General features: G+C 38.7%; 4 protein-coding genes across 5 annotated transcripts; 2 read left to right on the top strand and 2 right to left on the bottom strand.

Annotated features, from left to right (window-relative positions):
* The first annotated feature begins 5,500 nt into the window (after nucleotides 1-5,500).
* LOC142176056 (secreted RxLR effector protein 161-like) lies at nucleotides 5,501-33,425 on the top strand. The gene is made up of 2 exons (XM_075243114.1): nucleotides 5,501-6,118; nucleotides 33,402-33,425. Exons 1-2 carry the CDS (start codon nucleotides 5,501-5,503, stop codon nucleotides 33,423-33,425), a joined length of 642 nt encoding a protein of 213 aa, XP_075099215.1.
* A 26,067-nt stretch (nucleotides 33,426-59,492) lies between these two features.
* On the bottom strand, nucleotides 59,493-65,094 carry LOC142176057 (uncharacterized). Its single transcript, XM_075243115.1, has 5 exons — nucleotides 65,031-65,094; nucleotides 64,728-64,914; nucleotides 63,363-64,626; nucleotides 59,711-59,892; nucleotides 59,493-59,583 (listed from the first exon to the last, which is right to left on the bottom strand). The coding sequence occupies exons 1-5, from the start codon at nucleotides 65,092-65,094 to the stop codon at nucleotides 59,493-59,495; spliced, it is 1,788 nt and encodes a 595-aa protein (XP_075099216.1).
* A 13,458-nt stretch (nucleotides 65,095-78,552) lies between these two features.
* Nucleotides 78,553-79,207, top strand: LOC107762148 (small ribosomal subunit protein uS9). The gene has a single exon (XM_016580474.2). The coding sequence runs from the start codon at nucleotides 78,602-78,604 to the stop codon at nucleotides 79,043-79,045; it is 444 nt and encodes a 147-aa protein (XP_016435960.1). The 5' UTR covers nucleotides 78,553-78,601; the 3' UTR covers nucleotides 79,046-79,207.
* A 3,084-nt stretch (nucleotides 79,208-82,291) lies between these two features.
* LOC107762149 (hyperosmolality-gated Ca2+ permeable channel 2.5) lies at nucleotides 82,292-93,711 on the bottom strand. Of its 2 annotated transcripts, none has more exons than XM_016580477.2 (10): nucleotides 93,223-93,711; nucleotides 91,933-92,073; nucleotides 90,662-90,725; nucleotides 90,007-90,219; nucleotides 89,100-89,291; nucleotides 86,741-87,039; nucleotides 85,937-86,099; nucleotides 85,286-85,564; nucleotides 84,196-84,429; nucleotides 82,292-82,992 (listed from the first exon to the last, which is right to left on the bottom strand). In XM_016580477.2, the coding sequence occupies exons 1-10, from the start codon at nucleotides 93,501-93,503 to the stop codon at nucleotides 82,837-82,839; spliced, it is 2,022 nt and encodes a 673-aa protein (XP_016435963.2). In that variant the 5' UTR covers nucleotides 93,504-93,711; the 3' UTR covers nucleotides 82,292-82,836. The 2 variants fall into 2 exon arrangements, with proteins under 2 accessions (XP_016435963.2, XP_016435961.2); XM_016580475.2 differs by having other exon boundaries at nucleotides 85,820-86,099.
* Nucleotides 93,712-117,889: the final 24,178 nt, after the last annotated feature.

Below are 117,889 nucleotides of genomic sequence, written 5' to 3' on the forward strand. Positions count from 1 at the left end.
TCCTAATAGTTACATAGCCTCTAATAGATAAGTACAGACGTCTCCATACCGATCAGCGAGAATCTAATAAACTGATTTGTAATCCATGACTCCTATGAACCTAGAGCTCTGATACCAACTTTTCACAACCCCGGTTCGTTCTCCGTGAACCATCGTGACGACACCCAGTCCCTACGACTAGGTAAGCCTAAATTGTGGAAAATAAACCAATTTGCAGAATTAAACAATTTAAAATAGAATTAGAGTAATAGACAGTGTTTAAAAGTGCCGCTCGACATACATAATATTTAACTCTCAAACACCAATACATATCTTCAAGACCCGGAAACTGATGAATCACAAGCTAAGGATCACTACACAGTACTCTAACTCTAGAATATCTAACAAGGAAAAGAAATACAGAAGGACAAATGTTTAAAAGCTAGAATAGAAAGGGACTCCTCGGTCTGCGAACGTGGCAGATATACCTCGAAGTCGTTGAAGCAGTCGCCTTGCCTCAAAGGTGATAGGACTGAGTTACAGTACCTGGATCTGCACATGAAAAACATGCGCAGAAGTGGCATGGGTACAACAAAGAGGTACTCAGTAAGTGCCAAGCCTAACCTCGGTCGGGTAGTGACGAGGAAGGTCAGGGCCCTACTGAGGTTAAATAAAATATAATGTTTGATAATGTAGAACAGAACAGTATAAATAAATACAACGGTAAAAGTAACACATGATATTAAAAGGGCAACAACAACTATTACAGAGACAAGGCAAAACACGGAAAGAAATGCGACTTAGCACCACAATAACAACCGGGGATCTCCCAGGATACCGTCCTGTAGTCCCATATGTACATATCCAATGGATCTTCCGGGATCCCGTCCCGTAGTCCAAGCCATAGTTCGCGGGGATCTACCGAAATCTCGTTCCGTAGTCCCAAATGTAAATACCCAGTACTGGGAGAATCTACCCGGTGCATTCCCGTAGTTCCATATAACTGTGCATGGGGATCTACAGGAATCCCACATCCGTAGTCCCAAAATAAACAGACAAGGGGGAGCTACCGGAATCCTACATCCGTAGTCCCAAAATAAATATACAGCAGCAACAGGAAAATATACAGAAATGGCAAAATTTCATATTAAGGCAACAAGTGATTTTACCGTAGCATGCTGCACAGAATTCTGGTAAGGTAGTTTGAGCAAGTAAAGCAATTAAGTCACTTAGACATGCTTTCCTAAGCTAACAACAGGCTCAATAGTGCAAGTAATAGAAACAGGAAAGGAAGCATACTAGTAATTACATAAAGAAAATCGGATTTTCAACAATTAGCACAAGTACGCACTCGTCACCTCACGTACAAGGCATTTCAATTACCAAATATACCAAATCATAAGGGGAAGGTCCCCCACACAAGGTTAGACAAGCTACTTACCTCGAACTGGATCAAAAATCAACCCGAAACCACGCTCTTGCCATGAGTACTCGACTCTAAATGGCCCAATCTATTCAATTCAATTGCATAATGTAAATAACACTTCAAGTAACGGATTCTACAAAGAAAGTCTAAGCTAATATGCGAAATTAGGTAAAATGACCAAAATACCCCTCGGGCCCACATCTCGGAATCGGGTAAAATTTATATTTTCAGAATCCTCATGCTCTCACGATTTCATGCATACCAAAATTATCCAAATCCAAGGTCAAATTCCCAATCAAAAGTCGAATTCAAGGTCTAAGAGCTTTCTTCCAAATTTTGCCCAATTTTCATCTCTAATCCGAAATTAAATGATGAAACTAACTATAGATTGATGGAATAAAACTAGAAATGATTAAAGAATTCTTACCCAATGATCTCCTCTTCAATTTCCTCCCAAAATCGCCCTCTCCCGAACTCCAAGTCGAATTTCCAACTTTTGAAACTAAACCCTCAAAATTTCATATTTTTGCCCAGCTATTTTTGCATCTGTCGTCAAACAATCGCATCTGTGATACCGCTTCTGCGGTTGGGGAACTGCTTCTTCGGTTCTCACTTAAAAGCCCAATCTCGCACCTGCGACCTCAAATTCCGCATTTGCGGTCACGCAGATGCGGTTCATTATGCCGCTTCTGCGGTTCCTGGCCCCCTTCCTCATTTTCGCTTCTACGACCACTGAGCCGCTTCTACGGCACCGCACCTGCGGGACCCAAACCGTAGGTGCGGTTATGACAGATAACAGCTGAAGTTGCAAACTTCAAACTCCAAAAAAATCTTTCCATCAACCATCCGAAATCACTCCGAGGCCTTTGGGACCACAACCAAACATGCCAACCAATCTTAAAACATCATTCAAACTTGTTCCAACCTTCGGAACGCTCAAAACAACATCAAAACAACTATTGTTCATCAGATTCAAGCCTAAGAATTCCAAAAACTCTAAAAATACACTCTTGATCAACGAGTCTATCAAACCTCATCCGAATGACCTGAAATTTTTCACGCACGTCACATTCAATACTATGGAGCTACTCCAACTTCTGGAATTCCATTCCGACCCTCGGATCAAAATCTTACTATCGAACCGGAAACTTTAAAATTCGACCTTTCGATATTTCACACCTAAATTAACTATGGACCTCCAAAACACAACCCGAACATGCCCTAAGCCCAAAATACCCAACGGAGCTAATAGAACCATCGGATTTCCATTCCGAGGCCGTCTTCATACTGTTCCGACTACGACCAACTTTCCAACACTTAATCTTTCATTTAGGGACTAAGTGTCCCAAAACTCTCCAAAACTCAAAATCGAACATCCCAGCAAATCAAAATAGTAGAAATAAACTTGGGGAAAGCAGTTAATGGAGATCAGGACTTAAATTTTTAAGACGACCGGCCGGGTCGTCACATTAATGTGGACCAGTTGACAAAGCATATTCGGATTGAATAAGAGTCACGAAAATGTGAAAATAAATATGTTGCGGAAACTAGTTCAAAGGTGAATTATGTTGAGTCTAGTAAGGCAAGCAATTCAGGAAAATCTAGAAACAAGGCTGGAAATAAGAGAAAGTTTGAGACTGCTCCAAAGGAAAATTCTTATAATATTAAGAAAGGTCCGTGTTATACTTACGTAAAAATGGGTCATTTTAAGAGAGATTGCAGGTTTCGTAAGAGACAGAAAAATGAAGAAAATGCTGGACAAAAGAGGGTAAATAATGTTGAACAGCAACAAGCTTCTTCTTCGGTTATTGTTGCTATGATTTCTGCCTTTACCAACTTGAATCTGATTATGGTAACTGAATGCAACATGGCAGCAACTGTGAAATCTGCAAATTGGTGGTATGATTCCAGTGCTACAGTTCATATATGCAATGACAAGAGTTTCTTCAAACACTATGAAGTTGCAACAAGTGATGAAAAAGTTTTAATGTGAAATCATGACACCGCCAAGATCTTTGGAAAAGGAACAGTTGAACTACAATTCACTTCGTGAAAGAAGTTGATTTTAATTAATGTTCATAATGTACCTGATGTTAGTAAGAATTTAATTTCTGCAAGTTTATTAAGTAAGAAAGGCCTCAAAACTGTTATAGAGGCGGAAAAGATTATTTTCTCTAAGAATGGTGTATTTGTAGGACAAAGCTACTCTTGTAAGGGCATGTTCAAATTAAGCATTAATGAAGGTGAAGTTTCTGCTTATATGATTGAGTCATCTATTAATTTATGACTTGCTAGACTTTCACATGTTTATTTTCGATATGTTAAGTTTATGTCTAAAAATAAATTAATTCATGTTGTTGAGAATAATGATAAAAAATGTGAAATATGCATACAAGTTATGATGACTAAGAAATCTTTTCCAAAGAATGAAAGAACAAGTAATCTACTTGAACTTGTGCATTCCGATATATGTGAATTGAATGGTCATTTAACTATAGGTGGAAATAGATATTTTATTACTTTTATAGATGATCATTCTAGATATACATATGTTTACTTAATGAAAACAAAAGATCAAGCATTTGATATGTTTAAGAGTTACAAAGAATTAGTTGAAAATCAATTGGAAAAGAAGATTAAAATCCTACGTAGTGATCGAGGAGGCGAATATCTTTCCAATGAATTTTCTGTATTTTGTGAAGAAAATGGTTTGATTCACCAAGTTAGTGCACCGTATACCCCACAACAAAATGGTCTTGCTGAAAGAAAAAATAGAACGTTGGTAGATATGGTTAATGCCATACTTTTACATGTAAAGTTACCAACTAATTTGTGGGGGGAAGCTTTGTTAACAGTTTGTTTTATGCATAATAGAGTACCTTAAAAGAAATTTAAGGTTTCACCATATGAATTATGGAAAGGAAGAAAGCCTAACTTAAATTTCTTAAGGGTATGAGGTTGTTTAGCCTATTATAGAATTCCTGATCCGAAAAGGTCTAAGTTAGGACCTAGAGGAATTAAAAGCATATTTGTCGGATATGCTGAAAACTCAAAGGCATACAGATTATTGGACATTGAGTCTAAGTATATTGTGGAATCTAAAGATGTTGAGTTCTTGTAAACAAAGTTTATTGGTGATTCTTATAATTCACATGAGAATACAGAAATTACTAAACAAGATGGTAATGCAACAAGTATTGGCGATAATGCAGTAACTCAAGAAAATTGTGCAGAACCTAGTTCTTCTTCTAACAATAAAATAAAGGCAATTGAATCTCCTGTAGAACCAAGAAAAAGTCAAAGAGTTAGAAAAGAAAAAAATATAGGTTCTGATTTTATTTCTTCTCAAGCACTAGTCTTTTTGATAGAAGGAAGTAGAGATGAAGTATTAAATAAAATACCCATTATTTTAAATTTAGAAGAGGATCCTAAAACCTATAGTGAGGTTATGGCTTCGCGGGATTCTTCTTTCTGGAAAGAAGCTTAAATGATGAAATGGATTCTCTTTTATCAAATGGTACATGGGTATTGGGAGATTTACCTTCTAATACTAAACCTATTGGGTGTAAATGGTTTTTTAGAAGAAAATACAATACTGATGATTCTCTACAAATATTTAAACCTAGACTAGTAGCCAAGGGATTTAGACAAAAGGCAGGAGTAGATTATTTTGACACATATGCTCGTGTGGTCAGGATTACCTCAATAAGAGTATTATTTTCTTTGGCATCAATATATAATCTAAATGTCCATCAAATGGATGTTAAGACGACATTCTTAAATGGTGATCTTGATGAAGAAGTTTATATGGAGCAACCCGAAGGGTTTATGCTTCCTGGAAATGAGAAGAAAGTTTGTAAATTAGTTAGGTCCTTGTATGGATTAAAACAAGCTCCAAAACAATGACATGAAAAATTTGATAGTGTTATATTATCAAATGGTTTTAAACATAACAGAGCAGATAAATGCATTTATTCCAAATTCACAAAGGACTATGGAGTGATAGTATGTCTTTATGTTGATGACATGCTAATCATAGGAACTAACATGCAAGGCATAAATGAAACTAAGAAGTATTTAACTTCTCAATTTAAAATGAAAGATTTGGGAGAAGTTGATACTATTTTAGGTGTTAAAGTTAAAAGACATAGTGGGGGTTTTGCCTTATGTCAGCCTCACTATATTGACAAGGTTCTTTCCAAATTTAATCATTTGAGTATTAAAGCATTTAATACTCCATTTGATGCTTCTAGCAAGATGGTTGAGAACCCCAGAAGATCTGTTAGTCAATTAGACTATGCTAGTGCAATTGGTAGTTTAATGTATGTTATGCACTGTACTAGGCCAGATATTGCCTTTGCGATTTGTAAATTGTCAAGATATAATCACACTCCAAGTGGTGATCACTGGAAAGGTATAGTGAAGGCACTTGGTTATCTGAAAAAGACAAAAACTTTTGCCTTGTATTATAACACATTTCTTTCAGTGTTAGAAGGATATTGTGATGCTAGTTGGATAACTAGTATTGGTGATAACAAGTCAACGTCTAGGTGGATATTCACTTTATGTGGAGGAGCAATTTCATGGGATTCTAAGAAACAGACGTGTATTACTCATTCCATAATGGAATTTGAGTTTATTGCTTTAGCAGCTGCAGGAAGAGAGGCAGAATGGCTGAGAAATCTATTGTTAGATATAAAGTTGTGGCCACATGTAATGACCCAACCGGTCGTTTCATGAGTTACCGCTCTGTTTTACCCATTTATGCTTCTTATTGCCTTGTTCAACTGTATTATGTGTTATCGGGTTGGTTGGCTCGGGTTCAGAGAGGTTTTGGTAGGGTTTGAGACACTTAGTCTCTTTTGAGTGAACTTAAGTTGGAAAAGTCAACCGGATATTGACTTATGTGATTAAGGGCTCGGATGTGAGTTTCGATGGTTCGGATAGCTTCGTGATGTGATTCGGAACTCAGGAGCATGATTGGAATGTGTTTTGGAGGTTCGAAGTAGATTTAGTCTTGAATTGGTGAAATTGGAATTTTGGCGTTTTCCGGTTGATAGGTGAGATTTTGATATAGGGGTCGAAATGGAATTTCGGAAATTGAATTAGGTCCATTGTGTCATTTATGACGTGTGTGCAAAATTTCAGGTCATTCGGACGAGGTTTGATAGATATTTTGATCGAAAGTCGAATTTGGAAGTTTTTAGAATTCTTAGGCTTGAATCTGATACAAATTTGGTGTTTTGATGTTCTTTTGAGTGTTACGAAGGTTGGAATAAGTTTTAATGATGTTATGGGATAGGTTGGCATGTTTGGTTGAGGTCCCAAGGGCCTCGGGTGAGTTTTGGGTTGTTAAGCGGATCATTTCAAGTTGAAAAGATTGAAGAAAATCTGCTGTTAGTGTTGCAGGCTTTTGCCCTTCGCGTTAGCAAGTGGGCCCTTGCGTTCGCGAAGGGTTAGGATGAGAGTCAAGAGGTTTGGCCTTCGCGTTCGCGATGAGGGTCCCGCGTTCGCAAAGGGTTGGGGTCAATGTGCTTCACGTTTGCGGGTGTGGAGTCGCGTTCGCGATGAGTTGGAAGGCTGAGGCTTCGCATTCGCATACAAGGCGTCACGTTCATGAAAGAGGAATAAGTGGTCAATGAAATTTGTGCTTCGCGAATGCGAGGTGTTGACCACGTTCGCAAAGAACGATCTTGAATAGCTGGGTAGAATGTTTTAAAAGGCCATATCCGCGATTTTTAGCCAAAGTTTAACCATTGTTCGGCGATTTTTGAGCTTTTTGAGGAAGATTGAAGAGGGAATCAAGGGGAAACACTTGGAGGTAAGATTTATGGACTTAATACTCAATCCTAATGTGATTTATACCTAATTAATCATGGAATTTGTGGAAATTAAGCCTAAAAATTGGAAGTTAGGGCTTGAAAATTGAAGACCTAAATCTAGGGATTTGAGGGGTCATTTGTGGTCAAATTTTGATGTATTTGATATGTATGAACTCGGGGAGTGATAAGGAGTTTATTGATGTAATTTTTATCAGATTCCGAGACGTGGGCCCGGTGGTCGGGTTTGGCCAATTTCGGGATTTGTGTTGTAATTTTATTACTTTCGAGTGGGCTTTGTTACCTTAGCATATTTTGATGGTTGTGTACTGATTTTGGTTAGATTTGGAGCATCCGAAGGCTGACTAGAGAGGAAAAGGCATCGCGGGCTAGAGTTTGGACCGGATAGAGGTGAGTAATGATTGTAAATGTTGTCCTGAGGGTTTGAAACCCCGGATTTCACATCGTTGTGCTACTTTGAGGTAACGCGCACGCTAGATGACGAGCGTGGGGTCGAGAACCATTGGGGATTGTGACTTAGTCCATCCCGTATGACTGTTTAACTGTGTAATTGATTGAAAACTATTTGTCATCATCATGTTTTGGGCTGAATGCCATATTTGGGCTTGTTTTGACTTCAAATTTGGACTTAGTCATGCTATATTCTACAGTTTTCCTAACTCAGCCATGTTTACTCTATTTTGACATCTAAAATGATATTTTGAGCTGAGCATCATATTTTACTGTGCCTGAGTAGCTTTTAGAGATTTCTGACTGAGTAGGGCCTGTGTTGTGAGGCTATTATGGGATCGGGCTGCGCACCGTAGCGGTATTGTGCTGATTCATGATTATGAGGCCGAGGTCCTGAGTTGTACGCCACACGGTGGCTTGATATGAGGCCGAGAGCCTGTTTGATTATGCCGCGAGATGGCTTGTTATTGCGCTTGGGCCGTAAGGGGCGCCTCCCGGAGTCTGTACACCCCCAGTTAGCGCGGGTACCCAGTGTGAGATATGATATAGCCCGAGGGGCTGATATATTTCCATGTTATTGCCCGAGGGGCAGATTTATGTCTCTATCCTTTCTCCCTATTTTCATTCTTTCGTTTGAACTGCTAAAAGGTGTTTTAAAGAGGTTTTTACTAAACTAAGGTATTTCTACAAGCTTTTACTATTTTATTGCATTGTTCTGGTTTTATACTGCCTCTTTGTAGCATTTTGCTGTGTTTTGCGTGTTTTCTTATCGCTCAACTGAGTTGGCGTACTCATATTACTCCCTGCACCCTGTGTGCAGATTCAGGAGCTTCGGGTCCCACTAGCGAGGGCTGATTGCTTCCAGCAAACTGTTCAGAGTTCACTAGGTAGCTGCTCGGCGTTCGGAGCCCAGTGTTTCTCCTTCATATCTTTATTTTCCTTGTACTAGATTGTGTAGACTATTCGTACTCTTAGACAGATGTTTTAGATGCTTATGACTGGTGACACCCTAATGTTGGGCTGTATTTATTTTCACGTTTGTCTATTTTATGTTATTTTGGGATTTATCACCTATTAATGACTTAAATTGAATTATTATAATTGTTTAAATAGATTGGGAGTTTGTGTCGGCTGGCCTTGTTTCACGATAAGCGCCATCACGACGGGGTCCAGTTTAGGGTCGTGACAAGTTGGTATCAGAGCCTAGATTACATAGGTCTCACGAGTCATGAACAAGTTTAGTAAAGTCTCGCGGATCGGTACAGAGACGTTTGTATTTATCCTCGGGAGGATGCAGAACCTTTAAGAAAAACATCATATTCTTGAAATTCTCGTCGTGCGAATTTGTTGATCCATGTACTAAACTTCTGTTATTCTATTCCCTCACAGACGGTGAGGACACGTGCTACCAGTCAGGATGGACGACCACTGGTACCACCAGCTGTGGCCACTAGAGGCCGAGGACGCGGTCGAAGCCGTGGTAGGGGCAGGGGTGTATCCCGCACAACGGCAAGGGCAACACCTGCAGATCCTAGTTATGGACACTCTAGCAGCACCAACTCAGGCACCAGTTGTGCCCATTGTGATTCTGGGTCTTCAGGAGGCCCTGGCTCATATTCTATCAGTATGCACTAGGGGCGGATCCAGCCCAGCCCGTTGCAGCTGCTCAAGACTATGTAGTTCCTACCACGCCAGAGGACGAGCAACGTAGGTTGGAGATGTTTGGTAGACTTCAACCTCCGAATTTCAGTGGTGCAGAGGGCGAGGATGCCCAGAGTTTCTTGGACAAGCGTCAGAGGATTCTTCGTATAGCGGGTATTCTGGAGACTAGTGGGGTCACTTTCACTACTTTTTAGTTTTCTGGAGCCGCCTTCACTTGGTGGGAGGCTTATGAGAGGCGTAGGTGTGTTGGTGCAACACCCCTTACCTAGTACCAGTTCTCCGTTCTCTTTTTGGAGAAGTATGTGCCATAGTCTCGCATAGAGGAGCTGCGCAGGAAGTTCGAGGGGTTGTGTCAGGGAGAGATGACTGTGATGCAGTATGAGATTAGGTTCTCAGAGTTAGCTCGTCATATTGTTTGGTTGGTTACCTATGGAGAGAGAGAGTATTAGGAGGTTTGTTGATGGCCTCACGTATCAGCTCCATATTCTCATGACCAGGGAGAGGATGTCTGGTGCTACTTTTGAGGAGGTTGTGGACATTGCTCGCAAGATTGAGTTAGTTCGTCGCCATGAGCGAGATAAGAGGGAGGCCAAGAGGTCTCGGGGATCTGGTACTTATGGTGGTGCTCCTTCTAGAGGTCAGTTTTAGCACGGTAGAGGCCGTTTATTCATGCATACTCAGTCAGCTCACCCAGGTTATCATGGGGCATCATTGGGTCCTGGTTCTCATAGTTCTCATCAGGGCCAATCATCACTTGGTGCCCTTCCAGCCCAGAGTTTGTCCTGTGCTCTATCAGTTCAGGACTCTTTTATGCCAGGTACATCTTCTAGTCATTTTGGTGCTAGGGGCTCCCTTCAGTCCCTGTCCCAAGAGTTTCTATGAGTGTGGAGAGTTGGTTCATATGTGGAGGCAGTGTCCTCGTCGTCTTGGGGGCTCATCTCAGCAGAGGAGTCAGCCATCGGCTTCAGCGCCAGTTACTTCACCACCACCCACCTACCGAGTTAGGGGTAAAGGTCAGTTAGCTAGGGGTCACCCTAGAGGGGGAAGTCGATCAGGTGGCGGTCAGGCCTATTTTTATGCACTCCCAGCTTGACCCGATGGTATTGCTTCAGATGCTGTGATCACAGGTATTGTCTCAGTCTGTCGTAGAGATGCCTCTCTATTATTTGATCTCGTTTTCACTTATTCTTATGTGTCATCATACTTTGTTCGTTATTTGGATATGCCCCGTGAATCTCTTGTTTCATCTGTTCATGTATCTACTCCGGTGGGCGATACTATTGTTGTGGACTGTGTGTATACCGTCGTGTGTGGTGACTATTGGGGGTCTGGAGACTCGAGTGGACCTATTGTTGTTATGTATGGTGGACTTTGATGTGATATTGGGCATGGATTGGCTATCTCCATGTCGTGCTATTTTGGACTGTCATTCTAAGATAGTGGCTTTGGCTATGCCGGGTGTGCCATGGATTAAGTGGCGAGGTTCGACTGATTATGTTCCCAGTAGGGTAATTTCATTCTTGAAGTCCCATTGTATGGTTGGGAAGGGTTGCCTTTCTTACTTAGCCTTTGTGAGGGATGTCGGTGGAAAGACTCCTAGTATTGATTATGTTCCTGTTGTGAGAGATTTTCTCGATGTGTTTCCTGTAGACCTGTCGGGCATGCCACCGGACGGGGAAATTGATTTTGGTATTGATCTGGTACCAGGCACTCAGCCTATTTCTACTCCACCGTATCGTATGGCACTAGCGGAGTTGAAGGAGTTAAAGGGGCAGCTTCAGGAACTCCTTGATATGGGGTTCATTCGGCCTAGTGTGTTGCCTTGGGGTACAACTGTTCTATTTGTGAAGAAGAAGGATGTCACTATGAGGATGTGCATTGATTATAGGCAGTTGAACAAGGTTACAATTAAGAACAAGTATCCTTTGCCTCACATTGATGATTTATTTGACCAGCTTCAGGGAGTGAGGGTGTTCTCCAAGATTGATCTCCATTCAGGTTATCACCAGTTGAAGATCAGGGACTCGAATATTCTTAAGACGGCGTTCAAGACCCGATATGGTCATTATGAATTCTTGGTGATGTCTTTTGGGCTAATCGATGGCCCAACAACGTTCATGCATTTGATGAACAACGTGTTTCGGCATTATCTCGACTCGTTTATCATAGTTTTCATTGATGATATTCTGGTATACTCGCATAGTGAGGAGGAGCACCCAGAGCATTTGAGAGTTGTATTGTAGAGATTGAGGGAGGAGAAGCTTTATGCAAAGTTCTCCAAGTGTGAGTTTTGGCTCAGTTCAGTGGCTTTTTTGGGGCACATAGTGTCCAGTGAGGGTATTGAGGTTGATCCAAAGAAGATAGAGGCGGTTCAGAGTTGACCTAGACCGTCCTCAGCCATAGAGATCCGCAACTTTTTTGGTTTGACAGGTTATTACTGCCGGTTTGTTCAGGGATTTTCATCTATCGCATCGCCCTTGACCAAGTTGACTCAAAAGGGTACTCCATTCAGGTGGTCGGATGAGTGTGAGGAGAGCTTTCAGAAGCTCAAGACTGCCTTGACCACAACTCCCGTTTTAGTTTTGCCATTAGCTTTAGTTTCATATACCGTGTATTATGATGCTTCGAGAGTTGGTATTGGGTGTGTATTGATGCAGGAGGGTAGAGTTATTGCTTATGTTTCTCGTCAGTTGAATCCCCATGAGAAGAACTACCCTATTCATGATTTGGATTTGGCTTCCATTGTTCACGCGTTGAAGATTTGGAGGCATTATCTTATGGTGTGTCTTGTGAGGCATTTACTGATCATCGTAGCCTGCAACACTTGTTCAAGTAGAAGGATCTCAATTTGAGGTAGCGGAGATGGTTGGAGTTGCTAAAGGATTATGATATTACAATCTTGTACCATCAGGGTAAGGCCAATGTGGTTGCCGATGCTTTGAGCTGGAAGGCGGTGAGTATGGGGAGTTTGGCATATATTCCAGTTGAGGAGAGACTTCTTGCAGTTGATGTTCAGGCCTTGGCCAATCGGTTCGTGAGGTTGGATATTTCGGAGCCTAGTCGAATATTGTCTTGTGTGATTTCTCGGTCTTCCTTATTTGATTACATCAGACAACGCCAGTATGATGATCCTCATTTGCTTATCCTTAAGGACGAAGTTCAGCACGTTGATGCCAGAGATGTGACTATTGGTGATGATGGGGTGTTGAAGATGCAGGGCCAAATATGTGTCCCCAGTGTAGATGGGCTTCAGGAGTTGATTCTAGAGGAGGCCCATAGCTCGCGATATTCAATTCATCCGGGTGCCGCGAAGATGTATCAGGATCTGAGACAGTATTATTGGTGCAGGAGAATGAATAAAGCAATTGTGGGATTTGTAGCTTGGTGTCTCAATTGTCAACAGGTGAAATATGAGCATCAGAGACCGGGTGGCTTACTTCAGTAGATGGATATTTCGGAGTGAAAGTGGGAGAGGATCACCATGGACTTTGTATTTGGGCTCTCACGGACTTTGAAGAAGTTTGATGCTATTTGGGTGATTGTAGATCGGCTGACCAAGTCCGCGCACTTCATTCCTATGTGTACTACCTATTCTTCAAAGCGGCTGGCAGAGATCTATATCCGGGAGATTATTCGTTTGCATGGTGTCCCAGTTTCCATCATTTCAGATATGGGCACTCAGTTTACTTTACAGTTTTGGAGGTCTGTGCAGCGAGAGTTGGGCACTCAAGTTGAGTTGAGCATAACTTTTCACTCTCAGACTGATGGGCAGTCTGAGTGCACTATTCAGATATTGGAGGACATGTTGCGTGATTGTGTCATTAATTTTGGAGGGTCATGGGATCAGTTTCTACCGCTCGCAGAGTTTGCTTATAACAAAAGTTACCAGTCGAGTATTCAGATGGCTCCATAAGATGCTTTGTATGAGAGGCGATGTAGATCTCCAGTTGGTTGGTTTGAGCCCGGTGAGGCTAGGCTATTGGGTACAGATTTGGTGCATGATACTTTAGACAAGGTGAAGGTGATTCAGGAGAGACTTCGTACGGCGCAGTCGAGATAAAAGAGTTATGCTGACAGGAAGGTTCGGGATGTGTCCTACATAGTTGGTGAGAAGGTTCTATTGAAGGTTTCACCCATGAAGGGTGTTATGAGATTTGGAAAGAAGGGTAAATTGAGTCCTCGGTTCATTGGGCCTTTGAGGCGCTTCGGAGGATTGGGGAGGTGGCCTATGAGCTTGCTTTGCCACCTAGCTTGTCGAGCGTACATCCGGTATTTCATGTTTCTATGATCCGGAAGTATATTGGCAATCCGTCTCATGTTTTGGACTTCATCACGGTTCAGTTAAATAATGATTTGACTTATGATGCAGAGCTAGTAGCAATTTTGGAGCGTCAGGTTCGGAAGTTGAGGTCAAAGGATATAGCTTCAGTAAAAGTGCAATGGAGAGCCCGGCCCGTGGAGGAGGCTATCTGGGAGACCAAACGGGAGATGCGAAGAAGATATCCTCACCTATTTGAGGCTTCAGGTATGTTTCTTGACTCGTTCGAGGATGAACGTTTGTTTAAGAGGGGGAGGATGTAACGCCTGGCCGGCTGTTTCATGAGTTACCGCTCCGTTTCCCCCATTTCTGCTTCTTATTGCCTTGTTTAGTTCTATTATGTGTTATCGGGATGGTTGGCTCGGGTTCGAAGAGGTTTTGGTAAGGTTTGAGAATTTAGTCTCTTTTGAGTGAACTTAAGTTGGAAAAGTCAATCGAATGTTGACTTATGTGATAAAGGGCTCAGATGTGAGTTCTCATGGTTCGAATAGCTTTAGGGGGAGATTCGGGACATAGGAGCCTAATCGGAATGTGTTTTGGAGGTCTAGAGTAGATTTTGATATAAGGGTCGAAATGCAATTCTGGAAATTAGAGTAGGTCCGTTGTGTCATTTGTGACATGTGTGCAAAATTTTAGGTCATTCGGACGAGGTTTGACAGACTTTTTGATCGAAAGCGGAATTTGGAAGTTTTTGGAATTCTTAGGCTTGAATCCGATGTAAATTTGGTGTTTTGATGTTGTTTTGAGCGTTCCGAAGGTTGGAACAAGTTTGAATGATGCTATGGGTTGGAATGTTTTGTTGAGGTCAAATTGAAAAGATTGCAGAAAATCTGCTGTTAGTGTTGCAGGCTTTTCACCTTTGCATTTGCAAGTGGGCCCTCGCATTCGCGAAGGGTTAGGATAAGAGGCAGGAGGTTTGGCCTTCATGTTCGCGATGGGGGTCTCGCGTTCGCAAAGGGTTGGGGTCAGTGTGCTTTGCGTTCGCGGGTGTGGAGTAGCGTTCGCGATGAGTTGGAAGGCTGAGGCTTCGCGTTTGCGTACAAGGCGTCGCGTTCGCGAAGGAGGAATAAGTGGTCAATGAAGTTTATGCTTTGCGAACACGAGGTGTTGGCCGCGTTTGCGAAAAAAGATTTTGAATAGCTGGGCAGAATGTTTTAAAAGGCCATATCCGCGATTTTTAGCCTAAGTTTCACCATTGTTGGGCGATTTTGAGCTTTTTGAGGAAGATTGAAGAGTGAATCAAGAGGAAACACTTGGAGGTAAGATTTATGAACTTAATACTCAATAGTAATGTGATTTCTACCTAATTAATCATGGAATTTGTGGAAATTAAGCCTAAAAATTAGAAGTTAGGGCTTGGAAATTGGAGACCTAAATCTAGGAATTTGAGGGGTCATTTGTGGTCGGATTTTGATGTATTTGATATGTATGAACTCGGGAAGTGATAAGGAGTTTATTGATGTAATTTTTATCGGATTCCGAGACGTGGGCCTGGGGGTCTGGTTTGGCCAATTTCTGGATTTGTGTTGTAATTTGATTACTTTCGAGTGGGCTTTGTTCTATTAGCATATTTTGATGGTTGTGTACTGCTTTTGGTTAGATTTGGAGCATCCTGAGGCCGATTCGAGAGTCAAAGGCATCGCGAGCGAGAGTTTGGACCGGATAGAGGTGAGTAATGATTGTAAATGTTGTCCTGAGGGTTTGAAACCCTGGATTTCACATCGTTGTGCTACTTTGAGGTGACGCGCACGCTAGATGACGAGTGTGGGGTCGTGCACCGCTGGGGATTGTGATTTAGCCCATCCCGTATGACTGTTTAACTGCGTAGTTGATTGAAAACTATTTTCCATCATCGTGTTTTGGGCTGAATGCCATATTTGGGCTCGTGCCAACTATTTTGGACCCTTAGGGGATTTTTACTATTATTCCTCACTGTTTTGACTTTATATATGTACTCAGTCATGCTATATTCCACTGTTTTCATAACTCAGCTACGTTTACTATATTTTGACATCTTAAATGATATTTTGAGCTAAGCATCATATTTTACTGTGCCTGAGTGGCTTTTAGAGATTTTTGACTAAGTAGGGCCGAGGGCTTGTGTTGTGAGGCTATTATGGGATCGGGCTACGCGTCATAGCGGTATTGTGTTGATTCATGATTATGAGGCTGAGGGCTTGAGTTGTACGCCACAAGGTGGCTTGATATGAGGTCGAGAGCCTATTTGATTATGCCACGAGATGGCTTGTTATTGTGCTTGGGCCGTAAGGGGACCCTCCCAGAGTTTGTACACCCCCAGTGAGCTCGGGTATCCAGTATGAGATATGATATAGCCCGAGGGGCTGATGTTGTTCCATGTTATTTCCCGAGAGGCTAGTTTTGTTGGTATTTTGTCTGAGGGGCAGATTTATGTCTCTATCCTTTCTCCTTGTTTTCATTCTTTCATTTGAACTGCTAAAAGGTGTTTTAAAGAGGTTTTTTACTTAACTAAGGTGTTTCTACGAGCTTTTACTATTTTATTGCATTGTTCTGGTTTTGTACTGCCTATTTGTAGCATTTTTCTATGTTTTACGTGTTTTCTTATCGCTCAGTTGCCTTTACTTTTATTACTCACTGAGTTGGCGTACTCACATTACTCCCTGCACCCTTTGTGCAGATTCAAGAGCTTCGGGTCCCGCTAGCGAGGGCTGATTGCTTCTAGCAGGCTGTTCGGAGTTCACTAGGTAGCTGCTCGGCGTTCGCAGCCCAGTGTTTCTCCTTACTATCTTTATTTTTCTTGTACTAGATTGTGTAGACTATTCATACTCTTAGACGGATGTTTTAGATGCTCATGACCGGTGACACCCCGATGTTGGGTTGTGTTTATTTCCGCATTTGTTCTATTTCACTTTATTTTGGGATTTATCACCTATTAATCACTTAAATTGAATTATTATAACTGTTTAAATGGATTGGGAGTTTGTGTCGGCTGGCCTAGTTTCACGATAGGCGCCATCACGACGAGGTCCGGTTTAGGGTAGTGACAAGTTGGACGAGCAAAGGTTTAAGTGTGGGGTGTTGATAAGAGGTGAATTTAACTATAATTAGACCCTAAATAACCACCTTCTTGTATAGTTTGGATGATAAAAGTGATAACAAAATGCTCTTATTAGTGTTGTTCATGCTTTGCAGGTTATATATGACCAGAGAAGGCTATGAAGTACTTTTGGGATCGAATATGGAGAAAAAAAGGCTAATTATAATAAACCACGCGAAACAGCTCAAGTCATAACTGCCCCAGTCTTCGAGGAGTTCGGCGCCACCTGTAGATAGTGCTCCTCCACAGTTTTAGAGGCATCGATATGATCGATTTACCCATTCTGGTCCAGGTCAGAGTTCGCAGGCATCAGGCTCGCAACATCACAGGGATACTAGTCAGACGATACCCACAACACCACGTTGTGATCAGTGCGTCAAGGCCTACTTTAGATTGTGTCGTCGAGGTTCTGATGCATGTTATTCTTGCGGACAGCCTGGCCATATGATGTGGGATTGTCCTAATAGGGGAGGTGATGGTATGGCTCAGCCGACTGGTTCTGTGTCTGCTTCTTCCTCATCAGTTCAACCTCCAGCATGGGGTTTTCAGCAGTCAACAGGTCGTGGTAGAGGTAGAGGTGCAGTGCCGAGTTTGAGTGGTGGTCAAAATCGAACCTATGCTCTAGTAGGTCGACAGGATCTCGAGTCGTCTCCAGATGTTGTTACAGGTATATTATCTATGTTTTCTTAAGATGTATATGCGCTGATTGATCCGGGATCTACATTATCATATGTTACACCCTGTGTGGCTAATAAGTTTGGCATTGAACCTGAATTGATAAGTAAACCCCTTGCGGTATCTACTCCAATAGGAGATTTTGTAATTGCTAGAAGGGTATATAGAGGTTGCACTGTGATGATTTGTAGTCGTCAAACCTCGGCAAATTTATTTGAGTTAGAAATGGTTGATTTTGATGTGATAATGGGAATGGACTGGTTGGCCTCATGCTATGAAAATGTTGACTGTCGTATGAAGATGGTTAGGTTTCAATTTCCTGGTGAACCCATCATTGAATGGAAAGGGAATATTGCTACACCAAAAGGTAGGTTTATTTCCTATCTTAAGGCAAGGAAAATGATCTCAAAAGGTTACATTTATCATTTTGTTCGCGTTAGGGATGCGGAGGCGAAACCGCCTACTTTATAATCAATCCATGTGGTCAACGAATTCCCAGATGTTTTCCCAGATGAACTCCCAGGCCTTCCTCCTGAAAGGGAGATTGAGTTTAGCATTGATGTGTTGCCTGACACTCAACCGATCTCTATCCCTCCATACAGAATGGTCCCGCAGAGTTGCGAGAGTTGAAGGTGCAGTTGAAGGACTTGCTGGATAAGGGCTTCATTAGACCTAGCACTTCACCTTGGGGTGCACCAGTCCTATTCGTGCGGAAGAAAGACGGGTCGTTACGAATGTGTATTGACTATCGACAGTTGAATAAGTTTACCATAAAGAACAAGTATCCACTTCCAAGAATTGATGACTTGTTTGACCAACTCCAGAGTGCCAAGTATTTCTCCAAGATTGATTTACGTTCAGGGTATCATCATGTGAGGGTAAGAAGAAGGATATTCCAAAGACGGCCTTCCGGACAAGATACGGGCACTTTGAGTTCTTGGTGATGTCATTCGGGCTAACAAATGCCCCAGCAGCTTTTATGGATCTCATGAATACTATATTTAGGCCCTATATTGATGTGTTCGTGATTGCATTCATTGATGACATTCTAGTATATTCTCGTTCGGAGGCGGAACATGCGGGCTACTTGCGGATAGTATTACAGACGCTTCAGGATCGTAAGTTATATGCTAAGCTCTCCAAATGTGAATTTTGGCTGAACTCAGTAGCGTTCCTTGGCCATGTGATATCTGACGAGGGTATTAGTGTCGACACTCAGAAGATCGATGTAGTAAAGAATTGGCCGAGACCTACAACACCATCAGAAGTCCGCAGCTTCCTAGGGCTAGCAGGATATTATAGGCGGTTTGTAGAAGGGATTTTCTTCTATATCATCACCATTGACTAAGTTAACACAGAAAGCTACCAAGTTCCAGTGGTTTGACACTTGTGAACGTAGTTTTCAGGAGCTGAAGAATCAATTGACATCCGCACCAGTGCTCACTCTCCCTGAAGGAACAGAAGGTTATGTGTTATATTGTGATGCCTCAGGTATAGGTTTGGGGTGCGTATTGATGCAGCGTGGGAAGGTGATTGCTTATGCATCAAGGCAATTGAAGAAGCATGAAAAGAATTATCCAACCCATGATTTGGAATTGGCTGCAGTAATATATGCTTTGAAAATATGGCGACACTACTTATATGGCATCCATGTTGACATCTACACATATTACAAGAGTTTACAATACATCTTCAAGCAGAAAGAGTTGAATTTGAGGCAGCATAGGTGGCTAGAATTACTGAAAGACTATGACGTCGAGATATTGTATCATCCCGGTAAAGCCAATGTTGTAGCAGACGCTCTCAGCCGTAAATCAATGGGAAGCTTAGTACATATTGAGGCAGGTAGATGGGGTTGACTAAAGAGCTTCATCAGCTAGCCAATATGAGAATCAGATTGTTAGACTCTAATGACAGAGGTGTTACTGTACAGAATACATCAAAATCATTTTTGGTAGCCGAGGTAAAAGCACGGCAATATAAAAATCCTATCTTAGTACGATTAAGAGAGAGCATTCAGCAGTGTAAAAGTATGGCTTTTGAGATCGGAAGAGATGGGGCACTGAGATACCAGGGCCGATTATGTGTGCCTAATGTGGCAGGGCTACGAGAGAAGATTATGAATGAGATTCATCAATCCCGATATTCCATCCATCCCGGCTCGACAAAGATGTATCATGATGTCAAGGAGCAGTATTGGTGGGATAACATGAAGAAGTCTATTGCAAAATTTGTAGCCCAGTGTCCCAATTGTCAACAAGTAAAGATAGAACATCAGAAACCCGGTGGATTGCTTCAGAATATAGAGATTCCGACCTGGAAATGGGAGGTGATTAATATGGACTTCATTATTGGATTACCTCGCTCTTATCACAAGTTTGACTCCATCTGGGTGATAATTGATCGACTTACAAAATGTGCCCATTTTCTGCCAATTAAGACAACTTACACGGCTGAAGATTATGCGAAGTTGTATATCAAGGAGATTGTTAGGCTTCATGGTGTGCCGGTATCTATTATATCAAACCGAGGAGCTCAATTTACAACTAACTTTTGGAGGTCTTTTCAGAAGGGTTTAGGCACACAAGTGAATCTCAGCATTGCATTTCATCCGCAGACTGACGGACAAGCTGAACGTACCATTCAGACACTGGAAGATATGCTACGAGCATGTGTTCTAGATTTTAAGGGAAATTGGGATGACCATCTTCCACTCATAGAATTCGCCTACAATAATAGCTACCATTCCAGTATTAAAATGGCCCCAAACGAGGCACTATACGGGAGAAGATGTAGATCACCAGTTGGATGGTTCGAAGTCGGTGAAACAGAATTATATGGGACAGATTTGATTCACCAAGCTATTGAGAAGGTGAAAGTGATACAAGAGCGATTGAGGACGGCACAAAGCAGGCAAAAATCTTATTCCGATGTCCGACGTCGTGATCTGGAGTTTGAGGTTGGTGATTGGATTTTCCTGAGGATCTCACCAATGAAGGATATTATGTGTTTTGGGAAGAAAGGTAAGCTGAGTCCAAGGTATATCGGGCCGTATAAAATTCTTCGACGGATTGGACAGGTTGCTTATGAGTTAGAATTGCCATCCGAATTGAAATTTGTCCACCCGGTATTCCATGTATCTATGTTGAGGAAATGTATTGGAAACCCTTCTAGAGTCGTCCCTATCAAAGATGTACATGTTACAGAGGACCTATCATATGAATAAGTGCCAGTGGCTATATTAGATCGACAAGTCCGCAAGCTGAGAACAAAAGATGTAGCTTCCATTAAAGTATTGTAGAGGAACAAGAATATGGAAGAAATAACATGGGAATCAGAAGAGGATATGAAGTCTAAATACCCGTACCTATTCCAGAATGAAAATAACAAGGATGTTGGTGGAACACATGATACATTGGAAGGTGAAATGGCTCTATGAGGTAAGCAATAACTTGAGAATACTCTTCCTTAATACAAAATGGCGATATGCAGATAATGTACATGTCCATAATGCTTTGCATACTCTTGTAAGGCCATACGTTGAGTTAACCGCTTGCAAGTTTGTCCTCTATTTATGGGAGAAACTTGGCCGGAATCCACGTGATTTAAACTCCCTATGAACCCTTACATTCGAGGACGAATGTTCCTAAGGGGGAAGGGTGTTACAACCCATATCCACACGCGTTAGTTCATTCCATATATTAGTTAACATAAATCCAAGAAGGAATTACCTTTGATATGATAAGAAGTTAATCCTATTGGTCTTAAGTGATACAAGGGTGATTAACAAGTATTAGAAGTTAAACGAATCAAGGATGTTGTAACTCGTATATTCAGGTAAACCTAGAGGTTCTTAATACACTCAAGAGGTCATGTATTAAGGTATTTGAATCATATAATATCCGTATCATAAGTCTTGAAGTCAAACGAGTTATGAAACAAAAGTCGACAAACGTTGTCGCAACTTAGGTTCATAATTTTACTTAAACATTAGGTTAAATGTTTCTAAGCTTTTATCCTAATTTACAAGGAATTACGGGTGATCTACCCACCATGTTAAATATCTATGAGTCTAGTTTTCAAATCATTAAACCGTTTGTCAATACGATCTCAGAGTATAGAGATATTCATATTTTCGCAAGCCTGCGTAGATTGGTAGATGACAAGTAGGTGCATCACCTACTTGCCAAAATGATAGGACAAAACTAAAAGACCTAAGTCGTCCAAGAGAGTACTTTTAAGGGGTTATGAACTCAGTTATTTCATCCATATTTCATACCATCAAAACCAAATTTAACCCCTGCAAATCCTCCCCAAAAATCTCACACAAACGCTAATCGATTTTCCCTCTCTTTCAAGTTCTATTTGAAGGTAAAACCTAGAGTTTGAAGAACCAAGGAAAGGGATGAGTTATCCAACAAGTAAGGTAAGTTACTGAGATATTTCATACATTTTTATCTGCTGTGAATTCATGGTAATTCGTTCTATACATGTAAGAACTCACGGGACGGTGATCGGAAGCCGTGAGTTTGAGTTATTCACTTGTAGCGGACTATTTTGTGGACTGTTTTGTGTTGCTATTGGGCTGCGTGTTTTACTACTATTTTATGGAGTTTTTGAGGTTGAATGGTGTGGATAAACACCATATATATGTATGGGATGATAGTTATTCGTAACATTTCCGGGTCATTTGACACGACTACGGTGGCCGTCGTATGTATGATGTAATTAGGTTGTGCGTGGACTGTTTTGGGAGGCTCAATATGTTTATTATTGATGTTTTTTGGGCTGTTTGGTGATTGTTTTGAATGGTGTGAAGTCATATATATAGGGGAGGTGTTGTCCGTTTCAACGTAAAATAGGTTGTGGTCGATACATAATAGTTATGACGCTTAAATAATAACGATAGTATCGTTTCTCTTATTGTAGACTAAGGAGTTGTGACAATTGCATATCTTGTGATTGGGGCAGTATATACAAGGTATGTGAGGCTATCCCTTTTCTTCTTTTTCACGACTCCGATTGTACATAATGTAATGAACGAGCTTCCAAAGATACTATACTCTTAGAAGCTAGCAGTACTTACATTGCTTTCCCTCTTATGGAACGATTGATGTTAATGTTACTTCTCTTATTCTTATGTTATCAATGTTGTTGGTACTTCCTGATTCTTATAAGGTTCGTAATGAAGAGTTGGTCCTAATAACGTGTACAGAGGATACCGACCTTACGTCACTCCGAAAGGTTTAGAATGTGATTCCATGAGTTGAGCATGCATTATGTATATGTATCTATTTTACTCTACCGATCCGCGCTATAGTCGGCCAGGTACGGCACATATTGTGCAACCACTGATCAGTTGGATTTTACCGAGCTCCACATGGCCGGGTACGATTCTACCGAGCCTTATGATGGCCGGGTACATTTTTATCGAGCCTATTATGGCTGGGTACGATATGATGATGATGATGATGCCCACAGAGGCGTATGTTTTTAAAAGTTTATGTATACATACATATGTATCATGCATTTCATGTCAGTAGCCCTCAGAGGTACTCAGATGTTCCAAGTTGTATATTCTTTATCCTTGCTTACATTACTGTTCGTATTTATGGTTCCCTGCCTTACATACTCAGTACTTTATTCGTACTGACGTCCTTTTATTTGTGGACGCTGCATGTCATGCTGCATGCCCTAATAGACAGGCAGGTGCAGCTCCCCCACCACAGTAGGTTGTCCAGTTCAGTAATGATTGGCGAGATCCCTTCTCCGGACTTGCCATGGTCTTGATATGCATTTTTGTTATAGACATTATGTGTATGTCGGGGCCCTGTTCCGGCTATGTTGCAGCACTTATATTCATTTAGAGGCTCATAGACAAGTGTCAACTCATGTATAGTTTGGTATGCCTTGTTGGCTGGTTTTTGTTGTATAGTCTTTCATGGTAGCGTGGTAGCTCGTACCTTATATGTAGTTTCTTGATTGTCTGGTCATCTCCTGCTATGTATGTTCATGCCATCATATTTTATTGTTGGTTGTCTATGATCCACGTCTACCATTTATATTGATATCGTCAACCCTAAAAGATAATAAAAAAAGGTTAGATAAAATGTACGTTGGTGCTCAGCAAGTACGGTCAGGTGCTAGTCATGGCCCTCCAGTTTGGGTTGTGATAGAAAACAAAGGGGAATCACTTAGAGGTAACATTTTTGACTTCATAACTCATTTATATATGATTAAAGACCTAATTAGTGGTGAAACATTTGAGAAAAATGGGTAATTAGAGCTTGGGATTAAGAGACCTTAACATGGGTATTTGAGGAGTCAATTGAACTCTGATTTTAGTGTTCTTGTTATGTATAGACTCGTGAGAATATGAGGTTTTTGAAAATGTAAATTTCACCCGATTCCGAGATGTGGGCTCGAGGGGCATTTTGGTCATTTTACCTAATTTTGCATATTAGATTAGGATTTAATTGTAGAACCAGTTACTTAAAGTGTTATTTATATTATGCAATTGAATTGAATAGATTTGGGTCATTTGGAGTCGAGTACTCGTGGCAAGAGCGTAGTTTCGGGTTGATTTGAGCTGGTTCGAGGTAAGTGGCTTGCCTAACCTTGTGTGGGGGACCTTCCCCTTAGGATATGATATATTTGATAATTGAAATGCCTTGTATGTGAGGTGACGAGTGCGTACTTGAGCTAATTGTTGAAAATCTAGTTTTTCTTTAAGTATTTCAATTGAGTTCCTTTTCCCTGTTTTATTCTACTTGCGAATTTAGCCTGTTGTTAGTTTAGAAAAGCATGTTTAGTTGACTTAATTGCCTATTTGCTTAAACTGCCTTAATTGCATTACGTGAAGTATGTTAGGCTAGAATTAACTATTTACTTAGTACGAAATTTAGTATTAATTGAGTATTCCTGTGTTGTTGCTTTGTGTTTTTAATTTGGGACTACGGGACGGCATCCCGGGAGATCCCCTGAATACATTTATGATCTAGACTGAGGTGCGGGATACCAAGAGATCCATGACACGTATATTGAGGATACCAAGAGATCCTCGGGATACCAAGAGATCCCCGGTTATCATCCTTGTTATGAGTGGTACTTCTTTGTGGTTTGCCTTTATCTCTGTTCCTGTTATTGTACTCTTATTATCATGTATAGATTCTTACTGTAGATTCTCAATTGTACTGCTTATCTTATCCTGTCATCTTTATACTTATTTAATCTCAGTAGGGCCCTGACCTTCCTTGTCACTACCCGACCAAGGTTAGACTTGGCACTTATTGAGTACCGATGTGGTGTACTCATGCCTTTTCTGTGCATGTTTTTCATGTGCAGATCCATGTACCTCTATTCAGACTCAATATCCTTGAGGCGAGGTGCTCTGTAGAGACATCGAGGTATATCTGCTGTGTCCGCAGACCGAGGAGTCCCTCTCTATCTTATTGTAATAGTGTAACCCTTCAATATTTCCCTTTATTAGACATTTCTAGAGTTAGAGCTTCTTATGTATCTCTTAGCTTGTGATTAGTGGGTTTCCGAGTCTTGGATTTAGGTATTGGTTTTGAGATTTAAATATGGTGTATGCCGAGCAGCTCATTTAAACACTGTTATTACCTTATTTATGGTTTAAATTGTTTTACTTCCGCAATATTGGTTTTTCTTCTGCAATTTGGGCTTACCTAGTTGTAGAGACTAGGTGCCATCACGATGGTTCACGGAGGGCGAACTAGGGTTGTGACAAGTTGGTATCAAATCTCTAGGTTCATAGGAGTCATGGATCACAAGCCGGTTTATTAGAGTCTCGTTGATCGGTACGGAGACTTCTGTACTAATCTACGAGAGACTATGTAATTGTTAGGAAAATTTCCACTTCATTTGATTTCCTTGTCGTGAGATATTTTGACATCACAATTCTAAACTTCTGTCTTCTATTCTCTCATAGATGGTGAGGACACGTGCTACCCGAGATGATCAGGCACCCACGCCCCCTACTGTAGTCGTCAGAGGTCGGGGCCAGGATAGAGGCCAAGGACGCATATGTGGTGCAGTTAGAGCACCTGCGTGAGCTGCTGCTGAGGTACCACCAGCAGTTCCAGCTGGAGTCCAGGTACCTGACACGCCTACTGCTACTACTACTCCAACACTTCAGGAGACTCTGGTGCAGTTCATGAGCATGTACACTACTTTTGCTCAGGCATGGTTGCTTCCCCTTGCTGCAGCCACATCCCAACCCGGGGGAGGAGCACAGACTCCCGCCACCCGCACTCCTGAGCAGCGAGTGCATGTCGATCAGGTCACAGAGATTATTCTTGTACCACCTGCAGTGCCAGTTCAGCCCGAGGACAGGGCAGCGGCTTCAGAGGATGAGCAGTGGAGACTTGAGAGGTTCAAGAAATATGATCCTCCGGTCTTCAGTGGATTAACATCGGATGATGCCTTGGGGTTTCTGGAGGAGTAATACTGTATTCTCCGTACCATGGGTATATCAGTATCGAGCAGGGTTTCCTTCACTACTTTCCAGCTTCGAGGAGCCGCCTATGACTGGTGGCGTACCTATGAGTTAGACAGTCCGGACGAGTTTTCTTCACTGACTTGGACCCAGTTTTCAGGTCTATTCTTGAGAGAGTTTGTTCCTTAGAGCCTCAGAGATGCATGGCGCGCCGAGTTTGAGCATTTGCGCCAGGGTGCTATGACTGTTTCAGAGTATGCTGTCTGTTACACTAGCTTGGCTAGACATGCCCTAGCCTTGGTTTCTACTATCCTTGAGAGGGTTCACCGCTTTATTGAGGGGCTTATTCCCTGCATCAGATCTAGCATGGCTTGTGAATTGGATATGGATATTTCTTATCAGCAGGTGGTGAGCATTGCTAGGAGGATTGAGGGTATGCATGCTAGGGGGAGAGAGGAGAGGGAGGCCAAGAAGTCTCGAGAGTCGGGCCATTTCTCTGGTGCCTGTGCCCCAGCTGTAGGTCGTCATGGTAGGTGTTATATGAGTCGCCCTATTCATTCAACTCTTCCAGCAACTAGTGGTATTCCAGCTCCTCCTAGGCCTCAGGAGCCTTATTATGCACCTCCGGTTTCTAACGCGTCTCCTGCGCGGGGTGCTTTCAGAGGTCAGTCCAACAGACCTGGCCCGAGCTAGTAACAACCACCACATCCTCCCAGAGCTTGTTTTGAGTATGGTGACACACGCCATGTGGTGAGGGATTGCCTTAGACTTGGGAGGAGTGCACCTATACAGACTTCTCAGCCACAGTGTGCCCCGCAGAATTCTCAAGCTATGGTTACAGCTCCAGTTGCTACCCCAACTGCTTAGCCAGCTAGAGGTGGAGGTCGGGGAGGTAGAGGTCACCCTAGGGGGGAGGCCAGGCAAGATACTATGCCCTTCCTGCCCGTACCGAGGTTGTTTCCTCCGATTCTGTCATCACAGGTATTATATTGGTTTGTCACAGAGATGCATCGGTTCTATTCGATCCAGGCTCCACTTACTCTTATGTGTCTTCTTATTTTGCTCTGCATTTGGGTGTACCTTGGGATTCTTTGAGTTCCCTTGTTTATGTTTCTACTCTTATAGGAGATTCTCTTGTTGTGGACCGCATTTATCAGTCGTGTTTGGTTGCTCTTAGTGGTTTTGAGACCAAAGCCGATCTATTGTTACTTAGCATGGTTGATTTTGATATTATCTTGGGCATGGACTGGTTTTCGCCCCATTATGCTATTCTTGATTGTCATGCCAAAACCGTGACGCTGGCTATACCAGGTGTACCGCTTGTTGAGTGGAGGGGTACTTTAGATCACACTCCTAGTAGAGTTATTTCTTTTCTTAAAGCTTGGTGTATGGTTGAGAAGGGGTGTGATGCGTATTTAGCTTATGTGAGAGATGTCAATATTGATACCCCTTCAGTTGATTCAGTCGCAGTAGTACGGGATTTTCCTTATGTGTTTCCAGCTGACCTTTCGGGCATACTGCCTGATAGAGATATTGATTTTGGCATTGATTTGTTGCCGGGCACTCAGCCCATTTCTATTCCTTCGTATCGTATGGCTCCTCCTGAGTTGAAGGAGTTGAAGGATCAGCTACAATAATTGCTTGATAAGGGTTTTATTCGGCCCAGTGTATCACCTTGGGGTGCTCCTATCTTTTTTGTGAAGAAAAAGGATGGTTCTATGCGTATGAGTATTGATTATCTCCTGTTGAACAAGGTTACCGTGAAGAACCGTTATCCTTTTCCTCGTATTGATGATCTATTTGACCAGCTTCCGGGCGCACGGGTGTTTTCTAAGATCGATTTGTGCTCAAGTTACCATCAGTTGAAGATTTCAGAGCCAAATATCCTGAAGACTACTTTCAGGACTCGGTATGGTCATTAAGAGTTCCTTGTTATGTCATTTGGGCTGACCAATGCCCCAACAGCCTTTATGCATTTGATGCGCAGTGTGTTCCGGTCGTATCTTGACTCGTTCGTCATTGTCTTTATTGATGATATTCTGGTGTATTCCCGGATTCAGGAAGATCATGAGCAGCACCCAAGGACAGTGCTTCAGACCTTGAGAGAAAAGAAGTTATATGCTAAGTTCTCGAAATGTGAGTTTTGGTTGGATTTAGTGGCATTCTTAGGCCACGTGGTATCGAGTGAGGGTATTTAGGTAGATCCGAAGAATATAGAGGCCGTGCAGAGTTGGCCCAGGCCATCATCAGCTACCGACATCTGTAGTTTCCTTGGCTTGGTATGCTACTACCGGCGTTTTGTAGAAGGGTTTTCATTGATTGTAGCCCCTATGACCAGGTGACCCAGAAGGGTGCTCCGTTCCAGTAGACGGAGAAGTGTGAGGCGAGCTTTCAAAAGCTCAAGACAGCTTTGACCATAGCCCTAATTTTGATATTGCCTATATGTTTGGGGTCTTATACGGTCTATTGTGATGCCTCGAGGATTGTCCTCGAAGCGGTGTTGATGAAGGACAGTAGGATGATTACCTATGCGTCCAGACAGTTGAAGATACATAAGAAGAATTACCATGTCCATGACCTTGAGTTAGCTGCCATTGTTCACGCCCTGAATATTTGGCGCCATTATTTATACAGTGTTCCCTGTGAGATTTATACTGACCATCGTAGCTTTCAGCACCTGTTCAAGCAAAAGTATCTAAATTTGCACTAGAGGAGGTGGTTAGACTTGCTGAAGGACTATGATATAACTATTTTGTATCACCCGGGTAAGGCCAATGTGGTGGCCGATGCTTTGAGTCACCCAACAGAGAGTTTGGAGAGTTTGGCTTATTTACCAGCATCGGAGAGGCCTATGGCGATGGATGTTCAGGCCTTAGCCAGCCAGTTTGTGAGATTGGATCTTTCGGAGCCCAGTCGGGTTCTAGCTTGCATGGTTTCTCGGTATTCCTTATTTGATCGTATCAGGGAGCGTCAGTATGATGACCCTCATTTTCTTGTCCTCAAGGACAAGGTTCAGCACGGTGATGCCAGAGATGTGACTATTGGTGATGATGGGGTGTTGAGGATACAGGGACGGATTTGTGCACCCAATGTCGATGGGCTTCGAGTGTTGATTATAGAGGAGGCCCATAATTTGCGGTATTCCATCCATCAGGGTGCCGCGAAGATGTATCAGTATTTGAGATAGCACTATTAGTGGAGGTGGATGAAGAAAGATATAGTTGGATTCGTAGCTCGGTGTCTCAACTGTCAGCAGGTGAACTATGAGCACCAGAGACCGGGTGGGTTACTTTAGCAGATAGAGATTCCGGAGTGGAAGTGGGAGCGGATCACCATGAACTTTGTAGTTAGGCTCCCACGGACATTGAGAAAGTTCGATGCTATTTGGGTGATTGTGGATCGGCTGACCAAGTTCGCTCATTTCATTTTTATGTGTACTACTTATTCTTCGGAGCGGTTGGCAGAGATTTATATCCCGGAGATTGTTCGTCTGCATGGTATTCTAGTGTCCATCATTTCGGATAGAGGTACACAGTTCACATCACGGTTCTGGAGGGCCGTCCAACATGAGTTGGGTACTTAGGTGGAATTGAGTACAACATTTCACCTTCAGACGAACGGATAGTCCGAGCGCATTATTCAGATTCTTGAGGATATGCTCTGTGCATGTGTGATCGAGTTAGGAGGGTCTTGGGATCAGTTCTTTCCATTGGCGGAGCTTGCTTACAACAACAGCTATCAGTCCAGCATTCAGATGGCACCATATGAAGCTTAATATGGTAAACGGTGTAGATCACCGATGGGTTGGTTTGAGCTGGGTGAGGCCAGATTATTGGGCACAGACTTGGTTCAGGATGCTTTGGAGAAGGTCAAGGTAATTCAGGATAGACTCCGTACATCCCAGTCCAGACAAAAGAGTTACGCGGATTGGAAGGTTCGTGATGTTTCTTATATGGTTGGAGAGCGGGTTCTGCTTCGGGTTTCACCTATGAAGGGCGTTATGAGATTTGGGAAGAAGGGAAAGTTGAGTCCGAGGTTTATTGGCCCTTCTGAGATATTGAGGCATATTGGAGAGATTGCTTATGAGATTTATCCGGTATTTCATGTTTCGATGCTCCGGAGGTATCACGGTGATCCGTCGCACGTGTTGGATTTCAGTTCAATCCAGTTGGACAAGGATATATCCTATGTTGAGGAGCCATTGGCAATATTGGACAGGCAGGTTAGAAAGTTGAGGTCAAAGAACATTGCATCAGTAAAGGTTTAGTGGCGGGGCCAGCCGGTCGAGGAGGTGACCTGGGAGACCAAGTAGGATATGCGCAGTCGTTACCCTCATCTTTTCACTACTTCAGGTATGTCTTTATGCTCGTTCGAGGACAAATGAATGTTTAAGTGTAGGAGGATGTGAAGACCCGGCCGGTCGTCTTAAGAATTAACACCCTGATTCCCTATTAACTTCTTTCCCCAAGTTTATTTCTGTTATTTTGATTTGCCGAGATGTTCGATTTTGGGTTTCAGAGAGTTTTGGGACACTTAGTCCCTAAATGAGAGCTTAAGTGTTGGAAAGTTGACCGTAGTCGGAACAGTATAAAGACGACCTCAGAATGGAAATTTGATGGTTCTGTTAGCTTCTTTGGGTGATTTCGGGCTTAGGGGCGTGTTCGGATTGTGTTTCGGAGGTCCGTGGCAAATTTAGGCTTGAAATGCCGAAAGTTGAATTTTTGAAGTTTTCGGTTCTATAGTGAAATTTTGATCCAATGGTCGGAATGGAATTTCGGAAGTTGGAGTAGCTCCGTAGTGTTTAATGTGACGTGTGTGCTAAATTTCAGGTCATTCGGACGAGGTTTGATAGACTTTTTGATCGAAAGCGTATTTTTAGAGTTTTTGGAATTCTTAGGCTTGATCCGATGAAAAATAGGTGTTTTGATGTTGTTTTGAGCATTCTGAAGGTTGGAACAAGTTTAAATGAAGTTATGGGATATGTTGGTAGGTTTGGTTGAGGTCCCGGGGGCCTCGGGTGTGTTTCGGATGCTCAACGGGTCATTTTGGAACTTGTTGGAATTGCTGAACTACTGGTATCTGATTTCCTTATATGCGATCGCAATAGTGGGGCTGCGATTGCATAGGTTCGTTGGTGATGCGGCAGAATTTGTTCTATGCAATCGACAGGATTCTCCCGTGATCGCGAAGTGTGAGGAGCCAAAGAAGTGCGATCGCGTGAGGCTGTATACGAACGCATAGTGTGGATGCGTGTGGCAAGGGGATTGAGTGGTTACTCTATGTGAATGCGGTTGGGGGTACGCGATCGCATAGAGGGAAGAGAGTCAGTTCTATGCGAACGCATGTGATGGATCGCGATCGCAGTGAAAGATTTATTAAAAGCTGGGCAGTGTTTTAAAAACCCCAATTCGCGACCCTTCTTCACTTTTCCACCATTTTTGAACGGGATTGAAGATTTTGAGGGAGATTTTTGAGGAAACCAAAGGGGAATCACTTGGAGATAACATTTTTGACATCATAACTCGTTTATATGTGATTAAAGACCTAATTAGTGGTGAAAAATTTGGGAAAATGTGTAATTAGGGCTTGGGATTAAGAGACCTTAACATGGGTATTTGAGGGTCAATTGAACTCCGATTTTAGTGTTCTCGTTATGTATAGACTCACAAGAGTACAAAGTTTCTGAAAATGTAAATTTCACTTGATTCCGAGATGTGGGTCCAAGGGGCATTTTGGTCATTTTACCTAATTTTGCGTATTAGCTTAGGATTTAATTATAAAACCAGTTACTTGAAGTGTTATTTACATTATGTAATTAAATTGAATAGATTTTGGCCATTTGGAGTCGAGTACTCGTAGCAAGAGCGTGGTTTCAGGTTGATTTGAGCTGGTTTGAGGTAAGTGGTTTGCCTAACCTTGTGTGGGGGACCTTGCCCTTAGGATATGATATATTTGATAATTGAAATGCCTTGTACGTGAGGTGACGAGTGCGTACTTGAGCTAATTGTTGAAAATTCGGTTTTTCTTTAAGTAATTCAATTGAGTTCCTTTTTCCTGTTTTATTCTACTTGCAAATTAAGCCTGTTGTTAGTTTAAAAAAACATGTTTAGTTGACTTAATTGCCTATTTGCTTAAACTGCCTTAATTGCATTATGTGAAGTATGTTAGGCTAGAATTAACTATTTACTTAGTACAAAATTTTGTATTAATTGAGTATTCTTGTGTTGCTGCTGTGTGTTTTTAATTTGGGACTACGGGACGGCATCGCGGGAGATCCCCTATACGCATTTATGATCTGGACTAAGGTACGGGATACCAAGAGTCCCTGGCACGTATATTGAGGATACCAAGAAATGCTCAGGATACCAAGAGATCCTCGGGATACCAAGAGATCCCTAGCATATATTGAGGATACCAAGAGATCCCTTGTATACATAGAGGATACCAAGAGATCCTCGGGATACCAAGAGATCCCCGGTTATCATCCTTGTTATGAGTGGTACTTCCTTGTGGTTTGCCTTTATCTTTGTTCCCGTTGTTGTACTCTTATTATCCTGTAAAGATTCTTACTATAGATTCTCAATTGTACTGCTTATCTTATCCTGTCATCTTTATATTTATTTAATCTCAGTAGGTCCCTGACCTTCCTCGTTACTACCCGACCAAGGTTAGGCTTGGCACTTACTGAGTACCGTTGTGGTGTACTCATGCCCTTTCTGTGCATGTTTTCATGTGCCGTTCCAAGTACTTCGACTGAGTCCTATCACCCTTGAGGCGAGGGGACTGCTCCAGAGACTTCGAGGTATATTTGCCGCGTCCACAGACCGAGGAGTCCCTCTCTATTCTCGCTTTTAAGTATTAGCCCTTCTGTATTTCTTTTCGTTGTTAGATATTCCAGAGTTAGACACTGTTAGATATTCAAAGGCTTGTAGTTTCATGATATTCCGAGTTTTGGGAAAGTGTATTAGTTTTTGAGAAGTTGTATTGTACATGTCGAACGACATTTTAAATACTGTTTCATTCGGTAATTTTGACTTTTAATTATTTCTTCCGCAAATTTTGTTTATTTTTCGCATTTGTTAGGCTTACCTAGTCATAGAGACTAGGTGCCGTCATGACAGTTCACGGAGGACGAACTGGGGTCGTGACACCGGGATGTTATTATCATTATTGTTCCCTTGCTGGGATGTTATTGGAATTTTCGTTTTGATATTATTGTTCCCTTGTCGGGACCCTTTTATGATTGGTGTTGATAAAAGAAATGGGAGCGGGTTGCACGCCTACAACGGTAATATGTTAAAAGGGAGTGGGTTGCACGCCTGCAACGGTAATATGTGAAATGGGAGCAGGTTACACGCCTGCAACGATATCATATGAAATGGGATCGGGTTGCACGGCTGCAATGGTATTACGTGTGTACCTGTTTCTTCTATTTCCTTAATTTTGCTGGTGATTGATTTATGGTATTCCTTTTGTTCCTCTATTGTCATTTTGTTGTTACCTGTTACTCCTCGCAGGATGTTTCCCCTGCGCAATTTTAATTGTAATTATCTGCTTCTATTTCTACTGTATATGATTTAACTGCACAGGTTTATTTGGTAGTCTGGTCCTAGCCTCGTCACTACTTCACCGAGGTTAGGCTAGGCACTTACCAGCACATGGGGTCGGTTGTGCTGATACTACACTCTGCATTGTGTGTAGATACTGGTACCGGAGCGTTTTGACCGCAGTCAGGTTGCTGCCTTCAGTCCAACAGGCGACCCAAGGTAGTTTTGCAGATGTCCGCGGGCCTTGGCGTCACCTCCTATCTTTCCTTTTTTTCTGTTTTCACCTATTCAAAGACAGACTTATGTATTTCATTCAGACTTTGTTTGTAGTGTTCTTAGACTGTCTGTGTAGCTGTGACTCCAGTTCTGGGTAGTATTGTACTTCAAATTATGTAGCAGCGTTCGATTGGAATATTAAGTTTCGGCTTCCGCAATTTCTGCTTGTTTAATCTTATTCCGTTGTTTAACTACTTAGTATTTTACATTGTTTAATATGTTTAAATAAAATGGGAGATAAATTCGCAATATTCGGCTTGCCTAGCTTCCACGAGTAGGCGCCATCACGACTCTCGAGGGTGGAGGGAAATCCAGGTCATGACAATTACGCTATTGAATATAAATTTCAATGAAAAAAATTCAAAATCTATATCTAACCTTTCCTAATTTCAGTGCCAATATCAGTTTCATCATCTAGATGTGCATCTTTGTAATCGCTTTCATACTAAACTTCTACATGCACATCTGTATCATCACATTCATCACCACCTGCATCTTTGTTAATTGTAACAGTAGGTTATGTACCATCACAATGATCATCAACTCCATCTTTAGTAATTGGAACACTAGATTCTCTCTCTATGTTCCTTTCATCAGGTTTCACAAAAATCTTCAACAAAGTATCAATCTTTGATCCTAGACTTTTCTTTAAATCCTGTGAAAGAAACTAAGTAAGAAAGTTAAGGACAAGTAGTCCTAAACTTCAAGTTACAAGTAAAAAAGTTAAGGGCAAGTAGTCCTTAACTTAGAGTAACAAGTTCAAAAGCTAAAGATACTTGGTCCTAAACTTCAAGTTTAAGTTCAAAAGATAAGGATATGCAGTCCTTAACTTTGAATTACAAGTTAAAAAGTTAAGGACAATAGGTCCTGAACTTCAAGTTTCAAATTGAAAAGTTAAGGACACTTGGTCCTAGATTTCAAGTTTCAAGTTCAAAAGTTCAGGACAGATGGTCCTGAACTTAGACTTACAAGTTCAAAAGTTAATGATACTTGGTCCTAAACATCAAGTTTCAAGTTCAAAAGTTAAGGACAGGCAGTCCTTAACTTATAGTTACAAGATCAAAATTTAAGGACAATTAACTTCAAGTTTCAAAGTTCAAAAGTTAAGGACAGACAGTCCTTAACTTTGAATTCCAAGTTCAAAAGTTAAGGACCATGGTCCTGAACTTCAAGTTTCAAGTTCAAAAGTTCAGGACAGATGGTCCTGAACTTAGACTTACAAGTAAAGAAGTTTAGGACAGGCATTACTTAACTTATAGTTACAAGTTCAAAAGTTAAGGACACAAGGTCCTGAACTTAGGCTAACTGAAATTAATGATATTACCTTGATATCATTTTGAATCTTTTTTTCTGATACAGATATTTTCTGATTTATTCTAGTAACTTTAGCCTGCAAATCCTTTTTAAACTTCTCTAATAATCTCTGAATCAAAAACCATAAAAACAAAAAAGTCTCTTAAGCAAAAACAATCAAATAAAAAACTAATGCTATTCAAAGACAGAAAACCTACTTTAACAATTTCCTTAAGCATGGCTTCATCAAATCGTGTGGAAGAAGGCATTGAGCTTTGATCTTGAGAAATTGGCTCATGCACACTAACATGATCTGTATCTTCTTCAATAGGATAAATGGTGTCACCTCGATCAAATTATACACCTATTATATAACAAAAAAACATAAGTTTTTAGAACTAAAACAAATAAACAAAAAAATAGCTAGTAATTAGATTAACTTACATTTTTATTATGGAAGTATTTTTTACACAGAGATTCATATTATGGAGATTTCATTTCTGAATAACATAACATCCGAGGAAAATCACATTCTCGGAAGTTCACAAATTGTTTTCTTGGAAAATAAACAATACTTCCATAATCCAAACACAAAAAGCAAAAGGAAAGCCAAGTATAGTGTAGTTATCCTTGTCTTTATCTTTATCTTTCTCTTTCTCTTTCTCATTCTCATTCTCATTGGGCTTCAAACAACTCTTCAATGATTTTAATAACGTTTCATAACAAAGAGAGCCCCAGTTGAAAGAAGAGCAGAGTTCATCATCATCTACAATTTTCATTATCTGCTCGGACACATTCCTATTCTTCCGCTTCCCCATCAAAACAGATTCAACAAAATAAATTGTTGCCAACTTCACAGCATCATCATCGCTGCCTACAAATGATGCACCATTTCGGTGAGTACTAATAAAATTAAACAAATCACCCAACTCAACTCTATCCTTTCCGGGAAAATAGACTTTTGAAAGCCTATTCTCTTTTTCATGCAAACCTTTGATGTCCAGTGAAGAATAACACTTCAAACTAGTAATTATATAAAATGTTTCACGTGTAAACTTAATTTCATGGTCAAAAACCATGAATGTCATCAAATCAGGGTCATTATTTACAATTTCTGAAAGCAATACACAGTGAATAAGTTTACCACAGAACTTCACACTTTATAATCGGAAAACATTTTCGAAAATACCATCCCTCAACTTCTTCCACTGCCTGTTCGACAAAAAACATTTGATTATTTCCTTATATTGTAAATCTCTTTTCCAATAGCTCATTAAATTACGCTAAACATCAAAGTCTAACATACGATCTCCTTCCATTAGCACACTACAAAGAAGGAAAAAGAACATAAAAGATTAGGACTTACAGTTACAAGTTGAAAAGTTCGGGGCACTTAGTCCTGAACTTCAACTTTCAAGTTCACAAGTTAAGGACACTTGGTCCTTAACTTCAAGTTTCAAGTTAAAAAGTTAAGGACAAGCAGTCCTTAACTTATAGTTTCAAGTTGAAAAATTAAGGATACTTGGTCTTGAACTTCAAGTTTCAAGTTCAAAAGTAAAGGACACTTGTTCCTTAACTTTGAATTCCAAGTTCAAAAGTTAAGGACACTTAGTCCTGAACTTTGACTTACAAGTTCAAAAGTTAAGGACACTTGGTCCTGAACTTAGAGCTACAAGTTAAAAAGTTAAGAACAGACAGTCCTTAACTTATAGTTTTTAGTTGAAAAGTTAAGGACACTTGGTCCTGAACTTCAAGTTTCAAGTTCCAAAGTTAAGGACACTTGGTCCTGAACTTCAAGTTTCAAGTTCAAAAGTTAATGACACTTGGTCCTTAACTTTTATGAACACAGTTAACTAAAAATTCATAAACACAGTTAGCTTATGAATTCGTACGACTATTTTTATGAAATGTCCTTACATAATCAAATATACTGATTGAAACGCAAACACATTTCAATACCAAAAATTTCTGAATAACTTCCTCACCAAAATCTACTTATTCGACACTGAATCAACTTATAATTATTATTTTTGAAATTTCACACATACTTGACACAACATTGACCGTGATTACACATATACAAAAACAAAAATGCATAAAAGCAAAAAAAAAATACCAGTTCGATCGTTCAATGGAGAGAAGATGAGAGAGAAGATGATGAATAAGAAAGATTAAGTGTAGCTGGTTTGCATGCTAGGACGATACAAATACTGAGGAGCACGCGAAACTTGCCTCTGAATTTTTCGCTCTCAAATTTTCCCTCTGAACGAATAAAACAAGGGTTTGGGAATATAAGAATTGAAGAAAGGGTAAAACTGTATTTTCAAAATAATTTTAATAGAGTAGTGGATATTTTTGCTCAACATTAGAATTAGTGGATACAAAATAAAGACCACCTTACTTAGTGGCTACCACATGCCATTTTTACACCAGGATTTCAAGTTTATTGGTTCAGGATTCTAATCGTTTTAATTTACTGGGTTCTAAACTAATAATTTATATATATTCAATAAATTTTTTAAGACAAATACAGGGTTCGAAGCAAAGCTACTGGCTTCGGCCGAACCCGATGGCAGCGCTCTAGCTCCGCCCCTGATTCAGAAAGTTATCACCAATGTAAAAATTTATAAAAGTTAAAGTTCTTTCCACCATTGCAGTGACCAAGAAAACATCAAATTTAAACAAATAAACAAGTTTTCATATCTCGTGAATATTTGTTTTCAATGTTCACTACATAATCAATACTAGAGGCATAGAAAAGATTTTTTGTTTTCCTTTTTTCTTTTTGCTAATAGAAGGTTATTAGATGATGCAATGTTCCCTCACTGGCTTAATGGCCACATCCTTTCTGGCCTAAACAAATATTTCCAAAAAATAATTTTTTTTATTTTGAAAAAACTAGTTTGTCGTCAACCATTACAAATTGAACATCTCACTTTAATTTGATTTTGCACAATAAAATAGTTGAAGATTTAAATCGCTTAGTGTTTGTCAATGAAACTTTTGAATCCATATATAAATATAAGAAATGAAAAAGAACATAATCTATGGTCGACCCTCCAACTAATACACAAATCATATTCACGTGGCAAAACTGAGAAAAGGTTAAGAGATGGGTCTAAAATTTTAGGGGAAACAGACAAATATAAATATAAAATGCGAAATGAAAAATTCAACCTTTAGAATCAAAAAATTTAAAATCAAGTAACATTACTTAAAAAATCAAAAGATAAAAGAAAGGCAAACAAATAAAAGAAGAAAATAAGATAAAATAGCAGGGATGAACCTTGTAAAAAATATGACTAGTTGGTACTTTTGATTTTACAAAATGACAAAAAAAATTTAAAACCTTAACTATTTCCCACACTTTTCTTTTGATTTTGATTGGGGAATAACTCTCTCAAAGAAGTAAAGGACAGTTGGGGCTGTTTTGGAGCTTTTGTCTTTTCCTTTTTTATCTTAGTAGTAATAAGTTTGTGTGTTTTTTCCAAAAAAAATGAAAAGGAAAACGTTGTTAAAAAGGAAAAAATTTTAACTGCTTCTGGGCAGAATCGAACCCGCGTGTTCCACCGTAAATGCGGATTCCGAACCCAGAACGATTAGCACTGAACCCAGAGCTATTTTGTTACTGGTTTCGCCATTGTATATTTATATACTTTCAATAAAATTTTCAATGTAAATACAGGGTCCCAGCAAAAGTTACTGGGTTCACTATTGTAGCTCCGGCCCTGCGCCCATAAGGTGTCCCCCAACAAGCATGTAACAAACACGATGCGGCAGCAAGCCCATGTATTGCTTGGATATAATCATAGTGATACTAAACCGATTTCACCAACAAATTTATTTACTGATTAGGTGAACTTACATCTAGCAAATAACAATAATAACAGACCTGGTGTAATAAGTAACTTACATCTTACAAATCATGAAATATTTGACAGCATACACAAATGAACATACATGTTAAAAATGTCAATTTGTCTGTGTAGACATGAGAGTATAGCACTAGATCTCGCGATTCAAGAGCTATCGCATGCTCTCTCTTTCCTGAATGGCAGCTGCTCTCGTGGCCATCAAGAGTTCATTATCCCTCAATTTCTTGATGTCTTCTCTTGCGGTTCTTTACACAATGTGTTAACCCATTTTTTCATGGGGTGTCCTATTTGGTCACCCTGTTTTAACTTAAACTCATTTTTTTAAAACCATTAACTTGTATCCAAGTTAGGAGAAACTTCAAATTGCCGTTTTGATGATGATGCTGCTTTTTCTTCTCCTTTTTTATTTCCTTATTCATCTGGTGGAGATCGACATAGAAAAACAACCTCCTTAATCACAAATCTTTGAGCGCTTTGGTATTAAAAACATCATCCAAAAGAATTTTGTTGCCTATTATATTTTCCAGATCGATCGTTCCCAAGTATGTCTATTTTTCTTTCAAATTCATTGTTATATCACTCAACATGTAACTTGTTTGGTTTGTATGAAGCGGACAAATGATTTTTGGGGTTTAATAATTATGGGTTTAGGCTAGTTATTATCTTGAGTATTATAAAGTTAACTTCAGAATTTTATGTGTGAAGTTAGGTTTGACAAGCTTAACTTCAGATTTAAATTACTGAAGTTCCATTGAAAAGATTAAACTATTTAAGATTAGAATCCTGAAGATTCATTTGATAGATAGAAAAATTTCAAATTTGAAATCTGAAGTTGCATAGAAGAGATTGAATAACTTCTGACCCGAACGAGTATATTTTGTAAAATTTTGTACAATGCGGGTATAACTTCAATGAAGCCCCCAAAAGTGAGTATATATAAAAAATGCCCGGCACAATGCATGCTAGAGCGAGCAATTCCTGAGCTCAAGCACAACCTTCCCGTGACGTGGGAGCTGGCGCGAGGGAGCCATGTACCTTTACCTTGGTTCTTTCCAACTTTTATCAATCTTTTGTCACTTTCACCACTCTAAACCCTCACTAAAATGTTGGTTAATGATAGAAACTAAGAGTCTACCAAACTGTATAGAGAACCAAGCAATAGACTGTAAAACCAAATAGTATAGGGAACCAGGTTCTCTATCTGTTCCCAAAGTAAATTGGCAGTAAATAAATAACACGCGATATTTACATGAAAAACTCCTTACTCAAGGGATTAAAAATCACGACTTACCCTAGTAGGAATTCAACTCCACTAAACCGAGCAAACTTCAGATTGACAACCTATTACAATCTAGGAATTAAACTCTTAATCCCTTACCCCCTACAATAACTCTATTGTAAGCCCTTTGCAATAAATCTATTACAAAGCAACAAACCTTGACTAACTCTAGTCAAGAAACTAAACCAAACAGTGGTTTAAATCTGTCCTACAAAGACCCTTCTTGAAAGTAGTGTAGGATTATAAATGAAGAACAAAATAACAAAGACTCAACAAACCTAAGGACTTAAGATATCTTCAATCTTTTGATCTGGTCCTTGAGGTTGCAACAACTTTTATTCTTGAGAGAGGTGGTGGCTAGCAGTTGAGAGAATATGATTTTTGGATTTGCATGTGTTGGAGATATAAAATCCCTTGCCTCATGTTGATAATATGTGTGTGTGATATCATTGGGATGATGTAATTAAATATCTGGTACACAACGTGCTTCGAACAGTGACTGCTGCATTGTTGTAGTCCACCAAACTGTATAGAGAACATGGTTCTCTATTCGTTCCCACAGTAAGCAACAAACTATAAAACCAAATAGTATAGGGAATTCGGTTCTCTATCTGTTCCCACAGTAAATCGACAGCAAATAAAGAACACACGATATATACGTGAAAAACTCCTTGTTCAAGGGATTAAAAACCATGACCTGTCCTGGTAGGATTGCAACTCCACTAAACCGAGCAAACTTCATGTTACAACTTATTTCAATCTAGGAATTACACTCTTAATCCCTAGCCCCTTACAATAACTCTATTGTAAGCCCTTTGCAATAATTCTATTACAAAGCAACAAACCTTGACTAACTCTAGTCAAGAAACTAAACCAAACAGTGGTTTAAATTTGTCTCTACAAAGACACTTCTTGAAAGTAGTGTAGGATTGCAAATGAAGAACAAAATAATAAAGACTCAACAAACCTAAGGACTTAAGATATCTTTAATCTTTGGATCTGGTCCATGAGGTTGATGCAACTTTTGTTCTTGAGAGAGGTGGTGGGTAGCACTTGAGAGAATATGATTATTGGATTTGCAAGTGTTGGAGAGATAAAATCCCTTATGTTGATAATATGTGTGTGTTATGTCATTGGGATGATGTAAGAAAATATCCAGTACACAGCATGCTTCAAATAGTGACTGTTGCACTATTGCGTGTACAGTGCAATAGTGTAGCATCTTTAACAGCTGTAAAGAGTTGATTTGTACTATAACCGGAGGAACTGATCTCTATTTGTTCCCTCTGTTGTTCCCTTAACTGATTTCATTGAGAGTTGAACTAGACATCAGACTAGTTACTCTGAACGCAAAAGAACTAATTATTTCAGGTTCCTTATCTGGTTCTCTCATGAAGTTTGTCAAATCATTAAAAAAAGGACACATAACTTATCAATTTTTCCCTTTTTGATGATGAAAAACTTAGTGTTGATGTTCTCCCTCAGAACTAGATTTGCACATTTTCTTATCTGGTTCTCTTATGAAGTTTGTCAAATCATTAAAACAAATGACACATAACTTATCAATATTTCCCTTTTTGATGATGACAAACTTAGAGTTGATATTCCCCATGAGAACCAGATCTGCACATTGTTCCCCCTATGAATCAGTCATATTCCCTGTAAGAACCTGTTTCCTCCCTTTCAATTTTTATGTAACATATCTGTTGTTAGTCGATACAGTGCAATAGCTTTTACAACTGTAGAGTTAACTGTACGACGACCAAGGAACTGATCACATCTAGTCCCTATCTGGTTTCTCGAGAGCGTTTGGCAAATCAACAAAATACAAAATAGCATAACTTATCAATTTCTCCTTTTTTTTATAATGACAAACCTAGAATTGATATTTCCCTTGAGAATCTAATTCCTTACATGTATTGATCACATCTGGTCCCTACCTAGTTCCTCGAGAACGTTTGGCAAATCATCAAAACAAGAAATAACGTAACTTAGAGCAATTTTCCCCTTTTTGATAATGTTAAACACAAAATTGATGGTCCCCCCGAGAACCAGATTCCTCACATGTTTCCCTACGGATCAGACATGTAATCAACATGTTATCAGCAATGTTCCCCCTGCAAAGCAGAACTATCTTTCATGCACAACACAACATATCAATTCGATTATGTTCCTCCCCACTGTTGATACCTATGTAACTTCCCCCTTCTGGCATCATTGAAAAGAATAACAGAAGAAGCATAACCAAAAAGAAGTTCAGCAACATTAACTCATGCACACAACATAAATAATAACAAGAATAATAAGTGAATGTCATTGCACAAAATAGAGTGATTGTCAATAGTAGAGTAATTATAACAAATGCATAGTAGTTTCAATAATACAGAATATGACAATTTAAACAACTAAATTACCAATTCCATCAAACATAGGGATCAAAAGAATATGGGAATCCGAGGGAATTTGGAAGGAGTGAAAGATATGGATCACCGGGCAGGAAGAAAAGTAAGGGATAAGGCCTTGATGAGCGTGTCCATTCATTCATTCACAATCCTTTGGTCAATGATCATCTACTTTCTCAGGTCCTCCACCTGTTTCCTCAATCTTTCATTCTCAATCTTCAAATGAGCATTTTATTCTGTCAAGGTTCATAAGGAATTGATTTTCTGCCTATCTGAGTAAGTTGAACCATTAATCAGATCACCAAGAATCTCCCAAGCTTCTCCTTATCAAGAATAAACTCAATCCCAGTTTTTACTTCTTCGTCATAAACGTTGGGACTTGGAGAAACAAAAAGGTGATTCTATTTTTGGAACTCAACAATGTCAAGAAGTTCCTTCATTTATCAGCAATATCAAAGTTAACACTCTGTCTAACAACACTTTTTGAGACTTCAGAGTCTTCTACCTCTCCAGATCTGATAACTCAACTTTTTACTTCTGTAAGGAACCATCACAATATCCTTTCTTTTCCTGAGCAGCTATGTCTCCTTCTTCTTCTTTTTCTTCTTCTTCTTCTTCTCAATCTGTTCACCCTTATCATCTGTTGCATATTTTTCGGCCAACTTACTTTTCTCCATTTTGATCTTTATTTTGAATTCTTTCTCATATGTGAAGATTTTTCGGCTTTATTCTCTCTACTACATTCATCACATCAGTAGGTCACACCATTTTATCATCAATCAGCCTACTTTTCATCAATCTTTTTTACTGGATCAGAGGCTCATTTAAGCATAGAACTCATAAGAAAAATGTCATCATCAGAATTAACATCCTAAAAAGGATTTGAGGGACCAGGTCCCTCATTCAATTCCCCCTTTTCCAGCACATTCACCAATTTATCCATTTTCAAGGCTTCTATAAACCCAACAACAATTTTAGTCTTACTCTCCAGAATATTAGATCTACCATGTTCCCTTTCAATTAAAGTCCCATCAAAATCTACTAAAGACTTCTTGGGGTTTCGATTCAACTTGTTACGACCCTAAACCCGAACTCGGTCATGATGGCGCCTCTCGTGAAGACAAGGCCAGCCGACACTTTCCATTTCAGTTTTAAGCATTCAAACAATATGAATTTAAGTCTAAAACATGATAATTATCCCAAAAGTGAACAGTTAACAGTACAGTTGTGGAAGATAAACCCAACATAGCCCGATACCAAGGTGTCACTAGTCATGAGCAATTACAAATCTGGATAATTACAAGAAGGGTCTACATACTCCAATACAGGTCTAAAACAAAGAAAATAAGATATGTGAAGAAGCTCTAGGCTGCGAACGCCGGCACCTACCTAGAGAATCTTCGAATCCGCCCGAGCTAGATAGATCAACACTTGCTAGCGGGATCAGCAACGCCTGAATCTGCACACAGGGTGCAGGGAGTAAAGTGAGTACTCCAACTCAGTGAGTAATAATAATAAATAAACGATTGAGAGATATGAAAACACATAAGGCACATTACAGGCTATAATGAAGCAGTAAAAACATGTAAGAACATTGATTCAATAAAGATGTGTAAAATCATTGAAGTTCAGTTTAAACTTCATGAAATGCCTAATTAACAATTAAACAGGTAAATGACAGACAAATAAGATAGATAAGCACATAAAGGATTGCCCCTCGGGCACAATGTCAACAATACCAGTCCCTCGGGCTATCTCTCACATCACAATGGGTACCCGCGCTTACTGGAGGTGTGCAGACTCCTAGAGGGGCCCATTATGACCCAAGCACAACATCAAGCCATCTCGTGGCACCATCACTAGGCCCTCGGTCTCATATCAACAAGCCACCTCGTGGCATACATATCTCAAGCCCTCGGCCTCACAATCATAATCATTGTTTCCTCACAACATAGGCCCTCGGCCTTACTCAATCAGAATCTCACAGCCACTCGGGCAATAGTAAAATATAATGCTCAGCCCAAAATATCATTTAAAATGTTATTTAAGTGTTAAAGTAGAGTAAACATGGCTGAGTTATGAAAAATAATAGAATATAGCATGACTGAGTTCAAGTATAAAGTCAAAATAGTGAGGAAATATCAATAAAAATCCCCTAAGGGTTCAAATAGTTGGCACGAAGCCCAAAAATAGCATTCAGCCCAAAATATGATGATAGCAAATAGTTTTCAGCCAAATATGTGGTAAAACAGTCATTCGGGATGGACTAAGTCACAATCCCCAATAGTGCACGACCACACGCTCGTCATCTAGCGTGTGCGTCACCTCAATATAGCACAACGATGTGCAAATCCAGGTTTTATATCCTTAGGACATCGTTTACAGTCATTACTCACCTCAAACTGGTGCAAACTCTAGCCCACGATGCCTTTGCCCCTCGAATCGGCCTCCACTCGCGTCATCCAAAATTAGAATCACGGCGTCAAAATATGTGAAGGGAACGAAGCCCAAGCAAAAATATGCAATTTACAACATAAATTCCGAAATAACCAAAATCCAACCCCCGAGCCCACATCTCAGATTACGGTAAAAATCACATCAATGGATTCCTTATCACTCCCCGAGTTCATACATGCCAAAAGTATCAAAATCCAACCACAAATGACCTCTCAAATACCCATTTCTAGGTCTCCAATTTCAAGCCCTAATTCTTCCATTTTAGGCTTAATTTCCATGATTATTTAGGTAGATTTCACCTTAGAATCGAGTTCTAAGTCCATGAATCCTACCTCCAAGTGATTCCCCTTGAATCCCCCTTCAATCCTTTTCAAAAAGCTCCAAAAACGCTCAACAATGGTGAAAATAAACCCCAAAATTGCGGACAAGATTACTATTTAAACATTCTGCCCAGGCCTGAAATCCTTCTTCGCGAACGCGGTCAATGCCTCGCGTTCGCGAAGCACAAATCAACTTTGACCAAATATTACTCTTCGCGATCGCGACCTTCCCATTGCGAACGCGATGCTTTCCTCAGACCACTCTTCGCGATCGTGTTACCCCTCTCGCGATTGCGATGAATAAAAATACTTCAAGTCCAGCTGACCAAATTCCTCTACGCGAACGCGATCCACTTCACGCGAAAGCGATGACCAAACACCCAGCCCTTCGTAAACGCAGACCCTTCCTCGCGAATGCGAAGGCTTAAATCCCAGCCCTCATCAACTGACCCTTCGCGAATGTGAGGACCCACTCGCGAACGCGAAGGTCATTTCTCTGCAACACTGATCTGCATTTTTCTACAATTCCAAACATCATGATATGGTCCGATTGACCACCCGAAACTCACCCAAGGCCCCCGGGACCTCAACCAAACATGCCAACATATCCCATAACCTCATTCAAACTTGTTCCAACCTTCGAAATGCTCAAAACAACATCAAAACACCAAATTCGCATCGGATTCAAGCCTAAGAATTCCAAAATCTTTTAAATTACGCTTTTGATCAAAAACCCAACCAAACCACATCCAAATGACCTAAATTTTTGCACACACATCCCAAATGACAAAATAGAACTACTACAACTCTCAGAATTCTATTCCAACCCCTATATCAAAATCTCACCCACCAACCGGAAATCGCCAAAATACCAATTTCGCCAATTCAAGCCTAAATCTACTCCGGACCTCCAAAATACATTCTGATCACGCTCCTAAGTCCCAAATCACCTCCTGAAGCTATCCGAACCATCAGAACTCACATCCGTGCCCTCTAACATATAAGTCAACATTCGATTGACTTTTTCAACTTAAGCTTCCTCAAAAGAGACTAAGTGTCTCAAACCTTACCAAATCCTTTTCGAACCCGAGCCAACCAACCCGATCACATATAGAACCGATAGACAAAGAAATAAGAATCAGAAATAGGGAAAACGGAGCGGTAACTCATGAGACAACTGGTCGGGTCGTCACACAAATAGAGTTAGGATTTTGGAAGGTGATAGAGCTAGGTTCACTTCTGGCATATTTGCAGAGAAGGATTCTTTTTTAGACAAGGTTGATTTTGGTTTTGAAGAAAAGAATCATTTTTGGTTGCGCGTGAGAGAAGGAAATGGGTTTTTGGGGCAACGGGTTAGTTCAAAAAGGTTTAAAATCTTAGACTTTAAAATTTTGGTGAGAGGTGGGAATAAATTAATGACATATAACTTCAACAGTTTAAAAAGACATATAAGTATTGAAGAGGCTACTAACATGAACCACAGGAACCAGGTTCCTTGATGGTTTTTGAAAATTTGAGCAAACACTCTTAGAAGTGCAATGTCACGCATACTTGTTTTCTCCTGAAATTGCGATGTGTGTATACCTGTAATGGTATAGAATTGAGTTAGATGCCACCAGAAAAGCATTTTTAGCATTGTACCTTTCCTTCTTTACACAGCCAATCATCAAGGGATCAGGTCCTTAGTTGAGCTTGATCAACCCCAACTCTAGACGATCTCTTTCAATGTGTTCTCTACTCAGTTCTTTGGTGAAGATACCTACTATTAATTCGGCCAGAGCTAAAATACCTGGTATTTATGGACTAGTGTCATACAAGGTTCTACATGACCATGCTAGTAAGGTGTACAAGGTATGTTAAAAAAGAGTAGTATTTTAAGTAAGTTGAGATAATTCTTAATTATGCAAGTAATTGGTTAATTATTGGGTAATGGGGTATTACCCAATTAATTAAAAAATCGATTGGATAAAGATGAGAAAACCAACGTGGCAGCAAACCACTCTTTGCCCAAATGACTCTTGATCAATTTGAGTTAGGTGGCAACATAGCATATTAAGTACAAGACACTTCATTTCCAAGATTTTCAATACAAAAATTTGATTCCTTACAAACAACTTGATTTCTTGAAAACAACCTGATTTTACTACAATCAGAAGTGGGGTGTTAGCCATTCTCATCAAGTTTTCAATACATTTCATTCTAAAACAAACACTTCAATCCTTATATTTTATATACTAAAGTACTACAATCAAAAACAAGAGCAATTCTTACAAGTTTGATGCAAGTCTGATTTCTTCTTAATACAAATTCAAGACATGTCCAAGCCGACGCTACAACTCCATCCAACAAGCTTTTAACAAAAGTCTCGCAACAAAGCAATTCCGACAAAATTTCTTAGCACATTAGCAACGGGAGATTTTGTGATTCTAAGAAAGTACGGTGCGACCTTTTCCAAGAATATCATACGGATTTTTTCCTACTCCATGTATGTTAAGGATATCCCTTCTTTATTTTGGTATGATCCATACGATACGAACGAAATGTGCAAATTCACAAATTCCATGAATGACTCTATTCATAGAAGTATTAGAAATATCTATGTTCTTGAATTTCCATGTGTCATAATATTTTATCATCTGTTCAAGGTCTCAGAAAAATAAGAAAGTTGAAAAGAGTTTACTTTATGATATTAATCAAAGGCATAATGGTCTTATGATGTACAGAGAGATTTTATTAATGTATTTCATATGCACTTCATGCATTTATACATGTACATTGACCCATAACCAAGATGGCATTATATACGCATATATATATATATATACGCATATATATATACGCATATATATATATACGCATATATATACACGCATATACATATATATATATATATATATATATATATATATATATATATATATGTATATGGGATATGGAAAAATGTTACAGCGTTATATACGCACCACACCTGATCAGCTGGTATACGATAATGATTTTGCCTACAGTGGCCGATATGATATGATGGGATGCCCTCAGAGGCTGATGATGTTATTGAAACATATACATATGCACGATATGATATTTATACGCATATGCATGACACTAAAAGTATTTCATGATTTACATAGTTATCCAGACTTACATGTTGAGTCAATTACTCTATATTTCTTCCATGTCTGTTATGTCCTTATTTATGTGCCTTACATACTCGGTACATTATTCGTACAGACATCCCTTTTGCCTGGGGACGCTGCGTTTCATGCTCGTAGGTCTCGATAGACAAGTCGAGAGCCTTCCAAATAAGCTATCAACTCAGCGGAAGATGTTGGTGCGCTCCATTTGCTTCGGAGTTGCTTGTTTGGTGGTATGATTTAGACGTGTATTGATTGGTATGGCGGGACTCTGTCCCGACCTTTATGAAAATTTTATATTCTTAGAGGCTTGTAGACAGATGTCATGTACGTAAGATATTGTATGGCCTTGTCGGCCTATATTCAGGGAACTAGCGGTTATTTTGGGCTTGTAGGCCCGTATGTCGTATATATAGATTGGTATTACGTGTTGTATCCTTCCTATTTCACGGTAGCCTCTTCGGCTCAGTTATTTATGATAGTATGACATGAAAAGATATGTTGTGTTGGTACTTGGTTGAGTAAGGTACCGGGTGCCCATCGCGGTCCATCAGTTTGGGTCGTGACAAAAGTGGTATCAGAGTAGTTTTGTCCTAGGGAGTCTACAAGTCGTGTCGAGTAGAGTCTTGTTTATAGATGTGTCGTGCACCACACCTATAAGCAGGAGGCTACAAGGCATTTAGGACTGTCACTCTTTCTTCTTACTCTAGATCGTGTAGTAGAACTCAGTTGTAAGAATTCAAATTCCTAACTTCTATTTTATTCTTAATAAGACGATCCTACCTCTGGAAAGATGATTGGTAAAAGGCATGGCTATGGAAGAGTTGGGTTAGAGGAACTCGACTTTGCATCATGCTTATGATAAGTAAACGTGAGGTCTTCAGTGGATCATATGCGTACTGAAAGGTGTAAGCCTCTTGATAAGGAGTCTTGAGGCAAGAATATCTATCCACCTTAATCGTGAAAGATAATGAGAGATTCAGAAAATAACTACAAGTTTCAACAAGCAAAAGAAGCGAGATGAAGAAGAGTACGAGGCGCCCAGTTAGTGAAGGTTAACAGTGTTTATAATTCAGGAAGGGGAATATAAGCTTTTTGAGTTATATTCAACAATAACAGAGGTATGTACAATTAGTCACTCCCATCTCAATTATGCTCCATGGGAGCTAACAGAAATAGTTAAGAGAAGGACGAATATCAGGAACCGACTGGGGTTAGAGTAACCTAAAATGATGGTTGGATTGCTTTCATTAGTCGACATTTTCGAAGGATATTGTAAATGTGCTAACAAAATCTCCTTGTACGACACCCAGATGGTACACTCTGAAATAATACAACTAGATATGAGTACTATAAAGATAGGCACTGGAAGCCTTGAAAGGATAAATGTTACCTTAATATGGCTCATATCCCTAGTAAAGAAAGAATGCTAGGCAATCCGAAAAGATAGTAGATGGAGAAAGGGAAACTAAAAGCAAAGGAACGTCCTATTAAAAAATTTCAAAAGAAAGTGATAGAAAGAAATGTTAGCAGGAAATAGGAAGAGAGCTAATGAAGCATTAAGAGTAAGATGTAATACATGGATGACAACGGTAGGTCAAAAAGATGGTAGAGTCTATAGTCAAGTGAAGGAAAAGACGAGAGGTGACATTCCTTGAGAGTTGAGACAGCAAAGGAGTATAGGCCATAAAATCATATCTTCATTTTGAGAAATAAGTTCGCAACTCTAACGTGATTACCAAAAGGAAAAGTTAGACCCCAGAGTAATAGAAACTAGTATGGATTGGTGAACAAGAAGCTAAACGTGAATTAGGGGCTAAGTGATTTGATAATAGTCAATATCATGAGAATTTCAAATTGCGTTCCGGCGATAATAGAATGGACCACAAAAGAAGATTCATGAGAAATTCAGAGAATGGTCATTCAGGTAGACACTTCCCTAAAACAAGCAATGTGAGTAAAGTTAAACTTAAGGAACTGTGTGTGCCAATTATACTAGGTGTCACCATCATGAGTAAGGAATTTTATTATTCTTGGTACAGAAGGATTGCCGCAAGGCAAGTAAGGGTCATCGATAATGTGAGAAGACGCCAAAGATGAAGAGGTAAAACATCTACAGGTAGATCGTCGTAGTACTAAATCTTAGTACTTCCCTAAAGGGGGAAATATGGAGCGATACAGCATTAAGTCAGAATTAAGTAGTTCTAGTAATTATGGAATGGTAAAGGAGGAATGCGATGAAAATGAGAAAGGAATAAGATAACACTTATTCAAACCCTACAAATATGCTACGAGTTATGCAAGCACGACGTCAAGGAAAGGAAGTAAGGGTTCCTTCCCGGGATGTTACTAATAGATAAGGAGCCAGTGTGAGACGTAAGTTAGGACAAATGAAACAACCCAAGAAATATTACGCGACAATATTAATATGAGGACGAGCCAATGAGTAGTTAGCAGTTAATTCAGGACGAGCCTAATTATCACTAGACAAGATGATACAGACAAATCAACTGATCGTGCAAGATAAACATAGTGAACCCCAACATAGAGAATTCAGTCTGGCCAATATGACATCGGGACCCTTGAGAAATATTCAGATAGGAGTTGTGGTAGTTAAAGGTATCGTATAGATGTTATGGAAATAAAAGAAAGTACCACTGGGAAGGCAGTCAAAATATCAGTTTAGAAGCAACCCTACAAGCATAAGGGCACGGAGGTAAACAACTACGGATGATTATAGGAAAGGAAGGGCATAAAAAAGGTCTGTAATAAGCTCATAGCTTTACGAGAGTCAAGAGTTCTCCCTAAGTACTATAACGAAAGACTGGCTGAGGAGCTAAGGAAGAAGGCTTCAACCTAAGCACAACGACCCAAAGAGGAAATGGTCATGTAACAACAGTCTCGCAACGACATTGTAAGAACTCCAAAGGAAAGTGGCACCAAACATGGCTAATGAACGGGAAGTAAAGTCAAAGGTAGTATTCGAGATTATATGAGTTTCACAAATATTCCACCATGCGTGGGAACTAAGATAAGCTAAGTAGGTACACAACAAGGGACAAAAAGACTAGGAAAAGCAATTACTTACATTTGAAGAAAGCTAAAATGGAATGAAAGGAATTATTCGATTAATGATCAGCCGAGAAGACTCCAGTATAAGTTAAAAGAGAGAATTGAGTCCAGGTCATAGACAAAGGATTGAATTATTAGAAGATTGTATCCTGGATATTCCATAGAGTCCATGAAGGGTTAAATTAATAACTAATACCATGATCCGCAGATCGGAAGATAGATTAAGCCTACACAAGGGTTGATCAAAGGGAAGAGGAAATTAAGGAGTTACATCAACTAAGTAAATCAGGAGTATGATTATTGGACCTAAAAACTTATCGAAATCGTGATCGAGAACATTGCAGGATCACTTTTAATATTAAAGGTACAAGAGGGATAGTACAACACCCATAATCTATAATGGCTCTACAAGAAAGCCAGTTAGAAGAAGTACCAGCCTTATAAGAAGTCAATATGAAACTCTCATTGAATTGTGTATGTACCATAGGTGCGAGTATTATAATAGAGCTTCAAGTTATGGACGTGAATTATACCTAGGTGGAAGGGAGGTCAGGAAAGAGATAGAAGATATGATGCGAGATTTTAAGGTAAGTAAGGTAAAGGTGAACAATGTACGAGATACTCAAAGGCAGAAGATCGTGAATAGTCTATACTTCGGATAACAGGATATAAGCACGGGGATCTAATAATCGGGAATGATAGCGGCATGTCTTCTAGCCTATGGTTTCTAAGTACTGAGAGATCTAGTTAAGAGAGTAGAGAAAAGTTGGAGACGATGTGATGTCTCACTTGACGTTCCAGAATAACATAAGGGAATCTATGGTGCAAGCAAGTTGAAGGAAAGTTGCGAGTAGTATAAATGGATATGTATAGGTTGCAAGCTAAAGTATGGTAGAGCGACAAAGTTTTAAGAAAACATGAGTGAGGATGAGGAAAGGCAAGTGAAAGGGTGACGAGAATGGATGAGTCATCGGGATTAAGTCCATGGAAACAAGAGAGATAATGGTTTCTCTAAGTTATTGAAAGTTCAGTATAGCCTAAATGAACTCAAAGGAGTCTAAGATTAATAGCATTTAGAAAGAATAAAATGCTGACCTGGTAATAAAATGAGGGTATAATTGTGACAGATAAAGGATGACGTTTGGGCCTTCGTTTGAATAATGATTTGAAAAAAAAAGAGAAGGAGAAAAGATTTCGCTGGCGGCACGAAATTAGGATACCCCCATAAGGTGAATCACATTGAGACACTATGAAATACGATTATGGGAATCACTTCAAATATTCCTTAATGCAACGTAAGCCCTAGCGGCAATGTATTACGTAAGAAGTTTCAAGTCTTCAAGTAGAGGATTGTAGATCAACATTGAGATGAATCAACAATGGACAAATACAAGTTACAAAGTATGACATGAGATTAGGCTATGATTCTTAAGACGAACGGTAATGAAAGAGCATTAAAGGACTGAGATTTATACCTAAAGGATAGGCAACAAAAGTAACTGGGAGCTTGGTAAGCATACCTCAATAACGATAAATTGAAGTGAAAATTATAGTATAGTATAACCCATGTAGATGCAGTAAAGTCATATGAATGGATAACCATATCTATGAAATAAAATATGGCCATATTCGCAAGTTCTACAAAGTACTGATCAAAGAAATTCAGTATACCTATAGATGCCCAGAGAGGCATCCTATTAAGCCTTGTATATATTTATAAAGTAAGGCCTAGAAATTGACTAAAAGATAAAAGGAAAAAGGGAAGATGAATCGCACAAGCGCGCTTACAAAGCCAGGGTCATACATGCTGCATGACAAGAGGTAGCAGCAGTTGCGAGATTAGAAAGATTTCGACCACAAGTCATGATATAAGCAAAAAGACTAAAGGGGGGAGTACCCTAGACCTTGGATTTATTCGCAGAGAAACTGCTTAAATAGTAAGAAGAGTATTAAGGTATTCACAAGAGCTATAAGTTATGAAAATGATAAAAACATCAGTCAACATTAGAGGACGAATGTTTCAAAGGAGGGAATGATGTTACACCCCGCAATATTAAGATGATGTTACGTCCTACAGTATTATATTACGATGATGTTATGCCCTGCAGTATTGCACTATGGTGATGTTACCGCTTTGTAGTATTAAGTTACGACGATGTTGCATCTTGTAGTATTGCACGTTGAATTTGTCGTAAGGTAATTGACATCAGTCCAAGTAAAAGATTATTTGGAGATTACAAGGATTATGCAATTTCACAAATGATGAGTAAATTCGTGAAGGTGAAAGGGGAAGCAAGTCAAAGAAAATGAATTTTCATCAAAGTTTGGTATTTTGGGATAAAATACGGCCCGAGCTAAAATATCCGGTATTTATGGACTAGTGTCATATAAGGTACTACATGACCATGCTAGTAAGGTGTACAAGGTATGTTAAAAGAGAGTAGTATTTTAAGTAAGTTGAGATAATTCTTAATTATGCGAGTAATTGGTTAATTATTGGGTAATGGGGTATTACACAATTAATTAAAAAATCAATTGGATAAAGATGAGAAAACCAACGTGGCAGCAAGCCACTCTTGCCCAAATGACTCTTGATCAATTTTAGTTAAGTGGCAACTTAGCATATTAAGTACAAGACACTCCATTTCCAAGATTTTCAATACAAATAATTTGATTCCTTACAAACAACTTGATTTCTTGAAAACAACCTGATTTTACTACAATCAGAAGTGGGGCGTTAGCCATTCTCATCAAGTTTTCAATACATTTCATTCTAAAACAAACACTTCAATCCTTATATTTTATATACTAAAGTACTACAATAAAAAACAAGAGCAATTCTTACAAGTTTGATGCAAGTCTGATTTCTTCTTAATACAAATTCAAGACATGTCCAAACCAACGCTACAACTCCATCCAACAAGCTTTTAACAAAAGTCTCGCAACAAAGTAATTCCGACGAAATTTCTTAGCACATTAGCAACGCGAGATTTTGTGATTCTACGAAAGTACGGTGCGGCCTTTTCCAAGAATATCATACAGATTTTTCCCTACTCCAGGTATGTTAAGGCTATCCCTTCTTTCTTTTGGCATGATCTATACGATACGAATGAAACGTGCAAATGCACAAATTCCATGAATAACTTTATTCATAGAAGTATTAAAAATATCTATGTTCTTGAATTTCCATGTGTCATAATACTTTATCATCTGTTCATGGGTATCAAAAAAATACCAAAGTTGAAAAGAGTTTACTTTATGATATTAATCAGAGGCATAATGGTCCTATGACATACCGAGAGATTTTATTAACGTATTTCATATGCACTTCATGCATTTATACATGTACATTGACCCATGACCAAGATGGCGTTATATACGCATATATATATATATATGTATGTATATATACGCATATATATATATATATATGTATGTATATATACGCATATATATATATATATATATATGTGTGTGTGTGTGTGTGTGTATATATATATATATATATATATATATGGGATATGGGAAAAGGTTACGGTGTTATATACGCATCACCACATGATCAGCTGGTATACGTTGATGATTTTACCCACAGTGGTTGATATGATATGATAGGATGCCCTCAGAGGCTGACGATGTTATGAAATATGTACCTATTCACGACATGACATTCATACGCATATGCATGACACTAAAAGTATTTCATGATTTACAGAGTTATCCAGACTTACAGGTTGAGTCAATTACTCTATATTTCTTCCATGTATGTTATGTACTTATTTATGTGTCTTACATACTTGGTACATTATTCGTACTGACGTCCCTTTTGCCTGGGGACGCTGCGTTTCATGCCCGCATGTCTTGATAGACAGGTCGAGAGCCCTCCAAGTAGGCTATCAGCTCAGCGGAAGATGTTGGTGCGCTCCATTTGCTTCGGAGTTGCTTGTTTGGTTGGTATGATTTAGATGTGTATTGATTAGTATGGTGGGACTCTGTCCCGACCTTTATGAAAATTTCATATTCTTAGAGGCTTGTAGACAGATGTCATGTACGTAAGATATTGTATGGCATTGTCGGCATATATTCAGGGAACGAGCGGTTATTTTGGGCTTGTAGGCCCGTATGTCTTATGTATAGATTGGTATTTCGTGTTGTATCCTACCTATTTCACGGTAGCCTCTTCGGCTCAGTTATTTATGATAGTATGACATGAAAAGATATGTTATGTTGGTACTTGGTTGAGTAAGGTACCGGGTGCCCATCGCGGTCCATCGATTTGGGTCGTGACACATTGATTGAGTTGTGTACCAAGTGTGACAAGTCCCTTTTCTGGTTCTTTGACAGTAAGTTTGTTAGATCATCAAAACATAAAGCTAAGGTACTATAAACCCATCAATTTCCCCATTTTTTATGATGACAAACTTAGAAATTGATAACCCATATTCGGAGCAAAATAAACCAGATAAAGTAATAGGAACTTCACAAGTTCCCCCTAACTTTATGCTTCCCCCTTAATCAGATCCATGTTTCAATTATTATTCCCTCTTTTGACATCATTAAAAATACACAAGCGACAAATCAACATAAAGAAGTCTAGACTAGCTAACTCATGTCACATATGTGCATACCACATGATAGAAAAGAGAAGCAGAGAAACATAAGCATTCATAGCAAAAGAGGATAGTTTTCATTACTTTTTATAAAACATAAACCTTTGCCATTACAGAAAAGGCATATTTGGAATGTTATCATCGGGAGCAGTACAAGGAAATTCCATCCACACCATAAAATAAAAGCAAAAACAACTACTATAGAGTCATCAACAACAAAAGAGATAATCTAGAAACTGGTCACTGAAGGGTTAGCCTAGGGAACACTAGAAGGAGAGGTCTTAGAAGTTGTAGCAAGAGTGTTGAGAACGAGATCAATTTGAGCATTGGCCGACATTTGCTCTGCGAGCAGTTTCTCCTTCAGGTTCTCAACTTGTTGCCTGAGATCAGCATTTTCTTTAGTCAGACAAGCAACCTCTGCATTTGACCCTAGTTCCCCTTGAGCCTGATGACTCTCCAAAATGGCATTCCTTGCCTTCAACTTCATAATCTCCTCAGTAGCACTATTATGGGCATTGATAAGCTGTGAGATTGTCGAAGTGCTTCCTACCCCTCCACCTTTTTCAATACATTCACATTCTTCTAGAGTAGTTTAAGAGAAGGTCTGTTTCTTGGTCCCTATCTTGGGATGTCCCAAAGGCACATCAAAGAACTTGAAGACATGCGTGAGAAGAAATCCATAAGGAAGACCATGGTTTCTATCTTTGAAAATTGCCACCTTTTGCACGTACTCAATCATTATGGCTAGCAGATTAACAAATAGGAACCCATCCAGTGCTTACATGAAATACAGATCAGACTTGGAAGTGATGGACCTCCTCTCAGCATGGGGTAGAAGGACCTTGTTTACCAACTCAAACAGGAGCTGATAAATAGGAAGCAAAGCTTTTTTATGCACTTGTTCCCCATACTGGACTGCTCTTCTTTACAATAACATGCCTAAAATTTGATCGCATACGTCCTTGACAGAAAACATACCATTAGCAGGGACCTTAAGTATGTCTTCAAGCAGAGCAGCATCCAGAACAATATCAACTCCATTGACCAGTGCACAACTATGGTCAGATTCAGCAGTGAAGAGGTCAGCATAAAAACTTTGGACCTCATCCTCATAGACTTTGGGCACATCCACTTTGAACAGATGTCCCTACTATTGAAATTCAACCATTTCAAGGATTTGTCTCATGCCAGTCATCTCAGATATTTCTGGGTCGAATGTGCGACCCCACAGACATACCTCAATCTTTCTTTGCCGGACATACTTTCACGTTTCACTTTCTTCACAAAATCGGGTTCCCTCACAGTTTCCAATTTTCTTTTACTAGACTTCACACTCGACTTACCCTTTCTACTTGATTTCACTAGAATTTCCTCATCAAACAGTGCCTCTTCAGCCATTACTTGTTTCAACTTGTCACTGCATTTTACTAACTTTGAACTTGGCATTGCAACACCTTCCTCCGAAGCATTTTCATCGGATCGCTTCTTTTTCTGAGATCTCTTGACTAAGGAACTTGGTTCCTCTATAGCTTCCTCATCCACTTCCACAACAGGGATGTTCTTGTCACACACAACCTCTCCATTTTTCACCAGCCTCTTTTTCTTCTTCTTGGCAGACTCAAGAGCCTCATTTGCCTGCAACCTAATAGTAGGTCACTTAGGAGAGGGCTCAGGAATGGCTACTGGCCTCCTTCTGGCAATGAACACATCTAGAGCAACATTATCCTGATCTTCTTCATCACTAGACATCATAGCAGGAGCCAAAATTTCCAAAGGATCAACATCAATGTGAGGAGAAGGAGCAGGGTTGAAACTGACCTAGGAAGAGGATCCTTGACCTGTTTCCTCAGGAGAGAGGTCAGGTCTTTCAAGAAGGGTCCCAGTAGGTTCTTCTGGTATAGGATTTTCAAAGAGCACCACAGTTCCTTCTCCCACCAATGACTTAGTCTCTTCCCCCTTAGATTCAGACATAGTCTCTTCCCCCTTAGACTCAGACATAGTAGGGGTAACTCCATACACTATTCCTTCAACAGATATAGTCAATATATTTCTATGGCCTCTTTCTTTGGAGATTCTGGGTGCAGCAAACTCCAAGATAGGAGTACTTGAAGATTGATTAATACCAACCTCAGAAGACTTTTCTACCTATGGAGTATCACTCTGTTCTCTATCTTTGTTTTGTGTTGTGAGAATCTCAGGCGACAAAGATAAGAAGTTATTGAGTTTGGGGGTTTCTGAGTTCTCAACACTTAGAGAGAGAGAAGGGTCTGAGGGAGTAATGGAGGAAATAAAGGGTGAAGGAGAATCAGGTTTAGGAGTATCATCTACAATGGTGGTGGAAAAGGGAATGGTGAGAAGTGTTTCACTAGAAATAGAAGAGTCAAGGGTTTTCTCTGGAGTTTTCTAGACTATGGTGGGGATTATCGGTTGATCTTCAGCCATGGTGGAGAAGAAGTTTGAAAGTTCTGGAGAGGGACTGAAGAGAAGGAAAGAGAGAGAGAGAGAGAGAGAGAGAGATAAAGAGAGAGAGAGGGAGAGAGATATGATCGTTCAAAGTGATGAGGGGGTTTTAATGGGAGAAGAGACAATTATGAGGGAGAGAGAAACCAGTTCTGAAATGCCGGTGCTTTTCGGGGAGATGTAACATTTCAGAGGGGAGTGAAGGGATTTGAATGAAAAAACGTGACATATAGGGTCTGAAAAGGTTGATGACATGGCACTTAATTTTTGTTTCCTTTTAAGATATGTATGAAAAAACACAAGACTACTAACATGTGGTACAAGAACCAGGTTCTTGACCTGTCTTTCAAAAATTCTCAATCCTCTTTTACCGCTCATACAGTGCTTTTGCAACTTCTATAATCATCATGCGTGTCTACCTGCAACAGTATTGAAGTGAGTTAGGCTTGGCCGGAAAACACTTTAGCTAATTTTACCTAAATGTGACTTTCATAGCCATATGGTAGGAATCAGGTTCTCAATTAGGCTTTATTAGCCCCAGCTCCATCCTGTTTCTCTCAAAATATTCTATGCTTAGTGCTTTGGTGAAGATATCTGCAATTTGGTCTTCTGTACTGCAGAACTTCATACAGATAAGCCCCTTCTTCACATTGTCTATGAGAAAATGATGTCTCACATCAATGTGCTTGGTTCTTTTATGTTGAACCAGGTTCTTGGCCATGTTGAGTGAACTAGTGTTGTCACATAGAAGAGGCACACAGCCAGTGTACACACCAAAATCTTCCAATTGTTGTTTGATCTATAGGAGCTGAGCACAGCCAGAAGCTGCAGTAAAATATTCTGATTCAGCTGTTGAAAAAGCAACTGAATTTTGCTTCCTTATGCCCTATGAGATGAGGCATGATCCTAGAAAGTGAGCCATTCCAGATGTGTTTTTCATGTCCACAAGATAACCTGCATAGTCAGCATCAGCATACCTAATAAGATTAAAATTGTCACATGAAGGGTAGTATAGGACCAGGTCCTGTGTTCCCTTAAGATATTTCAAAATTCTCTTGGCAGCCTTCAGATGAGATTCCTTGGGATTTGACTGAAACCTTGTACATAGCCCCACTAAAGACAATATCTGGTCTGTTGGAAGTGAGATAGAGAAGAGACCCGATAATTCCTCTATACATGGTTTGATTTACAAGAGAGCCAGATTCATCCATATCCAGCTGAGTAGCAATGGTAATGGGAGTGTCAATCACTTTTGATGCTTCCATATCAAACCTCTTCAGAAGCTCCTGGATATATTTCTATTGACTGATGAATGTACTCTTTATGGACTGCTTTACTTGAAGACCCAAGAAGAAATTCAACTCACCCATCATGCTCATCACAAACTCACTTCACATGATTTTTGCAAATTCTTCACATAGTGAATCAGTTGTTGCCCCAAAAATGATATCATCAATATATACTTGAACGATGAGCAGGTTCCTCTCTCGTTTCTTCAGGAATAAGGTGTTGTCAATTTTTCCTTTTGTAAAACTATTTTCTCAGAGAAACTTTGACAATCTTTCATACCAAAATCGAGGAGTCTACTTTAACCCATACAGTGCCTTATCATGACATTCAAAACCTGGAGGTTGCTTTATATAAACTTCTTCCTTGAGGAAGCTATTTAGAAAAGCACTTTTGACATCCATTTGAAACAAAGTGAATTTCATATGTGATGAAAAGGCAATGAGGATTCTAGTAGCTTCCATGCGAGCAACCGGAGCAAAAGTCTCATCATAATCAATTCATTCCTCCTTATTGTAGCTTTGGACCACTAGCCTTGCCTTGTTCATTGTAGTGTTTCCATGTTGTAACGACCCGATCGGTCGTTTTGAGCTTTTGCACTTTGCTTGCCACTTCTCAGGCATGACTTGCCCCGTGTGATGTATTATGACTTATGTAAATCGTTAGTTTTGGTTTTCAGGGTAATCGAAATGAATTTAGAAGAACAGTCCTCAGTTTGAAGCTTGAAATTTGAAAGGTTTGACCAAGATTTGACTTGTTGGTATATGATCGTGGATCGGAATATTTTATGATTTGGTTAGCTCCGTTAGGTGATTTAGGACTTAGGAGCATGATCGGAATGCATTTTGGAAGTCCGTGGAAGGTTTAGGCTTGAATTGGCGAAATTGAGATTTCGGCATTTTCCGGTTGACAGGTGAGATTTTGATATAGGGGTCGGAATGGAATTTTGGGAGTTGTAGTAGTTCCATTGTGGCATTTGGGATGTGTATGCAAAATTTCAGGTCATTCAGACGTGGTTTTGTTGGGTTTTTTTATCAAAAGCGGAATTCAGAAGATTTTAGAATCCTAGGCTTGAATTTGATGTGATTTTGATGTTTTAATGTTGTTTTGAGCATTTCAAAGGTTGGAACGAGTTTGAATAAGATTATGGGATATGTTTGTGCTTTTTGTTGAGGTCCCGGGGGCCTCGAGGTGATTCCGGATAGGTAACGGAAGGATTTGGAATTGAGTTTTGTAGCTGAAGCATTTGGTTCTGTCATAACCGCACCTGCGGTTGGGAGACCGCAGGTGCTATGATCGCAGAAGCGAAAGGCAGCCGCAGATGCGGCCAAGTAGAAGTCTTTAGGAATAGCAGAAGCGGTGAAGTGGGCACACCTGCGGTAGTGCAGGTGCAAGTTTTTAACCACAGATGCGGAGATTGTCATTTTAATGAAAACCGCAGATGCGGTGGAATAGTCGCTAAAGCGGGACCACAAAAAGGACCGCAGATGCGAAAATACCTGGGTCAGAAAGTATATAATGTTCCTTCGCGAATTTTTGCTAAGTTCTCCATTTTTGAAGACGGGAAGCGAGTTAGGGCAGTGAATTCAAGGGATAATCGAAGAGAATCAGTTGGGTAAGTTCCCTGAGCTTCATTACTCATGTTTATGATCATTTTTCCATTGTTTAATCATGTTATTAGTGGAAATTAAGGAATAAAATTGAGGGATTAGGGCTTGATAGTAAGAGACCTTTGAGTGGGGACTTGATGGGTCATTTGAGGTCCGATTTTGATGTTCTTGATATATATAGACTCGTGGGAGGATGAGGATTCTATTGATGTTAATTTTGTTAGATTCTAAGATGTGGGCCCGGGGGCCAGGTTTGAACAATTTCGGGATTTTTATGTAAATTGAATATTTTCGAGTGAGTTTTTTTCCCTTAGCATATTTTAATGGTTATGTACTGATTGTGGCTAGATTTGGAGCATCCGTAGGTCGGTTCGTGAGGGAAAAGGCATCGCGGGCTAGAGTTTGGACCAGATTGAGGTGAGTAATAATTGTAAATGATATCCTGAGGGTATGAAACCCCAGATTGCATATCGTTGTGCTATATTGAGGTGACGCACACGCTAGATGATGAGCGTGGGGTCGTGCACTATTGGGGATTGTGACTTAGTCCGTCCTGAATGACTATTTTACCGCGTATTTGACTGAAATCTATTTGTTATCATCATGTTTTGGGCTGAATGCCATATTTGGGCTAGATGCCAACTATTTGAACCCTTAGGGGATTTTATTGATATTTCCTCACTGTTTTGACTTTATACTTGAACTTAGTCATGCTATATTTCACTGTTTTCATAACTCAGCCATGTTTACTTTGTTTTAATATATCAAATGATATCTCAAATAATATTTTGGGTTGAGCATCATGTTTTACTATTGCTCGAGTGGCTTATGTGATTTTAGACTGAGTAAGGTCGAGAGCCTGTGCTGTGAGGATACTTTTGGGTCGGGCTGCACGCCGCAGCGGTGATACACTGATTATGTTTATAAGGCTGAGGGGCTGAGATATGTATGCCACCAGGTGGCTTGTTGATATGAGGTCGAGGGTCTAGCAATGATGCCACGAGATGACTTGATATTGTGCTTGGGTCGTAAGGGGCCCCTCCAGGAGTCTGCACACCCCCAGTGAGTACAGGTACCCATTATGATGTGAGATATAGCCTGAGGGCTGTTATTGTTCTGAGATATTGCCCGAGGGGCGGATTTGTTGATACTGTGCCCGAGGGGCGAACCATTATGTGTTTATTTTTCTTAATTACCTGCCATTTATCTGCTTAAATTGTTGAAAAAGGTTTTCGTGAAGTTTAATTTGAATTAAATGACTTTCACATATCTTTCACTAATTTTACTGCTTCATTATAGTCTGCAAATGTGTTTTATGTGATTTCTTGCTTTCAGTCTTTATTTATGATTATTACTCACTGAGTTGGAGTACTCACTTTACTCTCTGCACCCCATGTGCAGATTCAGGCGCATCTGGTCCCGCTCTCGAATGTTGATCTTTCCAGTTCAGGCGGATCCGAGGAGTCTTTAGGTAGCTGTCGGCGTTCGCATCCTGGAGCTTCTTCCCTATCTTATTTCTCTGAGTTCTTAGTTATTGTATTAAACTCTATAGATTTCTCTAAGTATTTCGGATTGTTTAGATGCTCATGACTAGTGACACCCCAGTATCGGGCTGTGTTGGATTGTATCCGCACATTATGTTGTTAACTGCTTAAACATTGGATTATTTTATCTTGCTTTAGACTGTTTCTTACTGTTTAACTGTTAAATATTTAAATAGGAAGTGTCGGCTGGCCTTGTCTTCACGAGAGGCGCCATAACGACTGGGTCCGAGTTTAGGGTTGTGACATATGTTCATCAAGCTTATTCCTGAATGCCCACCTGGTTCTTATGTTGGTTCGATTTGAGGGTCTAGGTACCAGGTGCCATACGTTGTTCCTTTCGAACTGATGTAACTCATCTTGCATGGCTGTGATCCAGTCTGCATCTTTTAAGGCTTCTTTAATGTTTTTGGGCTTTATTTGGGAAAGAAAAGCTGAGAAGGCAAATGAGTTTCTGGCTTTTGATCTAGTTTGCACTCCTGAATCCAGAGGTGTAATTATATTGTTAAGAGGATGGGAGCGTTTGTGTTTCCAGTTGGGCACTTGAGCCTCATTTGTAGAGGAGCTGGGTAAATCTGACTGGTTCCCTGGCATTCTTCTTTCAGCTACCTGTCGGGTACTTTGAACTGCATCAACCACTCTTTCTTCAATTTTAGTAGTTATAATTGTGGTACTTGGTTCCTCTCTGGTTGATGAGGAAGAGACTGCATTGTCTTCACTTGGCTCCTTCACTTGACTCATCATGTCTGCCTTTCCATTTGCCATATCAATGACTTCACCTGGAACTAGCAGAGGCTCTCCATCTTGATCACCCTTGTTGCTTTCCTCATAGGAAAGGTACGACTCATCAAAGATTACATGTACACTCTCCTCTACGCATTGAGTCCGCTTATTGTAGACCTTGTAAGCTTTACTTTGAGAAGAATGTCCCAAAAAGATTTCTTCATTACTCTTGGCATCAAATTTTCCAAGCTGATCATTTCCATTGTTGAGAACATAACATTTGCACCCAAAATTTCTTAAGTGAGTCATCTTGGGCTTCCTTCCATTCAGCAACTCATAGGGAGTTTTGTTCAAGAGAGACCTGATCATGCACCTGTTCACCAAGTAGCAGGCAGTGTTGATAGCTTCAACCCAGAAGTTCTTAGCAATCCCACTATCTATCAGCATTGTCCTTGCCATTTCTTTAAGGGTTCTGTTCTTCCTTTCCACAACTCCATTTTGTTGTGGAGTTCTAGGGGCTGAGAAGTTATGAGTAATCCTATTCTCGTTGCAGAAATCATTAAACTTAGCATTGTCAAATTCTGTTCCATGATCTGATCTAATGCATGCTACTTTTGATTCCATTTTCACTGGAATTTTCTTAACAAAGGCTATACAAATTTCAAAAGTCTCATCTTTTGTTTTAAGGAACAGAGTCCAAGTGAATCTGGAATAGTCATCCACTATCACAAAAATGTATCTTTTTCCTCCCCTGCTTTGCACTCTCATAGGACCACGTAGATCCATATGAAGGAGATCAAGTGGTTTTGAGGTGCTGACATCCTTCTTTGGCTTGAATGAAGATTTCACATGCTTTCCTCTGGTGCAGGCATCACAAACGTTTTGCTCCATAAACTTTGACTTGGGCAGACCACAAACCAGGTCCTTCTAAACTAGCTTATTCAGTAGAGAGAAACTTACATGCCCAATCTTCTATGCCACAGTTCAGCATTATTATCAACTGCTTTCAGGAAACTCAGATCACCACTTTGTAGGGACTCACAGTCAGCAGTGTAGATGTTCTTGTATCTTTTGGCCACAAGTACCACTTCACTCGTTACTAGATTTGTAACTGTGCATATCTTTGACAAGAACTTCATCTTGTTTCCTTTATCACATATTTGAGAAACACTCAGGAGACTGTACTTAAGACCATTGACATAGTACACATTCTCAATTGAGTGAGTGAGTGATTTCCCAATCTTTCCAACTCCAAGAATGTACCCCTTTTCCCATTACCAAAGGATACACTCCCTCCTTGCAAGGCTTTTAGTGAAAGAAAATCCATGGTATTCCCAGTCATGTGCTTTGAGCATCCACTATCCATGAACCATTATTGACTGCTTCTTTTCATTGTTCCCTGCACAAAGAGATCACGGGTTAGATTTAGGAACCCAAGCAAGTTTGGGTCCCTTGTAATAATCAAGAGGATGAAGAAGTGCTCTTATAGTCCATGCAGGTAATATGCGTTTTTTATGGGTGGCACCTGGTCCCTTTTCAGCAGTTACTCTCTCAGCAAAAAATTTGATTTTTTTAAGAGACTGAACCCTAGCTTGGCAATTTTCTTTGAAATGCCTATTGTTCCCACAATGGGTACACAACCAATTGTCAGGTACAGTAACATACTTGCTATGAGGGTTATAAGGAGTTCTCACCCTTTGAAACCTTATTCCCTGCCTGTTTCCACCATTATTAACGTACATGGCAGTAATAGCATTCGAGGACCAGGTCTACTTAAGAGACTTCCCAAGATCATTTTTTACTCTTTCCAATTCTGCTTGAAGTTGTCTATTTTTCTCAAGGTCAGCACGTAGACTAGTTTTTACAGCATTTAACTCGTTTTCAAGCTTAATATGTGCTTCACTAGCAACTTTTTCCCTTTCTCAGAATTTCTAGGCCTACGTTCTGCTTTGAGTTCCTCTATTGTTTCCCTCAAGTCTATAATCACAACTACGAGGCCATATCTTTCTTGCTCTAAGACATCAACTTTCTCCACTAAGTCATTCTTTTCTTTATTGAATTTTTCAGTAGCTTCTTTTAAGTCAACAGCTACTACCATCAAATCGTCTCTTTCATGTTCTACACTAGCAACTTTCTTAGTTAGAACCTCCTTTTCAATTTCCAGATTACCTATGGTTTCCTTCAGATCAACCACACAAACTACCAGGTCATCTCTAGTTCGTTCAACATCTCCTAACTCTATGGTTAAGGCATCCTTATCATCTACAAGACTATGATAGGCATCAATTAATACATTTGTTAATGACATGAGTTTCTTAGGAGAGTAGGATTTCATATTTCTCTGAACATCCCTGAAAGTTACCTCATCATTATCATCATCTTCATCATTGTCTGACTGCGCCATCAAGGCAAATATTGAATCATATTCATTTGCTTCACTTTCAACAGCCCTCATAGAACTATCACCTGCATCATTTTCTTCTTCAGACTCACTGGAGGAATCTCCCCATGCTTCAAGAACTTGCTTCACAACGTTGTCAGAGACGTTCTTTCTTTTGAAGCGTTTGTCAGGAATCGGGTTTCTCTTGGCTGCTTTATCAGGCTTGTACTTGAAGTGTTCTTGCTTTAGGAGAGGGAAATCTTTGATGAAATGCCCTGGCTTACCACATTTATGACAGAGGTCATAATTCTTTAGTTTGCTGGAACTGCCAGCTTTGGTATGCCTCTATTCCTTCAGACCATCTTCTGAAACCTTCTGGTTAGGTAAGCCATGTCATTGTCCTCTTCACTTGAGTCATTGTTTTCAGCTTTGAGTATCACGTTATTTTCCTTCTTTGGTTCTCTTCTTCTACTATCCTTTTTCTTCTTCATTTCGTAGGTTTTCAGATTTCCAACTAGCTCATCTATAGTTAGGGCCTGCAGATCCTTTGCTTCAGTAATGACATTCACTTTACTCTCGCATGAACTGGGCAAAACACTAAGAATTTTTCTCACTAGCTTGTTCCTAGTGTCACACCTCCTTTTTACCGCGCCCGCGGGGCGCGTGGGGAGTTTTCTCCAATTAAAGGACAGTCGAAACGGGATTTGTTTGTTTGTTTTAGAGTCGCCACCTGGGAATTTTAAGGCGTCCCAAGTCACCGGTTTTAATCCCTGAATCGAGGAGAATATGACTCTGTCTATTTAACAGTCTGCGCACCAGAAATCCGGATAAGGAATTCTGTTAACCCGGGAGAAGGTGTTAGGCATTCCCGAGTTCCGTGGTTCTAGCACGGTCGCTCAACTGTTATATTCGGCTTGATTATTTTGATTAGCTAAATACATTTTTTATTGCATGATTTTATTGTTACCGCTTCTATTTAGATTTAAAGACCCTTTTTTGAATCGAATCACGCGTACGTGTATCCGTTTTATATATTATATATATTTTAACGTGAAAAATCGTGTCACGCGTACGTATACACAATGATATTGATAATATAATAATTATTATTTTTTTCGAAATTTTTTATTATAAGAAAAAAAAAGGACTAGTTCGAAATTGTGCTTAAAATAAAATTAAGAACGTTCGTCGCTCTTGTATAATTAAATATTGAACCGCACATCTCGAGTTATATGAAATTAATATTGATATTCTCCGAAGAGCCCCCTTTTTATTAAATGTTCGTTCGAAGTTGCGCGAACGCATAATCCGAATTACTTTTAGAAATATAATCAGGTTACGCGAACGCATCCCTAATCACGCAAAATATTCTTAATAGTAGTATAGATTTTCCATAAATTGTTGAATGTTAACCGCAAATTATATTTTTTGCATAAGAATTAAATTTCTCCAAGCCATTCAAATTTAAAAGGGTAAAAATAAACGTGGGATTAATAATACCATTTTTTCGTAAATACAATATATGCATACCCAAAAAATGAATTGCATATAAAACTAGGAAAGAGAATTAATTTGATGAACAAACTAATAGTTTTCGAAGAAATTATATCTCCTTCTCATCTACTTGTTTTTAGTCCAAAGTTATAATGGTTTGGTTAATGTTTGCAATGGAAGATAAGAGTCAAGTTGATAAGAAAAAAGAAATATTACAAACTGATTCAATAAAATTGCTTTATATACAACGTAGTTGTTCGTCGGAACCATTCATAATATTTTAATGTCGTAACAAGCTAATCAATTCACCTTTCTTATGGTTATACATATACCCGTTATCTTACCATATATGAAAAAATACAATCAACATCATTTTAACCTTATTCAACAACAGAGGTTAGAACGTAGTTTTCTTGATATTTCTATTCTACTTTACATTTAGCTAACAATGTTACGGGATGTAATCAATGGCCCATTTTTATGTCATATTCCCTATTTTGACAATTCAAATATAACTATACTAATGAGATTTCGAAATGGACAATATTATTACAAAACTTATGCAAACTTTTAAAAAGAAAACGATTAGATAATAGTCTTCATGTCAAGCATACTACTTTGTTAACCAACTGAAACAAACTGAAATTTAAACTAATAAAATTTAAATGAGTAGAAGACATCCTTATAATTCCAAACTTCATTTACTTGCCATGTTGAAGCTTTTCATGACATGAATTTACAGATATGTACCTGATATTGGAAGCAAAAGAAAATGATGATGAGAATCAGCAGCAGTAATAACAGTACAATAGCAACAACTGCCCAGCAACAGTAACAACCCAGTAACAGACCGGTGGAGTAGTAATTCCAAAAACAAAAGCTTTAAGCTTTAAATGAAACAAACCATTAATACTAATTTCAAACAAAGAAAGAAAGCAGTAGATTTTTTTAGTTTTATTTTTATTTTGAAAGCTTAAATATTTTTTCGGAATTTTTCTCTCTTCTATTCTCTGTCCGTTTTTTTCTCTCTATCTGTGTGTGTATTTTTTTTTCGTATCTCCCTCTATTTCTGTTCTCTGTATTTCTTGTTATGTCTTGTGTTCAAGACTTCACATATATATAATCCCATCCCATAAATCTTTTAATCAATACTTTTTCTCTACCCAACCCATTATCTTTCCACTCATTCCCATTACATTAAATAAACATATCACACCACCCCATTATATTTTGTCCCCCATGCTTTATTTAAAATAATGCAAGATTCCCCTTTAATTTAAATCTTGTCCCCCCTTTATATTAAATAATCATATCACAACCCACCCCATTTCATTTTGTCCCCCATGCTTCAAATAAACAATTTCAAAATGTACAATTCCTAAACTACCCCTTCCGACCTTACTGAAATTACCAAACTATCCCTGAACGTATTACAAATTTAACAAACTACCCATCAGCTATAACACATCAATTAATCAAACTTAACCAAAATATAGACAATATGATCAATTTCTAACAATGTTCAAACAACAATATGAACATGGATGAACATCATAACAACAATATCACATGAACACAATTTTAACAACATTTCAACAACAAATCACATGAACACGAATTGAACAACAAAGAACAACTAAAATTTGATTGAACAATATTTTAGCAACAAACAATCCTATTTTCGGATTCAACAACAACAACAAACAAAGTATGAAGATTTCTAAATTCAATCATATTGAACTTAAAATCAACTCTAACAACATTACAACAAACAATTCTTATATTAAACTTTAAACAAGATTATGAGAACAATTCAAGCAATAATTATAAATGGTAAACAAGAAATCAAACTATACAAAATTCGGATTCAAGATCATCCAAACAAAGTATGAACATGAATGAATCTATTTTAAGACAACAAACATGACGGATTAAACGATTAAAACAATATATTCCTTTAATACAACTAAATTCTTTAAACAAATAACAAGATCGACGAAGAAACAATTATGAACTTAAACTTGAACTTAACAATATTAACAATTTCTAATAATACATAAACACATGAAACAAATTGAAGAAATAGTTGATTAAATTTCAATTTGAATCTAACAAACATCAAACTAACAAATACTTACTTAAACAATAATACAAACATGAAATAAACATGAAAACAACTAATTAAACTTCTATTTTGAAATCTGAAAATTAATTTAACGAAACATATGAACAAACTAAAAATTATTTCAACGACGAACAACGAACAAAACAAGGATTAAATCATTTAACGATTTGAATCCGGAAAATATTAAACAAAATATGGACAAAAAATAAAACTCAAAAACAACTAACCGGAGATGAATCAACGACGCACTTTTATTGTAAGCAAATCTGTCCGAGCCTCGACCAAAGCTCGAACGAAGGACGACGAAGACGAAGAAGAAGTAGAAGCAGCCGCAGCTACTGCCGTGACGAGCAGCAGCACGACGTCGAGAAGCAGAAGCAGCGGCGGAGGAAGGAGTAGCAGCGGCAGCGTCACTATTGCGACGTGGCAGCAGCGGCGACGACCCAGCAGTGGCAGAAACGGGCGGCATCAACTCGACGGAGGAAGCAAAAGCAGTAGCACGGCACAGTAGTAACGGGCATGACAACGATGGTCGTTTGGTGGTGGTTCGGGTGCTCGAGGAATGCAGCCATGGCTGCTAGAGAAGCAGTGGTCGTCCATGGATGTCGAGCTCAAGCTTGAGCTCGACGAAGAAGATGAAAGCAAACGCGGGCAGCTATGGCGCAAAAACAAAAACGACAATGGTGAAGCTTGAGGGCAGCCATGGTTATGTGGTGAAGGGGTGGTTGTGGTGGAGATGGTGAAGTAGCCATTGATGGAGCTTGTCTTTCTTGAGGAAGAAGAAGAAGAAAGATAGAAAGGGGGGGGGGCGGGTGAGTTTTGCAATTTTTAGGGTTTTCTTCATTTTGTTTTTGTTTTGTTTTGTAAAATGTAAGACAAAAAGGGTTTGGGTCTTTTGGGTTATGGACTGGGTCGACCCAGTTCGAAATGGACTGGGTCGTAGGGAAGATTGGGCCATTTTTTGGGCCTATGGCTTGAAATCGAAGAAGAGGCCCAATTCCGACTTTCTTTATATTTTCGCTCTTTTTTCTTCTTTTATTTCTCTAAAACTAAATTATAAAAATACTTAAACTATTATTAAGAATTAAATTAAGTTATAAAAGCGCAAATTAACTCCCAATAACAATTAACGCACAATTAAGTAATAATTAAGCATAAAATTGTATATTTGGACATTAAATGCTAAAAATGCAAACGATGCCTACTTTTGTAATTTTTAATTTTTGTAAAACAAATTTAATTACTAATAACTATAGAATTAAATCCTACATGCAAAATGCGACATATTTTTGTATTTTTTATTAATTTATCAAATAAACACGCACAGACAAATACAAATAATTATTCAAAATATCACAAAATATCACAAAATTGCACACCAAAGAAAAATCATTTTATTTTTGGATTTTTGGGGAGTAATTCTCATATTGGGCAAAAATCACGTGCTTACACCTAGGAATGATTTCTCCAAGCGAATGTAACTCATTTATTGGTAGACGTGAATCTTGTGTGCATGTCTTGAATGGATTCATCGTCCTTCATTCTAAAAAGCTCATACTCAGTGGTGAGCATGTCAATCTTAGATTGCTTTACTTGAGTAGTTCCCTCGTGTGATGTTTGTAAAGCTTCCCATATTTCTTTGGTGGATTTACAGGCTGAGATACTGTTGTATTCATCAGGTCATATCCCACACACCAAGATTATCTTGGCACAAAAGTTTTTCTCCACCGCTTTCCTATCTGCATCGTTGTATTCTTTCCTAGTTTTTGGCATTGTCTCTGAAGGGTCTCCGACATTCTTTGTTGGGACATAAGGACCATCACAAATAACATCCCACAACTCAGAATCTCCTACCATGATGAAGTCATGTATTCTTGTCTTCCACCACCCATAGTATTGTCCATTGAACCTGGGTGGTCTATATGTAGACTGTCATTCCTCGAAGTTTGGTGGAGCAGCCATGAAGATCCTTTCTAGGTGTTAATCTTTTAGAAAGAACCTGCTCTGATACCAATTGATAAAATATATGAGTCCACTAAACTATATAGAGACCAGGTCCTATATAGGTTTCCACAGAGAATGCTAATGTAACAGTAAGTAATGGAACAAGGAACTTTTAGGTGGAAAAATCCCTGCTCAATGGGATAAAAAATCATGACCTACACTGGTAGGATTTCAACTTCACTATGAGCAAACTTCATATTACAACCTATGCAATCTAGGAATTAAACTCCTAATTCTTCACTAATTTGTAATACACTTATTACAAGCCACTTTGCAATACACCTATTACAAAGACTTCAACTATGACTAACTCTAGTCACGATACAAACACTGAAGGTTTATGGTTTTCAAGAGGTTCCTAATTAAAGCTTCTAGATAAGCAAAGTAGGAATTATAATGAAGAACAATTACAAAGTTAAAACTAAACTAAGGACATACAAGAGACTAGCTATAGGAACTGGTATGTAGTAGCATTGTACTTTGTTCTTGATGTACTTAAGAATTGAATGCTTGATTGAGTTACGGCTGGAGAGCTTGAATGAATTCTCAAATGTTCAAGTGATGTTTTTTTAATACTCTTTGTTAATACAACTTGGATGACATCACTTGAATGATATAATCATTTGGTTGGTCAAAGGGGAGTGTCTGCAGTACTGTGTTGCACTATTTTCGTGTACAGTGCAGGCAGTCACTTTCGAGCTGTAGACAGTTGACTTCATACTGCTATCACGAAAACACAAGGGGATCAGGTCCCTGTGTTGATTTTTTATCTTCTGAAGTCATACAACTCACATTAGCTCGAGTCCGTTGATTGAGTTGTGTACCAAGTGTGACAGGTCCCTTATCTGATTCTTTGACAATAAGTTTGTTAGATCATCAAAACATAAAGCTAAAGTATTGTAAACCCATCACTCATTTTATATCTCACTTTAGTTCTTTCACATTCAAGCATATTTATAGGTTATCAATAGTAAGAGCATTTGGGATCAAGGCCGTAAGCATGATTTGAAATTATACTATCTCGACATGTTGATCACACTAGGATATTTTCCCGACGGAGAACACAAGACGATAAGAGAATTTGGTGCATATTCTTAGTATATATCTTTCAACACAATCTTATTCGGAATAGTAAAATATATAAGGAATAACTCGGAACATGAGAATTAGGAACTTGGGCCAACCATACTTGAAACTTATGGGAACATCATGGAATTCGATTTCAAGAGAGAAGTTTAGCCGACATACCTTGTTTGAGCTTTTCTTAAGTTACTACAACGCCCCAACACTTCTAGCAATAACAATCTATAGGAAGATAGCGAAAATTGGTTAATAATTAGAAGGATTCTCATGGTGTAACTCTCTTAGGAATTTTGTCAAACACCTATCATGCAAAATAAACTACAAGGCTCTACAATGGTAATCCATTTTTCCCTCAACCAATTTCAACAAGAAATAACCCAAAATGGTTCACTAACCCCACATAATACAACCTAGTGTCGCATGCATGGCCTATTTCCAACCCCACAATATACTTGAACTCAACCTCTTGCATGAAAGCTTAGGAGTAGGAGTTACCCGGATAGATGATAATCTAGTGATTGGCTTCCTTGATTCTTGAAGATTGGTGCAAGATTGGATGATTAGAATGTTAGGTTTTCTCCTTCTCTCTCTAAAATACTCTTACCTCTCTCTAAGATCATAAGAAGTCCACTTCAAAATGAGCCTCTAAGGCTATTTATTAAAATTGGGTCGAGTTATAAAAATAGGAAAATGGACCCTCCAAACTCAGGTCTACAGTCACAGAATGGACCGCGTAACAGATATGCGGCCAGCAAAATGGGCTGCGAAAATGATGCAAAGAACTGAGCTGGTCTGGACCGGTTTGCGATGGGTCTGCGGTTCGCAGACCACTTATGTGGACGCAAAATGGACCGCAGAATCACCCAACAAAATTCTTCATGCCATATCTGCGATGGACAATGCGGACTGCGAAACAGATGCACGATCGCATAAATGACCGCAAAACATCCTTCAAATTTCAACAAAGTTTTTGCCCAACTTCGCGATGGATATGCGGCCTGTGGAGTGGTTCTGCGGTCTCGAACTTGACCGCAGAAACTGCCTTCTTCTGCCAATGCATTCTACAACCCAAAAAGTTTGTACCACGGCGAGCTTTAACTACTACCCTTGTACACATTGCCCTACCTCGGTACCGCAAAACTTGAATCCCTTGGTGAAATTTTGTGGGGCCTTACACTTTCCACACTTATTACAACAATCATTTCCTTTGAAGTTCCTGTTGGAACTTCCTTTCTTTGGGATCCCACCATTTTTACGAATCATCTTTTGAAATCTTCAAGTGAGATACGTCATGTTAGATTCATCATTACTTGAGTTAGTGTGGACAACTTTAAGAATCAGGTTTTTCTCCTTCTTGGGATCTCTTATTTCAAGATCTTTCTTTCTCTTCATCTCATAGGTTTTGAGATTTCCAATGAGTTCATTAGTGGTCAGCTTCTGCAGATTCTTGGCTTCAGTGATTACATTCACTTTACATTCCTAGGAACCTGGTAAAACATTGAGTGTTTTCCGGACTATCTTGTTTCTTGGGATGACTTCTCCAAGGGAGTGAAGCTCATACTCAGTAGTAAGCATATCAATTTTAGACAGTTTAACCTGAGTAGTTCCCTCATGGGCAGTTTGAAGAGCTTCTCAGATCTCCTTAGCAGACTGACAAGCTGAGATGCGGTTGTATCCATCTAGTTCGATGCCACAAACAAGAATCTTCTTTGCCGTAAAACTCTTCTCAATAGCCTTTCTATCAGCATCGTTGTACTCTTTTCTTGTTTTTGGGACTGTAACTGTTCCCTCACCAACAGTTTTCATGGGAACAAAATGTCCATCATAGATTACATCACACAACTCTGAGTCCTCAGCCATGATGAAGTCATGCATTCTTGTTTTCTACCAACCATAATATTGGTCGTTGAATCTTGATGATATGTACGTTGATTGTCCTTCCTCGAAGTTTGGTGGAGCAGCCAAGTAGATTATTTCTAGGTGTTAACCTTTTTAGAAAGAACCTGCTCTGATACCAATTGATAGAAACTAAGAGTCACCAAACTGTATAGAGAACCAGGTTCTATATCAGTTTACACAATAAGAAACAGACTGTAAAACCAAATAGTATAGGGAACCAGGTTCTCTATCTGTTCCCACATTAAATCGGCAGCAAATAAACAATACGCGATATTTACGTGAAAAACTCCTTGCTCAAGGGATTAAAAACCATGACCTACCCTAGTAGGATTCAACTCCACTAAATCGAGCAAACTTCAGATCATAACCTATTGCAACTTAGGAATTAAACTCTTAATCCCTCACCCCTTACAATAACTCTACTGTAAGCCCTTTGCAATAATTCTATTACAAAGCAACAAACCTTGACTAACTCAAGTCAAGAAACTAAACCAAACAGTAGTTTAAATTTGTCCTACAAAGACACTTCTTGAAAGTAGTGTAGGATTAAAAATGAAGAACAAAATAACAAAGACTCAATAAACCTAAGGACTTAAGATATCTTCAATCTTTGGATCTGGTCCTTGAGGTTGCAGCAACTTTTGTTCTTGAGAGATGTGGTGGCTAGCATTTGAAAGAATATCATTTTTGGATTTACAAGTATTGGAGAGATGAAATCATTTGCCTCATGCTGATAATATATATGTGTGATGTCATTGGGATGATGTAAGCAAATATCCGGTACACAACATGCTACACGTAATAGTGCAGCAGCTTTAACAGCTATAAAGAGTTGACTTGTACTGTCACCGGAGGAATTGATCTCTATTTGTTCCATCTGCTGTTCTCTTAACTGATTTGATTGAGAGTTGAACTAGACATCTGACTAGTTACTCTAAATGCAAAATAACTAATTATTTCAGGTTCTTTATCTGGTTTCCTCGTGAAGTTTGTCAAATCATTATAACAAAGAACATAGAACTTATCAGTTAAGGTTCAAAATCTTTCTGTAATAATAAGAAAAGCTTTCAAGCTATGTGCACATATTACCATGCTCCAATTATTTCACCATCCTTGTATGGGCCTATACACACCTTGGAACTAAATCACATCATTATACACATTATTCCTAATTAATTCAAGGAAAAATACCAGCTATGTCCATTAATAAGTAGCTTATTATAAAAATTCACCAATTCATAAAATATTACTATTATTAGCCAATTAGCTATTTGTAGCAAAAAAAATCAAATTTTTTGCTTTCTTTTGAGTGGGTGTTATTAGAATAGATTGGATACATCTTAAGGAGCTTGAATCTCAGTTTTGAGATGGATTTGGTGGAGTTTTGAGGTGGTTTGAATTGAAAATTCGGAGTAGAATATGAACATGAAAAAATGACATGTGTATCACACTGTGTATCAATATGTATTATATTTGTATCACATGTATATCCATGTATAACTGCGTGTGAGATACACGTGTGATACATGTGTCGCAGAAGAACTTTTTGAATCCGATTTTGATACCAATTCAGTCCAAATCACCTCGAATCTTTCTCAAATTTTGTATATTGACTCATCTATATGTTTTCAATTAATCTCAACCATACCCATTGAAAAAAAAATTCTCTTTTGCTTAAATTTTTGGAATATTGTATATATATATATATATGTACATTTTGGTGTTTCATCACCTTATTTGTTACCTCATCCATGAAATTTCCTTTCCATCTTGCATCTAATGTTGCTAATCATGCTTAAAAATATGGAAGGAGATCTTTGTGTGTGATTCTTGGAGAGAAAGAATCTAATTTCTTTGGGTATTTATTTTTTATATGTGTTTGGCTAGTTTTGATAAATTTATGATTAATGGCTAGAGGTTAGTAAGTTGGAAATTTTTTGGGAGATTTCTGTAAGATTTCCTTAATTCAAAATAGTGTTAAAATTTACGGGGCGTTCCATTTATATTTTGGCAGTGAAGAAGCTTAAATTTAAATTTTCTGAAGACAACTCATTATATGAATTAATGTATGAACTTATGCATCTTCTTAAATTTTGAAAATTTCTAGCAGCATTTAAAGAAGTTTAACATTGCACTCTAGGAGTAAACATTCTAGTAATTTCTTACCACCAATGCATTTTGTACTGTCGTGTATAAAAAACGAAGGAGAATTGAAGAATTAACTTAATAATCCATTTAATCGCTTAAACTAAAAATAGTCAACGAATTGAAGAATTAACTTAATAATATATATATATATATATATATATATATATATATATATATATATATATATATATATATATATATATATAATCGTGTTAGATTAGTGTGTTATGGTTATATACCGGCTAGGAAAAATAAACAGTAAATTCAACCAGATATTTATGTAAAGGGGTTTTTACCTAGTTATACTATAATAGAAACCTATTTATCACATTTATTTAGGTTTTTTATTAATTACTTTTTATATTTATATTTACTAGTTATATACAAAATCATAAAAAAAAATTAAAAAAAAATTAAGATCCCTTAAATCTAGGCTATCAGTTACGTGATACTCAACTCCCATTTCCAATAATTCCCCATACATTTAAAATTCTTTCCTTTTCCAAAGGATTACAGAAAACATCTTCTATGTTTCTTAACAATTATCCAAGATTAATCTTACCCACAGTAAGAAATTTCGTTTACCTATTGTTAGCCAAAATCTTGCTTACCCATTTTTATCCTCCCCAACCCCTCCCCCACCCACCCACCCCCCAAAAGAAACATTGCAGATTTTTTTGCTCTTCCAAATCTTTTGAAATTCAATTTCTCTCTTTCTTACTAATCACCCAAAATCTCTATTTTTTTTATTGATATAATGCAGACAAAATTCAAAATATTGTTCTTGAATCAAGTTGTGGGTAAGCGTTAGAATCTTGTTTTCTTTCTTTCTAAAATCTTTATTATATGTGACTTGTATATGATACATCAATACCCAAAATAATACTCAATACAACACTAATACAATTATAATATGATTACATTAAATTTTTACTGTATAGTTGTGATTGAAACTTGAAGAAGATGATGATCAAAATTTTTCAGAAATGTATCGCGATTGTATTATAATTATATATGTATCATACTTGTTGCAAGATTGTATTACAAATGTATGAGAGTTGTATATTCATTGTATATTGTTACGAGCAGTTGTGCCTTCGTGATGAATTTCACAGTTTGTATCACAAGTGTGATAATTGTATATTAATTTATTAGTATTGTATCATGTATTATTTTGGGTATTAATATACCAGATACAAGTTAAATACAATTGTGATACATTTATGTTTTAAGCATTGATGTATCTGATGCAATTCAAATATAATTATGATACAATTATCATACAATTATCATAAAATTTTAAGAATGTTTTTTAATAATATAAAGCTATTGATAATGGTGGAAAGAGAGAAGATGGAGATTCGAGGATTAGATTAATGAATTTTGATGTTAAAAAGGGGAGAGAGAAGAGGAGAGGATTATTTTAATGGGGTAGGATTATTTTAAGAAGAAATATATACAATTTGTAAGAAAAACCTAGATATTTATTAAAAACTTCAAAACATAGAGAACATAGGTAAATAAGTTTCTAATATAATATAACTAGGTAAAAATCCCAATTCTTTTCAAGTGAGCCTTTTTGTTTGTTTAAATTTTCCCATAGTGTTCGGTATTCATACTGCTCAATTATTTTACTTCAAAAACCCTAACCACACTCTTTCGCCTCTCACACTCCCATTTTCAGCTCTCAATCAAGGCAAAATGCAGAAGCTAGAAGCAACGGCGGAATCAGTCCAATGCTTCGGGAGGAAGAAGACAGCAGTGGCGGTGACTCACTGCAAGCGCGGACGCGGTCTGATCAAGATTAACGGTGTCCCAATCGAGTTGGTCCAGCCCGAAATCCTTCGCTACAAGGCCTTTGAACCAATCCTTCTCTTGGGCCGTCACCGTTTTGCTGGTGTCGACATGCGCATCCGTGTCAAAGGAGGAGGTCACACTTCTCAGATTTACGCTATCCGTCAGTCCATAGCTAAAGCACTTGTTGCTTTTTACCAGAAGTACGTTGATGAGCAGTCGAAGAAGGAAATTAAGGATATTTTGGTCAGGTATGATAGGACTTTGCTTGTTGCTGATCCTAGGCGCTGTGAGCCTAAGAAATTTGGAGGTCGTGGTGCTCGTGCTAGGTTCCAGAAATCCTACCGTTAATTTGATTTTCAAGCTTCAGTACTTTGATGCTTACCTCCTTTACGGTAATATTAAATTAATGTTTTGGATTAGTACTTTTTGTGTTGTTTAAAGACAGCTTTTGCTGGGAGGTTACTGATTAATTTTGCATGTTTGAGTTAAGGCGTTACTGTTTTTGCTGAATATCTTACACTGCTTCTTATGATATCATTTGTTGCGATTGCCTTATTAGCTCGGTGGATATCTTGTGATAAAGGTTTAATTAGGATGGTTCTGCCTTTGCAAAACCGATGAAGCTTGTCATCCAGATATTGGGTAAGACAAGCTGTACAAAATTGAAAGTTAAATGTTCAAGCTACTAAGCTTGATCTCATTTTGGATTTATTCAGATTCGGGCCTATTAATTACGTGTTTGACAGAACAGAGATAAAATACAAAGTGCCTGATTTTTAGATGCAGAGACACAACAATCAAAAAGAAAAAATGCAGTGAGAAACTGTCCCTTTATTTTTCTTCTCTTTATTTTTTCCCCGGGGTTTGTGAATGAATTTTAGTGGTGATGATGGGAAAGACTAAAGATTGCGTTGGGGTTTGAGAGGGGAAATAGTGCGAAGGGTACATGTTTTGAGAGATGTAGGAGGTGCAAGTTCTTAGACGGGTATTTGCTTATTCTTTTTAGCATGTGCTAGCTAAAGGGTATCTGGATTGTTGTGAGTCCCATTGAATGAGAGCGCTTCACTCTGTCCTGCCTTTATGATTTTCAAATTATAAAACAAATTTTATGAGTTTAGACATTAACCATACATTCAATTTGAACAATTATCAAAATCCGTTGTTCCCATCTCTTGAGATTGGATCTATGGAGGAAATTGTGACCGGAAGTATGAAGTCGAGTTAAAGGAAATAAATGGTGATGGGGATGCGAGGAAGGATAAGGGAAGAGGAAGGATTGTGTATTAAAAGCACACATGGATACTAGCATTACGTTTGTGGTGAAGAGTATAAGAGAATGATTTTGAAGAAATCACAAAAATGTTGCAAACCTACATCGATAGACACGAAGTTATGTACCTTAATTACATCCGTAGAATTGGATCGGTTGAAATAGAGGATGTAATGGAAAATATGAGGGTAGAAAAGTTTAGGAACTAGATGTTCTTCCTTTATAGGTTTGAGAGTGCCATGGAGATGTTAGAAAAGCATGGGAAGTCAAGCTATATATATTATAAATGCTACAAAAGTGAAGAAATAGGATTGAATGCATACATGTTCCTAGATTATTGTTGAGACACATTTGGAATAAACATTACATCAAAAGCATCAATTTGTGCTTTGTCACTGTATGCTGGTTCATGATACCAATCTACACCTTGCTTGTCTCCAAAAAAATTATGGATGAATAGGTAAAGAGGTATAAGCTTAGCAAGCTTATCTATTTTAGAACTGACATAAGCATCATAAGGTAGGAGTCATAGACCATAACATCTATCCTTAAATGATACTACTACCAAAATTCAACGATACATCTATCCTTGTTCCAATACATAAGGGGCAGTCAACCTGAAAGAGAAACTTCATTGGATTTTGGCAGTTGTATCATTTAAGGACAGATGTAACAACTCCTACGAAGTAGCAGGTCATGACGATTATGTTAGTTCTGAGATAAATAAGCTTATACCTCTGTACCTATCCATCCGTGGTTTTTACAGAACAAGCAAAAGGTATAGATTGGTCCCGAAAACCAGCATACGGTGACAAGGCACAAACTGATGCTTTTGATGTAATGTTTGTTCCAAATGTGCCTTAACAAATATCTGGGAATTCATTCATTTTTTTTTTTTACTTTGTAGCATTTATAATAATATATAGGAAGACCGGAGATGTGCAAAGAAATCCTTCTGTGTGTGCTTTGATGAAAAACAATTTCAAATATGTAGAATAACTTCTTATATGATTGAGATATCACAAGTTTAAGGCACACATTAACCATGCGTTTATCTCAAGGATCCGCCGCAAGTTTGTATTCGTATGCGTTATAGATGTGCTGACCTATAGTATATGTGATTATGTTTCATGCTAATTTCAAGTAATATTATATTAATCGACGAATCAACCTAATGTTAAAACTAGAAAGAAACCCTATAAGAAACTTGAAAAACACAATCTTACTTTAGCTTAACCGTTGTGAGAAGAATTTCGGTATGCAAGTCACACATAAGTCCAGATATCTACGCTTCGTTTATAAGAAAATAATATGGTAAATATGAAATGCTATGAGATGTTAGACGACTGCAAGTCAGAAAATTTGACAAAATAGCATGGTCTAGCCAGTTTTCGGATTAGTCATTCAAAAATAGTCAGTGTTTGCCAAGTCATTGAAAAATAGTTACTATTTTGCTGCAATAAGGACCGGTCCAGCATAATATACTGGAGTTCGGTGCACCTGTGTATGAACTTCCAGCATATTATGCTGGACCGGTATACTTTGTTGGCTCCAGTATAATATACTGGGGACTGGAGCACCGGTGCTCCAAACTCCAGTATATCATGCTAGACCGGTATATTATACTGGAACTCCAGTATATTATGCTGGAGTGTTTTTTCGGATTTTAAACAGTGTTTGCGTTTAGATTTATTTTTACATAAAAAGTGGTTAAATTTCGAATACTTTTTAAATTGTGGCTATTTTTGAAGGACCGCTTGTAAATTTGGCTATTTTTAATTTCTCCCTAGAAAATCACTATTAAGTCCAATAATGTTACACGGTAGCGATAATTGGAACACAGAAAAGGAACGTGCTACTAAAATGGTTGGCGACACTCTGAAGACTTCTAAATACGTGATTTCATTGGCAATTCGATGATTGAAGGTGTCAAAAAATGACTATCTTTCAATGATTTTTGAATCAATTATTTTTTAATTACAAGTCCGAATAATAACTTTCTTTTTTAACTTCACCCGTTTTGCCTGCAACCCAAACGCTCAAGCAAGATAAGTGTATTTCCGTAGGCATAACATCACAAAGAGGGAAGATCCAAAAAAATAAACTTGGAACAAATGCAGTTAATAACGCAATAGAAGCAAATTGATCTGTATAACCAATGCCACCTAGCTAAACCAAAACCGAGATATCTATATAGAAGTGTGTACGACGATGAAAAAAAAAAATCGGAACTGAGATCAGATATACTGGAGTAGGGCGAAATGGATCGAAACGTAGCTTATCGATCTAAATGTTCAATTAAACTAAACATAAAGTAACAATAAGAACTGAAAGCATCTTTCACGTCTCTGTAATATAAGTAAGAGCTGAAATTCCAATGTCGTCCATTTGATGTAAACATCAAACGAATTCGAGGTTTTTTCCTCTTCCAAAAAAATAAAAATTTGGAGGCTTTATCTCCCCCCATTAAGAACTTTACGAAAAATGATAACCAAATACAAATATACTTCATAAAGAAAATTTTTTTCTTGAAAATTACGTTACCCCTTACATCCTATATTCTAGTTTTGGTTACAACTAGAACACACATGAATATAACGACATTATTTCTTGAGGCTGTTTTCCTGCGTACGGTTACTCAGACCCAACAGATAATTTCAAAATGGCCTTAGCAATGATGAGCCTTGTCAATAAAACAAAATGGCACCATCAAAATTGGTACGACGTTGGGCAGTGAACAATACATAATTTTCGTCAACTTTCTTCTCGTGGTATAATCTGACGATATGAAGTTGAAACACACACACTAACAAAATGGCAGATATGCGCATGTGGTAACCAGGAAGGAAAAAAGAGAAGAGAACATGTTCTATGCAGGAGATAGAAATGGCTTCGTAGAGCTTGTTCCTTCCATCCCGAGGTCCAAGGGCCGCAAACATGGAGGAGAATAAGCATCTAGAGCCTTCCGGACATTTTCCTCCATCAACCCATCCTTCTTGTCAAGTTCATCATTTTTCTTTGCTTCCTGATGACAAATACCATAATATCAGTTGAAAATCAAATAAACTCACAAGACATAACTTTTCCCAGAAACAAAGCAAGAGTTGCCCTTTGGACCAACAATTCTAGCGCCTAAAGTGCCGGTTAAATTTTACTAGTTGATGGAGTGCATAAGACTTTGTACAAGGCCTTGGCAATTATAAGCATACAAAGAGCAACAACATCGAGTCAGTCTCTATCCAAGCGACTCCTAGTCACATTCACCAGAGTGACATCCAACATTAAAATTGTGATAAGCGAAACAGCTTAGCCTTAGATGAATATAAGTGCATCTCCTTTTAGATAAGATTAGCTAGCTTAGCCTTAGATGAATATGAGTGCATCTCCTTTTAGATAAGATTATCCTTTTCATTCCTAGTTAAGCTTATCATGCAATATTAATAGGACAGATTATCATTTACACACACCCCTAGTGTTTGCCCCAATTGATTTTACCTCGTTATGCAATTTTTCGCTTAATCTATACAATCCAACTTGTTCCAAAATAAATGATGGCAAAAGAGGAAAATGCTGGAGATTTGAGCTTAGCTCTGTGTTAGCACTTCGGGGAACACCTAGTCCTCCAAAACAGTCAGACATACTTGGCTCAATTTTGAGGGTCAAGGGACATATCTACTTCAAATAACAAATCTTTTCTTTTCAAAAAGGAAGCCCTCAAGGCTTTCTGGCAGATCGATTCAATGGAACATGTTTTCTTCAGACATCATCTTTCTATGTATTTTACCTTCTTTTGACGATTATATGATTTATTAGAAGAATAAAGCTCGAAGGAATATGTAGAAACTTTGAAAAATAAAAATCATTCACATTGATCCAGGGGTTTGTACGATTTGACCACTTTAAAGAGCTCTTATTTATTCCAAGGAAAAGGGCTGAAAAATCTCAGCAAATAAAAAGAGAACCTCGGGTGTTAGAAAAATCATTTTTTTGGTAGTGATCCACATCCTTAACTATACAACCTTTCCACAAATTCCAAGTGAGAGAGAGAGAGAGAGAGATGACATAAGATGCTAGAACGTATAGGTCAGTGCTGACCCATAAATTCAAACGAATGTACCTTGCGGTGTGTTCTTTATGCGACTTTGCACTGCTTCGCTGGAGTTCTACTTTGGGAGGGGGATGAGGGGATGGGGAAGGTCTGGAAGGTATCAATGAACAGAGTAGTTACCTGAACTGAGACTTGGTTGAAAGTTGGAAGAAATCGAATCTTGCAATACTCGTTAAAGAGAATAGTGACGACCAAGAGAGGGATAATGGAGAAGGAAGCTGAAGGCTTTGCTTTCAGTCCAAAAAGACCAATCGTTGTGACTTGCATAAGTATGATTGCAACTATAATGTAGTGATGAATGTATGGCCAATATCGACCACATGTCTCGTATGTAGTTATATACACATTTTCAATCTGCATTGCAAAAAACATCACACAATTCATATTCCTTCATATTTATTCTAAAAAAATTGAGCTCGCCTTCAATAAATAAGCACCAAATAAAGTGTATCAACAATATATTTTATTATCAACAGGATACTTAACCCTGATGATAGTAATGTAGTTTAAGGGGTGTAAAAGAAGATGAATGTAATAACAGCTTGTATTAAACTAAGGAGTGAAACTTGTTGCAATCCCCTTAACAGAAGAAAACTAGTCACTTAGGATAAGAACTACAGCCATTTCTCGAAATGAAAAAGAATGAGAGAACCAAACAGCGAATATCTAGGTCTATAATAGCATCGATAAGAAAGCCCCCAAAACCACAAAAGGTTGAGCTGCTTCTAATTTCATAAGTATCAGTGCTGCAGATGTACTATAGCAGCTAAAGCAGAATGATCTCCCAAAAATCCGAGGCAAAAGTACATACGAGCACTTAAAACTTCATTAATCTAAAATATTATTTCAAATGATTGTAGATTTGCATCTCTGTGAATTCACCAACAGCTGTACAACGACATATTATCCAGACAGACAGACCGGAATGTTCAAAAATTAAAAATCAAGAGATGACATTGGACAGAGGAAAATGGTATATAAGCTCATAATATTTTTGATAACAAGTATATAAAGTTCGTTGTTGGATGATTACTTTTCTTCTTCCTTTTTTCCTCCTTTTTGGGTTAAGGCAATTTTTGACCAATTAAGGAAATTACTACTCAAAGCTAAGACCGGACGAACTATGATTACACAGGTGCAAAGTGATGTGGGTCAAGCTTATAAGCAGATTGTTCTTAACACACAAATATTGCATGTAGAGAAACTTCACCTGGTTGATGAACACCGCATATCCAAGCAGGAAGTAGCCTACCAGAAATGGAAGAAGCAAAGGAGAGACCACCGCATAAACAATCCCAATCAGCATACACAGCGCGACAAAAGGGATAATTCTATAATAAGGTAGTGAATAAACATAAGGATGTTTCTTCTTTCCATGGTCCCACGTGTAAGATTTTAGAGTATCCCATAGGAGTAATCCTGGCTGAAGTATCTCTAAAGAGAATCCTGCCAGCCCATTTGTCAAGATGTACGTCATGAAAAAATCTGCCTGAAAGAACAAAAAGGAAATATGCAAATGCAAAGGTTAATCATCTACATGTCAAGTAGAATATATTGACTATGATAGGCCCTATCAGTTCTTTATCAGACAAGTAATGTAAACATCAAAGGCTCCAGCTGAATGTTAGCAACTATCTGAAAACGTGCATGCACCAATCCCTCTTTTCTAATCAAATATTCAGTATCCTAACACAGGAGCAAAATACATATTAAATGAAAAGAGCAAAGCTAACATGTTTTGCACCTGAGCAGAGACAGCACTAGCAAGACGGTTGGGAATATCCTTGGGATGAAAGAAAGATTCGCCAATTTGATCTAGTAAAGATCCTGACAACAAGCTTAAAAAGAATACATTCCCTACCAGGAAGTAGAACACCATGTTGCATGCATTTATATCCTTCTTACTCCGCGAGATATAACCAGCTAATCTTGCCAGTCCGATCATGGCAAATGGGACAATGTATATGCAACCATTAAGAATGGCACTAGGAAGATATCCTGTGATGATGGACCTTAACTTCGGTCTGCCACAATATTTCAAAAAGATTGAAGATCAGCAACCTACTACACCATTTTTCAACCAAAAAACTGTAAATAGGAGGACTCAGTAACTACCCCTACTCCACCTCAAACCCCTCCCCACAAAGAGAAGAGATAAAAACCAAAAGGGGGAAAGAAACAATAATATATCTAATTTGAAAAGAAAGAGGAGAAGATAAACAATAAAGAATGAGCAACCTAAGAGCAAAGACAATCTTGTCCAGGACTCCATCATTGCGTCTTCTGATCCTCAGCCAATGTACAGAAGAACTTCGATGTGAATCGAGTTACTCTCTCGTCCCAAAAGAATGGTGTAATTACTGTTTGGAAAATCAAACAGTAACATTTTGAAATATTCTTAATAGTAAAAGTTAGATTTATAGTACTTTTTATGTGATTTTTTGATATGCAAATTTTCCCTCAAAATTAATAAGAAGTTGATGCCAAATTCACACTAAAAATCAGAAGGTTGAACCTCGTATTCTCATCCCCATCATTCTTTTTGTGACACGGGGAGTACTTCAAAATACTCACCATACTGGGGAGTATGATATACTACAGCATGAAACATATTATATATTTGAGATATCAAAAGGCAGAAATAATAAAGAGATGAAGCCTGTACATTAAGTCCACAGCCATGGCAGGAGGAAACCATTTCTTCAGTCGATCATATTTGGCAATTCCCTGAACAGCTGTCACTGGTATCACGAAGAAGATGGTAAGAAGTGATGCTGCAACAATTATCACTATCCTGTACAGTGGCAAATGACGATATTGAATTGCCAAATTTTGCCAGATCACATCTCTCGGTTCTGGAGCCACTTCAGTGATCCAGAGGAGTGGATTTGTGTGCTGTTGAGATTGGGCAGCTAGAACAGCGCCCCATCGTGAACTAAATGTAACAAAAGCCACAGGCAATTCCTAAGAAATAAAAATATGGGCAAGTTAAACAAATTGTTCAACTGTTAAAAGATCATTACAGAATCATTCCATGACCAGTTATAAGATAACAGACAAATCCTCGTGCACTTTGTTAGATCTCCATACACAATCTCAATAGCACACAAATGGATGACAACAGATAATATTTTCCTCACTCCTATTTAGATGGAAAATTCACCAAATGACCCAGACATATACCTCAATATGTCAGGATATCATCGTGGCCAACTCATATGAGGTCAAAATTGCAACTGAAAGACTGAAGCATTGCTAACATTTCCAGGCCCATCTTCACAAGTAGCAAGCAATTAGAGAGAATTTCCTGAACAAGCAAAATATTTTTTTGATATCAACCAATCAATCTAACCCCAATCTCAAACTAGTTGGATCGAACATAAGTCATCTTTATACTTCCCGTTCTATTCAAACCCATTTCATTCCAACAAGGTAATTTGTTCTGTAAAGCAATATAAGAGTTCTCCAAATCGCACACCTATGCCTAGATATATACAAGTTCTAATCTTAAAAAAAAAAGTTCTAACCAGAATAACAAAAGACTTCTCAGGGTATATCAGACCTAAATGTAAATGTAATAACAACTAATTCATAACCAAGAAGTTACTACCACTATATAGATCCTCTATTGTGTTCTATATTAGCTAAGGTTGTATTGATTCCGAGAGATTGTCGATATCTTGAAACAAGTTTCCTTCAATGATTTAAAGGTTTACCCATTTCTTTATATCATCTTCAATCACCATAGAAGTTGATATAGAATGAGCAAACCACTCAAACAAAAGATACCTTTTATTTACCAGAGTCAAAGAAGAAATACCGAATAGAAGATGTTCGCGGTACTTCAGGAAACAGAATAATTAGTCTAGAAATCCTTTCAGAAAGTTCAGCAAATTTCTTGGCAGAAGCCTATGTTGCACTAAATAGAAATCCAAATCCTAATGAGCACACCAATTGCAAGAATGACCTTACTCAATTGACAAAGATGAAATACGGAGAAGTAAAAATGATAAGTAGATGTGACCAGTAACTGACTGGCAGGGAATGCAACAAGAGCAAAGCCCCACAATGTAGCTCTCAATGAGCAAAATATCGACATTCTAAAATGTACGAAGTTTAGCAGCTGAACATCAGAATAAAGATAGCCCCCGACCTTATATTTGCTTTAGTCTAAATTGCGTTTGCATTAACAATTTTTAGTACCTCTGGACCTTTGTATTTAAGTGACACTTCTTGCTCCGCAGGACATCAGATTAACGAACTCAATTATGAAATTCTAGTGACGAAACACACGAGTTAGAAATTAAAATGTAGAAGGTGTGTGATGAATCATTAAGTGTTCATCTGGCAGTGAGCTGTTGATAATCATGTTTTGACACTAAATGTAGTTAATAATTTGAAGCTTCCTTGAAAAATATCTTAATCCCAGAATTCCTCTTGTAAATGAGTGTGGCACACAGCAATATGAGACAAACCTGAGAAACTACACAATTACTTCAGGTGTTCTTGAATGAAATCGAGATAGCATTTTTAGACTGCCATATGATCACTGATATCAATTGCTGATGAAAGCAATAGCAGGAATTACCAGCAATATAATACTCTTAGCTTGTGACCGGGCAGCACAAGCTCCGGATAGAGACCATACTTTATCTATTAGGTCCCATTCCCTTCTGCCCCTTTCCATTTTCATTATCATGATCGATAAGGCATGCAAAGTTCACTCTAGAATTTTCCTTATCTTCTATGGATTACACAATTTAACATAGTTTTCTTTTAGATATATCTGACAGACTTAACCTATTACCCCAACTAATAAACTAACGATGAGAGCTAAGTGATCACTGTGCTAGGCTGGACTTCTTTGACATATTAAGAGAGTAGGCACCACACAGACTGAACACAAAAGCTGCAGGGAACTGGAGCAAGTATATCTGAAAGGGAAAAAATAAAACAATGCTAGCAAAACTTGCTGAACTCCAGTACTGTCATTACCATCACAAACATTTGCTGTGAACACTAACCTTCTGCTCAATCGTCATTCTGCACTGTATACGCCTTATTTCACAACCAAGGGTTTGAAGCATGTCTTCCAGCTTCTCTATTTTAGCATCATATTTCCATGCATCAGATGCAGATGAGTTTCTACTATATTTCTTAGTAGAAGAAAGATGCCTCAGGTCCTCAATCTTTTTGGTGAGAAACTTTGCCTGGCACTAGGATCCATACCATCTGTCAGTATCATTATGAGGGTAAAACGTATAAAAGCTGAATCACAGGGAAAAAGATTCTAGTAGAAACACTTATGATTTTCAACATATCAACATCGATGCAGTGTACCTTCTTTTATTCTCTATCCTTACCCCTTATCTTCAAGGAATAGCATAAATCTATGTAGTACTATTTCTTTTTGCTAATCACTGAAGCAGGCTGGTATATCTGGAGTGCGATACTACTATGAGTCGCACATTTCTTTCCAAGGGTTTAACTTACAATTATGAGTGGCATTTTAAAATTTATCAGTCATACAGTTGTATAGCAAATTAATGCCTGCCTTTCAAATTTATTGTTGTGACTTGACTTGAGAGGATCATTAAGACACAAATAACGCAGACTAATTCATAGAGCTGGAAAGGAACATCAAACAAGCAGCCCCCAATACTCTACTTTGCATTCTTGCATTACAGAAACGCGTCAATTATTTGAAGAGTGAAAAGGGTATGACTTTTCAGTTATGTTGGACCAGTAAAGCTGGAAAATAACAATAGAGTCCCATTTTTGATTGGTGGATATTATCTATATAAACGATAAATAAACTACAACTAGTTCGAGATAAAGGCAGTACTTCTGCTGAAACTTAATTCTTAAGGAACTAATAGAAAACTAGCTAATGGAAATAACTTGAATGCACCAAGTGTAATTTGTTCTTACTAGTAGCTTATCCAGATGTTTCCCATCATATAAAATTTGAAAAGACTCGTATGAATATGGATGATGTTTGGAAAAGAAGTGGTCTACGCTGCATCCACGAGTCTTGTGCTCATTGCAAAGTGGAATTTCTCGAACCAGAATGGTGAATTGATCAGGTTCACTCCTTCTATTACATAGCTGTTGAACCCTTTTGAAAAGAAGGTCATTGTACTCCTGAAGAGGACATGGGAAAAAATTTCAAGTCATACAACTTCATGCATTATTTCCATGCAACACCAGAAAAAAATATTAAAAATATGAAGTATAAACAGTTGTATTTCATGACCAATAACTTCTTTTTTCCCCAAAACATTTTTTCACCAATTCGCAGACATAAACAATTCCAAGTCTGAGAGATCGCCAACTAGAAGCTTCTTTTTATATATGATCTGAAAAACTGTTTATAAAGAAATTAGTAAACTAACCCAGATATTAGCATTTACTGCAAAAAAAAAAAAAAAAAAAAGAAGAATTATGAAACCAATACATCTACGAAGCAAACTGCCATTAAAAACGGAAAACTTTATCGAACATAACAACTTGTCAACATTATTAACAAGCAATAACAGTCCACAATTATTAAAGCATGAATTTAAGAGAACTAGCTAGCCATTACCTTGTAAAGTAGGTACATTCCATAACACGAGACAAAGCACAAGAAAGAAAAATGCACCCAAAGCCTGTGAATGACAGAATAAATGCAAAAAATGAGTCCATTTTGTAAGAACTTAACAATCCACACATATAACAGACAACATACAACTAAAAGACAAGAATGAAGATGGTTATTGGCTACAAAACTTGATGGTATCCGAATGGCTAAATACCAGAAAAAGATAATTTATAGAACTCTGTTAAATTAAAAATGATAAAAAATATACGAAAATTTAACATCTTTCAGTTCCTACTAGGTATGTTATCACACCTAAAGGCTGGATTTCAAGAAAATTAATTAACAGTTCCTCCTTTCATTTAACTTCTATTTCTCCATCACAATGAATATCAAACATTAACATTCCACGTCTTCTAGAAACCCTTTTCACTGGCAACACTCCTTATTCCAGGAATGCAGCAAAGAACATGAGGAACTTCTACAAACATGGGTTACGAGCCCCAAATTTGTTTAAGAAGCAAAGAGAAGCAAACATGGGTTACTTCTACCTCAAAAATAAGTCTCAACTCCTTAGCTAGATGGTCAAGTGCTTCTCCAAGCTAACTGTAAACAAAACTTAATTCGTGATTCCTGCCTTAAACCATTTAAAGAAACTTGGTTCTTTAATAGCTTCCGTATGCTGCATTTCTTTCTCCAGGTTCTCTCTTAAAGTTGCTCTCGCAACCTTAAAAACTTGTATCACTCCCCATCGACCAATATGAACTTGTTTTCACATTGTTGGATATTCAAACATCTCATGAGAGGTACCTTTTAAGTTAAGAGTCGAAAAAGGGGTGTTTTAAGAGTAAGTATTGAACATGCCCGCCTATTTTAAACCTTCCTTAAGGATCTTGTCTGAAGTCTTTGAGCCAACAGAATACGGAACTATCTCCCTCAGTTACACCAACCTTACTGCTTCTCTTTCTTGCATTAATTCAACTCTAAAACTTTTCATAATACAAACTTAACTCTTCAACCGCATATCTGAACATTTAATGATCATGTCCAGAATCTTAACAATTATAGAAAACAGCTCTACAGATTTTGTTACAAGAAATGATGGACTCTGCAACTGTATTAAAAAATTACCGTTGAACACAGAGAAATTTTGTGCGACTTATGAACCTGTCGTAGGACTGATAAACCAGGTTGTAGACAACATGAGCTAAAGCATAGATGAGATATGTTATCTGCAAGAAGTTGCAGAAGTACACAAGTAGCATTGAGAACATTACCTGTCAGAGCCACTGCTGATATTAGATATTGTGAAAGCATCCATGGAATGAGAGCTCGTATTTGGTACAGTACTCCCAGTATAATTTAGTGGGAGAAGTACCAGAACTCCAACAATAGAACAAACAACAAAGAATCTGATCCTGAGAAACAGTTTCAAGTAGAAATGTGAGTTCAATCTTTGCATGCCACTGATAATAATTGAAGGCATAAGTTTGGATTGATAGGAAAATGTGCCTTTAGTCAGAGATGTTCACATGTCACAGAAAAAATTTATACTCTTTCACTTCTCAAGATCTGCAATCCTATACTTTGCACAAACACCATTGCATTTAGGTGAGAGATTGACATACGGAGCTTTCCTTATAAAGAAGCTTGAACCTAAATTCTCATGCATGAGAAAATATTGGTGAAGGTAAATCTTTGTATGAAGTCAAAACTCAGACAGTAATCAGCCAAAGATCAACATATACCAGAACAATCTAATACGCATGCTATGTGCCATTTTTACTGCAATTTCCTCTTAAATATAATGAAGTTGAAGTCATCTCATAAAATGTAAGGCATCAAGTTGCAGAATAGCGCAGATTGTAGAAGTAGTATATAAGGCAAAGTCCAATGTGTATGCATTTGCAGATGATATCGTCAGTTTAACTACCAAGGGTGTATCTGCCAAAAGTTTGAAATATGAAGAAGCACTCTATGAGGCTAATGCTGAGTTAAGAGCATATTTGTATTTTGTTGATGTACATTGGCAGTACTTCCATGGTACTTAACTTAATAAAATTATTATCCACAAAAAAAGAGTAAGGTTTCTAGCTGGGGCGGATTTAGGGGGCGCAAGGGGGTTCACACTATGAGTATAGTATGTGCAGTAAAGTCTAGCTAGCATAGAGCGAGCGAAATTGTGGTAAAAAGATTCATATAGTCAACCACAACTAGTTTGTAATTCCAGGTTTAGTTGTTGCTATCGTACTCCAATAGTCTAGCCACCCCAACTAAACTAGGATACATAAATTGAGTTGAAAAGAGTTACAAGGCTGCCACGTCTGTCTGGTCTTCATTACCAATAAATAAACCTCTATTCACTAGTGTTTCTCTAATTTTTTGTCCGCTCCAAATATATATGTTAAACAGAGAAAGTTTATCCATAGTACATTCCTTTTCATACATGAGAATTAAAAATAAAAAGGTATCAAGGATCAACAATGAGAATCTAAAACAATAATTAGAATAACACTCCAAATAAAACAATTCACATATAGCTCTCACTAAATAACAGGAGGACTGACCCAAATTTGAAGAGTCTAACGAATACGAGGACATCAAGGCCACAGTTGTCGAGAATCTCCTCCTCTGTAACCCGAACGGCACGAGAAATCCAGTTCAGCTCCGGAAGCAACCGCCGGAAATTAAAAGACTGGTGGTCGGTACGGTGGCCAAGTGAGAGGCGGCGAGCATAATAAACGGGGGCGTAGAAAGGCTGTTTTTTCAGTATGGAGAAAAGAGAGAGAATCAGAATAGCTAAGCCTATGTTAATTGCTGCTGAAACCACTAAACTCTCAGCCTTCATTTTAATTTGTTCTCTCTTAAGTATTATTTTCTTTTCATTTTCATTTGTCTGATCTCTTCATTTTCACTCAGAAGAAGCAAGCATAGCTGATGGGCGTGGAGTTGAAGAAAGAGAGGGGGGAAGGTGGCACATACTTGAATACGTGGCAAAGGCTGAGAGATCGACGTGAACACCCCATGCTTAACTGCTTGTGAGTTGTCACTATTTCGGTGAATAGACCTCGCAAGAGCCTTTTATAAAATAGAATTAGGACCAGTCAGTCGTGTTTATAAAAATCCAAAAAAATTGAACCAGACCGAAAATCGATCAAATAAATTAATATTTTTAAGGTTATGTTTGGTTTGATTTTAGTTTTAAATTTTAAAACTCGATTAAATTTAATTTCGTTTAGGTTTAAATCAAAAAATAACCGAATCAAACCAATTATAGAAGTAACTATTTAAATTATTATTTACGCCTATATATATGTATATTTTTATATAAAGTTTCTAAAATTTTATGGTACATATTAGTCGTTTGTATTTTGAGTCTAGTTTTTTGCTATTATAATAATTTAATTCTTTGGTTTTACATTCTAGTTTGAATGTTAATTTTCTTTTGCTAAATATAATAATTTATTTTGTTAAAAATAATCAATTTTTAGTTGAGTAATTAAATTATTCATCACTATTTGATTCAACTATCATCAATATATCTTGGTAAAAGATAGATTTCTCAAAGAGCAATTAGTTTGATAGTGTTACGTTGAAAATGTAGTCGGCGAAATATGTGTTTGGTAGTGTATGTCTCATATTTAAGAAAAAATCGAAAAATTGACAAAAACCAAATCGATAAAAAACCGATTTAATTGGTTTGGTTTGGTTCCAATATTTGAAGAACCGATTTTACTTGGTTTGGTTTCTTTTTAAAGAAAAACCAATCCAAACTAAACCATGAATACCCCTACTTAGGATAAGTTGTTTGCACGTATATCTGTATTAATTATTCGGCACTTGCATTGCACGTGTATACTGAATTATATAATACACTATTTTTTCTTTCACCCCACCTCAATCATTGCTAATAAATAATTTTTATCCCAAATTCTCTTCTTTCTTTTCCATGAACAAAGCAAACATTGAGATCGATTCGTATTTAATTACCATGGCAGCTGATGATAAGCTATAATTACGTATTTTAGTCGCTTATTACACTCAAATTTAGTACACTTTAATTGAGCTTGAGCTTTAATCGCTACTATCTTGCACTAATTGTGTGTTTTATGCCTTGTAGGAGTGATTCCGAGCTATGTAGATGTTATGAAATGAATTCAAGTGATTTGGAGCTTTGAAGTCTGAGTAAATGCCCAAGGAATTAAGTCGGGGTCATATTCGGGGATCAACGGATGATAGAGCAACAAAACGAAGAATCGAGTAGGCATATTGCGCACTGTCTAGTAAAATGCACATAACATTTCGCTCAGAACTCCATGTTGGCTCCACAATATATGGTTGGAAAGTTAACTCAAAGGCCACAACTTTTGATGTTTTACGTTTTACCAAATTCCAAACTGATCAATGTGAAAAATGCGGTCGAAACCACAACCACGAACCTAATGGGGACTGAGGCAGTACAGTGGGAAAGTACCGCGCCCGGGCTGCGGCCGTGGACGTCCAGGCCTGGAAACTTGTCCTTTTTCGCGTAGAAGAAGGTATAATTGTTTGGTCCCGACCCTACTTGGTATATATACATGGAAAAACGGTATTTTGAAGGGAGGAGACCAATTTTTGACATAGATTCGACCTAAGGAGGCAGAGACACAATAGGAGCAAGGCGGGGAATTTTTCTACGAGGTTTTCCTTCCTCTTCCTATTTTTCATTGTTGGTTATAACTGTTAGTATTGTAGTTTTACATACTATTATGAATAGTTAATTGTTATCTAGGGTTTTGATGGAACCTTTTGTAGGATAAATTCTTGTTATGTTTTTATATAATTGAGCCGTAGTATTTTCTCTATTTGTTTAACTATATTGTTCTTGTGGTTGATTGAAGGGCCCTCAATTAGCTATGCCTATTTAGTATGAATTACTCGAGGGAGAGTGCATATTTAGGTAGTTATTGAATAACATCACTCCCGACGTATGTGAGGAATCAATAACCAAGGGTTTAAAGGTGGGATTAGGGATAACGAAACCTTGGGTGCAATCTAAGTGAGCTGTAATTAAAGCCAGCTAGCGGTACTCGGGAGAGTATGTCTAGTAAATTGTCGTAATTACTTGGGAGAGAATTACAACACGCAGAGCGATCATGATCGGTAGAGAATACTTAGGGGAAATTATAAAAGACAAAGCGGAAAGGATTCCAACAATTGGGAAAATCATAACTCTAGACCTCCTTAATCTTTTCTCCAACTTGTAGTATCTTTAGTGTTAATTTATTATTTTAATTTGTTAATTAGTTAGTTAAATACAAGAATCTTAATATCTATAAGTCAGGAATTGTTCAAGCTTGTCTTCTTGGTGATAGTGAACAGTTGTAGCTAAGACTTAGTTCTCTGTGGGATTCGACTCCGGACTTGTAAACCGAATTATATTTGCAAAGACCGCTTAGTCCTTTTTATAAGGCATAGTTGAGCGTGATCAAATTTTGGCGTCGTTTCCGGGGAACTAACGGTGTAGCTGTAGGTGTACATATTTCTAGGATGCAAGTTTGAACTGTGATTTTTGTTTTCGTGTATTTGATAATTTATTTATTTTTTATTTTTTTTATTTTTGATCTGAGAGACATGGAATCATAGAATTATGAGAATTTTGATGTTGATAATTCTGCTTTTAATCCTCTTTATGCATATTGTGAAGGAACTCACCCAGGGCAAAATTATCAAAATATTCCCGAGAGCGAGTTTTGTGCATCAACTCAATCTTATATGTGGAATATGTGTGATATGTGTGGTGGTCAAGATTGTCACTTTCATGGTTGTGCTTATAGTTATTATCTTCCCCCAACCCCTTACTTTGATGGTTTTTCTTTTTCTTGTGAAGTTAATAGGAACAAAGAACCCATGGATGATGACCGGAAAGAGATCAAAGATATGTTAAAGTGTTGCATGGAACTATGTGATAAGATAACACGGCAGATACAAAGGCAAGAGGCAACTATTCACAACTTGGAGACGCAAGTGAATAAATTAATTGAACCTTGTAAAGCGCAACAAGTTAATATTGTGGATAGTAGCCAATATGAGCATGAATTGGCTGCAGAAATTGTCATTATACTGGAGGATTTAAAAAAATACGAGGATGAGCTAGAGGATAAGGCCAAAGTAGAACACCAACAATCAATCGCACTGGATTTTGAGGATGTCGATATTGTAGAAGAGATACTAGAGTCAACCAACGATATTGAGGATACATATTTAGTTGGCTCTATTATCATTAGTGTTGATAATGTAGACAGTCCCAATATTCTTGTAGTTGAGCGCATTGGTCCACACTCCAAGCATTTTTCCACATTGTGTTTGGATGATGATATGGAAATCAAGTCGTCCGAGCCACTTGAGGAGCCAAGGAATGAGAAAAAAGGTGCCTACATTCTGGAATGCTTCTTGCTAGAAAGTCGGGAATACACATCTCATCCAAAGGCCAAGAAGTGCAGAATACTACATTGTTTTATTAGGCCAGTCAGATTCGTTCCACCACCCCAGGAGCATGATCATAGAGCAGAATCAAAACTTGGGGTCAATTTATAAGTTCGAAGTGGAGGCAAAAAGTGATTCGCGTCGTGCCACAACGTTAAATCAAGCGCTTGTTGGGAGGCAACCCAACTTTACTGCTTTGTTTTTTTTAATATAATTTTTTTATTATATTATTTTTGTACTGCCGATTTTTGGTTTTCTAGGAGCATGGAAAGCAAAGTTATTGGAAGGATGCAACAACAAACCAGATGATTGAAACTAAGTGTGAGGTACCCGCACGAAGGACCGGGCCTGGGAGAAGTCTGAGTACCCCATGAGATGCTAGTGCTTCGGCCTTTGGCCTACCAGGGAGTTCCTTTTACCCTCTTGTATGTATAGATGTGCATTGGGGACAATGCACAATTTAAAGTGTGGGGTGAGGAGATTGTCTAGGTGACTTTCTATGCTATTTTAGTTGTGTTAGTTTAGTTGAATAATTTTTTTAAAAAAATAGAAAAGATTGGACTTTTCCTGACGATGGATCTATTAGATAATTTTCTTGAGGGATTTAAGTCTAAAGAAAAAAAAAGATTTTCTTTGTGGGTAGTGTATTAATTCCCCCTTGGTTTTTCTTTGTGCCACAGTTCTTTTCTAAGGGTTTTATTTGAATCGGGTATAGTTAGTCTTTTTTTAGGAATAGGAGCCATTGTGTTGTGTTTTGAAATGAAGCAATATCTCTTGACTTTGTTATGCCTTGAGAATAGTGAGTACTTTGGTTGTGATGCTTAGGCTCAGTTTTTTACTCTTGTATAAGTACCTTAAATTTTATGATCTTAACTTTGCTTAACTGCTTTGACTAGAGTGTCTTGATGAAACTAATCCTGAGTGAGTTATGTGCCATGTGTGTGTAAGGATTTGTTATATTCTATGCATTGCATTTGATGCCTAGAACTTGCCCTGTGTGTTTGTAAAGCGAAATAGTAGTTTGTTCAGTCTTGGAAGTGATATAGGTGTTTCTTTGTTGAGCCGGATATGTATATTTTGCCCACCTAATTGTTATGTATCGTAGTTAACCCCTTTGAGCCTGTAATCTTGTTTCTTTGGCAAACATATTACAAGCCTTACCCATTTGTTTGAATTAATCATCTATTTGAACTTTTTAACCTCTCATGAGCACTTGAATTGTTATGAACTGTGTAAAAGTTAAAGTGTGGGGTGGTTTGGCTTTTGAGTGGAACTAATGAAATCAGGAGAAAGGTGCACTGTTTTGAACAAGTAAGAGCCACTTGAATTGAAAAACAAAATAGTTGTATTGCTGTGGAAAAAAAAGTATTCCTTAATAAGTGGTGACTCTTGATGTAATTGTGCTTAAAGAAGTATAGGATAATATACATTGATGTGAAGGTGGAGTTTGGTTTGACATAAATATGAGGTTTGAATGTTAAAGTATATGTATTAGAATGTTTAGGGAGGTGTAGTTACTCTTATATCTAAATGTATCATACCCGTCCCGTAGCGTACGTTACAACCAAATAAAGTCCTAATTGATCCTAGATTGAATGAGCCCGATTAGTAGAGTAGTACATTACGGGAAAACTTATGGTGCATCTTTTGTGGCATATGAATGTTATTTCTGAGAGTGAGTAAATTCTTTCTATCTTGAGTTCTTAAGTGTTCTTAAATTTTATTATGTGGAACTACTCTCTTTTATTGTGTGAGGACACTTGATTCATAAAGGAAAGGTGATGTCAGTGACCTCTATGTTAGAGTAAGTGGGTGAGTTGTGAATAATGCGTGGTACTTGTGAGTCAAATCTTGAGGTGAAGATGTTACGCTTTTGTGCTTAGTCTATTTTAAATACTCTTGGTGTGATGAGTTATGAGAATTGTTTAAAAAGTTCGTGTCTATAAAAAAATGTAGTTTGATTGCTCGAGGATGAGCAATGGTTTAAGTGTGGGGTGTTGATGATAAGCTATAATTACGTATTTTAGTCGCTTATTACACTCAAATTTACGGTACTTTAATTGAGCTTGAGCTTTAATCGCTAGTGTCTTGCACTAATTGTGTGTTTATGCCTTGTAGGAGTGATTCTGAGCTATGTAGATGTTATGAAATGAATTCAAGTGATTTGGAGCTTTGAAGTCTGAGTAAATGCCCAAGGAATTAAGTCGGGATCATATTCGGGGATAAACGGATGATAGAGCAATAAAATGAAGAATCGAGTAGGTATATTGCGCACTGTCTAGTAAAATACATAGAACTTTTCGCTCAGAACTCCATTTGGGCTTCACATATATGGTTGGAAAGCTAACTCAAAGGGATACAACTTTTATGTTTTACGTTTTACCAAATTCCAAACTAAACAGGGTGAAAAATGAGGTCGAAACTGCGACCGCGAACCTGATGCGGACTGAGGCGGTACACTAGGAAAGTACTTCGCCCGGACCGTGGCCGCAGACGTCCAGACCTGGAAACTTGTCCTTTTCACGTAGGAGAAGGTATAATTGTTTGGGCCCGACCTTACTTGGTATATATACAGGGAAAATGGTATTTTGAGGGGAGGAGACCAATTTTTGACACAGATTCGACCTAAAGAGGCAGAGACACAATAGGAGCAAGGCAGAGAATTCTTCTACGAGTTTTTCCTTCCTCTTCCTATTTTTCATTGTTGGTTATGACTTTTAGTATTGTATGCGACGAAATCACAGGGCCTAATTTCTTGCTATCAAGTCACTTCAGAGGAATGTCTCGAGACCTCGAGGACGTGGAGTTGCGGCAGAGTTCCCTCCCTCGGGGCTCGTCGAGGACCGACTCAAAGAAGACAAAGATCGAGGCTGGAGCAAAATGGGGACTTCCCAAGGCACACGATTAAGTCTGATAGAGCTAGCCTACCCATAGGCTGTATCGAGGTGTCGCGTCTAGCCGTCCCATTTCCATACTTTTATAATTAATGTACGTTGTACTATAGCAGGATTTACCTCCTATATAAAGGAAATCCTCACCACTTTGTAAGGGGCTGCTGTTGCTCCAACCATTCTACACAAAATCAATAGTATCTCTCTCTCTCTCTCTCTCTCTCTCTCTCTTCTCTCCAACTCACTCTCTCGAGGCTACTCTTTCCATTTATTGCTTTCATACTTGTTCTTCATTTATTGCTTGATATTGGCCATAAAAAGCCTTCTTTAATTATATCTCAATTGTTATCCCCTTCTCGGTTACTCCTGATAGCTCGAGCTCAAGCCGAATATCGACCTCGAGGCCTTTCATCGATCAGCTCGAAGTCCGGGTAGCAAGCCCCTCGGTTTGATTACTACCCCATTTTAACTTGTATTTCGTCATTAAAATTCATACTCCTAGCATCAACTGCTCTAACAACTAGCTTAAAAGAAGATCATGTATTATTAGAATCTTATTTACAAATTTAATTGTTATTACCATTTTCATGGTAAACAGTTTGGTGCCCACCGTGGGGCTAAAAATAATAGTGATTATTTTCTTGCCAGTTTTGTTACACAACGCAAGTTATCTTTCATGCTTTTTCTTGCCCAAGATCTTTTGATTTCAGGTCAAAATGTCTGGCTCGGTAAACAGAGTTGAGAACAACTACCTTGAAAATCATGGAGAAAATGGTGTGGTTGTTTCAGTTGTTGGCGCACCACCGCAGAACCCCGATAACACACCTGGACCGATTCCAGCGGATGCGGGTTCGCAAGACACGCAATAGGTCGATGAAACCTCACACACCGACAGAAGCATACAACATGGCGACCAGCAGGAAGCCCAGAAGACCCTGACTCGGGAAGTACATGAAGTTAGTCTTCGTGATATTTTTGAAATGTTGTAGGCACAACAGTTGGCTATCGCTCAGTTACAAAGCCACTCGAAGACTCCCAGCACATTAGCACCGGAAACTACTCCCTCGGCTAAACATGTACCGACAACAAATCAGTAGCCGATCCTGCCATGTTGAAAATACTGGAGAACATCGCCAAAAGGATCGAGTCAGGCGAGAAAATGATAGCAGCCAACGATAAGAAGGTCGAAACTTATAACTTTAGAGTCGACCAAATCCTGGGCGCACCCCCGGTCTAAAAGGGTGTAAATTCGAGGAAGTTCGTGTAACGACCATTCCCAGAGGAAGCGGCTCCGAAACCCATTCAAAAGAAGTTCGAAATGACGGAACTCCCAAGGTACAACGAGACCTCAGATCCCAACGAACACATCACTGCCTACACATGCGCGGTGAAAGGCAATGACATACAAGACGATGAGATCGAGTCCATCTTATTGAAGAGGTTCGGAGAAACGCTCTCGAAGGGGGCCACGATGTGGAATCATAGCCTAGATCCCAACCCCATAAACTCACTTACCATTGTCGCGCCCCCTTTTTTCCTCGCGATGAATCGGGTTCATGACATTTTTGGGTATGGGACAACTCTTTCCTTTTGGGAAAAGGGTTTTGCAATTTTGAAGAGTCGCCACCTAACGATTTTAAGGTGTGTTAGGGCACCCATAAGGTTCATTTCTAACTATGTTTGATAACCAGAGACAGGGTAAAGACTTGAAATTATCCCAAGGGGAAGGCGTTAGGCACCCCTCAGGATCCACTAGTGTGGTTCCTGGCCAGACAGTATTTTGTGAATTTATGCAATTAGCAAATAAACAAGTAGGGCTCAAATAATAGGGGATTTAAGTTTAAATACACAAGTGTTTGAAAACGATTAATGGGAGCAAGGTTTTTGAAAGAGTTACAATCTAAGCATGCTTATGAAGGTAAATGGGGTGTCCTAGGTTTGTTTGTAATATGGATCACATCAATGCAATACCCGATATGACACTCCTCAAAAGATGGGCTACACGTGGTATTAGCGCACCTGTCATCATATCTATATCTACTCTTTCCCACCCGGTGAAGCTAATTGAAGCGAGGGTTGGTCTCGACTCTTATTGCATGCTGTTACCCGTCCCTTCCTATTAGTCCCGGAGGAATTTAGGACTCCTATCCTATAAGGAGGTTCTAGGCAGACCCTCAGGTTTAAAGGCAAAATACTAAGACAACATACAAAACAATATGACTGCATTTAGTGGGGGAAAACACAGAAAACAAGCAGAAGGCTCAGATATGCCTCCACAAATAATGCACATAGATAGCATGACTCATACACAATTAAAGTCTGAATTCAGAATCCTAAAGCATGGTGTTTAAGTAATAACATCAGAACCAGATTTATTACATGACTCAGAAAAGAAGTCCGAATCAGGTTTACCTACTGATTTTAACAGTTGATAATTAAACAAAGGCATTTCCAGTTTTATTTAAGTTATTACCTAAGGCTTACCTAGGCATAAAGAAAGATGCAGTAGTTATTCAGAATTATTAGAAGATGGTTTGGAAATTATTTACCCTAGGAGCATGCTGTTCTAATCAAGTACAGAGGTTGTTACCAGTTATTTTAAACGGGATGATCAAGTATGAAGCTGTTTTACCTCTTTTATAATCAGAAATTTACACTAAGTGTAAGTGCAAATAAGATCCTAAAACATGGTATCTAAAATGCAGAATTCCTAGAGCAGGATTTCTAAATGCGTATGGAAAGATTACAGAATTTCCTAAGAGCAGGATTTCTAAATGCATAGGGCAGGAATACAGAATTTCCTAAGAGCAGGATTTCTAAATGCATAGGGCAGGAATGCAGAATTTTCTAAGAGCAGGATTTCTAAGTGCACATGGCAGGAATGCAGATAATAATAAAGGGCTGATTTTAAAACATGATGTTGCAAAGGTGCACATGCTGAAACAATAAACATGAGACCTAAGAGCATGATTTCTAATATATGCATGATCCCTAAGCATGGTTTCTATTGCGCAATTAGGAACATAAACCTAATAACATGTTTTCTACCCTTAAAATGCATATTTACCCTATACCTTTTCACTAGTCACCCCAATACTTGTTTACAAATTATTACAGACCATGTGATTGAATTACATGAGAAAATGTAAAATAAGAAGTTACAACTATAGGAAGCCTGATTCTGACTTTCTCTCTGAGTTATGTAATAAACCACCTCAAATGCCAATATTGTTCCATAGCCTTTCTCATATTTGGGTGTGTTAGAGTTCCCTAAGGACCTCAAGGGATCCCGGACAGTGCTTACACCCAGATTGCATGACCAAGAATAAGTGCAGTATGGAAAGGCTAGCTCTTATGTATCTAGGTTCAGAGGGAGCTCAAGGGTCCAAAAGCAAGGCTCACATAAAAGGGGCAGAACCTAGTAGCCTAAGAATATATGTGAGAGTGCTTGACATAGTTTGAAAAGAGTTTGTTTAAAAACTGGACTGACAAGTCCATTTTGAAAGCAATTAGTAACAGAGATGATTGGAGGCAGTTGTAGTAGCAAACAAAACTCAAACACCTTAAAAGGGGATCACACATAAAATCAGTACTCACACAAGGGGGTCAAGGGATTTGGGATACACAGACATTTGACTATAAACGCTTAACCCCATCAAGGGTCTTAGGACTAGTTTGGGCATGCACAACAATAACTGATACTGGCACAATCACAAACTAGTCAAAAAGAACATAAATACATTGAAGGGATATGGACTTGGGATTCATATGATGGCAAATACACAATAAGTGATTGACAAAGTATGCCTTAAAACACACATATGGAAGTGCATTAATCTAAAGAGGAAGGGGATACATTATAGCATACTGGTAATGTAACTTAACTATAGGTTTCACAACATAACCACAAGCAGAAGTAGACCAAAAACGAGAGAAACTGAAACAATAAAAGAAGCATGTTGTTGTTGAAGCTTTAAAATTAAACTAGGACATACCAGTTAAAGAAGCAAAGTGCAGAAAAGTAAAGCAAGTAGAATTCGACAGTCTAGCCTTGGCTTTCAGCCGGCTAGACAGGCAGTAGCACAAGTAGCAGAGAAAGAAGAGAGAGTTTGAGTGAGTATGTGTGTGTACTGAACTAATATGTTCATGTCTTTAGAGAAGAGAGGGTAGAGTATTTATAACTTTGAAAAATAGGTAGAAAATAAGCTAACAAGTAAAGGTTAATCACAAATATGGAAGTAATCATAATTAGAATCCCATTAATACAAGTACTTCCCTTTAATCAAGGAATTACAGCTCAAACGGATACTAACAGAGATAATTAAGGAAAGAAAATCAGTTTGAGGAAGATTGATTTTTTACCCTATAAGGGATGATAAAAGTACAGAGTATATAATTGAGTCCAAGTACATAATATACTTAATTTGGGGAAAGGATTAGGGGTTTATAAGAAAACCTTGTAATCAAACCGTAACTTAAGGAAATTAGGATCAATCAAGAGGGAGTCATGATTCTGCACCTCGACATATAAATAGAAAAGAATGAACATGCATATCAAACATGCAGGGTCAAACATATTGACAAAAGAAGCAAACTAGATGAACACAAATATACAGAAGTGACATAAGTAGGCTAAGGACTACTCGAAGCATGGTAATCAATAAAGTCAATTAGTCATCGTTAACACATAGAACAAAAATGAAGAAACCAGTCCAACACATAGTAATAGTTAAAGGAGATCTTTAAACTCACTGTAACAAGTGAGGGAAAACCTTTAAATCATTAGGGTTTTAACGAAGTCGAGTTAAAAACGGTAAGAACTCAGAATCATTCAATACAAACTAAGAGAAATGATCTAACCATAAAGAACTCAACCAAAACAAATATACATACAAAATAAACAAAGACAGTTCTAGAACCTCGGATAAAACCAAAAATACTTAGGGTTTTCAACACGATGAACCAGGTGGAAGAAAACAAAAACAAACCATTTAAACATAGTAAAATCATAAGACAACACTAAAAATCAGAGGAGAAACCTTTTAAAAGAGGTTGAGGAAACCCTAATCTTTAAAACAGAGAGTCAATTTGAAAAATCGGAAAAACCTTTGAGGAAAACACCATGAGGTTCATAACATACACAGATCTAAGACAGATCTGAAAGAAAATCAAAAAGTATTTAAAGTTAGGGTTTCAGAGAACCTAGAAAAAGTGAGAAAACTTCGAAAAGTTACCGATCTAGCCGGAAAAGTCATGGATCTGACTCGAATAGCCATGGATGGCCAGAAAAGGACCATGGATAGAAGTTGAGCAAGGTTTGGACTAGATCTCTTCGAGATCTTTCCATGAAATCATGAAAACAGGCAACAAAGAGACATAGGAGACCAGTATACGTCTCAAATAGCCATGGGAGTCCATGGATTGAGTGACGATTGAAGGGGATTGGGGTTGATTTGGGTGGCGGCAGCTAGGGTTAGCCTTAGGTTTCAGAGAGAATTGGAGGGGAAACAGATTCAAAGGAGGCGTGTTGGTAGGACATGAATTAGGTTAGGGGGTCATTTGGGTTTAAAAATGGTAAGGGAAAAGGGGACCGTTGATCTGAATGATCAACAGTCAAGATCGAATGGGGTAGGTGGGATTCCGGGTTTGGGCTTGGGTCCGGTGGGTTTTCAATTGCGTTGGGATCCGGTTTTGAATTAAAATTGGGCTGGGAATTGGGTCTTGATTTGGCTATAATTGAAATACAAAAGAGGTTGTTATTTAAATAGCCAGTTTTCCCTTTTTTAATTTATAAAAAATAGTAAATAGTTTCTGAAAAAATAAATAGAAGGTACTAAAGTTATTTATAATACCTAATTAACAATTTAAAAATACTGGATCAGTTTTATGCGTATAAAACACAATTAAACCTTAAAATGGTTAATATTGAAATTATGTGCAATTTAGCTTTTAAAAATACTAAATATAATTGTAAAAATATATAAAAATTACTTTAGCCATATTTTGGCATAAATATAAAATTAAAATAGATGAATTATCAAAACCATAATTTTGGAAATAATTATTGGGGATTTTATGGATAAAAAGGAAAAAAATAAATCAATTTAAACCTTTAAAATTATGGGAAAAATAATAAAACACTTGAACATGCTCATATATGCATATATATGTTATTTTGAAGGTATTTTGCATATTGAAAAAATATATAGGGAAAAATTGGGTATCAACAACCATACTGGCGTATTCCTTCATGAAGGCACACACCGGTGCCATCGAAGCAACGACGAGAAAGCCCGACGCATCTGAGATTGAGCAAAGGGAGAATGAATTGCTGCTAGAATTCGCATCTCGTTCTCAAATGGAACGAACAGAATTACCCCCGATCTCAGACGACCGGGCGGTGCAGGCCTTCACTCAAAACCTAAATGAGCAAAGCCCGGTGATTTCAAGGCAGTTGAAGCAGAACTTGACCTGGTATCCAGTCGAGCCTGGTTGGACGCCTTCATCCGGCACCAGTCGTAAATCAGGGTTGTGGATGACTAGCTGGGAGCCCCCTTGGGCTCAGTATAGCCAAGAAGGCTCCTGGAAAAGAAATCGATGCCAAACAAGGAGAGATATCGGCCGTACGCCGCATATAGGAGGAATGCCTTGAGACGCAACCTACCTCGTTATGATCGGAGAATGGATCGAGGACAATATCCTCGAGGAATCGTCAACAGAGCCAGATTTGACGGGGACACAAGGCCATCGAGGGCACCTTGCCCATTGGGATACAATTTCAACATCGTTGTATTAGACATCGTGTTCACCGTCAGCAAAATCGGGGACGCCAAAGGGCCCAAGCCTATTCAGTCGAATCCCTCTCAGAGGAATCATAACTTGGTGTGTGAACTATACAATAGGCACGGCCACGTGGCCGAAGATGGCCACCAGCTCAGAAGGAAAAAAGCCAAGCTACTCAATAAAAATCACCACCGAGAACTATCGAGCTATCGGGCTCAAGTTCAGTTACGAGTAATGAAGGCAGCCGAGAAGAACGAAGCGAATGGGCTGCGAAATATTACCATGATAGTGGAGGAACGACGACACTCTCCAAGAACTTATAAAGAGGAGGGTAAAAATGCCTGTCACCAGAGAAAAGCGAATCCAGGGATGTATTCCCAAGGATGCCCCTATATTCAGCAAAGAGGACACCAAAACCGTGTCTCAGCCTCACACCGACGCACTGTTAACCTTCTTTCTCATTCGGACCATTTCAAATAAAACATGTGCTCATGAATTCAGGTGGCTCGATCAACATTGTCAGGCCGGGGATGATAGGGCGGCTCGGACCGCTGGACCAAATCATGCCCGCCTCTCGAATCTTTGATGGATTCCACACGGCGATCGAGACGATGTGAAGAAAGACCATTCTATAAGACAACAGACCGGAATGCCAAGTTCCGAATCATCAAAGGAGGCTCAAGGCATGAACGCCTTATTTAGATGACCGCGTGCCGTCCCCCCTTCGCCAAAGGATGAAATCCCCCGCAAGGGACAGAACTAAAACCGTCGGCAGGAAGCAACACGCGGCAAGGGGAATGTTCGCGGAACATAACGTATCGCTGGCACCAATATCTCCACTCTCGAAAGAGTCAAAGGGTAATCAAACCATGTCTTTGGCCAATCCCGATTAAACACAGTGGAGGGCTGTACAAGAGTCCTCGCACCAAAACAGCAGGGATATATCGGGCCTCGAAACTTCGCCTGTGCACCCCGCGATAAGGTAAGACCACCTCCCTCCTTCGTTATTTTACACTAACCCCTATGCAGACACCCGGACAGGGCGTTCGGAAGTGTTAACCCTACCCAAAGATCCCGAAGCCATAATGTCACCCGTCGCACTCTTTCCCCTCAGCCGAGCTTTCACCCCGAAGAGGGTCTCACCAGCAAGGTTCTTAGCGGGGCGACGTACCTTCTAAGGAGGATCCGACAAGCTTGCAGGGCTTCTTTTGCAATCAACCTCGAACGCTGGAAGGTACCTCTCTTGAAGATGACGTCTGCTCGGAAGGGTCGGGGAACGACAGAATAAGTTCCAATAGGAAATAATGTACCGGGCCAAATGGTCAAAAGAGCCGCGCCCACGCAGACCGAGCTCACGGCAACGAAACAACATGTACTTACATTAAGCAATCAAAGAATATCTTTCGCCAAAAGCATCTCGTACTCCAAAAAGAATTCAGCATACTCACGACAAGGATCCCTCCATCGAGTATGTCCCGAAATACTCGGAGACTTAGCGTCAACAATTTGATATCCACATGGCCTCAGGGTCGGAAATCCGCACTCGTAAGGCATAAATGAGGCAATTCCGAGCTCCCGAGTAACGACTTTCAAGTCTAAGCAAACTTGATGACTCGAAGACTATCGTCAATCGCCATTCACTAAAAAACCCGAGGTCATAAGTCCCCGAGCGGGCAAACTCGGTCTAGCCAGTCTATTTTACATAGCAATAGAAAACTGTAAGACCTCAATAGGCATGAAAAACTATAAGACCTCAACAGGCATGAAAAAACTGTAAGACCTCAACAGGCATGAAAAAACTATAAGTCCTCAACATGCATGAAAATTTTGTAAGACCTTTGTTGATACCCAATTTTTCCCCATATATTTTTATATACAAAATACTTTCAAAATAGCATGTACATACATATATAAGCATGCCCAAGAGTTTTGGTATTTTTTTTCTAATTTTTAAGATTTTAAAATCAATTTATTATTTATTTTTAGCAGTACAAAATCCAATAATTATTCCCAAGATTATCATTTTGGTGAATAACTTCTTTTATTCTCATATTTACACCAAAATATAATTAAGGTGATTGTTGTAAATTTTTTACAAATCTATTTGGTATTTTTAAGCTAAATTGCATGTAATTGTAATTATAGCCTATTTCACGATTAGTAGCATTTTACAATTATAAAATTATTTCCAGTATTTTAAATTTAATATTTATATAATATTTGTTGGCTCAGTGTTTTAATTTACTTTTAAAATTATTATTACTATTTTTATAAAATAAAAAGGGAAAATAGGCTATTTAATACTTAGCCCATTTTTATTTCAATTACAACCCTTTCACCTTTCAATTTTGGCCCTCAATTTGACCCAATTCCACCCCAAATTAAACCAGCCCAATCCCCCAAATTACCCGACCCCTGACCCGATTTAAAAACCCACCGGCTCCCTTTTGATCCAGGTCGTTGATCATTTTGATCAACGGCCATAAACCCCCCTTTCCTTTTTTAATTCCCAAACCACCTTTAACCTAATTCATTTAACTGAGATGCCACTTTTGAACCCTCTTCGTCTCTCAAACTCTCTCGAACCTCTCCGAAACCCTAATCGTTTCCCACCTTATCTCACCATATTACCACCGGAATCCATGGCGTCTCCGGCCATGGACGGTCTGTACTCATCCTTTATCACCATCAGACCTAAGCTATTCAAGGTTTGAAGCCCGACTTCAATGGCCTTCTTCAGATCCTTCTCAGATCTGTAGATCTATGGCTTCTCCGGCCATTATTCCTGCATGTTCAAGCAATATGAGTCTTTTCGACTCAGGATCTGACTTTCCTCAAGACCTTTCTCATTGCTAGGGTTTTATCTACAACTCTAAGCTGTCTGAGGTTCTGTACCCGCCTATTTTCTTAGATCGGTGATATGTCTTGGCTTTATTTGACATTTTAAAGGTTTTCCCTAAATTTCCTTTTTAAAATCGTTCAATTTCGATTTTAAGGTTTCTGAAAAAGTTTCTTCAAATATCTTTCTGATTCTTTCCATTCTTTCTATATGTGTGTTTATCTATGTTAGGCTCATATGTTTTCTTTTCTACTACACATGAGTTTGCTCTCTTGTTTCTTTTCTATTATGCGAGACTCTTCTATTTTGCTATCACTCTTATGCTCTCATGTTAATCCGTGTTGTTAATCCTTATTCTTTGCTATATGTGTTTATGGTTTAGTTCATTGATTTTGTTCACTTTACTGAGTTCTGTTTGTGTTCTTGCTAAGCATATTTCATCTACTTTTGTTTAAAGCTCGTATCATCTCTTTCTTCTGAACCTGTTTAAACTTCAAGTTTTCTCAAGCATGTTCTCATGACTTTTAATCAGTGTTCTTTCTATCGTGTGTGTTTGTCTCTCATAAGTCTTTGGAAAAGACTTCTGAGCCCCTCTCAAGTGACCTGCCTTCTCATCTCCATTGTCTGACTCAATTGGAAACCCTAGGATTTGGGGGTTTCTTTAGCAAGTGGTATTAGGGACCCTAGGCTTTCAGACTCACTATGAGTCTGTAACTGAACTCGAATCCCTTTTGCTTGTGGCTCTAAGACTTTCAATGTTAGACTCTTTTTTCTAAGAAACCTGACGATTCCTTTTGCTTGATCTGTGTGCTTTATATATGAGAAATTCCTCTTTCAAAAGGTTTCACCAATTAAGTGATTGATTCTTAAATCCCTTTAATAAGGCTGATGAATTGTCACTGATTTTTCTTCGATTGAACCTCTTTTACCTTTCTTGACTTGGTTCATTCGAATTGATCTTGTAATTTTGGTTTCCTGGCTGTTTGATGGATTCCCTTGCCATATTTGGCACAAACCGTATGCCATTGATTGTTTTCCTTAAATAACTTCTATGTACTTACCCCTTTTGTGCTACTTTGAAAAGGTTTAAATTAAAACTTCTTTCCTTAACTAATTTTTACCCGTTGAAATCAGAATCCCTTAACCAAAGGGAAGTTGATTTCAATGATATTTCCTTGCCTTTCTTACTTGCTTTCTGCACTATAAAAGGGACTGCCCTTCTGCACTTTTAAGACACCTTACACCTTCAGTTCACACGACCTACACACTACCAGTCCTTAACTCCAATTCAATACTTGCACACTTGCAATATTGCTTTGAATTCAATACTCTTTCAACACTCTGCTTTTGCTTGAGATTTTTTGGGATTGCTCGGCTTGCAACTTGGCCTTTTGTAAGGCTATTGTTTTTACTTTTTTCCCCTGAAACTGGTATGTTCTGATTTAATGTTTCTGCCTCACCCCTATGTGCTTATTTACAGTTTTCTGCAATTCTGTTTACTTTACTGCTCATGTTCAATGATTTATGCTAAGTATGTTCTTTCCCTGCACCTGTTTCTATTATGAATCCCTACCCCTATTCCCTTCTATGTGTTTGAGTTAAGGCTCATGGCCTGACAGTATTCAAATTGCTGCTCAAGTCTTAACCTGATCCACAATGGATCCTAACTCTTAAGATTTGGCTAACAGGCTAGTCGGGGGTGTGCCAGCATTCCCAATTGCTGAGCATGACCACCAGCCTGCCATGGCTTTCCCCTAATTCCTCTATGCACTTACACTTATTCTTAGACTCTTAAGTTCTGCCCCCCTCTTATGAGCCTTGCTTTGGGACCTTAAGTTCCCTCTGAACTTGGACATCTGAGGGTTGTCCCTTCCACACTGCACTATGATCTCAATTCTGCAATGTGTTTGGGGTGTAAGCACTGCCCGGAGCCTTTTAAGACTCTTGGGAACTTTGACACATCCCAAACATGAGAAAGTCTTTTGAAAATCTCATCTTGGAAGTTGGTTTATCTCGTATTGTTGGACTTTGAGTCTGAATTAGGCTGTTTGGTTGTAGCTGGAATTTCGGATGTAATTTTACTTTTTTTTTTTCTGATTCATTCGGGTCTGTAATAATTTGTAATAACTATTGGGGTTGGCTAGTGAAAAAGGATGGGGGTGAATGTATTCAAAGGGTAAAAAACTTGCCTATCGGATTTTTTTTTTATTTCTGCATTCTCATCTTAGAAATCATGCATATAAGATTTTCTAATTTCTGCATTCTCATCTTAGAAACCATGCCTATAAGTTTTTCTGCACTTCTGCATTCTCATCTTAGAAACCATGCCTATAAATTTTTCTGCACTTCTGCATTCTCATCTTAGATACCATGCCTATAGGACTCTTGCATCTATGTAATCGTTTAAAACCAATAACGCTTAGATAACTTGCCTATATGAGTAATCAATTGAATCATCTTCGTCTATTTTGTCTATGAGTCTAAAATCAGTCATAAGGTCGTTTAAAATCTGCAGATCTTTTAGTTCTAGAACCAGTAACCCTCTCTTTTAAAATCAGTACACTCCGTTAGATATCATGCTTATAGGTATCACTTACGCAAACCATTAGGTCATTAATTAACTGTGTCAGTTTTGATAACTACAACCAGACAAGGCTAATTCAGACTCCTCATCTGAGAAATATGTGATAAATCTGCATGTCCTAACGCTTTTAAATTTAATTCAGACTATAACCAGTATTTGAAGTCATGCTAAATAATTTGCTCCTTTAAGTGAGGAGGCTTGTTTGAGCACTTAAACTGCTATTTGTTTCCCCTTACTTATTTATGTGTTTTGTTTGTCGCATTAGAATTTTGTCCTTTTAAAACTCTGAAAGAAAAACCAACCTCCCTCCCTTTAGGACTAGTAGTTCCAAATGCCTTCGGGACTGATAGGATCGGGACGGGTAATAGCATGTAGTAAGCAACGACACTATTCCGAATTTAATACCTTAACGGGGTGGGAAAGGGTAGATATGGACATGATGACTGGTGCGCTAATACCAAGTGCGACCCCTCTTTTGAGGAGTGATTGCCAGGTATTGCATTGATGTGATCCATATTGCTTGTAAACCTAGGACTCCTTTCCCTTTACTTGTTATCCCCTTTTTTTTAACTGTCCAGACTATTTGCTTAAGATTTCTGTTTTCTTTATCTTTCTTCAAACTTTTAATTCACTTGCAACATTATGTGTAAATCCCCTTCTATTTGAGACCTTTATTTGCTTACTTGTTAGTTAAAGTCACATTGTAACATGGACGGGAACCACACTAGTGGATCTTGGGGGGTACCTAACACCTTCCCCTTGAGATAATTTCTAGCCCTTACCCGAACTCTGATTTTCCAACTCGAACTCTTCTTTAGTGTCCTAATTCACTTTAATCATTAGGTGGCATCTCTTCAACCCAAAAAATCCAATTCCCAAGAGGGAACGAGTTGTCCTCCCAAATGTCATGAACCCGATTTCTCCTTTAGAAAAAGAGGGCACGACAGCATGGCGACTCTGCTGGGGAATTCTTTAGGCTTTTACCATCTCATGTTACTTGTGACTTCACTGCTTCTTTATTACCTTTATTTAATCTTTACCTCTTTTCTGCTATGAAACTGACTTGGTTCTTTGTTTATTTTTTTTAATGCTTTCTTTTGCCGCTTTCCTTCAATGCCGTTGTAATTATGAGCAATTATTGCAATCATTACTTTATGAACGTGAAAATTCGTGACAACTTGTTTCATTCTTGTAATTGCATATTCAACATCATATTCCACTCGTGCCAAACAAAATACCATAACAACGCTTATAATGAGTGGTTGCGCCCTTCCAATATTATCACCCCTAAATTTGGCAAAGGCGTATTTGCGGTAAAACCAATCGATCAGTGGTGCAGTCGACGGTTCCGGGCCTTTCCCTCTTGAGTTATCCGCTCAAGGGTACCGGTCTAATACCCCATAGAAACCTTACTCTGTTCAATTGTGCATGCATCACTGTCAAACCAAGCCGAGTCAGTTATGCTGTCCGCATAATGACTCTTTAAGATAGCCTTGGCCAAAGTCCACTGGGTTCCCTTGAAACCCAAACGGACGCTACCGTGTCTGTGCATTTATTTGGAGAACTAAATGATGCGCATGCTAATTGTTGATATTTACTAGCCGAATCTGTCAGAAATATGGCCTCACCCTTTTGTTTTGCAGAAATGAATGATAAAGTTCCCGACTTTGGTATGGTCAACATACCCTCACTCTTGCTGACCTGGTGGAGGAACCTCCCATCAAGTAACCAAATTAACGAATGGAAAGAGAGAGTCACCAGGGCTAGTGAGAAGCTGGAATATCTGGAACACAGTCTGCTGGAGTTGGAAGGGAAAGTGAGGAAAAGAGTCATCGACTGTCAAAACGCTGAGGAAGGAAAAGGAGAGCGTCTGGCGAAGGCATTTTTACTAGAAAATCTATGCGAGCTAGAGGATCTTATCAACAAAAACATTCAACCTGAAGAAGGTCCTTCTGGGACCAAGTACCTAGGAGTCTTTTCTTTTGCTTTAAGAATGTTATAAGGCCAATGACCATTAGTGACATTTTATTTTTTGCTATTTTTAGTGTCGTTTTGGGATTTGTCTTATTTTTATCAATAAAATGAGGCATTTAGCATTATAAGTTCTCCAAATCAACTTGTCACTGGGCCTACCTCGGGCACAACGAGGCTCCCAAATTAGAACATGAATTATATTCTCACACTATGTGTTTAAATATCGCAACTTCTTCTTCTTACAACCCGCACTAACTTGCTACCTTTGTTTTTATTGTTTGTTTTATTCCCCTCCCCAAAGATTAGTTCGTGCACTCTGGCATCGTCATCATACTCCACAAGATCTAAGGGCCATCTGCCTCCTCCTCCTCTGAGTCCTATCAGAAACAAGGACAAGGAAAAATGGAAGATTTGAGCAACATCAGAAAGGAGAACTCAATTGAAAGGGTAGAGGTTCCTCAAGGTATTCAGGTTTCTAAGGAAAGTGCCTCCCAGCTCGAGAAGTTGTTGAAATTTCAGGAAGAACTAGACCAAGTTCGGAACTTGGCAAGCTTGTCGTTTTCCCTCACCACCCCAGATGTCAACTTTCCCAACACTCAAAACCCCACACCTCCACAAAACATCCCGAAACCACAAAACCAACCTGCTCCCCATCACCACTGCAACACATGCCACACTTCAAACAACACCCCACTGCTCATCCCTGAACCACTAAACTCCACAAATGATCATCTGCATAATACACCCATCTACTCAACCTATTTCAAGCACACGTGAGTCTGATAACAAAGACTCTATTATCAAGAAGTTGGCTATGGAACTCAAGAAGCTGCTAGCAGAGTTCAGGATGTTGAAGGAAACAAGGGGATCGAGGGATTGAATTACAAAGACCTTTGCATTCAGCCAGATGTCGAACTGCCCGAGGGGTACAAACCTCCCAAGTTTGAGATGTTTGATGGCACAGGGGATCCCAAAGTCCATTTGAGGACCTACTGCGACAAGCTGGTCGGAGTAGGGAAGGATGAAAAGATTCGCATGAACCTCTTTATGAGAAGCCTAAAAGGGGATGCTCTATCTTGGTACATTAGCCAAGACCCGAAGAAGTGGTCGAATTGGGTAAGTATGACATCCGATTTCATGGACAGATTCAGATTCAACACGGAGAATGCGCCAGATGTGCTCTACATCTAGAACTTAAAGAAGAAACCTATGGAGACGTTCCGCGAGTATGCTACTCATTGGAGATCAGAAGCTGCTAAGGTCAGGCTGACTTTAGAAGAAGAACAATGAATAGGGTTTTCGTCCGGGCTCAAGACCCACAATATTATGAGAGGTTGATGTTGATTGAAGGGCAGAAATTTTCTGACATCATTAAGCTAGGGAAAAGGATCGAGGAAGGTATTAAAAGTGGTATGGTCACAAATTTTGAAGCATTACAGGCCACCAACAAGGCTCTACAGTCTGGTGGCACGTCCAAGAAAAGGGATGTGAGTTCTGTGATGGTTGCACAGAGAACAAAGTCCCCAATCAAATACCAAACCTACCCATTACCTCCACTCACATATCAGCCTACCCCAAATTACCAAGTACCCTTGCCTTCTTACCAAGCTCTACCGCCTACTTACCAATGATCTCCACCTCCCACATATCAGCCCACTTCTCCTAGATACTCTCAAGCCACACCTGTCTACCAAGCCTACAACACCCAACAAGCCTAATATCAATCAGCCCCCCCTCGCCAACATTTCCTTAGACCCCGAACAAACTTCAACCGTAGACCCCCCAAACAGTATACCGCCATTGCTGAACCTATCGACCAGCTGTATGAAAGGCTCAAAGCTGCTGGTTACGTCACCCCTATCCCTGCCATAAACCCCGAAAACCCCTCCCAATGGGTCAACCCAAACAAAACCTGTACATACCATTCCGGCATGAAGGGGCATACCATTGATGAGTGTCGCTCTCTGAAGGATAAGATCCAAGCTTTAATTGACAACAAGATCATTGTGGAAAAGGAGCCTACTCCAAATGTCCGTAACAACCCTATACCAGACCACAAGGTTGGAGATGTTCATGATTGAGATAGAAGACGATTGGGACCCCAAAGGGTCGATTGGATTGATCGTTGAAGGTGACGAGCCAAAGAAACCAACAATCACCCTTAACCCGATTGTGGTCCAGATGCAACTTTCTAAAGACGCTGAAGTGAACATGTCCATACCACTTGAGTTCGAAGCACCTTCTTCTACAAAGACACCAGGGCCTATTGAATTCGAGTTTGGGTCCCCAAAGGCACCTGTACCATTTGAGGTTGCTGTATTACCTCCCAAAGCAAGGGTGCCCATTTCGGTAGCCATGACAGTCGTAACACCGTTCCACCCAAAGGCCATACCGTGGGATTACACTGTCGAGGCGAGAAGGAAAGGGAAAACCAAATTTGGAGAAATAATTGCAGCACAGGGTATGACAAGAACCGGCAGGGTTTATACTCCAGAACATCTAGCTGAGTCTAGTAAGTAGGCCTCTGGATGACCAACCGTCGCTGAAACTGGGCCTGATGATCTCTAGAGGAAGATACAAGCCAAAGAGTATTCGGTCATTGATCAGTTGAACAAAACGTCAGTACAGATATCTATCTTGGCTCTGCTACAAAGCTCTGACATGCATAAGAATGTCTTATTGAAGGTGCTGAGCGAAACATATATGCCCAGCAACAAAACTGGAGGAGAAATGGCAAACATGGTAGGGAAAGTATTAGAGAGTCACAAAATCACTTTCCATGAAGATGAGCTCCGACCAGAAGGGTTGACCACAACAAGGCGTTGCACATCACTGTGTAGTGCGACAATTATTTCATCACCAGAATCCTGATTGACGGAGGGTCCAACCTCAATATTTGTCCATTGGTGACTCTCAGAACATTGGGAAAGAGCCTGCATGAGATCAAGGATGGAGCCATCACTGTCAAAGCTTTCGATGGATCCCAAAGATCCACTATCGGGGAAATCAGTTTGTGTCTGCAAATGGGACCGACTTGGTTCGACGTTGATTTTCAAGTAATAGACGTCCCAGCATCTTACAACTTGCTATTGGGACGACCCTGGATCCATGCCACTGGGGCTGTAGCATCAACCCTACATCAAGCAGTGAAATTCGAGTGGAATCACCAAGAGATAATTATTCACGGCGACGGTAGCAATCCCATATACAGTCTCCAGACCACAGAGGAAGAAGGAAGATAGGCGGAGAAACCTACCATCACATTGAGAGAGTCAACGCCGTAGACAAAGATAAATGGTGGGATAAAAAAATTGAAAGTATACTGAATTGGTGTGGATACGAACCTAGCAAGGGACTTGGCAAGAATCTCCAAGGAATCACTAAGCCTATCAAGTTGAAGAAACACGGTACCACTTTCGGTTTGGGATATGAATACACTCGGGAGGAGTTCAACCAATGGTCGCCACCATGGCGCAGTCCCTACTACCCGCTGGAGCATCCGATACCTCGCTTAGAGCAGACCTTCCAGCCGGAAGAAGAGGAAGCACTGGCGGCGATGAGGAATTTGTTTTTGGAAGATGACAATATGGACTATTGTATCATTTTCGAGGAGGAGGGGGAGGAAGGCCCTTCTATAAAAGCTGTGAGCCGAGGAGCATGCCTCAAAAATTGGTCCATCAGAACCACCAGGGCCTGGA

The sequence above is a fragment of the Nicotiana tabacum genome, chromosome 22 (assembly GCF_000715075.1).
Source record: "Nicotiana tabacum cultivar K326 chromosome 22, ASM71507v2, whole genome shotgun sequence".
Classification (NCBI taxonomy): Eukaryota; Viridiplantae; Streptophyta; class Magnoliopsida; order Solanales; family Solanaceae; genus Nicotiana; species Nicotiana tabacum.

Bases quoted from the DNA above. Each gene is read 5' to 3' on its own strand.
- LOC142176056 (XM_075243114.1), top strand. From the start codon at position 5,501: ATGAAAGATTTGGGAGAAGTTGATACTATTTTAGGTGTTAAAGTTAAA. The intron at 6,119-33,401 runs GTAATGACCCAA...TACTCCTCGCAG, and splicing joins ATATAAAGTTGTGGCCACAT to GATGTTTCCCCTGCGCAATT.
- LOC142176057 (XM_075243115.1), bottom strand. From the start codon at position 65,094: ATGGATTTTCTTTCACTAAAAGCCTTGCAAGGAGGGAGTGTATCCTTT. The intron at 59,893-63,362 runs GTACCTAGACCC...AAATATATCCAG, and splicing joins GGAACAACGTATGGCACCTG to GAGCTTCTGAAGAGGTTTGA. The intron at 59,584-59,710 runs GTACAAGGTTTC...TAATCTTATTAG, and splicing joins ATTGTCTTTAGTGGGGCTAT to GTATGCTGATGCTGACTATG.
- LOC107762148 (XM_016580474.2), top strand. From the start codon at position 78,602: ATGCAGAAGCTAGAAGCAACGGCGGAATCAGTCCAATGCTTCGGGAGG.
- LOC107762149 (XM_016580475.2), bottom strand. From the start codon at position 93,503: ATGAAGGCTGAGAGTTTAGTGGTTTCAGCAGCAATTAACATAGGCTTA. The intron at 92,074-93,222 runs GTCAGTCCTCCT...ACTGTTTCTCAG, and splicing joins GTTAGACTCTTCAAATTTGG to GATCAGATTCTTTGTTGTTT. The intron at 85,565-85,819 runs GTGCAAAACATG...TTGTTCTTTCAG, and splicing joins CTAGTGCTGTCTCTGCTCAG to GCAGATTTTTTCATGACGTA.